The sequence below is a fragment of the Epargyreus clarus genome, unplaced genomic scaffold (assembly GCF_041222505.1).
Source record: "Epargyreus clarus isolate Ecla_fem2 unplaced genomic scaffold, WU_Ecla_fem_2.2 ptg000018l, whole genome shotgun sequence".
In the NCBI taxonomy this organism is placed as follows: Eukaryota; Metazoa; Arthropoda; class Insecta; order Lepidoptera; family Hesperiidae; genus Epargyreus; species Epargyreus clarus.
This window is the reverse complement of record NW_027332226.1, coordinates 15,446,002-15,590,180: the sequence shown is the minus strand read 5'-3', so window position 1 is coordinate 15,590,180 and position 144,179 is coordinate 15,446,002. Positions and strand designations below refer to the sequence as shown.

At 35.2% G+C, this 144,179-nt stretch overlaps 1 protein-coding gene across 2 annotated transcripts; it reads left to right on the top strand.

Annotated features, from left to right (window-relative positions):
- The first annotated feature begins 52,250 nt into the window (after positions 1-52,250).
- LOC140749749 (uncharacterized) lies at positions 52,251-139,644 on the top strand. 2 transcript variants are annotated; one of them, XM_073082902.1, is made up of 3 exons: positions 52,251-52,379; positions 79,180-79,246; positions 132,477-139,644. In XM_073082902.1, the coding sequence occupies exon 3, from the start codon at positions 132,522-132,524 to the stop codon at positions 134,826-134,828; it is 2,307 nt and encodes a 768-aa protein (XP_072939003.1). In that variant the 5' UTR covers positions 52,251-52,379; positions 79,180-79,246; positions 132,477-132,521; the 3' UTR covers positions 134,829-139,644. The 2 variants fall into 2 exon arrangements, with proteins under 2 accessions (XP_072939003.1, XP_072939004.1); XM_073082903.1 differs by lacking the exon at positions 79,180-79,246 and having other exon boundaries at positions 52,252-52,379.
- The last annotated feature ends 4,535 nt before the right edge of the window (positions 139,645-144,179 follow it).

Sequence of the window (144,179 nt, the reverse complement as noted above, 5' to 3'; positions counted from 1 at the left end):
GAACGTAGCTCAGCGTAAAACCATTAATGCTAATTACTTAACGAGCCTTGGACAGAGACCACTGAACCCTAACATTATTTTCAATTTCTGACATACAAGAGCAGTCCATTATAAAATTAGGTGTTTTAACATAGTTCTTAATACAAACGTCCTTGGTAAACTTACCAGTATTTCAAATGACGGTGCCTACATTGTACGTACATTTGGTACTTTTAAGTGAATTCTTGTCATGATTTTATGCGTTGGATATCTTAGATCGATAAACGAGATATATCGCATAAGACTGTACGGAGTTACATAAAACTGTTTGTAATCATTATTTCAATATAACACTTGATACAAATAATTCGGAGTACGTATTACGTGATACGTATGAAATTTTACACACGGGTGACAAGGGCTGTAGACTTAATATATTAGAACAACGGGAGATTATTAAGCACAATAACAACAGTAGGATTACACTGCTGAATGAACAAATCAATGTATCCAGCTCTCCTTTACTTCATATTTTTATCAACAATCAGTAAACAGATGATTATTCGCAGATTTAATGCGAATAATTAATCTATAACCTTATTATCACACAACTGTCATCAGTTGTTTACATTTCATTGTAGAGGGGAGCCTATCGATAGTATCGAAATTATCGATACTATCGATAGGCTATCGATACTATTTATATGACGTTAACTATCGATAGTATATCGATATTTTAGTAATAGCCGACTATCGATAGGCAACTCTACTTTGATTGTCTTTTTGTCGGTTATATTACTGAGCAGTCCCTGTTTCGCTGCAGCTAGGCCGTCTAATTTTTCGTTTGAGCGACGGATGACCCAGCTACTTTTGACAATCGCATTAACAAATAATTAATATAAGCTTTAGCTAGCTTATCAGTTGCTCAAACTATAGCTGTAGTCTATGGGCAGTTTCTTACTTCTGATTTCTTGTAAAGTTCCATGCGTATTAGTAATTAATAATCATATTTGTATCACTAAAATATTGCGGGGAAGTAATATTCTCAATAACATTAAAAATACCAATCTCTACCAATTCCCATATTGCGTTGCTGAATATAACCTAATCCCTCTAAGTCTGAGCGGAGACCCCACCCTCAGCAGTGGGTTAATGATGATCAACACAAATAGTAATACAATAAACAATAATGTTATCGTGTCAGATCTTGACGCGTGAACGTACAGGCTGTAGCTAATGCCTAGATTCATCGCAGATTACAACACACAATTACTTAGCCCGATCAATGGATTCTGATCGTATGTTTGTTTGTGATGATACTGAATTGGTATTGAGATCTAAGCGGTTTAGTTCAAATCCAAATGTGTATCGAAATTCTGTCAAAACTTGTTATGTTGAATTAAATTTAAGGGTAAAAAAATCTTTCGAGGATTGAATACTTTGGCAACACCCTCACACATAATTCTGCCATATAATATTATCGTATAAAAAATATTCTGATTACACGGATGCTGTCAGGGGCAGTGAAATAAAGGAATCATATATTTTTTGGTAACTTTTCAAGCTGTTTCGAGCTGGACTAGGGGAAAGACTTATACCTAGCTGCTTTGGGTTATAATACGGGTTCATCGGTGTTTCAATATTGGCCCATTGCTAGGCATAGGTATTCTCCCATAGTAAGAAGAGCTAAATTCCACCGAGCTGGCCAAGTGCGCATTGGTACGACCTTTGAAAACTTTACTTTTTAAGAATTCTCATGCATGTAAATTTTCTCACGAATCTCTCTTTAATAAGAAAGAGAGAGAGAAAGTAAAATCTGGGATTCGAACCTACCGACTGAGAGGCTGAGTTTCAAACCACCATTGCTTTTTACCCCACTGCGGAGGGGAATGTTTTTCAAAAGTATGTCTCATTTTTTGGCACGCTCTTGAGCCCAAACGACTACGTGGCAGCGCAAAGAGTCGTCCAAATTGTGGGAGTAACCTTACGTAATTTTTTAAACAGGGTTTTTGTTTCTACAATAATTACTATTTCATAGAACGGGTTGCAGCCGTATACATCAAAGGTCTACAGTATCTCATTCATCAGCTCACTAGTTAAGTAGTTACACAATATCTTTGAGAAATGTATAGCGTTGCCTTTGATGCGAAATGTAATTTTCCGTGTCGAAGCCTTAAGTATGTTCGAATCGAAACTTAAGCTATTACTATTCAAGATACTATTATTGTTGCTTGCATTCAGTAATATTAGGTATTCAAAATTCCCTTAATGGTATGATATGTACATTAATGTAACATTTAGTATGTTGTATAACCTAATTTACCTGAATACCTTTATTTTGAGTATAGGTATTGGACTTTAGGCACGAGAAGGAGAATTAGAACATTCTTTAGACCTCATAGTATTGACAACAAAATAGTACAATCTTGAAAAAGTTACATAAGTATAGCGAAAAATATATTTTTAACAAAACTTTATTTGTGTAACAATCAAAAATATACTCCTTTCAAAATTTTCAGAAGATATGTTCATAGAAGAGTGTTTCTAACAGATACAAAATTGATACGGAACCTGGGTCTTAGTTCTGGTTCTGGCCTGCCCCGCCTTTTAATGAAAACAGCGCTGTGGATATCTTGAAGACGCGCTTCATCTCCGCTCGCGATGTACCGAGAACCCTGTGTAACAAAGAGTCATTTTTTCAATGAAAATAATTAATATTGAAGGTCTGTATGATTATAAAGGGACATTTAATCTGAAATGGCCCATTTTTTAAGCTCTGTAAACATTGCGGACGAGTGGTTATTAGAATAACGGTTTGTCACAGTCGGTGCGTTGCAGGTTCGATTCCCGGTCAAATAATTAAAAAAACATTATGTATAAATGACTAGCTGACCTGGCAAACGGTGTGTTGCCATATAAAAAAAAATGGTAAGGGTGGACAACCCTTATCACTTAGAGGTATGAAAAATAGATATTAGCTCATTCTCAGACATACTGAATATGCATATAAAATTTGGTGAAAATCGGTAAAGCCGTTTCGGAGGAGTACGGTAACCAACACTGTAACACGAGAATTTTATATGTATAATTATATTTCTTTGTATAAACTATTTATATATTTCATTAAAATTATTTTCATCTGTATATAATTACGATATTATCACAAAAACATCAGCATTAAAAACTTAAGACAATGATATTACCAACGAAAAATTGCATTTTCGTGTAATTTTCAGAAAATATATCCTCCCTACTATTTAAACTCCTATCATTATCTCCAGTACGCCATACGCGTGAGTTAATTAAACAATTTACCTTAAAACTAGTGTTTTAATTCAGTTTAAAGTGAACGTACAAGGGCGATAACCGTGAATTGCTCTGTAATCAACGTATAATGCACTTGGCGTTCGTTAGCATAATGGAATTCCTCTTAATGAACCATTTGTCATCTATAATTACAACAAAAACAGGTTTTATAGATATTTAAAGTTTACTGTACGAAAATCATATTTTAGAGGTAACACAAAAGTTTTGAAGGTGGTAGAACCCTTTGTGGTTCGACTCCGGTGGCACCACCGCCACACCTATTTCTACCTAATAACAGCAGTGTTAGGCACTGCTGTGTTCCGGTTTGAAGGATGTGGTATGGGAGACAGACTTTTCCGAGGCGTTCCAGCTTAGTCCTCAGGGGTAACGGCGCATCTGTGGCCGACCTCAGGTAGGAATACCTAATCCTATCTGGGATTGATTACAGATGTCCATGGGCGGCAGTAGCCACTTACCATGGTGGACTGCATGATCGTCTTTTACTCCTATATTATAAAAAAAAAGTATTTATTAAGTCTTGTCTTTGGTATTTGTTATTTTTTATTAGAAGATTTGATTGATTTGCCGTATTAATTCAAGTATATGTGAGGGTCTAATCGTTAGTTCAACTATATGAGGACCAAAACAACTGAATTTTGTAACAGTACCTACAACCGATTGAGCTAAAATTTAGCATACCTACTACGTTAGAAGACAATACATTAGCTTAGTGACGTCATTCTAATTCCAATATGGCGAACGCCCTTTCTTTATTATTTCTTTTAAATGTTATTTTAAAAGAAATAATAAAGAATTGAATACAAACTGTATTTTTTTATTTAATTTATTTATTCGAAAAATACACTATTGAGTTAACTTTAGCATTGGTGATAATTCACAAGAATTTCCATAAAAATAGAAATAAAAACACCATTGCAACATCTTACTCCCATGCATCTTTCCGAGATGAATACAGCTCTATGGGGGTTCCGCGCTAATCACATCCGTCTAGTCATGGTTTTGTTGGTGGGGGCGGTGTTGTATGGGGAAGTTATAGCTTCCATTTGTAAGGTTTTCAGTAAAACTTTTAATTGGCCAGCCATTTATACTCTCACATTTGCGATGTCAAATAATTTTAACTTCGCTAAAAATACATTTATAGAAAAGAAAACACAATTTGACAAATACTCGATTAGTCGCTAGGGAATTAAATGTAATAAATTGCTTTTATTTATTTAACCTTTAAATATTTCTAATTTTATTTTTCATTATAAACAGTTCTCAAAGCAAATATTTACATTAATCATCAGATTTATAAATAATATTCATTATTAATTGTCTGGTTAAGCTCTAGAAAATATGTGTGCTCTTTGAAAATTGTATTGCAAAGTTCCATAATCGTCTATATATAAACATTTTTCACTAACATTCCCCAAACACCTCTTTGAAGAAGAAGTTTTCATTCTTATCTTACACTTCGCTCTTTATACATTAAAACAGACCTCACAGAGCCCTTAGGGCCCACACCAAAATATAAAGAAGCAAGGAATGTCAAGAGCTAGCTCAGGACATGCGGAGACAAGCCCTTGAGCTGTCAAAAGTAGGTACTGAGACAATTGTTAGCCTTGTTTGCTGACGTCTGGGCAATGTCTAGCTAGACACACTCAAGTTTGAAAATTCGTCCAAAAGTTTTTTTTGTGTAATGGAAACAAGGCTTACAGCACATACGCTTGCGTTTGTGAAGTCTCAATTGATGTAGTTTGCTATTTCACCACCAATCAAAATGTCATACAATGTGTATGATATTCGATCGATTTATGAATATTGTCATAACTATTTATAGGGAAAGTATCTTTTATAAATCTCATTCATTAGTTATAACCAAGTTGAAAACAATAAAAGAGAATTAAGTAAAAAGTACACAAAGATGCATTAAACCAGAATGAAGCGAGTCCGCTGATTTTAATAAACAGTTTCAATAACTTCGTATTAAACTGAGTGAGTCTCGTACAAATAAACAAAGGCGGCAATTTATCCGCTCGTCCGGTTAACCGGAAGACTCGCTGGCAACTTCATTAACACGGTAATTAAATACGATTGTGCTACGGGCGACTATTTTACTTATATAATATTTAATTTTGAATATATTTGTAGTTACTTTTTTAACTTAATACTCTGTTGTATGTTTTAATATTATTATTAATGAGTAGGGAGGCTTGTATATCATTAAATATATTTTCTTTTGTAGTTAGATATGGATTTCTAGCGATATCTGTTTATGCTTAAATTATTAATTATTAGGTAATAAACAATTTATTTAGTAACTTAGATCTCAAAAGTAACAACGCATTTGCAGTCGACTTCATGTAGCAATCATGAATTGATTACAGATTTTCATGGGCGGAAGTAGCCACTTTTCATCTTAGTATTATAAAAAAGCAAATTTAAATAAGGTGAAAACAATAGCGGAGAGTAAACTACAAAATACACAAATAATTCATTAAATAAAAGTAAAGCGAATCCGCTGATTTCAATCAACAGTCTCAATAACTTTGTATTAAACTGAGTGAGTCTCGTACAAATAAACAAAGGCGGCAATTTATCCGCTCGTCCGGTTAACCGGAAGACTCGCTGGCAACTTCATTAACACGGTAATTAAATACGATTGTGCTACGGGCGACTATTTTACTTATTTCATCTTTAATTTTGTACGTTCTTCAGTTATTTTATAGATCTTAATTCTCTGTTGGAAATTTTAATTTTGTTTAGTAATTAAAATGTTTTCATATCTAATGTTTTACGTACATATATGTCATGTGTAACCATTTAATTTTAATGAAATCTCCTAGATGCAATCTTATTATAAATCTTATATTTGGATATGGGGTTACGACAACTGGTAATGCTTGAAGTATACTTCACCACGCTGGTCCAATGTGAAATTTTAGTGTCTAACCCATCGAATTATTTCAAGCTGCCTATCCTCCGAAAACATTTAAGGAGTGTTACATAATGCAATATAAAAAACAATCATTTTGTTCACAAATTATACATTTACATGAAATTATTGGGTACACCTGATTATAAATATTGTATGCTTGTGTTCAGGACCAGCTCCCTTCACTTTATCCTTTGGACTACACTTATAATAACTATTATAAAATGTATGTGTGAGATTGAGTGTGTGTTTTTTTTTATAATTTAGAAGTAGCAGACGAGTATGCAGTCCGCCTGATGGTAAGTGGCTACTGCATCTGGTTACCCATGGACATCTGTAATCAACCCCAGATAGGATTAGATATTCCTACCTGAGGTCGGTCACAGATGCGCCGCTACCCCTAAGGACTAAGCTGGAACGCCTCGGAAAATCTGTCTCCCTTATCACACCCTTTCAAACGCAGCAGCGCCTAACACTGCTGTTATTAGGTAGAAATAGGTGTGGCGGTAGTGCCGCCGGAGTAGAACCACAAAGGGTTCTACCACCTTCATAAACTGTTTGTCTGACTGACTGAAAGCTGATGTATACATACGAGTATATATACTACCTACATACGTATTTAATTATTTACACCTATGTAACACCTAAATCGTACTACTTCAAAACAATTCAGAACATAGAAACTTATCACGCGAAATCACACGAAATCACGCATTCCGTATAGAGAATTATAATACCGTTCAAACATTCGTAAATACAAACTCATCCCCTCAATGTTGATAGTAATTAAGCAGAGACCAAGTTTGGCGATGTTAGGGTATTGTTATACATGAGTTTGTTTGATAAGATTTGGCGACTAAAGGCGTTTCCCTATGTGTTTGCAACTAATTATTTAACATGAAATATTTTAAAATTGAAATGTACGTTTAAAATGTAAATGCCTCTCCTATGTGTATGGTATTTTGTTTTTCTAAATAGTTAAGCAAACTAAAATTGATGTTTGATAGTAAATTAAATAGTCATAATTAAAATAAATAACATGATGAAAAAGTTTAAAAAAACAAGCTTTGTTTTATACTTTGAAGGTGGTAGAACCCTTTGTGGTTCGACTCTGGCTTCACCACCGCCACACCTATTTCTACCTAATAACAGCAGTTTTAGGCACTGCTGTGTTCCGGTTTGAAGGGGTTCGATGCGTTCCAGCTTAGTCCTCAGGGGTAGCGACGCTTCTGTGGCCGACCTTAGATAGAAATATCTAATCCTATCCGGGGTTGATTACAGATGTCCATGGGCGGCAGTAGCCACTTACCATCAGGTGGACTGCATGCTCGTCTGCTACTCTTATATTATAAAAAAAATAATATTTGCTGTTACAATAAATGTTTTTAAAGTTTGTAAATTTTACATACCTTCTACATTAAACGTTATTAATTTGGTTGAACTTAATACATCATTAGAGATTTATAAGCGCAGATTTTGAGAATTGCTTTGTCGTCTGCCGATCGAACTATCGTACGCAAAACATTAGATAAATTAATTATTAATAACACGCGATGGTGAACACGCCTTTATCAAACAAACAAACAGCACGTTCGGGACACGTGATACCAATTATATAGTAGTTTATTGTATGATGCGAAATTCGTTTGTTCTGTTTAAGTTATGATTATAAATAGCGCGGAGTTAAGTTCTACGGGCATGGCTCGGGCCGTGTTAACTAAAGTAACTTTAATTTTACTAATTTATGTCAGTTACTTCAGCGTTCGATTTAGTTGCGTTGTGTAGGAAGGTGGTGAAATTGTAGTGTTTTTTTTTTAATTGATCGCATTTTTATATTGATAGTAAGCTCTATTGAAAAAAATATATAACTGGAGTTTTTATAAAACATGTTTTAAGATGAGATAATGTCGAATATACAGAGGAGTCATGATAATGAAGAATGAAATAAAAAATCGCTTTAGTTTAATTCTAGCATTAAATTTATAGAAAATGACCAATAGAATTTCAGTCAATGCCACCCAATGTGTTCATTCATTTTTTTTAATAAGTTGAATAGCGATAATATATAATTTATTATTATTTAAGTAAAGCTATAATAAAAACAGCCTTTTTAGATTACTTTATCTTGTTCAAGAATTTTATTTATTAATATTATTTTTATTAAAGTATAATTAGTTAAAATTACCTCCTAAAATATTATACCAAGCATAATGCTTAATTTTTCAAGTTGAAAATTAAATTCCTTCCCGTCCATTTACTATAACACCTTTCTCAGAGATTCTTCATAAAGTACTTCGCTGATATTTTAAGATGTCACAGACTTATGCTACGTTCCTCGTAGACAGTTACGAAGAGTCGACGAGAGCGCTACGGGCGTAGCTACATAACTTTAGACCGGATATTTAGTTTGAAAGTCCTTCGTCTGTCAGTCCTTTAACATTTTAGCTTTTACCTTCTTAAATGACACGAATAATAAGTATAATAAATATACTAATAATATAGTGCACAATACATATTTATAATTATGTTATGAAGTTGAAGTACCACATGAGTATGTAGTTCACCTATAAGCGGTATAGATACGTTTTTTAACCTGAACGCTACGTTAGTCTTAGCGTCTTACCACACCCTTCATACAAGATCACATCAGAATTTAACATTTTCTATATTATTATTACTATATAGAACAATATAACTACAATTATGTAGTTGTGTGTGTTTTCTCCGCAGTCAAACCATAAAGAATTAACTCTTACTATAAAAAATCTCACTTCTGAAATATAAATACTAAATTGATTGTAAAACACTTTTAAGGATTCAATTTATATTATCCACTTCAACTGACCAGTATTAAAAGGGTTGTGTCATTTAACATTTTAATTCTCTTTTTTGTTCTTTAATGTGGGTTAAAGAACTCAAATTTCTAAAATTAAATATCCGTACAATTTTAAGTAAGTAATCAGGGCTAACCTTAAATAACAGAATTACAGAAAAATAAAACCACTCAAAAACATACGGTCTGCAGTTTTCAGTAAACATTGCGAGCGTACAAAGCTGCTGGTTTGCAAAGCAATGCAATATGTGATTTCCGGGCTCCGTGCAAGAATAGCAACTGTTATTGTTAGCAATTCCCTAAGCACTTGTGTCTAGTGGATGTAAAATGTTCTGCAGCTTGAGATGTCGGAGAAATATGGTTTGCAACGTTTGCTTATTTACTTTGTGTTTTATATGTCTTCGCTTTATTATGTGGGAGCACGTAATTTATATTCATGTAAAGGGATTTTGAGGGATTTGCAACTAAAATGTAAACACTTAAATTGAATCAAAGAAAGGACAATGCCCATGAAAGTATGGACCGCCGTCCAGAGTTGCATCAAATTGAAACTTGTTGTGGACGATGTATAATTAACCAAATACTACCACCAATAATTATTTTTTAGATCAGCACCCGGGTTCTGAAGTTATTTACCGAAATGTTACATAACCTCAAAATCGAAAACATCCGACGATAGATTGATGGTCGGTTTTAACTGATAGTAGGTACCTATAATGTAGTTCGATTACCATACTCCATTTACTTTTAAAGGTAGTAGGTAAAAAAACCTAAAATAATCCTAAAAACCTAAAACAATGAATTCCGAGTATAAAATACCGCCATTTTAATTTTTAAGAACAACAATCAACATTTCGTCTTATTTTATCTTAAATGGAATCCCCTGTTCAAAGAAACTATTCTGATCGACAAACTATGTAAAAAAATCAAAAAATAATTTTAATATTACTTTCATTTTGACACATGAGACAAATCTTTAGTCAAAACACTAATTGATCTTATTGAATTCCGAGTATAGAATACCGCCATTTTAATTTTTAAGAACAACAATCAAAATTTCGTCTTATTTTATCTTAAATGGAATCCCCTGTTCAAAGAAAACATTCTGATCGACAAATTATGTAAAAAAATCGAAAAACAATTTTAATATTACTTTTATTTTGACGCATGAGAAAAATCAGTACCAAGAATGGGCATTCTCCTTTAAAAACAAAATATATATTTGGCGGGGAGATCGTCAAAATAGAATCAATAAATTTATTTAAATTTACATGTACAAACTTGTATTACATTGAAAATTAAAAATATTTTGTACATTACGATTTCGACCAAATTTGAGCTTAAAACTGTATGTTGTTTGTATGTTGATCTAATTTGTAATCAACATATATTTTATAAGTATTATTACTAATAGAAAAGTTTTTTCTGTCTCTATTAATAAAGAGGTAAAATATTATTTTAAAATATAGTAGTACTCAGCAATATTTCATTTTTTATAATGAATCCTTAAAGTTAATAACAATATTTAAACTAAAATAGCATCTTCAAGGTAACTTAGATTGACAATCAAGAAATATGGTATAAGTAGAATTAAAGCAGTAGTTCTGACTATAACTTCAAAATTCAACTAGTTTCGAAATAATTAAATGTTTCGAAAGATATACTGATTCTCGTCCGGATGCGAGGCGTGGGAGTCGTGATGGAAAATTGAATTTTCCAGAACAGACACTTTCAAAACCAACTTGGGATGTATATTAAACTTTGGCGCTCCTGTGTTTATCAAATTTAAAAAATACAGTATTTTATTAGAAGTTGTAAGTTAAAGTCGGTGCCAGCACTTCATATTTCAGTAAATGTTCAAGAGGTAAAACCCTTCGTTTTTTGACTCTAGTGCCACATGTAGGTTTAATCTAGTATTAGGAAAATTAGTTAGGAAATAATTTAAAAACAACTATTAGGAAAACTTGTCAGGAATTTATTAATTAAAAACAAACGTTTATAAACCGAGAACATTTTACTTCACAATTTTACTTTACAAAGTTAACAAAATAACAATTAAGCATACAAATTATAGCTTCGACAAGAAAAGTGGCAGAGTAACGTTCTTTACAATAGTCGGAAAATAACTGCGCAGAAAGCGATCTACAATGCCCTTTTATACGCCCCTTTTTACTGAATACCCTCATTTTAAGATTACATTTTCTATCATCTGTTGACGTTCCTAACACGGCCTCTCCTGACGGTGTGGCGTCCTCGACACACTCTTCTCATGCACCTGTAGACGCCTCGTAGATCCAGGAACTGCCTCGTACGCGTGCAGTAGTGGCACAGGCGCGTTGACTGTCCTGGCTGAAGTAGCAGACGGAGCTGTTGCCACGGCTAGACAAGGTGGTGTAGCGTCGTCTTCAATGTCAAACTCTGTAGATGAAAGAACGATATAAAGAAAACTGACAGAATTCAACCTTCTTAATCTAATCTTACCGATACAAAGTACGCCAGAGGAACTTTGATTCGGTAATACAGCTGTTTTTGATGGCGAGGCATCCTCAACCGCTTCATCACCCAACAGCAGCATGCCTCGACCAGCTGCATTCAGAGGATTAGATTGTTCACCTTCTGTAATTGAACAGACACATTTAAGGTTTCATACTTATTTGTGTGTAATGTCCTCAGATCTTTGTTTTTGAGAAAGTAATTAGAAACAACAATTCAGAACCCTCATTACAGATGCAAGCGTGCACTCAAGCATCAGCAATAAGTAATTCAATATGAAATTTTGAAAAGAGATAACAAAGATCTAGGCATGAGAAGACAATAAAGATGAATGTCGTACATATGCCTCAAACTGCGCAATTCAAGGCACAAGCACGACACCTTTACAATGGCTAGCCCGTTCAGAAAACGCTCTAACAAAGTAGCACGCTGTATTCCCAATGCTCACCGATACAATGACCATTAGCAACACATCGCTTATGCGGTAAGAGAGGCAAAATCCGGCCGAATCCGCCTCAGCCTTACCGCAAAGAATGGGAAGTAAAGCATAAAGATGCCCACCTCTATTAAGTCGATACAATTGGACATATAGAAATGTCTAAACACAGCGGATATAAAACAAACAGATACGAGTACCAATCACCCGGGGCAGTTCCTGTCTACGGAGTGCACCCTCATGACTCGTTAGGGGTCTACGAATGAGACATAACTTTGCATGTGTGAATCGGTACCCATAAAAGGTTGTTCCAACCCAAACTAATAATAAAATCAAAATGTTTGCCACACGAACGTCACACACACCGTGACTCATCACAGGTGTCCGTGGGTTCACTCTGCGTGTACAGTTGCACACAGCTCCAGGACCACATGTCTGAGCGACTCCAAGACAGCGTCCGAGCACACATAGCAAAACACAGCATTCGCTAGGGTATGTTTCATATGCACCCGCAGAGTGAACTTTACTTACGAACAAAGTCCTACACATTGTGTAGTTGAGTACACTAACTAATACGTTTACCATTATTTTTCTTATTATTTCCAACTTGCTATAAATATTACACAGTTTGTTACACTTTGTTACATGTTCAATAGAACCGCGGTAAATGTGCTAAATACTAAAAATGTCTTATTACAAGCTCAGCCAATATCGTCACGCTGTCGTCACTATTATAGCCCTAACACTCGGTACCCAGGCATTACATGGACTTAGTCCACAGAGGCCGCAGCGGGTCTTACACTGTATCCTTCCAAGTACCACAACCCGTCCCGGACAGTACCCAGGCATTACATGGTCTTAGTCCACAGAGGCCGCAGCGGGTCTTACACTGTATCATTCCAAGCACCAAAACCCGTCCTGCAACACAGTACCCAGGCATTACATGATCTTGGTCAACAGAGGCCACAGCGGGTCTTACACCTGTATCTTCCAAGTATCAAAACCCGTCCTGCAACACAGTACCCAGGCATTACATGATCTCGGTCAACAGAGGCCACGGCGGGTCTTACACCTGTATCTTCCAAGTATCAAAACCCGTCCTGTAACAGTACCCAGGCATTACATGGTATTGGTCAACAGAGGCCACGGCGGGTCTTACACTGTTTCTTCCAAGTACCAAAACCCGTCCCGTGATTGAAGTGACAGTACCCAGGCATTACGTGGGATATAGTCACCTCGAAAGCATAACAATTTTTCGAAGAGTCTTCTATACCAATCCACAACCCGTTGTTGACCTCCAGGCATTACATGAATGATCTTGGTCCTCTCGAAGTCGCGTTAGGCCTTACACGCTCAGTCCTCCCAAGTCATTACAAAACCCGTATATATTGAGCTGATAGCAAACATTGTAACGAGTACGCAAAATACTGATACAACAAACTTATTTGCACATTGTAACAAAAGTGTAACAATAATAAAATTGTAATTTAATTGAACTCACCCAGGTTCAAATTGTCCATTTTCTTACCAAGGACCAATTTAAATTCCATTTCAAGTACCCTTAATGCCAGTATCGCACGGAAGACCATGCAGCACACGTTAGCACCAGCAGTGCTCGCATCGCACGGCATCGCCCGCACTGAATAACAGCGCTCGGCAACGCCTAGAAGCACCCGCAGAACACGGCGGCGCCCGCAGAAAACGGCAGGGCCCGCACAGCGCGGCTGCGCCCGCAGATCGCAGTGGCGCCTGCACAGCGCAGTGACGCTCGTAGAGTGCAGCAGCGCCCGCAGAGCGCAGCACCCGCAGAGAGCGGCAACGCCCGCAGACCGCAGCGGCGCCCGTAAGGCGCAGTGGTGCCCACACAGCATAGTGGCGCCCGTAGAGTGCAGCAGCGCCCATAGCGCACAGCTGCGCCAACAGCATACGACGACATGCACAAGTCAGCACTAGGCTCCAACGTGTCACTATTTCACCTGTACACTGAGAATAATTATTTACAAGACAGTTTACATAACATAACGTAGTGCAGTGAATTTAATAAAAGTTTCATCATCATCGCTCGGCTAAACCTGACCCCGATTTACGTACATGTTAAGTGAAGGTACAGTTTTCCATCATTGCCTTCAAAGTTTCCAATCTTGTAAACTTAAGTACGAGTACATAGGTCTACGAACAAGGGTATTAACAAAATACAAATCTAAAATAATATTCTTAACGATTAAATAATTTGAATACAAATGTTTTGAACGATTTCTAACATCCACTAGTTTCTCTAAACAATTTCTTTAACAACTACACAGATTTTTATTACAAAACAAAATGGTTAAAGGACTTAAAAATGTTTAAAAGATACTAACAATTTTAAAATCTTTGGTACCATTGATATACCAAATGCCAAAGGTACCTACAAGAAAGCTAATATTTTGTCTGTCTGTCACAAACATAAAATGTTTTAAAACTCCAACACTAAATATTAGCAATTAACTCTGAAATTAAAAGTAATAAGAAAATATTGGTTTGATCCTTACCGCTTTGCCAATCATATCAAACTTGCCAGCAATAACCTCCAGCTCAGGCTCCACTACATGCCCGAGCATTCCACCAGTAGTGAACAGACTTAAGCCGCGGTCACCACGGTGGTGATGCACGTGGTTGACGCAATATGTTCCATTGCGCCACAAGCCGCTGTTATAACGCTAAAACCTTACCAATATCGCCCCTGGAGTACAGCCACAATACTCACGACTTCCGTTGTTATTTTACCGATACACGTGGTCTGCCACTCTTCTTGCTTACTTATTTAATTATTAAGAACAAACATACAAGGGGGGTGGATCAGAACGTGGGGCGGATACAATCCCACTTCTGATATTAGGAAAATTAGTTAGGAAATAATTTAAAAACAACTATTAGGAAAACTTGTCAGGAATTTATTAATTAAAAACAAACGTTTATAAACCGAGAACATTTTACTTCACAATTTTACTTTACAAAGTTAACAAAATAACAATTAAGCATACAAATTATAGCTTCGACAAGAAAAGTGGCAGAGTAACGTTCTTTACAATAGTCGGAAAATAACTGCGCAGAAAGCGATCTACAATGCCCTTTTATACGCCCCTTTTTACTGAATACCCTCATTTTAAGATTACATTTTCTATCATCTGTTGACGTTCCTAACACTAGGTTATCAAGAGTGCTTAAGAGTATAATAAGCAACAGTACTCAAATTTAAGCATGGAGTATTATAGTAGAATCAATGTAACGTTATATTAGACGCGGTAAATGTGTTTCTATAATAATGGACGAAGTGGCTCCAGTATTATTCGACTGATGAGTTACCACCGCCTTACCTACTTTTAGAGGGAATCTTGGTTCTTGCGTGTTAAGGGAAAGATGAGGATACCCCCAGACTAACACATAAGGCATCATAGGTCTCGAGGGGTAGAACCCATGCTGTTTAAGGTGTTAGTTACAAAATGTCCATTCCAGTGACCACTTATCGGTAGACTGCATGTTCTTTTACTACTCAAATTTTATGAAAAAATACTATTTGTTCAACTGCGGTGCTTGTCTCGCGAGTAATGGGAGATGCTACGGTGCCGTGCAGTGACACTGGGAGCAATGACCTTTGAACATGTTGTGTAGTGACGGTGAAATGAAATTATTTATTATAATAATATGCAATTGTATATATTTGTAAGCGTATATTAATTTTTATTAGTAAAATGATGATTCGCGATGGCAGTTATCATTACCATACCATATTGTATCTTATAATATCGCGTCAACATATATATTTTGTGATAGCATAGTGGTTGAAACTCGATTCCTCAATCAGGAAGTCAAGGGTTCAAATCAGGCACAAACCTCTGATTTTCCCCAGCTATTTGCATTAATATGCAAATAGCTTTTTTTCTTTATATGGCAACACAATGCATTAGCATTGTGTTGCCATATAAAGAAAAAAATGTTAAGGGTGAACAACCCTTATCATTTAGGGGTATGAAAAATAGATAATAGCCGAATCTCAGACCTACTGAACATGCTTATAAAATTTGGTGAAAATCGGTAAAGCCGTTTCGAAGGAGTACGGTAACTAACATTGTGACACGTGAATTTTATATATAAGTTTTATATATAAGGTTTTTATATATAAGGTTTATCGCTATTATTTACGCTCGAAAAATAAAAAAAAAATTAAAAAAAAACGTTCTAAATCTATCTAAAATCGTAAAAAGTCTACTATACTAATTCGTCGTTGGTCATTGCGGCGAACTATAGCTTAGAACTCTCTCACTAAGAAGACATTTATGCTCAGCACTGGGACAGAAGTAAGTTGAGGACGACGTATATATAAACTTTTTTTTCTCCGCGCCTAAACTATAATTTTCAAAACACTAAACAATATTTTCCAATAAGATAACGATGTGTACTCTCCGCTACAATCTCCGCTTACTATGTTTCATAGTTTGAAGAGAGCGTCGAGGAAAACAAAGTTTATAGTGCAGGAAAAATGTGATGAGGAAATATCTTATATGGGAAGCTAAAAAGAACATAAAAAGCGGCCTCGTTACGACTAGTCGTGGACATGCAGTCGTAAACGAAATGTAAGATGATTTAACTAGATCACGAGGAAGTGACTCTAACTTAGAAGGATATTCTTTAACAGCAATCAACACTTCTTTAATGAGACGACAATCACGGCACAGCAACGACAAGAACAGTAGTCGCATAATTCTATGAAGTTATAATGCACGTTGTTTCATTGGTCCGGGTGCCGACTGTTGTCAACGTCTCGTGTACTTACATCTGCTGTTAAAGCACTCTTTCATTTTGATGCTGGTTTGCCCTCACAAGTCTTGACTAGTTCTTGTATCAACGTATAATAATTTTCGACTTAAATACAATCCCTCATCATTATGTGGTTGGTTACAGGCAGTTAATGAGCAGCATTGATCGCTTAGCGACAAATGGACTGCTCCCTATTTTTATCTAATACAAAAAGTAAAAGATGCGATTCAAAATTACAACGTTACATCATAAGTTAAAGCTTCTAGACTCTAAAATATATTATTAGTAGCACAAACAATACAAACACCACATAATTTCGCCACATCGCCCACTTATCATCTCATCTTTATTTGCCATTTCGCATCAAATAAAGTTATATAGCTGAAAGCAAAACAATTGCTTTATAACAAAGCTAAAGGACATAAAACGCTTTGGTTACGAGGTCGTGGTCTGCCCTAATCTGGCACTCGTAAACAAAATGTAAGCTCGACTTACCCACATCTGTATTTGGGCTTTTGGAGCCTTTTATAAAATGAAACGAATATATATTTTTGTGGGAAGTCCACTAAGGAAGACATAATAATTACCTAAATCTTACACTGTATGTAATTTTCAGACGGTATTAATCGAAGGCTAGATTTAGGGAAAAACGACATCTCTTGCTTGTTCTCATAATGTAGAGTAACAATTATGTGTGTAAGCACGGAAAATCTACATAAAATCTTTATTCTTATAAGTAACTAATATCCTCGGTACAGTAAATAAAATTATTCAGAAATGACATTTTTCTTTTTCGTTAATACACTGGCCAAATGCGGATTGGTAAACTCTACAATACCCTACAAAACTCTATGAAACTTTTTAATATTACATACATAACTTCGAACTGTACATAACTCACTGTACAATTTGCAAAAATGAAAGATCAGTATTTAAATCTATCGTGTGGGATTTCGGTCCGTAATGTCATGTTCGTAGCATTTTAATACATAACTCCAGACCATATTGTAGCAAGCTTAACCACTAAGCCATAACTCTAAAGGTGTGTCTGCCGTAAAATTTTATCTTAAAAGACTCCCTTAAGATCCCTTAGAAGGCGCAGGATGCAGGCTGTTGTCTCCATGAAAAGCCACTGAAAGCCCTTTTGAGCCGCGAATTGGGTATTCAACTGCTGAGATGAAGCAGAAGACGGCTTGATGACTTTTTGTAGGGTTGAAAAGGATTTTCCTGGTCTAGTACAAAAAAAAATAAACTATGTACTTAGGTAGAAACACTTACATAATATTAATTTAGTAAACATTATTTGAATACGTCTTATACAGGGTGTCCCGTAAGTACCACGACAAACTTTAAGAGAACATAGGTGAGGGTCTGACCTCTCTGGGGAAAAAAAATTACCTTTGTAAAAGTGTCACCGTTTTTGCACCGTTTTTTGTATATTACATTACGCTTTAATACGTAAATCCTTATTTATATATTATATTTCATTTAAAAATTTACTCTCTCCAACAAAAATAAATCTAAGTATGTGTAACTTCATATTTCCTTAAACTAAATAATATTTCCCAAAAAAAAATCTTTATCAAAGTATAAGCATATGTATCTTCCTTGCTCACACACTATAGAGAAGAAGTAAGAGGTAATTGGAAAGTCCGCCCTCTGGATTTTCCTTCGCTTCTTAACAATTAACTTCTTTAAGCGTGTTGAGAATGAAATTAAACTTGTTTTTCGTAACAAATGAAGTTGTTCCTAACAACACTGTTTAAGTTAGGTTCTTACGAGGAGGTAACGTTCTACACATTTTTGTAAAATCTGAGAAGATTAATAAAGCTATTTGTTTGACTCAAATGTACGTTTATTATATAGAAAATAACGCCATCTAGTTGTTGTATTTTAAAACTTTTATGATGTAAAAGGTAATCGTTATTTTTACTTTTTTTGTATACTTAACATGTTTTTGAAATAATATGTCACAATTGTTTTATTAATTTCAGTTGCAAAGAGCATAAAGGTTATTACGTAAATATAATTTAGTCACGCGCATATTTGCAAACAAAGTACATTAGAATCGTATTTGGTAGTAAACAATATGTTAAATTCAACAATACTACTTTAGAAGTCAGTGTACTGACATAAATTACCAATTATATTATACAAGCGCCCAATGTATTATAACTAGTCCAATATATTACAACTAAAGCCACAGAAGCGTATAAACTTTGAAAATCCAGCTAAACAGCGCGCGTGAGATCGATTCCCATTAATTCTCATCGTATTATTACAAATCAGGAGCAATACGAGTTAGCGCTGCAAGCGGATTTAATCGCTTTTATGTGTATTACAAATTCGAAGTGCAGCAAAATATAGCTTTGAAATTCGAATGTTCGAATGAATCGTCATATTATGTTTATTGGCTGTCCATTTTATTGCATTGCTGTTCATTTCACGAACACTCTCTGATCACAACAGATAAAGTAATAATATTCAAAATTGATAGAGTTACGCCTCGTTGTGAATTGCAACTATTACCTACTACATGTAAAGGCTAGATATATCTAGAATTTTATGATAGTTACACATAATTTTAATTGTGGGTAATGACCCCTTACTTTTCAATTCTTAACAATAAGAACCAATAAATAAAAAATAAATAAAAATAATAAATAGAGAAGAAGAAATAAAAATTTGAAGGTGGTAAAACCCTTTGTGGTTCGACTCTGGCGGCACCACCGCCATGTCTATTTCTGCCTAATAACAGCAGTGTTAGGCGCTGCTGTTTTCCGTTTTGAAGGGTGTGGTAAGGGAGATATACTTTTCCGAGGCGTTATAGCTTAGTCCTCAGGGGTAGCGGCGCATCTGGGGCCGACCTCAGGTAGGAATATCTAATCCTATCTGTGGTTGATTACAGATGTCCATGGGCGGCAGTAGCCACTTACCATCAGGTGGACTGCATGCTCGTCTGCTACTCCTATGTTATACAAAAATAAATATAGTTGTCACGGTCTGCTAAAATAAATTTAAATTCTAAAATCTATTCTCTATACGAACAATTTTATAATTAGTCAATCATGAATGTGATTATAGAACCTAGAAAGTCGAGTCTCATTTTAAATTAATTAATTATGATAGAATCCTAGGATAATTGATTTTCAAATTAATTAGCCCCTGCTAAACGTAAAAAAGTAAAACTAAATTAGTTTTTGACTTAGTATTAAGTACTAAGTCTCACTTTGGTAAATAAGTTCAAATCCTCAGAAATATAAGTGATGCGTGTTTTTGCTTGCATTTTTATTAATTATGTGCGAATTAATAAATAATTAAGACTTTCTTATACACATATTAATTTATAAATAACAAATGTTACAATTCGTTATTTGGTTTTTGGCATTGATATGTTTAGTCCTTAAATAGATATTTCGATTAATATATTTCAGATCGGTATCACATCTTTGTACTTTCATCTGTACATCTTTCTTACAGACAGACTTGTTACATCCTGATGTGCTATCTATTTAGAATTATTGCGTCTACGGTAGAATTGACAGAAGTATTGATATGATAAACTGTTCTGTTTCTAATACCTAAAAGGGCAAATTAGAACACAGTATTTAGGGCAATTGTTACAGTAATTAAACATACTATGTTCCACGCTCACGGCCACTAGAATTGGTTATATAAATTCAGACTTTGTACAGGATTCTACTAAATACCTGCAAATTTTCAAGAAAAGCTTAAAGAAGGAAAATTTATTACGGCCATCGAAGAACTTGACAAGTAAAGTCGTTACGGCTAGAAAATTGAATAATGCTAATATAATTCATTTACTATCGAGCAGGTGCACTCGTTTCATAGTTAGGTTTTTAATACCGCCATAGCTTTATAAGACTTTAAGGGTACTTTCAAAATCTGTTACAGAGGCTAATGTTCTTCAAACGTAATTATACATGTTCTTAACGGATGATGTACGAGGTATTGGTCGGTTCATCGATACATTCGTATATTGATTTCGTTCGTTACATTGTGAGGGAAACTTTTTGGCTATTTTAACATAGGTGTTTTCAAGTATATGTACATAATAGTCAAGTATTTTGTTTCCATAATAATTAACTAATATTAGTAATACTTCTTAAGGAGACAGGGAGGGGGTAATTTATATTTAATCATAAGATATGTAAAGTTATACCTACATTGTTTTAGTTATAAGTATATAAAAAAATAATTGAAGTAAGTTACTTTATTGTATTAAAATATAAATATAAAACATAAACATATATTTATTACGTTTTATTTTTCTTCCTATAAAATTTACATAAAAATATCTTCCTCCATACATTTTTCGTATTAGAATTTTGCGACCTTTCAATCTGAATACTTGGAAATCTTCAAAAAAGTATATTTCGGTCGGGTAAGGGTCTCAAAAACCGCGGCAAAACACCGCTCTACTAAGCCTCGCTTGTAAACAATGGAGAAATGACTATCACGTTGCAGCAATTAACTAAGTAGGTCACACTGTGGGCCAAGGTCCTGCTGCTTCTTATTATGCTTTTTACGACGCTGGATGCCTGAAAGTTATGTATGTAATTGCGTAAAGCTTTTGTATTAAAGTATCCCGTCCAATTATTATAATCCACATGATAATATAATGATAATGATTATAATCCACATGGGTTATCATCAACCCATTATTGACCCACTGCTGGGCACGGGTCTCCTCTCAGAATAAGGAGGATTAGACCATAGTCCACCGCGCTGGCCAAGTGCGTATTGGTAGACTTCACATAACTTTGAGATATTTTTTTATAAATCGCTCAGATATGCAGGTGTCCTCACGTCGTTTTCCTTCACCGTTGGTGGTTTTAGCAAGTGATAATTACTAACTAATACGCACATCGTTTTTGAAAAATCAAAGGTGCATGCCTGGAATTTGAACCTCGGAACCCTCGATCGAGAGGCCGAGTAACCACTAGGCTGTCACTGCCCTAATGCCTAATGGACATGAGTAACGATACCTAACTAGGTCGCAGACATTTGCAAAATGTAAAAAGAAACAAGTTATCTATCAATTTAATATGATTCTTTAACGGGACACGGAAATAAAGTAAAGGAGTTAATTTTACAGAATTTATGATCTGATGGTAAAAGTCATGGTCACTACTATCCAAAAACCTATGAACTCCAGATAGGATTTTAGGCTTCGTGAAGTCGGCATCTACGTTGGTTTTTCGAAACGCCAGTAATGCTGTCGACTCGCGTGGCGGAGCGATCACTATACAGGTCTGACGCCCGAGGGTCCCGGGTTCGATCCCCGGGCAGACAGACATCTGAATGATGAATGTAGATTTCTGTTTCTGGGTCTGGGTGTTTTTGTATTTGTTTATGTGTGTGTCATTGACACCCACGAAACAGGGAATCCTAGTGTGGGGCTGTGAGTGTAGAAAGCGTAAAAAAAGGGCAAAATTACTTATATAAGTGTATCTCTCCAACTACAACTATACACTTAATATTAGTACACAGCAGCTGACACTACTGCTATATGTCATAAATAGGTGTGGTAGCCGTGTCTATCGAAGCACAAAGGACTATACGTTTACGTTTTAGAATATGAATCTCTTCAAGTAAGCGAACTATAAGTTAAATAAAGGGTAAATAGAACATGGTTTATATGCCTATAAATTTAAGTAAACTAAATTATACGACATTACTCTTATATGGCAGAATCTGTCCCCCGGGAACATAAAAGGTTTTGTGAGCACTAAATATTAGGCAATTCCTAAATAGGTTCTATTAATCTCTATTAACGAAAAGGTTTCTATAGAATAATCCAGTGGAAAGGTTCAGTAAAATTTATGTGATGCGTAAGGGAATAGGGAATAAGTTATTAAAATTAAATTGATTGCTTATATTTTGATAGGCGGCATGACAATGGGCAAATCGTTAACTTAACTGACATAAAAAAGTTAAAAATAACTTTATTCTGATTGGAAATGTGAGTAAAGTCATCCTTGACTGTTTAATGATTTTTTTAATAAATTAAATATCTTATTGATCCCCTATTGATAACAAATGTTTACAGGCATCAGTAGCCACTTATACTCGTAAGTATGCAGTTTAGTTTTAAGTGGTTACTGCTGCGATTCCTGCTGGATATTTGTTAAAATAACAACTTCCTTTTATGTCTATACTTTAAATAAACTCTATGTCGCGTACTACAAGAGGATTCAAAGATTCTGCACTTATACTAAAAATTCAGTTAAACTAAACCGGACCTAAACTTAATTGAAAACAGCATTCCGACTCGCTTCATTAGTTTACCACATTATTTCCCGGCTTGTCTTATTTGCTTAAGGGCTGAGCAGACATGCTTAGAGCATAGCGATCGAAGACTTAGCTTCTTTTCGGAAGCTAAACGCAACGATCAAACACATACCGCACTCCGCACTCGTTTGAACGCCAGTCGCAGCTATTTTTGAACGTAGCTAAACTAACTCTGTAGTAACTGAACATGAAGATGCTTTGTAGCATTAATAGCAGTCCCCTAAAGGAGCGTTTCCTTTACTCCCAAAAAATTCAGAATACATTTTATCATACTATTGAAATATCAAACGACATGCACTCCACCTGATGGTAAGTAGCTACTGCCACCCATAGGCATCTGTAATAACTTTGATAATATTAGATTCCTACGTGAATGGCTGACCACTGCATTGCTATTTGTTGCCCCTGAGAAACAAATTTGTTCAAGCAAATTTGTTCACACAGCAACGTTTAATACTGTTCGTAGGCAGAAATGGGTTCTACCAAACTTAAAAGACGCAAGTCGCCGAAACGTGATGCAGCATCAATACAATCGCCGAAACGCGAATCGCCGATGCCTTAGTAGCATGTTTGCCACGGCCGAATAACCTCACTTGGCAGAGCTTGGAAGCAAGCATTGGATAAAGATGCCGCTTTGTTTGGTTAAGGATTAAAAGTGCGCTAAAGATTTTTCACACTGGTCTCCTGGGTTCTTGCCAAGTGCATTCGGCAGTATTATCTAAGCTTTTTAAATACACTCATTTTGAAAATGTTTTGTAATGAAATAAGTTTCTGGTACCTACTAATTTATATAATGAATACGTCTTGTAGCACATGAGTAGACTTAAATTTCATACACATAAGTAAATTTACACAAAAATCCAGGCTTGGAATGAATGTTGAAATATAAGTTTAACATTTAGATTTCAGCCTAGGGATTAAGATCTTAATTGCGGCAATTATTACTTACGGCAATAGTATTATTATGAACCTACTGAACCTATACTTTATTTGGCTTTAAATGGTCACTGCAGTCATCGGTTGTATTCAACTGGATTTACACAGAATAATGATTTTGTCAAATAAAGTGTTAAGTACAAATAAAATATTTAAGGAGTAGGTCGCAACGTCATACTTCGTATAATTTTATCTAGAACCTGCCTTCTTCCCGTTCAAACCAAAACACGACGAATAAACGCATTTAAATTTAAATAAACCATAACATTATCGCAGTCGCCCCTTAGAATGTAACATTCAGCTATTTTCTGATGACGCTGACTTGGTTATAAATTCGCTTTTAATATTGATCCGAAACATGCCCACGTGCCTCTCTGGTCCAAGCAAAAAGGTGTTTTGAGGTAATGAATGTCCACAATAATCGCGTTGCCCCTAATTAAGCACCCGTAGCAGGCTCGGAACGCTTTATGAGCCACGTCGGCGGTGCCCCGCTCGCAAATGCGTTCCAGGCTGATTTGTTATGGTTTTGTAAATAAAATAACACTGATGTAACTCCCTTAATGGAATTAAACAATGATTTTGAGTGCAAATGTCTCCACACTTTATGTATTTTTTGGAGATTACATCTTTTTCTACATTATAACAGCAATGAAGGTAGTAGAACCCTTAGTGGTTCGACTCCTGTGGCAACACCGCCACACCTATTTCTACCTAATAACAACAGTGTTAAGCGCTGCTGTGTTTTGGTTTGAATGGTGTGGTAAGAGGAAAGACTTATATGACACATTCCAACTTAGTCCTCAAGGCTACCAGTGTAGTTGAGATCTACCCTCAGGTTACATTCCTATCCAATCCTCCAATCAAGACTACTTGATATTATACGTGTCCACGGTCCATGGGCAGCGGTGATTTTACGGCAAGGTATCCTAACAAAACCTCAGATAGAACTTTCCAATAGAAAATAAATAAGTACATAATTTTCTTGATGCTATTAAAATAATAAAATATTAAGGTATTTATTTTCCAGACTAATTAACGAGCTCATACTACCGAGGCATTCCTGAGGGAGCGCTGATATATTATGCGCTGGCTGGACAGGATTGCATTTTCTCAAGCATATTCCGAGTGGGAATTTACATTCTTATTATCTTAAACTTATTTATGGATACTTTAGTCATAAAAAATAGTTATACATACGGATTTCAGATATATTTTTAGTACTGTCCTATAATGATAAGAAGGGTAAAATATCATAAGTTTCAAGTTTATATGTACCACATTTTTTCAGAAAAAAGCTAATGCAATTTAGAAAGATGCCATACGAACAGAATGACAGATGACAAGACAGACAGAGAGACAGGCGGAGACGAATGAGCAAAAAGCAAATTAAAAATATACAGATAGATAAAACCAATTATTATAGGAGACAACATACTTTTCGACGATGTAATTAATGATGTTAGAAAAACTGGATCATAGATATTTCATACAATATCCCTCCACGTTACAACTTGTCCGGTTTCAAAAGATATCTAAATTTAATAAAGGCACGTACTTCAATAATGGCTATCGGCGAGTCAAAGTCATACAATATTCATGGGCAGGTGGGAGACGCTTTAATGTGACAAATAGTAGGGAAGCGGGAAGTACGACAACACAGACACGGCATCATAATCTCTTAGAATAAACTCAAAATACATATAGTGTACCTATGAAGAGTTGCTGGAAGAAATTCCATGTTGGAATAAGCAATCCTTTGTACTTCATTTCTATCTCTTCTGTTTTGATATGTTTTTTTTTGTACAATAACTTACTAAATGAAAAAAAAAAAATGTCTGCTTCATTATTCATATGAAGCAGACATTATTTTTTTTTTGTTTTGTCACGCACAGTTTGCTCATATGAATAGTATTCCTATCAGAATCAGTGATAATGTTTTTTGTACAACATAGATGTAGCACTCTGCTGTCCTTCACGCGGTCAGTGGATTTGTGGGTGGATGGTTAGTGGCTACTAAAGCCCTTGGATATCGAAGATCAACCGCAGATAAGATTGGAGTTCTATGAGTCCATGAGGGGGGTCATAGATGTGTTGCTACCTGAGGACTAAGTTGGAATATCTAGGATAAGTATATCTTCTAAAGGCAACCTTTTTTATGAGGGGGAAAACTTCAAAAGGTACCCTATGCCGTGGGAGCGGCACGGGGTTATGTGGTATTCTTACCGCACTAAAACCCCCCCAGGTGGCCGTCCTCGGCGCTGCGTAGAGGACTCCGGGATCTCCATAGGAACGCAACCGGAGTCCTCTTAGCGCCTTGCCCCATCGCAACCTAAAGGCAACTTAGCCTTCCAATTTTATTTAAGTGCAGATTTTTTAACTTTGGCTTGCTGCATCACCGCCACACCTATTTCTGTTTGCATCTTAATTTTTTGGAGTAAAAAGTACTGTAAAAATATTAGATCAAGTAAAGATATCCGTAAGCGGTGATCATTTAAGATGAGACACGGTGCTCGTAGCAATTTTATTGCTTTCATAACTATTTTCAATCCTAACGACGTAAATGCAAGTGCTGTGAAGAAATTATTACAGATGTGAAAAATCTTCCGATGTAATTAAAAACGAGTAAGCAGCGTTTTAGCGTAATCACTGGCTTTAAGTTATCTTTAGACTAAATATAATTATTTTTAGTACGTTATCTCCGCAGTATAATTCTTCCAACACCTCATCTTACTGGGATTTGGAACACAACAGTCTTACTAGAGTTTGCTTTCAAGACCAGTATAACTGTGGTGTATAAGGGTTCATAGTGTTCATATTTTGAAAGGTGATGGAACCCTTTGTGGTTCGATTTCGAAGGTACCACCACCACACCTATTTCTAACTAATAACTAGAGTGTTAAGCAGTAGTGTTCCACTTTGAAGGATGTGGAGACATATCCGATACGTTACAACTTAGTCCTCAGGGATAAAAAATGCATTTATAGCCAACCGCAGGTAGAAGTCTAATCTTATGTACCTACAATTAGTTACAGATGTTCATGGGCAGCAGTAGCCACTTATCATCAGGCGGACTGCAGGCTGCTAATTCTGTATTATAACAAAAACTTAAGATTTTTACTTATTTTACTTAATCAATTACATGGCATTGAGTTTAAAAGCTACAAATTAATATAAACAGTAATACGAAATCAATAAATTACTTCCAATATTGCTAAAACCTTCATGAATAATCCGTAATTATAGGAACAATAATCTCCCACGGGCTTGGCAATTACCGAATATTTTTATTTGTCTCATTAAGAAACCCGCTTCCACTTCCTTTATCGACTTGTCTGACAAAGAGCGATAAACTAGACGCGCGGAACTATTTTCATTGCTGCGTCGAAGTACATTGTTAGGTACAAGTTTCTCCCATAATAATGAAAACCTAAACTTTTATGTATCAATAATTTTGGAAGCACTCTTCAACGGACTCTTAAGAAGATGAGACAATGATATTTTATTATTCGGTTGTTACACTTACAGATCAAAAACTTTGCTAAATAGCTAATAGTAATTTTAATTACTGTCATATTCTACACTACACATTTGTACACATACGTGGAATACATTATGTGTCAGAATATGTCAGTGTGTGGTTTAATCGATTTACACTAATAATAAAAAATAATAATAATAATATTAAAAGGTGGTAGAACCCTTTGTGGTTCGACTCCGGCGGCACCACCGCCACACCTATTTCTGCCTAATAACAGCAGTGTTAGGCGCTGCTGTGTTCCGGTTTGAAGGGTGTGGTAAGGGAGACAGACTTTTCCGAGGCGTTCCAGCTTAGTCCTGAGGGGTAGCGGCGCATCTGTGGCCGACCTCAGGTAGGAATATCTTATCCTATCTGGGGTTGATTACAGATGTCCATGGGCGGCAGTAGCCACTTACCATCAGGTGGACTGCATGCTCGTCTGCTACTCTTATATTATAAAAAAAAAAAAAAAAAAAAAAAAAATATAAATAAGAAAAGTACACTTCTCTCGAAAACATTTAGAAACTATTACACCGAATAAAAGAAATATTCGCTTCTCGCTTCTAAGGCGACAAGTGTCTTAAGAATCCAGCAATGACGTTACCTTCCTTATCATGCAAGTCATTAATTATTTATTTATTCCGTTGAATATGGAACAGTCGAGATTAATATTTAACGGGGCCGAGATAGAACCGTGCTTCTCTGGCAGGATTGATCCGAAAATTGCGTTTGAAATAGATTGCCTTCTAATGGGAACAACCCTATAGAATTGACAAATGCTAATAAACATACCTTATTAATAGAATGGGTTAAATGTACAGTATATTATTCATGGTGTTAGATAAGTTTGGTATTAATATTGGTCTGGTTTGAAGAATGTGGTAAGGTAAGATCAGACGCATATAAATAAGGCATGCTGACTTGGTCTTCGGCATAATAACTTAGTTTTATTTGTACTACTATGTATTTGGCGCCAAGATCTGCTTAAACTCTAGTTTCTTTGATATTGATGACGGATAAGTGACCTAATCATTGGTGATGGTATGTACTAAGTATGAGGTGATGGCATTAATTCAAAACGCATAAAGTTATAAATATTACGAAATCGTAAGAGGTCGCATTATCAGACAAATTAGTATTACATAGGCTTATACAAGATTATTTTATTTTATTTCACTCCATCTCGCCTCATATCGTTAATACTCAATTAATCTCATCTCATCTCGTTTCGTCTCATTTGAACTCCTCTCATCTCATCGCGCCCCATTCCATCTCATTTCATATTGTTTCAAAAAAGATAGTAAACGGCCCATCTCTAGCAAGTTATCTTACTTAGTGCTTGTTTACGAGCGGCTCGTTTGCATCGAACCTCAACTTTTTCAGGATCCACAATCAGCCGCTCAGTACTTCCCGCTACAGATTTATCGGCACATCCCAACAACTACACTTAGAGTGATTGCACTCGGACGATTATTTGTTGGACGCAATCATCTGGAGTACCTTTTAACGTGTAGTAAGTTATATTGCATTTAATGTAATGTATTTTACAGACCATTCTATAAATTTAAGTTTGCTCGCAATATTTCAATGTAACTCGCGGGTTAACTGAAGCAAGTATTAAGATGGTTTTACTTTAAATTTATAACAGTATTTTGGGTTATATTTCTAGCCCCTATACTTTAAAGCATATAAAATATTTGTTATACAATAAAAAAAAAACATATTACTACTAATGAGGAACGAAAAACTTGTGTAACGATCTTATGCGAGCATATGTACAAATAATTGACCGTATGGTAGTCTATATATTTGTTCTACTAATAGTAAAAACGGCTATTTACTCTTTTAGTTATTTAGGATATATTGTGTAATCTCTTAATCATTTTGCAGCTTTTGAAAACTTTGCGCTGCGACTAAAATCGCTTTCGCAAGTAAGTCCTAACACAAACAGTAGGCAGAAAATAAAATGCGTACAAAATGGAATAGGTTTCGTGTATTCGGATACACTTTTTTACGTTTTAAAGCAAACGAAAGCTCGCCGTCGAGCTTTTTGAATCACACTCAAAAGCTCACCTAACCTTTACTGCCTAATGAATGGATTGTTAACAAGGGCTCCAAGATTTACATATTAATAAGTTATGGGACGAACAAAATATATTTTGAGGTATATAGTAGTCCTTTCAATATTTTTTTAATGTGTATTTCAGGTTCCGACGTACAGTCAACTTCAAAATTAGATGAACACATTAAGGTTACAAAAATATCTTTACACCCAAGCGTTAGTTAGTAGATAAACACAACAAGTACCATAATTCGATGAATGTCTTAAAATTTCACGTAGATTAACACTACAGTGTCAAAAGTAGATAGCTACTTATGAACGTTTGTATGTATAGGTATTTTTGTAATTTTGATCTGCTCGTGTACTATTTTAGCTGACTGTACATAATTGTTCGTGTACACAACAAACACTAACAAGGACAATTACACAAAGACTTTGTTTATACACAACGCGCAATATTATCAACACACAACATTACTTGTTTCATTCAAGAATGTCATTGAAAATGACGCCTTTTGTGATTATTTCTCACTCACACATAATTTATATACTTAAATTAAATATTTTTTTCTGTATGTCCTTTATAGAATCGTAAACTATCCATTGGATCATGTGTTGAACATGGTTTTTCTGAGTTACAATGAAGGTAGAAATTTTCAGTTAAATGTGTCATGTTATTTTTTTTAAATACAGGTGAAGCCGCGGGCACTACTAGAAAAATATAATTAAGGTGGAAATAGATCTGCCGCCATTGTTTATACCTAATGGTTATCAATTTAGTATTGTTCATTTTATCTGGCTAAGAAACCAAACCAAATTAATTTGCTTAGTTTAGCATTAAACATTGAAATAATTTGCTTAACGTTATTACAAAAGTTTTTTGAAACATAACATTACTAAAATTAATATACAAGGAACGAAAAAATATGATCTTCGTGCTTGTTGCTGGCAATAAAAATTAATTTACCAGATAAATTTCGCCAGAAAAGAAAAACAAAACTGTCCAGCATGTATTATTGTATAACAGACGCTCTTAAAAATGGGACACGCGCCAACCCTATACTTACACAGATTCTATCTGTATAGTGCCCAAATCTAAAGAGATAAGATAAGTTACAACATGACTTTTAAACGGATTGAATATAAATAAGCTTCTTAGGTACTTGATAGTTTTTAATAGCAAAATTGTAACTTCTGTTATTTTTTTAGTCTACACTAATATTAAAAAGAGGAAAACTTTGTTTGTTTGGTTGTAATGAATAGGCTCTAAAACTACTGGACCGATTTTAAAAATTCTTTCACCATTCGAAAGCTACATTATCCACGAGTAACATAGGCTATATTTTATACGAAATATATTTTATAAATAGATTTTGAGGCGGTACAAAGTTTGCCGGATCAGCTAGTAAAATTAAATAATAAATTGCATGCAAATATAAATAATTGCATGTAAACGTTGTTTTTTGTAGCGACAAAATAAAAACATACAAGTTTGAACGATAAAAAAGATGACCTTATCGTTAAAAAAGCGCATTCTTCCAGGGAACCTTAGGGTGAAGAGTTGAAGAGAAAAGAATAGAGAGCGTGCATATCATAGATAAGTATAGATGTCTCACCGCCTTGTAATTGAAGGAAACCATTTAATAGCTTAAACGACTAACAATTCTGTCAGCTTTTTAATGGCTATCATGGTGTAATTTACGCGCAAAAATGCGGACATGTGCGGTTAAGTGGTACAAAAACACGAAATCGAAGAAGAAGTGCGGAGAAATATCGTTTCATTCGTAAATGATCTAAAAACTACATTTTTTTAATATTTTTCAAAGACGAAAATAGATGACAGTGACAATTTCAATTGTCAAAACTGGTTACATTCTCTTGTTACGTGTGAGTAATCTTTACTAATCTATGGTACATTTAAATAATAGTTTATAGACTAATATATAAAATCAAGTGTAAATTTTACATGTAATTTTAACAAATAATAAACAAAAGGGAACTATAAATTAAAAACAAAGTTACCACAGTTTAAAAATGGTTGAAGGCAAGAACACAAATTAAGAAAAGGAAAACAGTTGGAGTTACATGTTAGAGAACATGTAAAAGTATTTTTCAAAAGCAACCTACGTAATATTTAAAACACCATAATTGCCTTCGTCCTGAAAACGGGACAAGCGCCAGCCCTAGATCTGCACACAAAATAATATTTGGTTACCGTCAAATTCTGAAAGATACCTAATATGAATAATAATTAGAAGCGTGTTGAAAGCTTTCAGTTTGATGTCCCACAGAGCTTTGCTTGCGAGCTTTCAACTCAAAGCTTGTTTGTTAAGAAATACAAGTGTAAAGAAACGCCTAATGGAACGTGAGTGTAGATAATAAGTCAAAGCTGAATGTTCTTGAGTGCACGTGGAATTTTCAATTTCTTTTTTGCTTCATATAATTGGATAATCCCACCTCTAATAACCACACTTTGTTACTAATGATATATCACTGCGATGCTTAATATTCCACTTCTGGACTGGTCCTTTATTCAATAACTTACCTACTAGAGCGTGCTATGTAGGTATTTTATTTTATTTTATTTTAATAGGAAAACATACAGTGTACAGTTATATCTATATAGTTATCTCTTAATAATAAAAACACACCATTTAGCTGTTTTCATATAAAAAGCTACACATATTTGCTTGACTTGTCGATCAGAATATAATATTAATTCTGAATACTTTAACAGTTATTAAATGTATAAGTGTAAAATATCAAAAATAACTTTACCCTAAAATTATTGATACATGTAAATAAATAAATAAACTAAAACTTTATGTAAACTTATTTTAAAATACATAAGTATATACATTTTGGTAACTGTTACAGAGTCGCACCAAACCAGTTTTTAGACATTGTCGTTTGTATAATTTTGGGATTTGTATTAAATATGTCGAAGTCAGTGAAATCGTCCAGTTTATTAAATAGTCTCGAAGTTCTGATAAGGAAAGAGTTTTTTCGATATTTTGTCGAACTACGAGGTACGTGTAGACAGATATGTGGCTGTCTAACGGACCTCGTTGGTACCTTTAGGTTTATTTTCCCAAGGAGGTATGGGGAGTCTATTTTACACTGCGCTACTTTCACCAAAAAGTTGATATCTGCTATTAACCCTATATATATATATATAACCCTCAGTTCGACTCAGTCATGCAGGCCATCTGATAGTAAGTGTCTTCTGCTGCCTATAGACACCTGTAATCAGATTAGATTAGATCCTTATTTGGAGTTGGCTACATATACCCATAGTCGGCTACCCCTAAGTACTAACATGAAACGCTTCGGATATGTATGTCTCGCTCACTACACCCTTCACACCGGAACAAAGCAGCGCTTAACATTGCAGTTATTAGGATAAAATAGGTGTGGTAGTGGTGCTTTATGAGTCGAAAAAGAGTCAAAAAAATTCGTTATTTGAAGTAAGTAGAGCGAATACTATTCTCAGAGCGCATACTACTCTTATCACAGTGAGTTCCTAGTGTAAGATCGCTTAAAGCTTTTTAAACGCTCCAGTCAGAGGTTTAATTAAGCTTCGAATGAATGCGACGTAACTGCAATCAGCCTTAAGTGGAAAGGTCTCGAGTAACACCGCCATTTTGAGCTTTTTTCAAACCTGTTGCAAAGAAAATGAGTGGGCGGGTCACGTGACTAGTTAGTGCAGAAAATGCCATTGATTGGCTTTCGTTCGTTAGTTTAGCGGTTGTGTACTATGGTACACAGTGTACGGAAAATGCAATTCACGTAGTACACGGAATTACTAAAGTATACTAAAGTATTCCTATAATAAAGTATTATTTTTTAATTTAAAATTAAGGTAATACGACAGATTCTTTTTTATATGCATATTAGAAGTATATTATCTTTTTATCCAGTGTTGAAAGAATATAAGCGAGTTCATAATGTTTTAGAACTATTGCTTTTTCTTACATTTGAATCTTCATGCTTTTAATCAACGCCCGTTACTTATAATGAATTAATTGAATGATTTATCTACTAAAGAGCAAAACTTCACATTTAGGCAAAAATAACTTTTTTTTGTTAACAAGAGGGAAACCTTCAAAAGGTACTCGGTGCCGTGGGAGCGACACAGGGTTATGTGGGACTCTCACCGCACTAAACCCCCCCCCGGTGGCCGTCCTCGATGCTGCGTAGAGGACTCCGGGATCTCCATCGGAACGCAACCGGAGACCTCTTAGCGCGACGCCCCGTCGGGCTCCGCCCAGGTGAGCTTGACGCTCGCCTCATCGTCTGGTGTACACGACGGTATGCGACCACACATACCACCGTCCTTCACGGGGTCGCTGGCCGGGTAGTTTGAGCTCCGACACTTGCCGTCCGCGACCCCGGAAGCCCCCTTTTAGTCGTCCCTTACGACAGGCAGAGGACACCGTAGCTCTATTCTGGTATCGGAACTACAGGGACAAGGCAAAAATAACATAGTTATAAAATAACCATTGATGTTAATTTTCGGTTTTAAGAATAAACTGTTCTTTATAACGCAGATTCGTTCCTTTGTTAACGTTGATCGATACGTTAAATTATCAAAGGCGTTAATTATAAAGTCTGTACACAACTGGCTGGTACCGGCATGTATATTAATGAGTTTTTCAAACTAGTTTCAAATTAATTTTGGTGGGTTCCATGCCCTTGCTGGACGGGTTGAGCCATCAAACTATTCTTTAACTTTCCAACTTACGTATAAATAACGTCATGTTTTTGATGGTGGTAGAACCCTTTGTGGTTCGACTTCGGCGGCACCACCGCCACACCAATTTCAGCCTCTTAACAGCAGTGTTAAGTTAAAGTGTGTGGTGAGGGAGACATATTTTGCCGTGGCGTTCCAGCTTCCTCATGGGCAGAGGCGCATCTGTGGACGACCTCATATAGGACATGTAATCGTATCTGGGGTTGATTACAGATGTCCGTGGGCGGCAGAAGCCACTTACCGTCAGGTGGACTGCATGCTCGTCTGCTATTCCTATATAGAAAGGAGTAGATTGAGAGAAATCATCATTCGATTAATTAGTTATTTAATGCATTGCTTTTCGTTTGAACTATTTATTTTGTTCTTGAAATTAAAAGTTCGGAGTCCTGTCTATTGCCAAGTTGACACGTACCAATCTATTTTTGGCTGATAGGTGCATGAACGTTATTTCAAGTGAAGGTGATATTGATGGAAATACTACATCGTCGTTAACACATTACTGTCCCGCTGCTGAGCACAGTACCCTTACTATGAGTTTTTACGTTGTGACAAATGTGACTATTTTGATATTTGTTTACGTATTTGCCCATACAAATTCCAATCAGCGTCCCTAGCGGATTGTATCAGAACTATAGTGTCAGTAACGTAACATTAAATGTCTATATTTACAAAATGGCGCTTTATGTTTGTCTCTCTTTTTTGCGAACTTGTGAGGCAGACAAAAAGACTTGAGCACTTACTTATTGTTACGTTTACTCACTCCACTGAAGCAAACGGAGCAGAATAATGGATTGAGTAAACGTAACGTAAAATATTTGTCAAAACGTAAAAACTCATGGTAAGGGTACAGGACCCAATATGGTTTTATACACCCATTCCGGGTGTGGAGGTTGTACTGTATTCGAATCGTACGTTTTTATCACCTCTAGAGAATTTCTATTGCTGGAACCTCTTAAATGGTGGTCAGGCATAAGTTAAACAATACTAAGTTAGGTATACTAAGAATATTTTCCCGGTAGTCCCGGGATACGAACGGCTACGGTATCCCCTGCCTATAGTAAGAGGCGACTAAAACCTTTTATACCTTTTGAAGGTTTCCCCTCGTGAACAAAAAAGGTATACTTAGTATCACTGACTGCCTCAAATCATTTATACCTAATACTGTGTTGCCAATACTGTAAATAATGACTATTAGTTTCTCCATTCAATGAATATATTGAATTGATATTCAAATCAATTACAATTCTACCTTAGCTATAGGGTCACAGACCACAATGTAATAAATATCCCGAATATAATACAAAGGTCATTCACACCACAATATTAATATCTAGACATGAAGATTAGGTTGAAATACGAGTAAGCAAAAATCTCTTATTTCTCGACTAATCTTTGAACCGAGACAGCCAACAATGGGGGTGACTAATTTGCCAACATTTGTCAGTTTCTTTGTTAACGTGCTTCTTACTTTGGCTTAATTTGTAGTTGGCTTGTACAAAGTGCTTTTGTTATTATATATAACGGTATTTTATTGTTTTCACTCGAAAAATAAGAGATTTAATTAATGAATTTTGTAATAATAGTCATCATAATACCTCTTATGAATATTAGGAAATGACTATGAAAATGGAATATCAAATTTTATTCTACAAGTATTTTTTTTTGCAATTCATATTATTTTATTTGTTATATACAAACCTTACACCTCACCTCAGATAATCTTAGACCCGACAGCGACCTGTGAACGGTTAAGAACTTCAGAAAACAAATAAAAAGGGAAATAAGGCACGAACTGCTTATCCCTTGGTCACATACGTATAATATGCGTTGACATATAAAACGTGATTTTAGTGTGAATTGATTGAGTAGGTAAGTATTGATTGTTTTAATCAATTTTATTTAAATAAATGTGCCTACATCTTGTCACAAAATAACTTCTTAATTACTTATACAATATTGGAAGAGTTGAAAACCCAAAAGTGTGTCTTACGCTGCAAATAAGGATATTATGGCGTCGTTGGTTAGTTGTGGTCAACTCTCGACTATACCATTTAAAGAGAAATATTAATAAATATATTAAAGGATAACACTATATTAAGAACAAAATAGGTGACAGTACAGCCACGAAATTTCCTACCACATTCAATATTTAAGAAAACTTTATGTGCTATCTTAAATCACGTAAAATATACTTGATTTACACCACGAAACTCGTGAGCTACGATTTCAGTACTATAAACGTGAATGGAGTAAACTTACAAGTTCTGATGATTATTAATTAGACCTGCGTTTAACGTGTACACTCTTGTTAACATGAACTTCGTAGTGAACAGTATTTATTTATTTATTTATTTATTATAAATAAAAATAAATAAATAAATCATTTGAATATAATTTCACAAGTTATATGTATAAGTTCCCAGAGGTACCTATTGAACGGAGTTTGTTGTACATAGCATAATATAGAATTGCAACATAATTCATGCATAATTGTCATCGAAGGACCTTTGCCTTTGCCCGTTATTAATAATTAATGTATCCAATGTTTTAGATTCAATTATAACTTGCTTAAATAGTTAATAAATCTTGAAAAAATATATCAGGGCTGTATGAATTCCACCAATTCGCACTTGGCCACCGTGGCGGGCCATGACTGACAAAGTTTAGAGACCCGTGCCCAGCTGTAGAACAGTAATGGTTGATAAAGCGCTTAATCCTGATAGTAATAAAGTTCAGAAGCACTTCAATAACGTAGAAAATAAAAATGAAGTAGAAATATTTCGAGAGATTGCGTGCAAAAGATATTTTAGTTGAGAGAAGCCAATTAAGTGTGATAAGTTAATGTTCGGACCTCGTAGAAGTTAGTTATCGGTAAACTCTACTTAAGACTATTATATTGGCCATTGATTGACGCTTTGATCGTTTCTTGAGTAAGAAATAATAATGTTAGAAAAGATTTTCAATTAGGTACTTGTTTTTACTGCATGATAATAAACTGCATTATTACATTTTAAAAACTGTATGATGCAATTTTAGTTTAGTTGTCTAAACTAAAATTGCATCATACAGTATACATCATACATCATACAACTCATTTCGGCATTTTTCGCTTATCGTTTCGTTTTGAATTTCGCACACTTGAAAAATATAATTTTTTAAAAATGCTTGCAATTTTTTGTTATTATTTTATTCTGTGGTAATAAAATGAATGCGAATTTACTAGTGTTTGACGGATATTATTTCTGTAAATAAATGTATATCAAACTAGAAAATCGTTTACGTGCCATCATGTATTATATAATGTTATGATAATATTTAATCCATCGAAATGATACAATTTGGGGTGCAATTGTCAGAGGGCCCAATTTTATTTTTTAGATGTCAAGAGAGTTGGTGTAAACAGTAAATCTCAATTTGTGGGGTCGCAACTCTTTTCCCTCAGTCGCCATTTTTACCAATTTACCTTCTGATCGAAGCAATTTACACAATATTCGTATGTCAAATAAAAGTTCCTTTAGACTGCATATCTTTTTATATTTTCCTAATTTTTTCAAAAGCGTTTTTCGATACAGAATTTCACTTCCAACCACATTTTCCAAAGTCTAATAAAAGCAGAAAAACAAATTTAAACCCCCATTAATTTCAACACTTTTCTCGCCTTAATATATTAATATTGGAATCTTAATAAGTCACTAAAGAGTCTAAAGAATGGATAATTTTCTTTGCTTCCTTCCTTTTCTATTATTTTCTTTAAACGTGATTATAGAAGTATGAATGATAAATCACATTCCGATTCATATTGGTTTAAGTGCAGTTTTAGTTTAATCGTGATCAAGTTTGAATAATTAATGGTTTAAAAGTGAACCTGCAATGCGGGTTCCGTATTCGGTCCCCGTCTAGATGGACATCTAAACGATGAATTATTTGTTTTAAATGTAATTCAGTGTTTCTCACTCTATCTTGTGACACGACCTTCTTACTGAGTGAAAATAGTTGTGACCCCCCTTAGTAGTGTGGAGAGATATGCTTTTCCGAGGTGTTCCAGCTTAGTCCTTAGTGGTAGCGGCGCATCTGTGGTCGAACTCAGGCAGGAATCTATCTATTTGGGGTTGATTACAGATGTCTATGGCAGTAGCCACTTACCATCAGGTGGACTGCATGCTCGTCTGATACTCGTATATTATAAAAACGTATATATCTCACAAATAGATAGAAGTGTGTTACACATAAACGTACAGAAACATCAGTTTGATGATTCATTTAGCGCTTCGATCCGTCGCAGTCTAGACTTCAGCTGACGCGGAACCGATTCAATTATTCACGGTGCAAATATTGAGGTATTCCTTGCGTATTTCCCCCGTAAAGGACGGTATTAATATAATGGATGTAAGCACAATTATACACCACGTAAATATTTTACGGTGTTAATATTGTTTTACACAAAATTAATTGTAAAATCGATATGAAAAAAATAAGTAAATTTAACTTTGGAGTATTTAATACGGGATCGTATAACATACATAAGTTCCACACAATACATCGAAAGAATTTAAATAGTAATTATTACAAAAAAAAATCAACTGCTTAAAAATAATTAATTGTAAAGACAGTAATAAGTAAGTAAATGCAGCCAAAGTCACACAATTTAGACTAATCCATCGACACCTCATATGTCAAGCCGTTTGAGCTGAAGGACGCGCCAAAGAATAAGACATACATAAAAACATACACTCTAAAATGTTACTATCCGCAGTCGATTAAAAATTATTAAATAAAAGGGTTATATCTAAATTTAAACTACACAAAACTTTATGGAAACCCTTTCAACGCATTAATATTATTCAGAACTCGGTATTTAAAAAAAAATATTTGAAAATCCACTTAAAACACATGTGAATGGGGCGATATATATGAAATGTTATAACACATGATTCGTTTTGCACTTCACCCGCTGTCTAGACGAAGTCGACGAGCGATTCAATTTATTCATCCTGCAAACAGGTTGCACAGATTTGTAGAGTTGTTTTTTGTCTGTGTGTTTTTTCGTCTGTATACTATTTTAAGGTGCGGTCTCGTTTTAAATTTGGCTCATGTTAAAGTTTTGTAAACAAATTAAAGTTTAAATGAGTATCATATTCGCTTGTGTGTCAATTTCTTTAAAAAATACAGTAATGTAAAACATAGAATTTCGATACGATTACATTTGCTCCGATCGGGTAGTAGTATGTATAAAAAGAAATATTGTAACTGTCAATTTGTAAACACCTCAAAAGTGAAGTACATGTCATTTCATTTGTACTGATATTGTGAAAAAAAAAAACATTTATTTTTATAAAATTATGTGCAATTTGATAGAATTTCAATAAATAGAAAAATATTTTAGTGATTATAGTACATAATTCAATTCCGTGTTTAAGAAGACATGTTCTATTAAAGTTTTGTTTCCTAAAAATCTTCACTTTTCCTAAAGCTTTAATAAGATGATAATCCCATTTAATTACACGTGAAAAGTACAAAATATTATTATGGCAGATTCGTTTTGCACTTCGCCCCACCGTTGTCTAGACAGCCGGCGGGATTCAATTTATTCATCCTGCAAATAGGCTGCACAGATTTGTACGGAGTTTTTTTCGTCCCAACAGTTTTTTTAATTCAGCTCAAACAAAGCTTTGTGAAGCATTTTGTTCTTGTAATTTAAATGATCATTTAAATGGAAGCCCGGATAAATTTTACGAAAATTTTTGACGCACGTGATTTTTGGAGAGTTACTTTTACGGTCAATTTAATTTTATACCGTATGTTAAAATAATAATGCTACTAAAGTACGGATATTATGAGTAAATTTTTTGATGATTTTTTAAAGTTACTTTTGCAAGTTTTAAATTGTTAAATATTTAATTAAACGTAACAATAAGGCATGTGTTTTTTACTATTGATGTTTCATGTTACTTTAGACATTCTCAGTGCAAATATATAAAATATATTATATTTTTTCATAGACCTCAAAAGGACAATAATGATCTCACAGCAAAGTAGGGAATAATAACATATCGAAATACTGAATATGACTAAAATATTCCAATTTCACACAAAAAATGTAAATGCAAAACCGTTAAATGTGTAAAACGCCAAAAAAGCGAGAATCACTTCATATAGTATTGTTTACTAAAGTAATAAAATTCGCAGTTTATCCACGTACGCAAATTATACAAATTGGAATGTTTTTACAAAATGCACTGATATCAAATATTTATAAAGTAAGCGAACCACAAACACTTTTTCACCCCAATTATGCTTAATTATGAATGTGATAGGGTAATTAATGTTAATGAGCGCTAATGTGTAATACTAATATAATAATTGAATAACAAATTGGTATTAATAAAATTTCCCGGATTTTCCCTTTAAAGCAAAATACACTTTACTACGATCCTTTCACAATTTTTCTTTTGTATTTAAATTGTATTCAGAACTTTGCTCATTTGATAATTGTACCTCTATATTTTTCTATATTACAACCATCTATAAAATTTTACAATTCAAAACATACTGCATAGCATACCTAAAACGTTTCTTGCGTGTATTTCAACTGTACAAATTAGGGAGTTTGATTTCCAGTGGATGTAAATATACATATAATTAAGAGTTAAAGTAAATTTCACTTTATGGGTTATCCCCCAACATAAAATAAATAATTAAGCTACTTACAAAGATAATAAATACAAAAAGATACTGTTTTCTTTTATTTTGTCCAATACCCATGATCAATCATTAGTAAAGCATTTTTCCTTTAGTTATTCTACCTACTAATTTGCAACTTTCCACGTTAATGTAAAATTTATGCGTTATTTGAAACAAAGACCTAAAAACTTCAATAAAAATCTATTCTTTTAAAGAATAACATTTCCCCGTGTTGTGTTTTCCGACTAATATCGGAACTATAACATTGCCGTCCTCCCTAGAGACTTGTAAGTTTTCTCAGCGCGTTTTCCAAGTAAAAGCTGGCTTTTCAAAAATTCATAGATGCACTTATAGACTGGGCTATTCGGTGAATCGTTGCGTCCTAGACAGAATGCCTTATGTGATCCGGGCTTGCCAGGAAATATAAATGCAATACAACCCGCACAAAGCATTTTACATTAGTTATAGATGTATCAAACATAATCGAATGGCGATTCAATATATGTTTGTATAATTTAAGTATTTAAAATAAATAATAGTTTAAAAAAACTAAAAAAATACATTTTTTATAGAAAATCCAACTAAAAAATAGAAAATATTTTTTTTTTAAATTTGAATTAAGAATAGTGTAAATAAGATAAAAATATTTTTTATTGTAAAAAAAGCGTGGGGTGCATGGTGTCAATAGTTATAAATATTTTATTGATAGATATTGAGTAGTAGGATTATCATTTTGATAATATCTTAAAAAGCACCCCACGCTTTTTTTCCAATAAAAAATATTTTTATCTTATTTACACTATTCTTAATTCAAATTTTTAAAAAAATATTTTCTATTTTTTAGTTGGATTTTCTATAAAAAGTGTATTTTTTTAGTTTTTTTAAACTATTATTTATTTTTCATTTTTTGGTCGACTTTTTTATAAAAGCGTATTTTTAGTTTTTTTTAACTATTATTTATTTTTCATTTTTTAGTGATTATTTTAACGATTATTACGTAGCGTATTATCAAGTTTTCGAATCAGCATCAGCACCTTTGCTTAGCAGTGCAAAAATGAATATTGGGTCATTGTTTAACACAGCTGTATGAAGTGGTGTTTTACATTGGTGTTCATTTTTATTATTGTTAACGTGAAAATCCCAGAGGAGTTGTTGAATGACATCCGAATTGCCAATGCTAACTGCTTTCTTTCATAATTTATACCATATCCCAGGTCCTCTATCTTGGATAAAAGTAATCACGGAGAAAGGATGATAGAGCATCTTTTAAAAACAGGCGCTGATGGCAATACTCAAGAGAAAAACGGTCAACTGCTTTACATCTAGCCATTTCAAAAGGACGTTGTCCAATCATCGATTTAATATTACAGCATGATGATGTTAATATCAAAAATAATTCTAGAATTTCTTCTCTTTGTGTTGCTGCTGCCTGCAGAGATTTTAAAACTGTTAGTAGTTTAATTAATTTTACAGCTCGAGTTAATAATATAAGTTGTGACTATGACGAAGAGCTGAAATCATATATGCCTTTACATTTGGCAGCAAGAACTGGGAACAATGAAATAGTGGAAATCTTGTAAAGGAAGGTGCAGATGTTGAAGTGCTGAATGAATAAGGATGATGAGACACCGCTTCATGATGCTATTAACAACGGACGCGTCGAAGTTGAGGTCAGGTCAGGTCAGGTCAGGTCAGGTCAGGTCAGGTCAGGTCAGGTCAGGTCAGGTCAGGTCAGGTCAGGTCAGGTCAGGTCAAGTCAGGTCAGGTCAGGTCAGGTCAGGTCAGGTCAGGTCAGGTCAGGTCAGGTCAGGTCAGGTTAGGTTAGGTTAGGTGATCGGCGCGCCTGGTAGATTCCTTTATTGGTCTTAACGCAGCCCTTCCGGGTCTCAGGAAAACAAAAATCGCTGATCCTGATTATCCTAGTAAGGATAACGGGTCAGAATGTTTAAAATATTGAATTGTCATCGGTCCTTAATAAGTATGCCAAATTTCAAGTTAATCCGACGTTTTGAAGGGGGTTAAAATCATGTTCAAAGATTCCGTTACATACCAACATACCAACATACATACGTCTGAAGCTAATAAAAGCGTATTAATAATGTACTTTTACTTGCCTATATTCTCAAACATCAATGTTATACATTGTGAGTATTTACCTATAAGTAAGTAAAAGTATACACATCCATAAAGTGATAATACTAGAATATATATAAAAGTCTTAAAATTATTTATATCCAATTTTCGTTTAGGACTTTTCTAAAGCCTTCGTTTGAATCTCACAATTTTATAAGCAGTGTACTCAAGGTAAGTAGGCGTTACGAAAATTTTATTGATAGTCAATATTGAGAATCGATCAATTAAAATAACTCTTTCAAAAACTGTTACGACAACCGCCATTTAAATTATCAGGGTTAGCATCAGTTTACACAAACCACACATAAATTTATTATTTCTTATATTTACATTATTACAAAACTTACATGACCCGAAAATAGAATTCGTAACAGAACTTGAAACAGATCTTTTCAGACTGGAACACTTTTATACAGTTATTAATATTACCGTTATTCCTTAAAAATTCCAAGTTGCGCCCAACATATTCCCGTATGGGGTAAATGCGAGCTGATCTAAAATTCATACATGCATTTATGGACGCGGCCTCCCTCGGATCGCCCCCGTATTCTTAAAGTTGAGGTACTGGGATCTCAAACCAAAAAATAGAGCCAAGTTCTCAAACAAAATATTGATGCATAGCAAATTCAGCCGATTTGTGCACCGAGATTCATGCTCGGACGTTCAGTGGAAAACAAATTTCTGATAGTTTGTAGTACACATAATACACACACTACCAATTTTTGGGTTTCGTACCCAAAGGGTAAAAACCCTATTACTTACCTAGGGTATAGACAAATCAACCTTACTTACCCGTCAACCTTAGATAATGAGTTTTACTCAACTTTTAATGACCTGGTAATTTCCAAGATTTCTTTTTTAAGCAAACTAGCATATAAACCATCTCACGCTGAGTAGCTACTGCCACGCATAGATATTTTTAATAAATCCCAGACTATATTAAAATTTCTGACAATTCATTACTAGACTTAATCCTCAGGTTAAGTTAAAATTACTGTTAAAACAGCTAAAATTAATATACATCACGGTACTCATAACTGTAAACATGGTCTTAACGTAACGAGCGTGTGACGGGCGAGCGGAATTCTGGGCTGCGTTCAATGCCATTAACCTTAGTTAATGACTTTTACTCAGCTTTGACTGGCCTGTACCCTTACCATGTGTTTTTACGTTTTGACAAATATGACTGTTTTGGTATTTGATTACGTTTTTTCCCATACAATTTCCAATCAGCGCCCCTAGCGCATTGTGTCAGAACTTGGAAATTGTATAGGCCAATACGTAAACAAATACCAAAACAGTCATATTTGTCAAAACGTAAAAACTCATGGTAAGGGTACTGGTCATTTCGATGATTTCTGTAATTTGTTGATGGGTTTACAACAATGATAAACCTCCAGATATAGATATAGTCATCAACGCTACACCTATTTATTGAAAATTATATAAATTTATTCGTGATAATAAAACAAAACAAAAACCAAAAATAGAAAACACACACATACGAGTACAACACAGGTTCAAATGTTTACAGGAGTAACAAACTAGCATACAATCTACCTGATACCAAGAGTGTGCCAAGGGAGACATACTTATCCGAGGCATTCCAACTTGTACTTAGCATCCTTTCGCATCAATGACCGACCCCAAGTAGGTATCTTATACGGGATGGCCGACAAATATCCATGGGCAACTAACTAAGTAACATGTACAATTACTAACTGACATAAGCCACTTACCATCAGGTGGACTTGCGACTTTTATAGCATTAAAAAATTAATCTCGATGTTATTACATTTAGATAAAAATGACTTTATTATTACTTTGGATGTTTTTCATATCGACATTTTAGTGTCCGTAGCTATGATCTCAAAGAATAACTATGCAGTAAATAAATAACAAGTACATAGTGACTTAAAATAACGAGCGCGTGACGCGCGAGAGGAATTTTGGACTGCGTTCATTGCCCTTACCCTTAGTTAATGAGATCTCGCTCAATCCTAAATGCTTTGGTGATTTTGATAATTTTATCACTATTTCGAAACATGTCGAAACATGCCAACGTAGATATAATAGTTTTAAAATTGTTTATTACGATGTCAATTTTAGGGTTTTGTACCCAAGGGATAAAACGGAACATTAATAAGTCACTGTTTGTTTGTCTATCATCCTCTCGGTTTCTCCGTTTGTCCATCTGTTCGTATGTCCGACTGTTACAGAACTCTATCTCTGGAATTGTAGGTAATATATAGACACTTAAATTTTTCAGATTATGTATGGACCACATATACGACGGACAACAAATAATAAAGAAAACTATTGAAAATAAATGGAGGTCACTATACAAGAAACCACTGTTTTTCGCTTTAACTATCGAACTGTAAAAGACTGACTAAGTCCAAATTTTCACAATGCATTTACACCTATTGCTGCTATGATAAACAAATACTTATAATAAAAAATAAACGATTATTTGGTTGTACGGAACTCTCCGTTTACGAGTTAGACACACGGGACCATTACTTTTATATGCTGTTAACAAGCGGATAGACATATAAATGATGCAGTCAGGTCATAGACCTTAGTAAGTGACTTCTGAGTAACTTTTTCATTTCCGGCCAGTCCTTTACCTAAAGCGACGAGACCTTGTCCATTCAATTAGGGGTTGGTTAACGCATTATTACCGGCGAATTGATGAGGAACCCCACTGGAGGGTCCCGTATTTATATTTATCTTAGACGACAGCCCCTCGGCCATTGTAGCCAGCCTAATCGAAGCTTCTCTTCGTACGTTTTAATCATAGTCGCGTGGGGTGGCCACAAATTTTATTTTTGATGAAAAAATAATAAAATTTTGTATCAATGTATTCATATTTGATTTTTTTCTGATTTAAATGATCAAATATACATTTTACATAAAAGACACATTATAATCCCAAATGCATATACAGTTACGTTTTGTGTCGTTTAAAATAACTTCAACGTCCCAAAAAAATCAAATTCCGTGTCACTGTAAATCAATTAACTATCTATTTTTGCATAAATTGGACGTTGCATAATAATATAAGGTAGGATTGTAATATAATTGCACTGGTTATAATATTACAAAGAATTTAATACAATTTGTTAATAAATTAGACTTTGTCCTATTATATTTATAGTATTCATGGTCACCCTACACCGCCTCCGTCCCGAATATAATGATCTTTGCAGTGCTAACAGCATTTCGAACGTCTGTGTCAATAAACTCGCATTTTGTACACTTAGGGAGCCGGACACTACACATGTGTGCATATACAGAACTATTATACGGTAGTGAAAAACACAAACACGAGTAGAGCCCGAACCTGTGTGGTAGCTTGCTGGGCAAATGTCCAGCGCGGCAAAAATTAGGGGCGGCAAAATTGAAGGCGATTGTATGAGGTAAATTTTGTAATTATTTATGCGGTATTACCGTTGATATATTAGAGCAATTGTCATATTTATTGTCATGGAATATGTTTCTATTTAGTCGACTTATTCCCACAGCGGCACAAAACCATGCTATAGCACCGCTCACGACATGCTAAGGGCGGCACTATAGCTAGATCACACTCTGAACACGAGCACACAGTCCATCTAATGGTAAGTGTTGATTGACGCCTGTGGACATCTACTACCCCGATTACAATTGGAGTTCTACCTTTGACCGGCTGCAGAATTGTTACCCCTGATAACTTTGAAATACATAGTGAGTAGAGACTCACTAAAGTCTTATCACACCCTTCAAAACAAAGGTCTGAATACAGCTGTTATACGGCTATACAGGAGAGAAGCGAGGAGCTATGGTCTTTCAAGAGTCAAATCCCGAAAGATTACCAACTTCTATTTTATCAGCCTGGAATACCACCAATTATCCCTAATTTGCATAGAAGAAGTAAGAATCAGACAGAATACGTAACAAATATGTGTCTGTAAAGTTACTTAGTTTTATCCGTAGCTTGATAAAGCAATATTTCCATCACAATTTAATCACCTCAAACAAAGCTTTTTGTTCTAAAATTTAATATATTTGTGGTATATTTTTGACCGATATTTCAGTATCAACTAAAATATTTTAACAAAGAATTTATTTTAAAAGTTTGATGTATTCGAATAATATTTTTAAAATTTGCGGTATATTTCGTTTATGTTATTGAAATTTACATTTGGATTTGAATTTGAAATAACATTTCGCAAGAGTTTCCAATATCATCGTGTCGTGCAAATGTTTGTTGTGTCAACAACAGTTTGTTGTTTGTTAATATATAGCAACAGAGTTTCGTATGAATATTATTTCAAAGGAATCCATGCAGAAAACACGATTTCACTCCGGTGACACTACCATCAATTATTTTGGTCTTTTAATAGCAGTGTTGAGCTGATGTGTTCTCTTTTGAAAGGTGTGACATATCTGCCTTACTAAGTATTTGCATAAGTCTCTTCTTATTAGAGGTTTCTACTCCACTATACTGGAATAGAAATTCCACTTTAAATAAAACTTCAATCCCCCATGGAATTGGTTATGATAATCATGGGCAGTAGGTCCCCATATCATTTAGTAGTGCTAAATTGTAACTTAATGTCCCTGTAGCCTCGGGAATAGAATAGGGCTACGGTATCCCCTGCCTGTCGTAAGAGACGGTATGTGTGGTCGCATACCGTCGTAAACACCAGATGGTGTGGGAGGAGCCAAAAGTGCTCCCCCAGAGCAGAGCCCGATCGGGGCATCGCGCTAGGAGGACTCCGGTTGTGTTCCCTCGGAGATCCCGGAGTTCTCCAACAAGCGTTGAGGACGGCCACCGGGGGGGTTTTAGTGCGGTAAAAATCCCACATAACCCGGCGTCGCTCCCACGTCGTCGGGTACCTTTTGAAGGTTTCCCCCTCGTACAGAAAAAAAAATGTTGTAACTTAATAAAAAAATGTTTTGTTTTCATTAATAATCATTTCAACAAATAAACTATATTGAAATTCACTGTAACGTAAAAAATAAGACAGGAGGCGTCAAAGGTAAGATAAATGGAAATCAAATTAGATTACACCGAAATTCGTTTATAATATTTTTATTCAACTTCATCCGTATCTTTGATGTAATGACGCAAACCACTCCAGCGCCACCTACGTAAGATAAACGTAATTACATTTTAAAGAGAAATGAAAGAGTGAGAAAGTGCTGTTGAACGTCACTTGCTCCCAATTTTAACCGAGGTATTTAAATAACCTTTAAAATGTTCGCGCTTACATTTTTAGCAGAGTTAAAAGGGAATTATATTTGTATATTGTAAGTAAAAATAAAAATAGCGGCACTCCGGCAGTGCCGACAGAAGTAAAAACTTACGAACAATTACGTGTATATTTTTTGATTCGTCAGGAAATAAGTATGTACACTTATACATACTTACATAATAAATACATTTTTTTATAACATAGCAGTAGTAGCAGAGCATGCAGTCCACCTGATGGTAATTGTCTACTGCCGCCCATGGACATCTGTAATCAACCCCAGATAGGATTAGATATTCCTACCTGAGATCGGCCACACATGCGCCGCTACCCCTGAGGACTAAGCTGGAACGCCTCGGAAAAGTCTGTCTCCCTTGAGGCGCTGCTGTGTTCCGCTTTGAAGGGTGTGGCCCTTCAAAGCGGAACACAGCAGCGCCTCACTGCTGTTATTAGGTAGAAATAGGTGTGGCGGTGGTGCCGCTGGAGTCGAACCACAAAGGGTTCTACAACCTTCAAAACAAATATGTATATACAAAGGTGTCGTACCAGTAAAGCGAGTTAAATGTTTTTTTTTCTATCTCAAAAATGCCCAACGCCTAGAGACCTTTTCACTTCAAAAAATGACAATAAACCAAAAAAAATTATGAGGTAGAAATATATCTCTGGTAGGTCGTGATATCTTGTCCCTGTAGTACCGGGACCAGAATAGGGCTACGGTATCCCCTGCCTGTCGTAAGAGGCGACTAACAGGGGCTTCCGGGGTTGCGAGCGGCAAGAGTGGGAGCTCAAGCCGTCCAGCAAGCGACCCCGGGAAGAACAGCGGTTTGTGTGGTCGCATATCGCTGTAATCACCAGGGGATGTGAGAGGAGCGTAAAATGCTCTCCCCAGGGCAGAGCCTGATAGAAGTGCATCGCATTAGATGGACTCCGGTTGTGTTCCGTTGGAGATCCCGGAGTTCTCCACCAAACGCTGAGGACAGGCCACCGGGGGGGTTTTAGTGCGGTAAAAATCCCACATATCCCGGCGTCACTCCCATGGCGTCGGGTACCTTTTGAAGGTTTCCCCCTCGTCAACAAAAAAAAAAGGTCTTGATATCTGCTGCTAATTTAATATTATCTGGGGTTATCTAATAAATGTCCATAAGCGGAAGTTGTTTTGTTTTGCGACTTAAAAATAATGTCGAAAAACAATTACTATTTCATAGAAAAAGGTATTATAAACTAGTACTGGAAATTGTATTTTATTTGAGCTCCAACTTATGTGAAAATATGTGAAAATGATTTGAATCTGAATTTCAGTTAGTTTCAATATCTACGTTAATGTTAACTTATGATAGAATAATTTATGTTTGAAAGCGCTGCAATAAATCCAGTTCGACACTACCATTGATAAATGTAAATTTATCGTGACGCGTCCCACCGTTAGCGAGCTACGAGGAAATAAATATTTACATCGATGCTTTATTCTTCCAATGGCACGTCATTTAGAATGAGATAAATTAAGGCCATCATAATTGCGGACCTTTAGAGTTTACAAACTTTTGAAATATTTTTTTAAATCTTTCTTTTTATTTTTTTTGCCTTTATAAGTCGTAAATGTCTGTACGTGCCTGAAATTGGAACATTGGAACTTTTGTGTCAAATAGTCCAATTTTATGATTCAAGACAACAATTTTGTGTCTCAACGTGTGTCTAAATATTAAGCATGGTAAATATATTTGTCAAACAATATAAAAAAAAACTTAATTCTATGAAAATACAATACAAATACAAAACGTAACGTACAAAATAAATATACGAAAATTCAAGTTCATAAGTCATTAGATACCTTCTAAATAATCAATCCATCACACGAAGAAATTCTTTACCCTTCGCGGTGTAGACGACCACTACTTCAAGAGAATCATATTACATCGTTCATGGTAAGACAACTTTGGTGAGTGGCGTCTGAGTGAGGTGAGTTTGAGCTTACATTTCAGTCGAAAAACTGGTTTCAACTCGGTCTGCGTTTTGTCTGAAGTGATAATTACATGCGGCTTTCATAGTTGGAGTACTCTACCAGTTTTGAGTGGTACGATTTTATAACTTTTACAACTTTTTAATTAATTTTGTTGAAATGAGTAAATCTGGCGGATCCTTATCGAGATTACATTTATAATCTATTTTAAGTTCCTTATGATTAAAACGTAAATAGAAACAAATGTATATAATAGAAATAAAGTGACGAATGAGTTTCTGAACGTAGTAGAACCACAAAGGGGTCGACTCCGGAGGCCCAATGTTACACCTATTTCTGTCTAATAACAACAGTATTAAGCGCTGCTTTTTTCGTTTTGGAGGGTGTGGTAATAGAGACATACCCGAGGCGTTCCAACTAGGATAAGAGTCTAACTTAGGTCGTTATGAATATTTTATTATTCCGGAAGACATTTTTTTTTTATAGTTTAACCTAACGATTAGGCAGACGTGCTACCTGATGGAAAGTAGTCAACGCCGCCTATGGACATTTGCAACACCAGAGGAGTCGCCAATGCATCGCCGGCTTTGTATGAGAGTTCTTTTTGCACCTTTTTTGAAGAGCCCCATGTCATAGCGCTCCGGGAATACCTCAGGAGGAAGTTCATTCCACATATTACACGTCCGTGGCAAGAACGTCCATGCAAAGTTAAAATCCGTAAGGGTATCTCTGCTTGCCTACACTCTTAAAAGTGGTCTGGTGGTGATAGCTTACTAGTCACTTCAAAAGGTCGACCATTTACGATAAAATCGGTATTAACACAAGGTAATTTAGTTTTTAGAAAATACTTAGCACAAAATAAAGAGCCGTAGAAACCAGAGGATTCTTATTTAATTTATCGAAAAAACATTCAAGCAATTCTAATTCGATTTAACTCGAGTAATACCTTTATCTCCGAAGTAATTCAGATAAACCCATTGTACTTAACTTTGCTTGAAGCACTAGATTCGAAGCACTATTGTTTCGACGGGAATCTTCGGGAATCTAATCGGGAAACTTCTTAATTCCTGTAAGTTTGTAGCATCGAAGGAACAGGGCTTTGAAAGCTTCAGAAGTTTCTGTAATCTGCCCTTGGGTCGCGCGTGTCGGCGTCAGGCTTACGAATTAAGATCCCGAGTACCTGAAGGATTCAGGTATCCTTTTGAATTAGTGGTTTATATTTTAAATATTAGATACTTTTATTGTGAAAATATATTAATATATTATTTTTTGTCATTTCATTTTTATTATTTATAATTGCTTTTTCACGATTTTTGCAAATAAAACTATTTAGTTATAGCACTTAAAACACTTCTAAGAACCTTATGGAGAACCAATTGGCATGTAAGTCTCTTCATAATGTCTTCCTTTACAACTGTAAGTTTACTAAGTAAGTTACAAAAAAGTAATATGTGATTTTTAGAAATAATAGTAGGAGAATGAAGTTAATTCTACTAACTTTATTTTATTCAAAGTTATTTAAGATTATAATGTCACCATAAAAATTGTATTATCTAAAAATGTGATGAACTGTCAATTACAAGTCCGTGTGTAGGTATGAATTATCATAGGATACTACCGGTAGATGAATACAAAAGTAAATTGAAACGTATCACAATTGCCAATTACAGACTTTTTACGCCTACAGCGCGCTAAAATGTCATACCGGGCGCTCAACGCAACAACGCAGACGGCATCCTAATTGCGCTTTGCTTTGCCTGCATCAGCAAAGATAAGTGGGCTATCCGGGAGAAAAATAAAGTTCCCGATGGATGCTAGGTTCGGTTCGTCCCGCCTGCGCGGCGCCAACCCCCGCCCCGCTCGCTCAGTCAGGAACCACCCCCGAGGAGAGCGAACGTCGGTCGCGTGAAAGATGTGTCAGTGAAGTGAAATTAAAGTGAGTGTACTGTGTTCATCTATGGAGATAAGTGGAAAGTGGGCTTACGGAAACACCCTGCATTAAGGTATCTATATAAAAAAATTACGACTTTTTTTTTATTATTTTCGTCCGTGTTTTGATAAGTGAAGGATTAATGAGCGCTGAATTTCAAATAGCGTTCCGGTCGACTAATTACCGTTGTACAGTTTGAAATGTTACTTTTTCTTATTTTAATGACTTACGCATTTTAATCTCGACTTTAAAGTTCCGCCTTAAAACGGAGCAATAAATACTTTATCGTATCCTTTCCAAACGATTATGTTTCTGAATATCACGTTTTCGCTACAGTCGAAATACGTGCCTTGAAACAGAATAAAGAATTCATGAGCTCGAATCGGCATACCACGATTTTGTTATTTGTACCGCTCCCTGGATTCCGCAGATTTTCATAGATTACCGCTACTCTCGCTGGATTTCCGTTTCCTTGCAATATTGCCGGCATTGTACTCGTGTTGTTGTACTTTCGTTTTCAACCCATAACTTGCATATTGCCTAGTTTCAAGGCTATGAAGAACAACGTTGCAGTTTTGCGTTAGTTTCGTCTTTTTCTCTTGTGGCTAATAATAAATTTTATTATAAGGTTTGCGTCGATATGTAAATCGATTTCAAACAAGTTTAAATATAAGCATTATTTTTGAAATGTTTGATAATATTTTTTGTCTTCAAACGTTATAGACGTGTTTGTTTTAAATTAATTGGCTGTATTTCATGGTAATATTTTATACTAGCGATATAATTATGTCTGTATAAAATATGTTACAAAGTTTATTTATTGCCGCGTGAACTTACGAAATTGCCAAAAGCTTACATTGTGTGTAATAATTTTAAGGTCTTCATTAGGTATAGTCTTCATTAATCAACATTCGATATTAAAAGTAAGGTTGTTCTTTAAAATTATTTTATTTCTACTAAATGGGCTACAACCTATTACAAGTACCTACCATTGCTGGGTATGTAAGCCTAGCTTAGTGGTCTAAATTCTTGCCTGTCAATTTGGGATCTGAGATACTAATAAATTTTTCAATATTATGTTAGTGCTACGGACTGGGTGACTAAAACCTACTCGCCTGAGATTTTAAAAAATCTCAAAGGAGTGTGATGGTTACCGATCCACACTTGGCCAGCAAAGAGAACTACGACTTAAAACCCTTTTATTTAAAAAAAAGACTCATGCCCAGCAGTGGGGCAGTAATCTCTTTACGACTTGAGCTTATATTTCCTTTTCAATACAAAACTGGGTAAATATCCTTAGATTACCATTAAACATTAGGTGGGCGTCATGTTGTTTATAAAGAAGCATAAAATTCTGTGTATCGAAGCTATCGAGTGTTAATAGGAGATATGCTCCAGTATCTCTTGGCATATGTCCCACGATATGATAATGAGAATACAACTCATAAGTACCAAACTTTATTAATGAAGCTCTGTGAGAAAACAAGTTAATATTGCGTATGAAACGTCAGAAAACACAGTGGTAGCATTTTTTTTATTTATAATATAAGAGTAGCAGACGAGTATGCAGTCCACCTGATGGTAAGTGGCTACTGCCGCCCATGGACATCTGTAATCAACCTCAGATAGGATTATATATTCCTACCTGAGGTCGGCCACAGATGCGCCGCTACCCCTGAGGACTAAGCTGGAACGCCTCGGAAAAGTCTGTCTCCCTTACCACACCCTTCAAACCGGAACACAGCAGCGCCTAACACTGCTGTTATTAGGTAGAAATAAGTGTGGCGGTGGTGCCGCCGGAGTCGAACCACAAAGAGTTCTACCACCTTCAAAGTAGTATGAATGAATAGAAAAAATATAATTGGCCATGAGTTTATGATAAGGAAATTTGGAATTTTACAAACATTTTAAGTCAAATTATACACGAAAGGTTAATAAATTGTTCACGTAGAGAGCTTTGAGTCCTATTTAAGCAAATTATGAATATAGGATTTCGCGTTTAGTCCTATTTGATGACTGTTAAAGATGCATTGTTAAGATTATGCCGGCGATGCATTGACGATTTTTCTGGTGTTGCAAATTTTTCGAGTTTCGATTTTCGAATAGGCGACGGTGACTACATACTTCTGCTTGATCGTTTAGGTTCAATTGCACGTGGTTCGAGCATTTTCTACTATTGTCATTACACAAACATGCTGAACGCTCACCGCGCCGCTCGCCGCCCCGCTCGCCGCGCCGCTGTTGGCTGTGGCTAGGCGGTTAAGCGCTGCTCTGTTCTGGTTTGAAGGGTATGGTAAGGAAGACATACTTTTTCGAGGCGTTCCAGCTTAGTCCTCAGTGGTAGCGGCGCATCTGTGTCCTACCTCAGGTAGGAATATCTAATCCTATTTGGGGTTTATCACAAATATCCATGGGTGGCATGGTATGTTATAAAAAAAATGTTACGATAAATAGTATTTCTTCTGCCACGGCACATTGTGAAACGCTCTGTCTGTCGATGTAAATGAAGCTACAAGCTATCGATCAATGATTCTATCGCCTGTTAGATTGTAAAGATGAAATATTAACGGTAATTATACGAGTAACTCACGTTCTACTCATTAGCACCTGTTTTCCTCCATACTAAATTTCTGTAACAACATGTAATATTAGACTCTGTAGCTCTTGCCTAAGAAACGTTTTTGGAGAGTTCCTGATAATGAAGACATCATGTGATCATGAAGATATAAGTGTAATGAATACTTATAGTTTGAAACATGTACAATATACTGGCTTTTACATGCGACTTTGTTCACGTAATCGAACTAAGTTTGTGGTCGTAATGAGGCTAGTTTGAAGAAATTGAATTACATTAAAAATGTAATCACGAAAAAACATTTAATGTACGTTACATGGTAAGCAGTCAAACTAAGTTGAGGTTTTACTATGACATATAACTACCAATATCCAATATATAGGTTCACTTATAGATATAAGGATGTCTTAGATCCCTTTCAAATAAGCACATATCATAGACATTACTGCTACATAGCAGAAATACGTTTGCGATGAGGTCGGAGCCAAAGTGCTTACAAGATATTTAGGTTTTCCACGCATTACCATGTCCACCATGTCACGTCATCAACCCGTTACTGTCCCACTGCTAGGCACGGGTCTCCTCTCAGAATAAAAAGGATTAGGTCATAGTCCACCGCACTGGCCAAGTGCGTCTTATGCATCAAATGTCCACAATTAATGGTAAACCTAATTATCGACTTACTCAACGTCAAGTTAACAATGACTGACTATTCAGACAAGGCACAGCTTAAGCTTAAATTTTTACGGCTTAAAATTTTGCACAGCTCCTAGTATACTAATACTATCCGAATACTAGCTCCGAGCTCCTAATATACAAATGAGCGCTATAAAATATATGTTTTTTTTTTAAATCATACCTAAACGATGAGGCAGACGGGCTACCTGATGGAAAGCAGTAGCATCGCCTATGGACATTTGCATCACCAGAGAAGTCTCCAATTCATCGCCGGCTTTGGAGGAGAGCTCTTTTTACACCTTTTATGACCTCATTACTTAAGGTTTGTAAAAAGGGTGTTTACTTTTTAATTAATTATTAAATTAGTTGTACCTGGGTTAAATTTAGCAGGCTGAAATGCAACTATATGTATGAAAGTTCAAAAGCGACATTTTGATACATAGTATTAAAACTTTGTCCCTGTAATCTGAAAGCCGGAGTTATTCCGAAGTTGAGTGCTAACCGCTTCGAATGGGACAATACAACGTTAAATTGTATCAAGTGAGAGTGGCGGGTATTGTGGAGTTTAGCTGCAGCTGTTGTTTGAAGGCTTGGCCATTTTGAATGTTATAACTCCTGTAACTATTAAGCACTAGCATTTTTTATAAAAATAAATAACCCAACTACTTTAAAACATTTTTTTTATAATATAGGAATAGCAGATGAGCATGCAGTCCACCTGATGGTAAGTGGCTACTGCCGCCCATGGACATCTGTAATCAACCCCAGATAGAATTCGATATTCCTACCTGAGGTCGGCCACAGACGCGCCGCTACCCCTGAAGACTAAGCTGGAGCGCCTCGGAAAAGTCTGCCTCCCTTACCACACCCCTCAAACACACAGCAGCGCTTAACACTATTGTTATTAGGTAGAAATAGGTGTGGCGGTGGTGCCGCCCGAGTCGAACCACAAAGGATTCTATCACCTTCGGAACATATCTCTTCAGAATATAATATCTTGTCACTCCCACAATTTAGACGGATCGAACGACACCTCATATGTAATAATCCGCCAAGCCGTTTGTGCTGTAGGGCGTGCCAATGTATGAGACATACATACATAAAAACATTACTCTCCACAATTGGGTAAAAAGAAAGAAAGGTGAATTTCCGTGCGTGCCTGACTTTTCGTGTAATAAAATCAGACAGTTATGAATGGTAATGACGCTCCTCACACTTCTACCCCATACGTTTTTTCCTGTGACTTGGGTGCCGGACACAAACAAAAACTAATAAACAAACATCCACAACAGTAATTTAGATACATCATTAAGGTAGCTGTCTCACTGGGGATTGAACCCTGAACCCATTGCGTGTCAGACGGATTCGCTAAAAACTTCCTTACGCGGAACTTCAATTAATCACCGAATGGAATGTAATCGTAACATTTGTGGTTCAACTCCAGAGCCACTGTAAAACGTAATTTCTCTTAACTGTGTTACTATAACGGACATTTAGAATAAACACCAAACCTTCTGATCAGTACCCTTAGTATGAGTTTCTACGTTTTTACAAAAATGACTATTTTTTTTTTACGTATTTGCCCATACATTTCCAATCAGCGCCCCTAGCCGACTGTATCAGAACTGATTGGAAATGTATGGGATACACGTAAACAAATATAAAAACAAATATAAAAACTTTTTGTCAAAACTTAAAAAGTCATACTAAGGTTATAGAACACAGTAGTCCTATACCTCTATTATAAGACAGAACTAGAAGTGTCCCCCCTACCTTTAATGTATGTACGACCATGTGTATGTCAAACACGATAAGTTTAGCGAACCTACCACAGTATATGGTAATGAGACAATTGCTAATAAGACGGCTAAGCTCAGATCAAGTGTACATATGTAAATTACGAAGGAGGGAACGAGACAGACGATGAGGGTGCTTTCAGACGGAATATAATTATAATTACGTCACGCCACGCATTGTTACACTAGGGCAGTGACCTTAGTCTAGAGGAGAGTCTAAGGGAATTGAGTTACGTGCATTATTATAAAGGGTGAAAGGTAAAATAGAGTTGTGGTTACCAATTATATAGGCTACAATTGATTTTTAATCTAAATAACTTCATTTTTGGAAATTTTGTTTATACACTATTGCAAAAATAACAGTTTTTGTCACCAACCCGATAATGTAATGATACAGGATACTTTATTTTTTCATTTTTTTTTTCATTATTAAAACAACTTTAAAAAAAGCCTTCAATTTTGAAATTTTGTAATGCATGAGTCACAGACCTCCACCGAACATACGAGTACTTCACAACTTACCGAATTTGAATATGAATAAGGCAGAACTTGACAGGATTACTTATTGACAGGACACCTTACAATAGCGCTTGTTAAAAAAAAACTATTACTTATTTCCATGGGATTTTGGGCATTAAATTTCTACTAACTGAGAGTTGATCTTATACAGAACTGAAGACAAGAGTGCTAGATGGTAATGTGTAACTAACTAATTAGTTACAATTTTTGAAGGTGGTAGAACCCTTTGTGGTTCGACTCTGGCGGCACCCTCGCCACACCTATTTCTGCCTCATTACAGCAGAGTTAGGCGCTGCTGTGTTCCGTTTTGAAGGGTGTGGTAAGGGAGACATACTTTTCCGAGATGTTCCAGCGTATTCCTCAGGGGTAGCGGCGCATCTGTGGCCGACCTCAGTTAGGAATATCTAATCCTATCTGATTACAGATGTCTATGGACGGCAGTAGCCACTTACCATCAGGTGGACTGCATGATCGTCTGCTACTCCTATATTATAAAAAAAAATTCAATCAGATAGTAATAAAGTAACGGCAATAAATACCTGTACTCTAGAGCTTAACTAGTTATCGAAACTAATTTATAGTTAACGGCCAGTCCTTAATCGATTCTTTTTTCTGAACTTTTTCAAAGTCCACTGAATGGGGATAAAAATGGCTGCCGTGATTGGAGTTGTGAAGTGAAGTGAAGTGAAGTTTCGAGCTGGTAAAATAAACTGAGATTACACTGAGCGCTGTCGTTAGCTTAACGATGCCTACGATCGTTTGATAAACGCACTTCTTTGTTTCGTTTAATCTTTCATTTATTATTTTATTTTACCCGTATTTCATTCATTGGTATGACCTTTGTGCGCCAAATAGATGAAATTCCTAATTAAAACAAAATCCAATAATTATAATAGTTGAAATACATAATTGAAACGAATACAATTGAGAGCTTGATTCGAAGTTATTGTGCAAATTTTATGATAATTAATTTAGTAAATTATAAGTATGTTGTTAACAACTGTATGTTATGACCACAACTGCTACTTCTTAACTATCAGAGTAGAGGGCGCCACAATACTAACGGAAATTTTGATTGTAGTGAACTACCCTTATCATTAAAATTAACACTTTACGGGCTTCAGATTACGATCAGTTGTTGCCATAACTAATCAAATAAAGAAACAAAGGCAATGAATGAGCATGTAGCCAAATTTATTTATAACGTACACCTCACACACCATTAGGATATTTAACTTAAAAATTAGACACCTAATTACGAATTTTGGGTTTGTTATACAAACTGAATGTACCGAATTATCACGTAGCTAATTGGATCATCAAATCCGTGTGAAAAGCCTCTATTACATTACAGCGGATTAGTTCCTGAAATCCGCGGATAATCTCTAATGTAACATAACTTTATTTTGCAAGGTTTATCCGCACTTTAACTTTATAAACTAGGTTACTAAAAGTATATTATAAAATATCATACTTTGTTGAATTGCAAATATTTATTTACCTCTACATGAAAATTATAAAATAATTATAACATTAATACGAACATCATTAACGTTTTATTTACGCAAATCCGCACGTAATCTCTGCCCTGACATGATACTATTTATATAAAAGGTCAAGTGGAGCTAGTGCTTCTGACCCGAGGGTTACATTATATTTTTTTAAATAAGAGTAAGAGAATAAGAGAATAAGAGTAAGAGAGTGTACGTTGATTTACATACTTAGCGTTTTAGTGGCTAGGGAGGATACGATATCCGCGCGCGGTTTCATCCGCAAGTTAGGAGAATTTCATTATAAGCATTTTCGTGCATTTCAGATATTTAGAGTAATTAGACATTTAGAGCTTTACCAATGTGAGCTATTCGTGTTAAAAGTTTGTATTTTTGAAATGTTATTTTCTGGTTTAATGTATGTAGCAAGGCAAGCGTAGGTAAGGTATTTTAATTTAGCTTTCAATGACTCCTACTTACAGAATATGGATGACTGTGTTTTGAATATCAGTCGATCTCTTCCTTAAAGAAATGAAATTAATAAACTATACCCTATATACTTATACTCACATAGAGTCTCGAGAAAAAGTGGATTTTTGGCATATTTTAGTATTTTAGGTTAAAATACTAAAATAATAATACTAAAGTAATAAAACAAATGTGATTTTATGTTTAAGGCAAATAACTTCAAATGTAGGCACTTATTTTACACAGGCTGTCTACGGCACTTACAAATTGTCGACTCAGTATTTTTCGTAATCTACTACCGGACCGGAACACGACCTCCACTGAAAAGATCCGGCAAGAACTCAGTGGGTTTGTCTTTTGTTATTTATTTTTATTGTCATTATAGAAATCTAAATTTTAAGATGATAGGATTGATATAAGCTCATTATAACAGTTTAGGTGGTAGAACCCTTTGTGGTTCGACTCTGGCGGCACCACCGCCACGTCTATTTCTGCCTAATAACAGCAGTGCTAAGCGCTGCTATGTTCTGCTTTGAAGGGTGTGGTAAGGGAGACATACTTTTCCGAGGCGATCCAGCTTAGTCCTCAGGGGTAGCGCCGCATGTGTGCCCGACCTTAGGTAGGAATATCTAATCCATAGTACATAGGCGACACAAGCCACTTACCATCAGGTGGATTGCACGCTCGTCTGCCATTCCTATATTATATAAAAAAAGTTAATCTTTAATTGCTTTATAATAGAAGTAGATGTTGCCTCACAATTCACCAAAAACAAAGCGCATTTGACAAATTACACTGCACTTTAACATTAATGTCTATTATTATAGCAAATTATTAGTAATCATATAGTTCAATAAGCCGCACTTATTAGAGCCAGTGTTAGAGCATGAAAATCTATAATTATTTTAGTGGGCGGATTAATTTTGCAAATCCGCGTGTAATCTCCATTTCCGCGTATATTTTACATGCATCGCTCTTCAACATAAATCATATCAAACAAGATTAATAGTACTCTAATGATACAGTTTTGTACGTGCCAATCTACATTACAATCCTGTAACTGTGATGAGAAACTAAAATTTACCTTTTGCGTGTAATTAAATAGTCATAAAAATAATTAAAGCTTTTAGCATTTAAACAATATATAGTATAAAATTATGGATACATGGACATCTAGATTTAGAAAAAAATTCTTAAAGATAAATCTTCGCCAATGTAGGCAAGATATATTTTCCTTGTCAGGGATGGAACCTGGAGCTATTGGGTGATATATACGTCAGGCGCATCGTTTGAATTTTAGCATCCATATTTCTTTAGAAATTGAGTGTGTGTTTTTAGAAATTGCGGTATCGAACAGAACAAAGGATGCTTTCCACTGGCAGTACTCCTGAAGTGAGGCACATAGACACAGTGAGGTTTTTTGTTAAATGTGATTAGATAGCTAAATCTGAATGTATAAGGAATAGTAAAAAATAAAATTGTATGATTTTGAAAAACTTCAACAGTTTTTTTCAACCAATATTCGGATATTAAGCTAAATATATTGCTAATAAGAAGTTCCAAATACAAATTTACCTTACTTTTATATAAGTTAGATACTCAAAATCCATATTATATTCTCTATCCATATCCCCTTTCAAAATTATGAATAAGGAATTAAGTTGTATTCAATAATTTAAGTACAAAGCGGAGCATTAAGCCTTGCGTGTTAAATGGGGTGTGTTTTAGTTCGGATACCTTTGATAGGCGAGTTGAAAGCCTTCGGTTGGATTAATCTATCTTTTGCTTGGTTTTATTGAAACTTTTATCAAAGAACATTAGGTATTCTATTTTACTTTGAAACTAATACGTACGGGTCTTTTGAAACAATAATGTTTAGTATTTTTGAATCTAAAATATTGTGAAGTCCAGCATAGTTCGGGAAAAATGTTTTTTTGTTAAATCATGTTAAATAATAACGCAAGATTTCAACTAAGCTGTTACATAATTAGTCTGAAAGTATTGGAAGCTATTCGGTGTTCGGAATTCGGAATTCGGAAGTTTATATATTACTAAAGGACGTTGTGTTGCCAGATAAATAAAAAAAATGTTAAGGATAAACAACCCTTATCACTTAGGGGTATGAAAAATAGATAGTAGCCGATTCTCAGACCTACTGATATGCATATAAAAATTGGTGAAAATCGGTAAAGCCGTCTCGAAGGAATACGGTAACTAACATTGTGGCACGAGAATTTTATATATAAAATATTCTCGTGACAATTTATAAGGTATACATATACTATGATACATAATGATACAGTAATGATATACAAATCCAATTTGAAACTATAATTGTAATAAAAACAGAAACTTTTTAAAAATACAATCGACTTTTAAACCACTATAAACCTATAATAAAAAATGGCTTACTAAAATACAAAACACAATAACAAACTTTATTTTTGTATTGACGTAAAAACATTACATTCTCCTATTGTACCTACATATTTACACCTACATTTTTATACGTAGTCCAAAATTCGAAATCAAATCAACTAATGGCCTGTATCGGGCCGCGGTCCCGGGTAAAACAATTCTTTTTCCTCTGGATTCGACATTGTGTATCCATTTCCATTACTGAGTTATGATTTTGTAACAAGAAATGTTTCGGAGAATTGACAAATGTTTACCTTCCGTATGAAAAATAACCTTCAAAAAGGGGGCACGAACATTTCTTTTTGAGGATATAAGGCCTTTAAGTGCATTGGAGAAGATGAATTAAATTTGAACGTGCGCACGTATCGTCACACAGAAACGATAGAATTAAAAATCTTGTGCATTATAGTATTATAGGGCAATGTTCTTTGAGCGCAAGTATACTCGTAAATATGTATGATGACGTGTTCATTACACGTCATATCCCTTTACACCCGAGATGATATGAGCATGAGTTTCACTTTAAAAAAATTCCCACGTGATAGCTTCTTATTTTTCGAAACGCAACCGATGCCGATCGATCGTGAGGAGAGTATCGCACGTGCTACCGGCTAAGTGAGCGGGGTGCAGGCGGTCAGTTGTGCTAGGGACTCGTCCAAAGATGGCAGATTTTTTCGACCCGCGCACTGTCACAGGTATATAATTATTTTTGATATTAAATGTTTAGTATCTATTATTAATTATAGCTAATTTGAAAAAGAACACTAAATACGTGGAATTTAGTAGTTTATTCGATTAACTTGCAATTTAGATACAATTAGGTTGCAAATTTCAACTGTTACGATCGTGTGCCTACGGTTGTTGGTGCAGAATAACGTTTGATGAAAATGCTTTTATTGCTATTACCAGTTATGTGTAAGTTTCGTCAATAACAATTTTGTTTGTTTCAATTTTAGGGGTACATTTAAATGATAATCAGATTTTGCCAGTGCGGGGTGAGGAGAAATATATCGGACATTGAAGATCTTCATGAAAGTGAAGAGCTTCAACCAAATAGATTAGAAGAGTTTCAATTAGAAGAATTGTGCCCTGAAACAGATCCAGAAGCACATGCAGACCCTCAAATAGAAACTGACCTAGAATTGGATCTGGAACTTGAGCCTGAACCTCAACTATCTACTTCAAAATCATCCCTAGAAATTTCTCGTCGCCGAGCATCTTCACGTCCGACACATCGAAAAATAGCTTGGAAAAGAATACGTCTGGATTTTTTTTTGTATTTTTTGTGGATCCCTTAAGCTATATAAAAAGCCGTAATAAACGTTTTGAATCGGAAATTGCGAAAAAAAAAAACTTCGGGTGTAAAGGGATATTTTGAAATCCACCAAGCCGTTTGGACTGCAGAAAAGGGCATGTCAAAGAATGAGACACACGTACTCGTATATAGAGCACATACGAGTAGAGTCACACACATTTACCCATCCACAAAAATTTACCCTCCACAGTTGACAACCGCTAACCCATAAGTGATACATTTTAACAACAATACAATGAACTGTTAAATCAACCTTTAAGCCGAAACTCTTATCAAGGCGATGTTGATCGAATTTAAAAATGTTTCATAAAAGCTCCGAATAATCTAAAGTACTTTGTTGAAATAATTCCGCTTTCACCCAAAACCCGCTTCGTTTTTATATTTTGACCGCTGATGGCAGCTTCGGGGCGTTAGAATATAAAATGGTGCTTCCAATAAACAAAATAAATTACAAATATGAAATCCTCTTGAAACAAAAGAGGACTTAACATGCTGTTGAGATATTAACCGTGGAAAAGGATACTTCTGCGTATCGCAGCGTATAGCTGTGATAGCTTAGTGGTGAAATCGCGGCCCCTCAATCGAGAGATCCGAGATTAAAATCCCATTCATATGTTTCAAAGTTATGTGCATATTATAAATAAGTTATTACTTGCTTGCCGTAAAGGAAAACATTGTCAGAAAACCTGAGTACCTGAGAAATCGTAAAAAAGGTTGGCGAAGGTATATTAAGTCTACCAATACGCACTTGGCCATGGCGGTGGACTATGGCTTAATCCTTCTGGTTCTGAGAGAAGACCCGTACCCAGTAGTGGGATATTAATGGGTTGCTGATGTTATTATCGGGGTGTAGTCATCTACCGTACAATTAGAAATATATTATGATGCTTTTTAGTATCATGATACACCACATTAGCAAAAATTAGTTTGTAAATTTCACACACATTTATAAATGGAAGGTATATGGATGTTTTCTAGTTAAACACGTAATAATTACAAGTATTACTTATAGTGCGCACGTAACGAAATCTCAATTAACTTTATAATCTGAGCTGTAGGACTTGAACTCCGGACCTATTAGCGATTATTCGAAATTACAATCACATTTAGCCAAAAGGCAATAAAAGCCTCAGGAATAAAACTCTACTTTCTCATTACTTTCGAAATAAAAAGCGCAATCCCACTCGGGGTGTAAATGCAATCTGATTTTCTCAATCTTTTCGATCTCTGTAATAAGCTTTTTCTGTAAATAGGCAATTTCAGATGATGCGGTTTTCATGGGGAAAATGTGTTTCATTTTATTTATATCAATCTCACTTTATATTTTTTTCAGACATAGGCCTTATGGAATGGCATAGTGGATTTGGATTTTTATCATATAATGCTCTAATTATTTTTGGAAGCTACTTCTTAGAAATATTTTTTTTTTTGGTAAAAATACGTCGAATACAAGACCTCTTGTTTTGTTGGAGCTCAAAGACAAGGTTTCTTTTTAAAGTGTTCACAGACAACCAAAATTTCTTAATGTTTTCGTACAAAACATAATCTTATTATTATTACTGTTATCATTTCGCCCCATCTAATCCCAAACATTCGCTACCCCTTGGCTAAATTATGAACAATAGCTCCATTGAAACCGAAGGGTAAAAGTGAATGTGCCCTTCAACATGTAATTGTATTAAATCATCCATACCCTTTGAACATTTCAATAAAAATCTAGGGTGTTGACTAAAACACAATTTTATGTGCATTCGCACTTGGTGTAAAACAATCATATTCTGAACCGAATTTTTTTAGTCAACCCATTTGCAATATACTTTTTGACATATTTAATTTGATATAAAAAACGTTTCATCCATTAAACAGCTCGGTGAAGGTCGTCTTATATCGGGATCTTCTACTACTAAATAACTTCTTGGGTTAAGATTTACACACCCTAGAAATTGACTTGTAACAGAAAATCGACTCTCTTAAATATCTTACATGAATCGAACGAGAATAAAGAAAGACAAACATACAAGATACGCGCGAAAAACATAACCATTCCTTGGCAGTCGGGTAAAAGGAGCAAAGAGGAATGATACGGATAAGATTTTTATGAAATCGAAATACAGTTTATCTGATGGTAAGTTGACCCTGCCGCAAATATAAAAAACGTAAAAGTAGAACTATGGTGTGACTTAAGCTCGACACTGTTATACTTAAGAATTAACTTAGAATATCTCGAAGCAGTCACACGTGAAAGCATCGCGGTGCCGCACCGCCAAATTCGGTGACGCCAACCGTCGCACCGTAGAAATTTACGTCGTACAACGTGTCGCGTATTTCAACGTTTGTTTAAAATAAAAGCGTGTTAAAAAGTTTCGGTCTGCGGGACGCTTTTTGACTGAAGGTGGTAGAACCCTTTATGATTCGACTCCGGCGGCACGACCGCCACACCTATTTCTACCTAATAACAGCAGTGTTAGGCGCTGCCGTGTTCCGGTTTGAGGGGTGTGGTAAGGGAGACAGACTTTTCCGAGGCGTTCCAGCTTAGTCCTCAGGGGTAGCGGCGCATCAGGGGTAGCGGCCGACCTTAGGTAGGAATATCTAATCCTATCTGGGGATGATTACAGATGTCCATGGGCGGCAGTAGCCACTTACCATCAGGTGGACTGCGTGCTCGTCTGCTACTCCTATATTATAAAAAAGGTAGTTTTATTACGCGCATCACAACACTTGTGTGACATACATGTGTCGGCCCTTATTTAAGTTACTCTCCTTTGTCATACCTTTGTATTTACGAGGGGGAAACCTTCAAAAGGTACCCGGAGACGTGGGCGCGACGCAGGGTTACGCCTTTCTTACCGGTCACAAAAACCCCCCGGTAGCTGTCCTTGCTGCGTAGGGTTACCATATCTTCCTACCACATACATAGCTTGACAGTGCTCTTATAAGACGAGCATGGTGGTAATGCCACATGAGTTTATTTCCGAAAAGCCCTTTAACATCTACGATGTAAGTTGTACCGTCATCGTAATATCGCATAGAACCGTCAGTAAAATGTAATTTCGTTCAAATGGCGAACTTACATAATTATGCTAGCACTTATACGGTAAAAAATAAAACTGATGTTTTTTCGTATTAAAATTGTTATTGTAATGAGATAATCTTCAGATTTCAAAGAGGCTTCAATGAATAATAAAATGGAATATTTAGTGGCCGATCTTTTAAAATAAGACGCTTTCAATATATTTTTCTCAGAAATGAAATAACGTAGATTGGATAAACAAATTCTTAAGCGTAAGTATTTCAATCTTTTAGTTTTATATCTTTAGTAAGTAAGTAGGTAGTGAAAGGAAAGTAAGTAGTTATGTATAAACAAACTCAACTAGGATTGGAGGAGAATTGATGTGTTGCTGTCTTTGACGACTAAATTGAAACATCTCATAAATTGTTACCGATCCCGATGCTTCCGTTATAAGAAATAAAAATCTTCAATCAGATTTCAAAAAATCTTAAGCGATTCCAGAGGCACCACCGCCACACTTGCTTATACCTAATAACAACAGTATTGAGTGATGCTGTGTTGAGAAATGTGGTAAGGAAGACATTCTTATCCGAGGCGTCCTAGTTTAGTCCTCGTCTGTGGCCGATCTCATGTGGGACTCTAATCTTATCTGAGATCAATTACAGATGTCCATGGGCAGCAGTTGTCACTTACCATCAAATCGACTGCATTTTCGTTTGCTACTCCAATATTTAAAAATAGAATACTAACTATTTCATAGGTATTCTAGACGAATGCATACAAGGAGTAAGAAAGGAACTGCGCTGAACATGCAGACCTCAATTAAGAAACTCATTAATACCCGTCAAACTTCCACAGCCAGTGAGTGGTCTGAACACTCCACGAATAGTCTTATCCATTAGAGTACTGTTTTACCGTGCAATTTAATTTATTGCTTCAATGTTCAATAAATCTGATCTGAGTTATTTAACACGAACCACTCTAAAGTGATCGGTTTCTAGTAGTTAATATTGAGTGTTACGTTGAAAATCGTTTCTATTAACTGTGGCCGACCTCAGGTAGGAATATCTAATCCTATCTGGAGTTGCTTACAGATGTCCATGGGCGGCAGTAGTCACTTACCATCAGGTGGACTGCATGCTCGTCTGCTACTCTTATATTAAAAAAAAATACTTAATATGGAAAAAGTTTGCAAATTCGTGTGCAATTGGACGGAGCGGTCATCATACCGGTCTGACGAGTAGGGTGTCGCAGGTTCGATCCCCAGCCAGTTAGATTTCTTAATTATGAATTGAGGTTTCTATTTCTGAATCTGGGTGTTTGTGTATTTGTCTTTGCGCGTGTCCATGGCACCCACGACACAGAGAATTTTAGTGTGCGCTGTGAGGGTAGAAAGCGTTTATTTATACTTTGTAAAATGGAGTAACCATAATTGTTTCCTATTAATGATCAAATACTCAACTTAGTAAAATAAAACTCTTTTCTAGTTTTAAACAACATACAACTAACAACAACAATAATGAATATTTGAATTCAAAATATATGTAAAACTAAGGGCATGTTACTTTAGGTAAAGAAAACTTTAAAATAAAATGTGAGACTAGTATGTGTAAGTTTTATGGGCTTACAGTTTAATCATGGATTAGTGGTTATCTGTAATCGATCCCAATACGGCTGAAGTTATAGTTGAGGTTAGCCACAATTACATTACTACCCCTAAGGATCAACGTCAAACACCTTGTTCAAGTGTTCAGCCATATCCATCAATATCCAAACTAGGACATATATAAACTAGCTTCTACCTTTTTTTAACGAGGGGGAAACCTTCAAAAGGTACCCGATGCCGTGAAAGCGACGTTGGGTTATGTGGGATTTTTATTGCACTAAAACCCCCCTGGTGGCCGTCCTCAGCACTTAGTGGAGAACTCCGGGATCTCTGATGGAATACAACCGAAGTCCTCCGAGTGTGATGCAACTATTGGGCTCTGCCCTGGGGGAGCAGTTTACGGTCTTTCCACACACCTGATTTTTACGACGGTATGCGACCACACTCACCGCCGTCCTTCCCGGGGTTGCTTGCTGGACGGTTCGAGCTCTACTCTTGCCGCCCACAACCCTGGAAGCCCCCTTTTAGTCGCCTCTTACGACAGGCAGAGGATACCGTATTACTCTACTCCCGGGACTACAGGGACAACCTAGCTTCGATCTACACTACATTTTATAGCATAAAAGGCAAGATGCCACTAAAGGAGGGTTCTACTACATTTGAAGTTATTTATATAAAAGGGGTAGGAGGTAAAGTATAAATAGAAGGGAACGAAGGGAAGTGCCACCAAACACGCTTGCTACAGGCAGATTAGCAAGTGAAATCTGCGCTCCTGCATACTCGGGCTTGACATGAAACAAAACAAAACGAGAGTCAATGCGAAACGAAGCGAACTATCGCCTGTCCTCTATTGACACGTTACTTTGTTAGCTTGTTCAGTTTCGAATGTAGTAGTTTTTCACTTTAAGCCCCCATTTATCTACGATCTATGTAGTTTATCAGATAAATACATATTTTCATGTAATATTATGCCAAGCACGGCCTGTTTCTGCGCCTGTTACGGAAGATATAAACAAGTCACACGTTACATAATTAAATACATATTTTTAGATATAATATAAATGCATTTAAAATTAAGTTACTAAGTGTTACGTCACATTAAGCCTACTTAATGTGACTTAACACTTAGTAACTTAAGTTGCTCCTTAAGAAGGTACTAACTTCAAATAGCACCCTTATATGAACTTGATCACAAATGACTTGCCTAACTTTGAATGTATTCAATAACAGTCAATGAAATCTGTTTAAGTTAGATGACGATCATAAAACTTTCACGTTTATAAATTGGATTGGTTAGGAGTAAAAGTAACTAAAACTCAATTTTGACTATAAATGCAGTCTTAAATAATTTCATTTACATTCGGAATTTGAACAACGTAAAGTAATATACTTTACTCAACAGTGTAACATTAAAGTATCAATTAGAAAAAGTGAATGAACGTTTGCAATGCTTTATAATGGGCATCAGTCACCATTTATCATTACAATATTTCATAATAAAATTTCACTCCATCATGTTTCGTATATCGCGTGTTAATTTGTAATTTACAATCGACAATTAAAATGCAATGATAGTCTCGTGGTTGAAACTCGGCCTGTCAATCGTGGGCCGTGATTTAAATATAACGCCCGGACTTCTCAAATTTCAAAGTTGTGTGCTTATTAGAAATTAACTATCATTTGCATTAACAGTAACAAAATCTTATACGCCTTCTTCGGTGATCTTTGAAAAAAGTTTTCAAGGGCTGAAAACTTGAAAACGTTTTTATGTTTATAAATTCGCAATTAGCGAGCGCAGTTGTCTATGGCCTAAATCTCTCACTCTATGAAGAAATAATGCTCAGAAGTGGGACAGTAATAAGTCGACAACAATGTAATCGATACGAACAATCGTTTCGCCTCCGAAGCCGACATGCAAGCCCAATGTTCGCAAATAAACGGAACAGGGAGACGGGAAGCGACAAAAAATCCGTGAAAGCCTTCTTTTTATTCTTACGGAGTTCCCAAAGGCTCTGATATCGCTACGTATTTGCCGAAACGTTTCAACGCCGGCGAATTTATGTGGAGTGGCTGCGACAATTCAGACTAATAGATTTTATTGTTTCTTGCAGCTTTTCGGTGTAATTTGTAGGGAGTTTGGCGATGCTCAATACGTTCTGAGTGGGAAAATAAAAAGGGTGTCGGGTCGTATATTGGAAACATAAAAAGTATTCGCTTTGTATCTTTTTTAATGGGTTGGGTTTAAATCACGTTCTGTAGAAGTATTTTCTTTGGACGTCAACGTATTTTAATTAAGATTTGTTCACAGTAGTTGAATAAGCTAATTATCTTATTTTCTTAGTGAGGTAATTAGAAAATTAGCTTTGGATTTAAATAAAGAAATGTTTCTGCATTAAATCCGTAGACGTCAGCGACCTTTTTATTCTTTGGTACATTTACTAACGTCTATTTTTAACAGAATTCGATTAAAAATGGAATTTAACTGATATTTCACTGGATCGTAAAGTTAAATTTGCTTTAAATTTTTTGGTTCTAAAACAGATTTTCAAAATAGAAATTACTATTGATAGTAAAAAGCCATCATATATGTGTTGTCAGCATTTCACTCTTCTATCGCTGGATCTGTCTCTTCTCAGAGTGAGCGGGACTTCGTATTTACCTTCGTATGTTCAAATTGATGGACTTTACCCATTATGAAATCTTTTTAAAGGCATTTAGGCTTGTGATGTTTCTCAGGATGTTTTTATAGGATCAGTTCTTAAGATAATTCTTTTCGAACAAAATAACTTTTAAAAAAACAGAGATGCAACCTTGGGATTCGAACCTCGGACCTTCGATTAACAAACCAAATATTTATCACTGCATTTTTTTACACGCTTATCACTAATCAATTTCAACTATTCTTATATATAAAATCTCATGTCACAATGTTAGTTACCGTACTCCTCCGAAACGGCTTTACCGATTTCCACCAAATTTTATATGCATAATCAGTAGGTCTGAGAATCGGGGCTACTATCTATTTTTCATACCGCTAAGTGATAAGGGTTGTTCACCCTTAATTTTGTTTTACTTATAAGGCAACACAACGTTTGCCGGGTCATCTAGTTTTCTAATAATATAATAATTAAGTTATATATATAGCATCTAAGGCATACTACCTCCTATAGATATACCTACTCGTTGACTTTCAAATGTCATGTTCAGACGTTCCAATGTAACGTATGCAGTCATAGAATTATGCACATAATTTACCATTCACCACGCCGTAACCGGTCTTGTAACTCGGTTACGGAAATCTAATTCAAATCAACGTGTTATTACTTCTGCCACCGAATTGTATGTTAAAATAAAACTGGGTGTATTTCTCAACTGTCTTAGACGATGGTGGTAGAATGCTATATGCTAATTGTGGTTTAAACGCAACATCACACCTATTTCTGTCTAATACTCGTAACAACAGTGTTAGGCGCTTCTGTGTTCTCGTTTTAAGGTTGTGGTATAGGAGACGTACTTAGTCGAGGTGTTCCAACTTAGTTCTCAGGAGTCGCAACGTATCTGTGGACAACTTCAGATCTGACTCAGTAGCAGTAGCAGTGGCTACTGCCGCCGAGATAAGTACCCTTACCATGAGTTTTCAAAACATCCCACAATTTTACGTTACGTTTACTAAATCCATTATTCTGTTCCGTTTGCTTCAGTAGACTGAGTACACGTAACAATAAGTAAGTGCTCAAGTCTTTTTGTCTACCTCACATGTTCGAAAAAAGAGAGACAAAACATAAAGCGCCATTTTATCAATTTAGACATTTAATGTAACGTTACTGACACTATAGTTCTGATACAATCCGCTAGGGGCGCTGATTGGAAATTGTATGGGCAAATACGTAAACAAATACCAAAACAGTCATATTTGTCAAAACGTAAAAACTCCTGGTAAGGGTTACGTCCTGGTAAGGGGGTATACGAGTCCTTTTTGAGCTCGGTCATAGACACTACGTCTATGTCACTACGTTCTTAAGGGACTAAGTTGTAACGCCTCGGATAAGTATGTCCCTTTACGCCTTACAAGCGGAATAAAGCCGCGCTGAAAATGGTTTTTTTTAGGCAGAAAAAGGTGTGACGTCTCTGGTGTCTAACCACGAGGGTTACTATCACTTTCAAAATGTGATTGATTTATTTGGAAGTAGATACAGACAGAACATGTAGATACAACAAAAAACAGATCTGATTGGTTTTAAACAAACCAAACAAATCAAATATACGTATATACGTTCGTTTACTTTATAAACTCGCACCACGACGTGGTTTCTCGACGTTTTCCCTGTAGACTGTTTAAAATGTTGCCTCAGGCTCTAGTCAGAAAATAAAACAAGATTTTAAAAGTCGTAGAACTATTTCACACATATTCTTGCCTTATGTGTAGTGCTACTATGATCTGGTATTGAGACGATAAGGCACATAATATGTTATATATAAAATTTTTGCGTCACAATGTTAGTTACCTTACTCCACCGAAATGGCTTTACCGATTTTCATCCAATTTTATATGCATATTCAGTAGATCTGAGAGTCGGCTACTATCTATTTATCATACCCCTAAGTGACAGGGGTTGTTCACCCTTAACATTTTTTTATTTATATGGCAACACAACGTTTGCTGGCTCAGCTAGTATCTATATAAATTCCTAATTGGATGTCAGGCGGAGGAATTTCTAAATCTGCTTAAGTAAGTTTTAAAACATACTTAAATTGTAAGTAGTTATTCCAGTTATAGACTTGAATGTGTAAGTTACTCCATATCACAAAGCAAAACGTAGGAACGTTACATTTATGTTATACAACAGAAACAACTTCCCTGAATCGAACCACAACAGACTCTATCTTTTTAAAAATGCGATAAACATTAATAATTTGCAAGTAACATCCCATCACCTGCACTAAAGCCACACACACATACATAAGTGTGTCCATGACATTATATTAATGGCACGTGACAAATAAATTAATTTTTATCAACCCTTTGTATCAACGTGAACACATAAATTAATTATTACAATAGCCGGTACTTTAACAAAGAAATCCATTATGTTATACAATAATTTACCACCGTAGTCGTGTTTCTGAATTTTCAATTATCGTGTCCATAAAGCCATTTCTGCGGCACCTACAAATATATTTCGGAAAATATTAACTTGGTCGGTTAATTACCTGAATGAAACGGAGTTATTTACAATTTTCACGAATATACAATTTGTGTAACGATATTAAATGCTGTATTAAACTCTGTAGTCATTTGCAATTACTCGTTGAAAACGTGCTCGTGTACAATGGGTAAGTAATATTCCAAAATACAATTTTATACAGTGGAGCTTCGTACAATTCTTTTTGAACATGATTAAGTTACAGCTCATGCTACTGTGGGATTATAAGTGTAGAAAACGCTATTTTCTTCGATGATATTTCGATTACAATAATAAAACTAGAGACTTTAACTACAAATACTTAGTTTCCCAGTTTCCAATCGATTTTTTGGAAAGACATTACAGATTTAACTTCAACGCAATATTTGACTTTTTATCTGATACACAATTTTCAGATTAACGAGTGTTTAAAGAGTAAGATACTAGTAGACAAGTGATTTCCTATTTCGTCACCCAAACTTATTGTTCCACTGATTTTACTAAAAAAGCTTGAGGCCATAATCCATCGCGCTGGTCTAGTGTAAATTGGTAAATTTCATAAACCTTGAAAACTTTTAAAGAACTCTTAAGCGTGTAGGGTCGCCCTCAAAGCAACCGACATAATAATTAATTTCTACTAGGCACATAACATTTTATCAGAGGTGCAGGCCTTGATTCGAACATCGGACCCCTGATTGAAAGGCGGAGTTACAACCACGAAAGTATGCACTCCCTTTGTACTTCTGATTATCTATCATTATTTAAAAAATAAAGTTGCGTGCAAAAGGTCCGTGTTAAACCTCAATTCGATTTTTCTGTTGTGGGAGGAGCAACGTGATTTATCTAGAATCCGTGGGATAAGGTGAATTATCTGTGACCTAAATATGTTCCAGGCGATGTTGTAAATTTTTAGGTCGTAGTATTACATTAAAGCAACACACTTTAATCCTATTAATCTTGATACAAAAAATTCCGTCGGTCAAAAATGCTATCTAAAAATATTGACAAAGTGGTTTTTAATATACACGTAATTTTTATTATACGTAATAAAAATGTAAGCTTCGTGTTTGCACATCGACTATTATCATACGTCATCGACTATACGTTAGCAGAACGGAGGTTAAGTAATAATAGCATTATCTACTATTTTTATTTTATTTTTGTCTGTTTGTTTGTGCCTTTGAAATCACCAAGCCACAACTGAATTCAATTGATTATCAATATAAACATATTCCGTATGTTGACTTAAATCTCATGAAATAATTACATACATTTCATTTACATTGATCTACTGTATCAAAAGTCATTAAATTTGAAGTCAACTTTTATTCAATTTACAATTAGAGGCATTCAGTTTACTGGTGTGCTCTGTGAGCTTAATAAATAACGTTATACAATTGACGTTATATTCTGAATTCTTAAATAAATTATGCGAAACATTTTAAATTAACTGTTTCTCAATTTATTTCAGGCATTAAGTAATTTTCTTGCTGCCTTACAATTGAATTGGGGTTTACGCGATTTGAATATTCATATCCATATTGCATTGTAAACGCGCATCTTAGCCGCTTGTATATTTGTATATTGATCTTAACAGATTTACAAAGGTGAGTGTCGTTGAGCGCGGTTGGGACTTCGATGGGTGACGGATAGAGGCTTTTCACGCAGAAGCATGGTATTTCTGAATACGTAAAGTCATCGGCTTTTTATTATTGATAAATTAAATATAAAATACAACGGCAGCTCAACCGAAACCAGCCTTAAGAATGCCAATATGGACTCAAAAATCGGTCAGAACATCCATATTGCTAGGCATTCTAAACCTTGTCCCTGTAGTACCGGGACCAGAATAGGGCTACGGTATCCCCTGCCTGTCGTAAGAGAAGGGGCTTCCGGGGTTGCGGGCGGCAAGAGTGGGAGCACAAACCGTCCAGCAAGCGACCCCCAGAAAGACAGCGGTTTATGTGGTCGCATATCGCTGTAATCACCAGGTATGTGAGAGGAGCGTAAATTGCTCCCCCCAGGATAGACCCCGATAGAAGGTCATCGCGTTAGGAGGACTCAGGTTGTGTTCCGTTGGTGATCCCGGAGTTCTCCACCAGACGCCGAGGACGGCCACCAGGGGGGTTTTAGTGCGGTAAAAGTCCCATATAGGCGTCGGGTACCTTTTGAAGGTTTCCCCCTCGTCAACAAAAAAATAGGCATTCTAAACTTATTATAAACAGTAAGTTAGTCTTCAGAAAATAAAAAAACGAAAAAAAATGATTAATCATATCAAAAAATAATACCGACACAGATATACAATTTATTTTCATTAAAAAGCGGAAAGCGGCTTTATGTATTAATATTTTATCGAAAAAGGCATCGATACTCAATAAAAGAGTAGCTTTACCTCGAAACCTTTCCAAAATTGATTTGTAAAAATGTGTAATTTGTTTTCAGCTCTGAAATATGACAGTCTGATTAATTTTTTTCATTACTTTATGTACCGATACACACACACGTACACGTCTTGTATCCGTACACATATTTATGTACGTGTATGATGTTTTAAAAGTATTTTCAATAAGGACAAAAATGTAAGTAACATGTAAATCTCGTGACAAGTGGAACACAGTAGCACTGAATACTGCTGTTATTGGGCAGAATAGCGTAGCGGTGTTGCCTTCGAAGTCGAACCACAAAGGGTTCTAGCACCTTCATAAATATAATTCTGGTTGCTGACATCTGACATGCAACTAAGATGGCTTTCTCTGGATCGAATACTTTATGTTTAAGTGTGGCCGACTAAGTCACACCTATGTCACATAAATGTAACAAGTGTAGGTATATTTTCAACCGCAACACAACACACAAACGTGTCTATAACGTAAACCACAGAACAATGAGTTAACATTTCTATACAGCTGGGATTACTACTTTGTATCTTCGTATAGTTGATACGTGACACGGGTACCGTGTGATATATGTAACCTACCATATAAAACCTTAAAATATTGATTCCGTTTGATTTCTACATGAAGAGACACACGGATGAACAAATTAAATTACACTTAAAGGAAATACGTTTTTGGAATGCGACGGCAATTTCGAAAAAACATAATAATGTATTTTAAGTTCGCGCTAATATTCAATCTTTGGTAGTGATTTTAAAATTGTATCAACAAAATAATTTTGTTTATTCGTACAAGATTTGACATCAAGTCACACGTTAAAATTTCCAAAATTTTAAATATCATTGTTAACGTATTTGGTGCGCGATTTAAAACGATACGCATTCGGTGTACGGCCGCGTATCATAACGAGTGTCGCATGATACGCTGGCGATTTTCCAATAACGACAACGCACCACAGAATCGTGCTTCGTGAACACCCATTAACCTCTTTAACCGCATATTCAAATGAGGTTATGCGAGCACGGGTGCGTTGTAAACCTTTTGACGTACGTTGTGCGTTGACCTAATAATTGTCACTGGCAATTGGCTGCGTTAGGCGCGCTCGTAACGTTCTTTGACGTTGGGATGTTATTTGGTATTTACTGCTTTGAAGACCGAAAATTGGGAATAGTGCGCCGTACAACGCCTAACGATAGGTTTGTTGATAGTCGAAATATATCAAAATAAGACTATAAGTTTATTCACGTAACAAAAATGCGAGTATTCCTCAAAATACATTTTAGAAATATCATGTATGTTATGACAGTACTATCAGAATAAAATGGCTGTGGATTTGATCGGAATCGGATTTTACCAATCCTTTACGGATTTCGTTAGGAATGTTATTAAAATAAGCATGGCATAATTATGAGCTTAGTAAGGACATCATTTACTTCGTACAAGAACTTTTATCTATTATATGTATTGTGTTTACACATATTTATTTTATACTAAATATACGAAACTGTCAGGTAAATATAACAGCAATTTTCTCAGTAGAAATAAACAAAATGTCATTCAAGTTGTGCGTGATATTTTTTTCACTGACGAGCCTCGTTTCCTTCCATCTTGACAGGTGACGTCACAAGGAGCTCTCGCTGAGTGATACATTTGTATCACAAAAATATTTTGTACGAGTGACAGAGTTATCGTTTGTGAATCTTTATGAATTTTTGATGATGGCATTTTCTTTACAAAGACATTGCAAGGAAGCGGAGGATAAAATTGTGTGAAATCAGCAAATCCGAATAGGGTACGACACGTTACAAAATTGTATAAGAATCTATAATTATGTATATGATTAATTTCCTAAAAGTAAACGAAAAATGTCCTTTTTTATTCATAAAAAAATGAATAAATATGTCAAATCATTCAATTTTAAAATTCATTGCTTCTATTCTTCAAATATCTAAAACACTAGAACGCTAGCTTAATGTGACGTAATTTCGGTAGCAAGCAACATATTTTCTTTATTATAATGTTTATTAACACAATGATATCTTGAGTGAAACAGAATGGCGGCTAGTGTTTCCATCCGAAAATTAAAGATTATAAGTCCTTTTCAAATTTATAAAATAAAAGTATAGTACTCTATTAACACTTGCCTTTCCTGTTCTAACATTCAAAGGCCAATAACACCTATCAGATAAAAGAGGAAGTTATAATGTACGCGCGAGTGAAAGTTCCCAACAACTATCTTTTCCAACAAAAGGTCGGACAAACATTGTTTTTACTACATAAACAGTTGCCATACAAAGGCGGCGAATAGCTTTGACTACGCCAACATTAAAGTCAAAAGTGGGTGACGGTATTCGTATAGCTATAAGGTCGAATACGTTGAACTAAATCTGTATACAATTCGGTTCAGTGAACTTTGAAAAGTTTCTGAATACGCAAGTACTGTAGGGATAGGGCGTCCAAAATTATTGATTCTAAGCGGATTCAGCCGTAGTTTGTTGCGGATTTACCCGACGCGGATTTTATGAACGGGTATCTGATTTATAGGGCCGTTGGGGTGAAATGGCAAACAATTGACGCTATTTCGGTGTTAGAACTTCACTTTGAAAGCGAGAATTCGTTGGTTTCTATTGTTTATGGGTGTTTATTGTTGACGAGTTTAACCAATGACACAATTAAGATGCTCATAAAAGAAAATTCGACTAAAGAAAAGTGATACGCGATTTTGGACTGAAAATTTAGGATTCTATACTAATATTCACTTATCGTCAACACACAGATTTCACAGGAATATCTCGTAGTGTAGTTGTGGTATCTTAGTTAATAAATTACGGGCTCTACCACCCATGCAATATATTTTTATAAAATTTATTACTAGCTTTTTTATTTATAGTGATATATCTATACGTTCGATTACCTTATTTTATAAATTAAAGTATGAATGATATGAATATTAAATGGGCTCTACCCAATAGGAGTCTGGAGTAAGATACCATAAAACATATAACCCTACATGACAGTGGTTGAACACGGTCGATCGGTCATGTTCCCGAGGGACCGCCTAAGCAAAGGGACTGTGCCAAACCTACTACGACAAACATGATCAACTATTGATGCAATCTCGACTTCTGAACAATTGGCCTAGTTGGTTCGGATTTGTGTAAATAGGATAATAGAATTTTGTAGAGCAATTTTATTTGACCGATATTTATATATTATATAATATTTATGTATATGAAATGTGAAGTCACTCACTCACTGACTGACATATCAACGCTAAACCTAAACCAAGGAAAGAAAGCTGAAGTTATTCACAGTGGTTGTATTTAAAAGACGTAGACGAGATGTAGGCGTAATAAAAAGATATTTTAAAATGAAATTATTATACTATGATAGGTTAAAATATAATTTATTGTTACTAGGTTTAACGACGAAGGGAATCTGTGACGAAACCTACATGCTTGAGAGTTCTTCACAACGTTCTCTAAGGTGAGTTAATTTTATAAAATATCCTTTGTTATTTATTGTTATACTTCGATATACTGTATAGACTTTACATTGTAAAACTTATGACTAGTAGTAGGTTGATGATATTATTTTGAATTCATATCTTGAATATCAATATTAATCGGTGTAAAGAATGATGTAACTTCATGAATAAACTTTTAAATACAAAACCATTATTTAAAGAAAAAGTATCATGGGTGCCATGAACACAAACGAAAACGAATACACAAATACCCAGAAGAGGTATCTAAATTCATCATTCAGATATCTGTCTGGCCGAGGATCGAATCCGGGACCTTTTGCGCGTCAGACAGCTATGGTGACCCCTCTGCCCGGCAATTGAATACTAAGAGAGCAATACGATTAGTTCGCGAAAGATTTATTTTGCATACGCAATGTTTTCATCATAAAACACATTAATATTTTTAATCCGAAAAAATGTATATTCCCTGCCTATTCAAATTCAATTTAATAATTATAATAACGTGTAATTATATTAAGGGGTACTACGCAGCTACGTTGCTACGAACGCTACGTGATATGGGATACGACTGATCGCTACGAATTGGAACACGGCGTCTATCGGAACGGTCCGTCATTGCAATTGCACACGATTTACGAAGCAAAGAGCCGCTCTACAGCATCCGATTACAGCAAAATACTTTGATAACTGTATTCGGTTTGCATTTCAGTTTGTTGGCCTGGACTTTTAAAATATAGTAGGATTGGTTATCAATAAATTAACTAATCATTTATTCGTTATTTTTCATAATCATTATTCCATTCTAAATGTCCCTGTGGAAATTTGTCTTTAATCATTACAACAGATTACTTTACTTAAGTACTTCTTTACTAAAGTAAGGTTCGTTCAAAAAGAGTCAAGAAGATGTATTTTTTAAACTATAATAATCAATAGGTCAATCTATACAATAATAATTCTTATTAACATTTCATTAAAACACTACGAGTTACATAAGATTTAACTCTAAAATATAGTATAACCACAGAATTATCGCTATGAATCAAACTCTGGCGGCTTATCGGAGCGTTCAGTCAATTTAATCGCATACGATTCTCGTGGCGGCGAGCTGATTCACAACCATTTGATAAGAGTAACGAAATGTTAACTTTAAACGGAGTCGCTTGGACCATTCGGTATTTCCAATCAATTCGTTGGCATGAATATCGTAGCGCTTCGTGAATTTTTTATCAAGTTAAAATATTTTCAGCCACATATTTTTAATAGTCACAAAATGCATTTTATAACGAACGTTAAAAAAATATGTAGGCAGTAAAGTATCCAAAAGAGGTCAAAGATTTTGTTTATAAAAAAAATTGCACTACTATGTCGTACCAGTTACTATTGTCTAGGAATCGGATCATGATGGCCCGTCCCATCATTTGATGGAATTTTATTAATCCTACTTTTAATTGGGGTTCATTGTAAGTCATTCAGTATTTTTTGTCAATATAAATACCATAGCGAAACCTACATAATTATATTTTGTTGAGCAGTGACATAATGTTTTATTTAGTTTAAGAGTATTATAGACACATGACATATTACGCAAATGCGGAATATAAATCGCGGCGTGGTTAATATTTCAGCATATTCACGTTACTTACGTAGATTTTAGAGACGTAGCACTCGTTATCTGCTACGAGTCGAGCGCTACGAAACGGCCGCTGCGGTCTATCGGCGGTCAGTCAATTCAATTGCAGACGATTTTCGTAGCAGAGGGCCGATTTACAGGCATTCGATAAGAGCAATGTATTTTCGATAACTTTGAGAGGTTCCGAGCGGACCGATATTTTCATTTTTTTTCCTATTTTACTTCACTTTACTTAAAGCAAGATAAATCGCGTCGCTTCGAGTGAAATAACCATTATACAACAGTTTAGTTCAAGGATTGTGACTTTAAAATAATATAAAAATATGGTGAATTAAATATTGCTATTTGCGGTAAATTAGTTTAAAGTTTCTCGAAAGGTACTTGCCTACAGTTTTATCAACTGATGTTGCAACCAGAAAAACGAAATCAAAAGAAAACCGACTTGTAGCTTAATTCTAATTAGAATGATGAAAACATTTCATTGAAGCAGCTGAATTAATTCCTAAGAGATTTTAAATGTAAACAAGTTTAATGAGATTTGAGCTTATTTAGTAGAACTTCAGGCAATACTCACAAAATAATTTTCAAACTAAATTTCACAAGCGAGATAAAGAAAATACCTTTCCAATTTAACATTAAGTACTGCTTAGTTAATTACAGACATCAAATTTCGATGTAATGTTGCTTTTGAAGAAGGTTTCAAAATACAATTTCTAGAAAATTTCTAAGTAAAGTCCCCCTTGCTGTCCTACTGCTGAGCACGAGAGTCTTAGAGAGTGATTGGGAGTGAGAGGGATCAAAGCCATGATCTACCGCGCTCGCTAAGTGCGGATTTCTAGATTTCAATCGCCCTTGAAAACCTTTTTTCCAAAACTTAAAAAAATCAGAGGCCTGGAATTGAAACCTTGCATCGCCCGAAAGTTTGGGTGACCTTCTAACCACTAGGCTATCAGCTTGAAGGTACTATACAAATATTATCTCATCTAAGATTCAGCATAATATCGCACATAAACGAAACAAAAGCCAAGGTGTTATAAGCCTGAGGGTAGGTTTGCAGTAATCCTCAGCTTAACAATACATGTGTACCTTATTACCCATGCATGCTCCACATGATTGTGATTAATTAATATTCCTTAACCCCTCATCCCTTACACAACACTTCGGGGAAGGTTTAAGCCGAGTCGATATAAATTGTCTTACGTTAAACATAATATATGACGGTGGATGTAATCCGGATTATATTACAATAGTAACATTCCCTTCCGATTCGAAATAGAAGAACCTTTTTCAGGCTTGAAGTCATTTGTCGAAAAATCCAATGCCTGGAGGCGTGAGATATCGTGGCTGCATAGATTTAAGGCACATTGAGCTATGCAGATATTATTATATTAGTCATTGTTAGTCAGGCTTAATCTTAATATCAATAACATAACATTACACTTGCAGGCCTAAAACACACTGAGATTGACAAAAAATACTATCAATAATCGGTTATCTTCGGAGTTGTAATATCTTTTGCATCGCACAAAGAAAATTCATCTTCAGTATTTATTAAGAGTTGTTACAACGTTTTTTATAGACTAAAATATTTTTTTTAAAGATGGCGTTTGTATTTAAACTATGAATTAATAAAATTGCAAAAGAATTGTGGTTGACTTATTACAGTCGAATAAGACTCTTACTGCTTTTACGTCTATAGCATTTATTAGCAACACAAAACATTTATGAATATAAAAAAAGTTTCTTCTGAAAGTAACGTTAACGCAGATTCATAATTCAAATATAATATTAAAGCTCAAATCCGCTATAAATTCCTCCACCTAGGTCTCCTAAAGCCTTGATAAAAAATAAAGTAAAAGTATAAAGTTAAGCTTACTGAACAAACTTTGGCTTTCAGTAATCGTCCTGAATGACGTTATAAGAATCGTTTGGGAGCTCTGTGAAGCCTTTGTTCCTGTATTTTAGTTCCTAGCCTCCCAGGAGACGTCCTTAGCTCTTTGTTAATTTTGTATAACCTGTCCCTGGTTAATAAGGTCTGTTGAAACGCATACTTTATGGATTTTTTTAACATCCTGGGAAAGTCTTGTGCCACTTAATTCTGCTAGGAATTATTGTTTATGCGCGTAGCAGTTCATGCATTGCCTTAAATGTTTTAATTAATAAACAGCCAACATGTATGTTACAAACATTTAAAAAAATATTATTTTATTTATTAAGCAAACAATATTTTTTTTGTGATTGTCAGCAAGCAACGAGGCAGAAATGTTCTAGAGTCGCGATCACACCTAGACAAAGGAAGTACTGGGTTCCGGTTAGGAGGAATTTTAAGACAAAAAAAACATCACATAAGCACTGGATGCCTACGGTTTTATTAAATCAGCACCAACTAAGAGAGATTTACATATCTCCAACAATGGATCTCAAAATCGTAGTGAAGAATGGATACACTATAATATATCCTATCTGTGGTTGATTACAGATGTCCATGGGCGGAAGTAGCCATTTAGATGGATGGATGGCAGCCAGGTGGACTGCATGCCCCTCTGCTATTATAAAAAAATATAATAATAACGCTATCAGGGTAATAAAAAGTGTCCACCGGAAGCATCAAAATAATATCTCAATAATAATCACAATATTCAGTAACATTGTATTGGATTGTATTAGATAAAATGATAATACAATTTCAGAACGTTGATACACGGATGAAAATTGCAGCTCATTGTGGCTTTGTGTTTGCGAAATCCGCTCCATTGGGCCGATTAGGATTGTTTATGTATTAGAGATAGATATTATTTAATCAAAATATCTCTGAGTTGTGTTAAAATTAACGCTATAATAGTGTGAGAGTAAAGCATCATGTTGGAATTATTAAATTGTGTAATTATGTGGTTATATTTACGCATTTTGGTATTTGGCTTTCTCATACAATAATTGTAATTATTGTAATTGTGTACTTTCCTACGGCTCACTTTATAGTAGAGATGTTGGAGTTTTTGAATGCCTCGTGTAAATATTTTACCCTTAAATCAGTATTATTATTTTTTATCTGTATTAAGTACAGCACTAAATACAGATATTATTAAATAGGAAGAGGTATGACGATCTCTAGCTTCGCAATTTCCTTTTCTGATTATATAAAACAAAATTAATCTCGTTCGAAATGAAATATAAATGAGGAATATTTTTTGCTAGCGAGTATAACGTTACATGGAAGCGCTTAATTGAAAACAAGAATGACGATTTTTTGTCAGAAGATTATATTGTAACATAGACGGTATTATGAAGAACAGAACTCAATAAGTATTTCGGAAACGCGCATCATTTAAAATGTTCTTTTCCGCTACGAATAAATCCAGACAAATGTCTAAGCGACACCGTTTCGCACAAACGGGTGTAAATACATAATAAACGTCTCCGGAATGATTGATTGTGCCAGCTAGAGTAGAGATGAAAGAAAAAAGTGAAATGTGGGGTGCGGGAGCATTTTCCCCGACTCCCCGTTTTACGGCGGTCACCTGATAGCGAGCGTGTTTTATGGGTCGGCCACGAAATTAGCGATATTTTATTATTATGTTTAAAACATGTAAGGTTCATGGCTAAAAGATCGCGAAATTTTGGCGCTGCGTACAGCACTAAGAAATTAGGATGGAAACTAGGGAATAAAAAGAAGTAGAATAATAAAAATAATGCATATCCATTTTAACCAGTAACCATCAAGCTATAATCATGGCATAATTAACATACTAACCATTTATGCACAGTGGTGAAAAGCTATTGTATTTTATTTAGAAGGGTGTTTTAAGAAAGATACACCAATGTTAAGTTGTATCTGTCATATCTGTGAGCGAGCCTGTTTATTAATAGCAGTAAACAATTGTTTTCAGTTAAAATATCATTTAACTTAACTTTTATCGTGCAATTATTTAATAAATATCTTTATCTTCTTTAAAATATTATTTAAGCGGGTAGTCTGTTTCTGTTATTTAAAGATAATTATTTATTCCTTTGATTTACAGCGACGACATGAAGCGGATTATTTGTAGAGAATTTCATGGCCCATACCTTATGGCGTAGCGGCGTGCTACGTAACGCGTAGAGCCGAGATAGAGTAGACACGGCATTTTCTGTGAATCTGTGTGATATTCTTTATGGGGTTTTTACAAGCGAGTCATTTAAAACGTGAGATTTCTAGTTTCATAAAAGGATATGTCGCTTTTATTCAGTTCTTGAAACTCTTTTAAAATTCTCTGGTAATTCGACTACATTTATAGTGACAAAACTAAACCAATATTTTAGTTGCTCTCAAAAACTTTCCTTTGATTTCCTTTTTGATTCAATTTCAGGCTAGGACAATAAATTTAATGTCTGTGTACTAAAAAGCTCGTAGGAAAAGGTAAACTTATTGAATCAACTAACATAACTCACCGAATGCGAGAAACTTTCGTCGACTCTCAAAACGAAATACATCCTATAATGGAATTTCGTCCGAGAAATATGCTGTATAATTTTATTTGGTCTCTATCTTTTAAGCCGAATATAATACATTTGGTTTATAAAAGAAAATAAAATAAAAGTGTCTTTGGGGACGATGAAACATTTTTTATTGGCTCTCAACTTTGGTGATAACAAAATCTCGTTTTATTATCCCTTTCTAAATAGTCAGTTGGTTATAACGTTATTTTCGGGGCGCGTTCCGTCGTTTTAATTAAAATCGAAAAGTTTTAAGGCTTGGAATAAAATTGATTGGGAGTTTCAGGTTGCTTCCCTGTTGGGTGTCAAAAATAAAACACCCAAAGCCATTCCGGATAAAAATCCTCCATTTATAACGAAATGAAAATTTCTCGAGATATCAGATTTCCATTCCTTTTTACAGTTATGAGATTTTATTCAATAAAAGTTTTATTATCATTCATATTGTACAAATATAAATTGTTTTTAAGTAGCGACCAATATGGTAGCCATGTTGGCCATACTGTAGGACGCCACGCGACGGGATCGACTGATCGACTATCGGAAGTTATTCCACTCCTTTCCTGATCGATGCCAACTGAGTAGAAATGGTACTAGTTTAGATGTCTGCTCTGGGGTATGGTATTTATTTAAAAAAAAATACCATATCCCAGAGCAGACGGTCTGTCTGTCTGTCTAATCGAGAATTTACTATTTTATACAATGGAGTGAATAAAGTGTTATAGTCCGCGTAAAACTGCTAGTCCGCTCTGAATATAGAAATGAATCGCCATAGCAAAATGTTGACTACACCTGCTCGCAACAACTTCAGAGCGGACTAGCTGATTGGCTCAGACTATACTACAGGTGAGAATAGACAATTTGAACGGCAGAGAGCCAACGACTTCGGTTGTTTCACCGTTTCGGACGGTAACTACCATTGTGACATGAGAATTTTATATATAAGATTTAATTACCATAGCACTACATTTTTAATTATAACATTCTATATACTAAACCTATATCTATTCTTTAAACTATATTGCATCTATTATATACTATAGGTACTACAAATATGAAATTTAAAGCCTGTATAGCGAACATTTAATATCAGAGCACGTGAAAGATTTTCGTCGTCACATTAAACTCGCTGACGTCGTCAAAGAGGTTTAATCATTTCTTTCCACGACCGCTTTGTATCAAAGCGAGAAATGTGTGTTAGTTGGTAACGACATAGAAATGAGGGAATCACATAAGTTGTTTCATATATGTGGTGAATTATCGTTTGGAAAAAGGTGAAATTATAGTGTAGTAATGTAAAAATGTAGTGTTCAGCATAGATGTATTACCTAATGTCATTCATGTCATTGGTGTTTAGCGTTCAACAACGATGTTTTTATTGAAATAAACATCTAAATGCCGAATATTTATTTATACGACTCAATAACATCTGTTATTGATTTTTACATACCATTTCGCATGTTTGATTATTATTAATAGCGGGCGTAAACCTTTAACAATATTTCACAAACAGACTCTAATGACACTTTTCCTGTCTAACCACATGTGTGAAATAACGCGCTAAAATCTCTTCGTCAAACACGCGTGCAACATACATGACAGAAGAAGTATCGACGAAATGAAAAATAACACTTCATACCGTAATATATATGACTATGTTAGATTTTCTGGAAATTCGTTCCCTAAAGGGACTAGATAATGAACGCTTGTCGGGTAATAAATTCCATACAATAAATACGAAACACAATCTTGTTTCATACGAACTCTGGAACTTTTAAACTAATTGTAATATGTTTGTAAATGAAATGGGACGTCTGGGGGAGATAAAGGGAATACAATATTTTCGACCCGTCGAGTTCTTTGTTTTTATTATCACGTTCTAAATACTCATATACTCATTGTTATTTTATAAACGCTCCATCGTTTTAATTAAAGTCGGGAATATTTTGGGGAATTTAATCTACTGGGATTTCGTGTGGAGTGACGAGTTATCAAAATTCAACGATTTTCGCAATGATACCGGGGATGGTAGAAGCCATTGTGGTTCGACTCCAGTGGCACCACCGTCACACATATTTCTGAATAACATTGGTGTTAAGCGCTGCTGTATTTTGTTTTGAAAAGTTTGGTAAAGGAGACATATGTATAGTTATCCCAGGCATGCCACCTTTCTTTTAGGTAATAATTAGTCTATGACCAACCTTGGGTACGACTGTAAACTTTTTGTGGTGGATCAAAGATATCTATGAGCCCTGTACCTTTTACCCCCACGTAGATAACAACCACGTTTGCTATCTCTTAATTATAAAAAAAAAACCTTGCTCACACAAGGCTGAACTGCATCACCTCCACGCCTACTTTTACCCTATAATAGCGTGTTAAGAGATTGTGTATTCTTAATAATAAATTGTATTAAAAAAGCAAAAATACAAATTTGATTAAAACGGGATATTCATAATAAAATGAGTTGTACACTTCAAGTTAATTATCCTCAAATAAATTGAATGCTTGCACGCAAAATACTCCAATCAGGATCCCAAATATGATTTTTGATTGCCCGCGTGTTATCAATAATGGATTCAATGAGTGGAATTAACTTCCGATTCGTGAAATCAACGTTTATTTGTTCATTCGCCGTATTTTTTTATGAAAACGGATAATGAACGGTTCGAATCAAAAGTGACGGCGAAGGGGTTAAATTTTTTTAAACAAGTTTTCATTTCATTTTAGTACTAATACGAATATTATAGAGATAAGCCTAACAAGCCTAAATATTACCAATATGTTAGTTTAAGTCCCTTACCAGATTAGCTCAAAATATCATATTATAATATATTCATAGAAGTAATTTAAATGGTACAAATTTATGTAAAGGAAGGATACATATTAAATATACAATCAAGTAAAGTGTTAACATAATAATATTTTTTGTTATTTATTCTATACCAATTAGGTATTTTAGCTAGTCATTACTACCACTTGTGTACTTACTCTTAGAGTAATTAAATCAAAATTAACAAATAATCCTATCTAAGGATGTATTGCTACTTATGAGGAATGAGTGACTTATGTAATGCAGCTTGCTTTACTTTGTCAAATCAGAGTTTTACTTTGCAAACACAAAATCCGCAGATACGTTCATAGTTTCGGGCACATCCTATTCCGGTGCCCTAACGGATGTCCGTTTCGGACGGGCTTAATGAAGAATGAACGATTTGACAGCCAAATTCTATTCTGTGGACCGTGACGCTGCCCGAAAAATTGAATTAGACCGTGTTTTTATAGGATTGTAATTTCAAGTTCTACGAAATAAATTTCGGTTTTTTTTGGAAAACATTCGAAACTTCGTTAACGAATGTATGCAGTGGATTTCCGGAATCTATTTTATAACTCATATTTAAATTTAGATTAGCAAACGAGCATTAATAATTACAGTTGCCCCAGTACATCTTTTTTTTTAATACAACAGAATAACCTATATAATGACGAATAATTATGCGTTAGTATTAATGGTGACTAAGATAGAATGCCTCTCAGAATAGCAGTAGTAAGGACTAAGTCAAAGCGATCGCTTCTGTGACGATAAAGCTTCTTTCTTAATAATGAACTGTGATTTATTTCTTTCCTACGTATTTTCTACACAAAATTCGTGAGCAAAAACCTTTATTTGTACACGCACAATTAATCATACCAATATTTAGTTACTAGCACGAAGACGGCGCAAACGTTTAACAACATTAAATACGGGTCTGAACCACGAAAACCGAATTGGAAATAGGCCTTATCGATCGCAAACCATCCATCAAGTGGTCCATTAATTAACAGAAAACCCAACGCGATTTTATACTAAAACTCAAAGTCACAGAGCCGAAAATCCCCCGCGATATAAATGAGTTGCCCACCGTACACCCGACAGCTTATAAATTGCCCGGGATTTTTACAACCGAGTAATTTTTGTTGATAAAGGTTGGTTTAATATATTTGTGTAGGGGGAGAGTAATTGTTGTGTGTATAAAGTCATTTTTCCGACGTTAAATCTGATGGCACGTTTCTATGCTGTTTTTACCTTTTGTTGGAATTTTTACACAACCACACATGTATACTTATATTCTAACGCTAAAAGCGAAGTAGGGATGTCATTTACATTTTTATCTGACTAGTATCTATCTAATATTCAATAATATCAAAAATATCAATGTTGTTTTAATAATGAAAAAATTAAATAATTTGATATACTCTATAATGCATCATTGTCAAATGTCGATCTTTGGAAGACCAAACATTGCATGGATTGATAACAAGTAACGGGCTTACAAAGACTCGTTATCAACGTCAGTCTTTGTAAAATTCCTCTATGCAAGTTTCAATAGTCCATAATAATTATATCAATCAACGCAATATGTGCCACACTTCGTTGACAGGGAATGGGACAAAAAACGAGTTTTATGCTTTAGTATTATACAAACGGGCATTGGTTTGATAGTAGCAATTATTTGACACATCATTCGTATTTTTTTAAGCAGTAAAGCTTGAAGTCCTTCTGATGGTACGTGGCCACTGCCAGACGGCCACCTATAAACGTCTATTACAAGACTACAATATCTTTGTATCTGACTGTGGAGGGTAATGATTGCGGAGCATAATTATGTACATGTATGTCTTATCCTCTGGCACGACGTACACTCAAACATCTCGACGTATTTTGAGATAATTATGAGATCCATTTTTTTTTGTTTACGAGGGAAAACCTTCAAAAGATACCCGACGACGTGGGAGCGACGCCGTGTTATGTGGGATTTTTTTTCACATAGGTATACATAATATTTAATAGTATTGAAAATATCAATGGAACATAGTAATGTTCATTTACTTTTGGAGCTGGCTGTACCTATGTTTCATTCTGTGGCCCTACAGTAAGTATTTTGACATATGGACTCGTCTAAATTATAGTCACTCCTATAATTTAGAGGCAATATTTTTAAGCAATCAGTTTTTGTTTATATAATAATTCTCCAGTTAAATAAATTTCTTGAAACCTTGATCACGCAAACATCGGTAGCCACTTCGTTGCACAGGCATCGAGGGATTGAACGAGAGAAAGCTGCCACAATCCCGTCCCGTGACCTACTTGCACACCGCGGTTCATTCTGAGTCTGCCGGAGCGTTTCTACTTGATTGAAATGCACTCTCGCTAGCTACGACCATGTTTTGTCTTCCTTTTTTATAAGATAGTTTAAAATGTGGTATGTTACTGTGGTTCGACTCTGGACGTAACACTAATATGATTTTTTCTGTTTAATAACAGTGTTACGCTTTAAGGAATGTGGTAAGGGAGACATCACTTATCACAAGCGTTCCGACTTAGTCCTTAGGGGTAGCAACGCATCTTTTACCAAACTCAAGTAGAGATCTAATCTTATCAGCAGTAGCCACTTACCATCAGGTGAACATACTTATTAGCCATTTAAATATGATAAAAAGTGTATTTCCCCAAACCGCGTAGTGGATAATTGAATAACTAAGTACAAAAATACATACATTATAATGTCTGTGATATGTTCGTAATATGTTGTATACTTGAATAAATTTATTTTATATAAACGTCATTAAGAGCCTACCTTTCATAGGCTTATTAAACTGACGTAATCCGTATTATGACAGTCTTCGAGTTTTGTTTACGAACATTTGATTACATTTGCGAAACCCTTCTAACCCTTAAATGAACCATATTGTTTTATGAGTTGAACACACAAGTATGCAGTTCATTTAATACATAAGTCATTGTTCACACTGGCGGATGTCGAAGTAAGAAACGTCAACGACTGTCGCAAAAACGCACGCTGCTACGTGAGTTGTAGTTTATAAAAGACACCATCACATCAAATATCGTTCCAAACTCAAACGGTCGAATGAAAAAATAAGATGCTTACTCAAGTCAATTACACTTTTCAATACGTTCTTTCTACAGCCTGTAGTACACAGTCAAGATTTACAACTAAAAGACTCCAGGTTCCACATTCAATGTATAGTTTCTTTTGTTGCCAAGAGATGACATTGTATCAATACACCAAAACACACAGTATTGATTTAGTAAATACGAATACACAGGATGATTTTGTTTAATAAGCGTAGATGGAACTACTGATGAAATGTATGTACAAAAGGATTTTGTATACTGGAATAACATATTCTTTTCCTGTTTATTTAGTATTTATTTATCGATTAGTCTTATGGTAAAACTAGGTGATTTATACATGGGAAACTGAACGGTACTTCGCATGACCCTAAACCCCATACATCTTCCATCTACGTGGTTCGGATAAGACGTGACATAAAGAATCAAAGCATCACGATTTCCAATTGATACGTCGTTCCACGTACGTGTTTCATAAGTTACTTCCTTATCGCATCTGAGCTTGGTACTCGTATAAAACTTGACATAACACATAAGACCGTTATATTACGATCGTTACCTTATGTCTTATACACGTTTATATAATATTGTTATCGTTGAATTGACTAGGCTTTTTTTTCTATTTCAGTATTATATAGTAAGAAAGTACATACGGAATACGGACCTATAAAAATAATAACTTGAAATTGCAAGATCTAATTCAAGTAGTTCTTTTTTTAATTTCTCTAACTCCTTTGTGCTTTGAAAAATGAATATCTTTGAATATGATGTTTACCTAGTCAGCAATCAACCTATATATTTAATCTCATATCTGAGATCAATCAAATATTGCTTACAACATGTTTGAGTGCCAAATACTCTTATAGGCCAGAACATAATAAATCTTGCAGACATTATCTGACATAATGATTTGATACTTAGACCCTGAAATTGTGCTTCATTTGCGCAAAATATAAGTCGCAACAACGTCAGCGTATTCACGCTTCGTGTGTAAGCCGCCTTAATCCTCAAAATTGGATGGATAATAAAGAAGGGGTGGATATTAAAAGTTGAATTGTGTTTGGATAAACATGTAAGCGTCGCTTGTTGCCGACGTTGAAGGTGGAATTCTGTCGAGATTAAGTACATTATAACTTTTAAAGTAATGGTACATTATGCTCGTATTATATTCAACGAAATAAAATTAATTCTTAAGTTATCATTTTCAGTTTATGACTTTGTGTCGTAACTGGAATGGTATATGTAATTTTGATTGTATTTGGAGTCAGAGAAGTTATTTATGAAAATATTTTGGTTCAGAAAATATTTTCTGGTTGAACCCGTGATGATTGGGAATTTACCTTTGGTGACATCACCACAACACTTACTTCTCCCTTATAATTACAGTATCAAGCGTTGCTATGTTTTGAGTAACAGTCGTCATGCCACAGGATGACAGATATGAGGCATGAGTCTCTTCAATTCAGTCTTAAAGTATCCATGACAAACCTCAGGTAGGAATGTCATCTTATCTGAGCTTGATTGATGTCCATGGGCGGTAGCTACTCGCCATCAGGTGGATTGTATGATGATTTTGCTACTTTAATATTGCGAAAAAATGGCTGTTTGCAACTTCATCTCCACAAAAATGAATTTGCCTCCAACTGTTTCTGGTCTAGCAACTAGTAGGCCCAATTTACCCAATCAAACATTTCAGTCTAGTGGCGTAATTCACAGTAATTGGAGTAATGCCCACTGCAGCGTGCCCCAAGAGACCCTTGAGGTGAATGTTCATATGCAATCCGGCCACGAGTGTAGCTATATATGTTCGTCATGTTATAAGTAGTTAGTAGTAGCTATATTATATCCTGGTAATAATTATCTCAGTATGCCAGGAACACCAACGCAAGTTAGTGGTGAAATGTTTGTTAAATGTATTTAAGTGAATCGATTTTGACGACTGTTATTTAATGGTAACAACCAAAGTATGTTGAAGCGATGTCTAACGCTATGATCATATGCGTCACATATCATTGTCACTCCTACTTATGGTAGTTAAAACTAATATATAATTTTAAAACCTATGACATTTATCATATTTCTCATGTGTTTAATTTTATTTACAGATGTTATTTATTGATAGTTTGTATATAACCAAGGAATCAAATCTAAAACTATTTTTTAGTATATTATGTCATTATTTTATGCAGTTTATTGTTTTCTTTTAGAAGCCTACCACATGTTATCGCCATCGCCCAGGGTTGACTGGTAGAGAATGAAATTAAGGCATTATGAACTTAATGCCCTTTGTTACACTAGTTTAAGGTGTTACAAGAAAATATAATAAATAAACAGCATTGCAACCGGCATACATGCTACCTATAGCTACGTTATCTTGCATGATTGGCTTAATTCACAAGGTAATTGGAGCAATATGCCGCCGCGCACCACGCACGTGCCTTACGAGTAGAAGCGCCTGACATATTAAGCAGGATTGTAAGCTTGTCCCAAGGTGCTTGTAGCTTAGCACTCCTAACAAATCGAAAACACTTACGAAGAAGAAATAAAATTTACTATTAAAGTGCATACTTTTTCTTCTTTCAAATGGAAAACTATTAATTTAATTTCCGTCACAAGCAGTCTGTTGACTGAAAAACCGTGGAGCAAAATACGAAGGAAATACCCAGTTTAGATATCCATGAGATTGAATTATTATTGGCCATATAATTGGAGTACAAGCAAAGAATAGAAGCAGAACACATTTTTAACAATTTATCTAAAGTATATCAATAGTAGAATATCCATATTCTGTGTACATAAAGCATGTTGGGGTCATATAGCAAGCATGATCCCTATAGCTGCCTTATATAGCGTGATTGGCTTAATTCACAAGGTAATTGGAGCAATAAACCGCCGCGCTCCACGCACGTGCTTTAGGAGCAGGAGCGCTTGACATATTAAGCAGGATTGCTAACTCACCTTAAGGGACTTGTAGCTCAGCACTGTTAGTTGATCTGAAACAATATCACATTTTATATTTTGATATACAATTACTATTGAGAATAACCTAAAGATATCGAAATAAAACAGTATTGCTGATATTAGCTAAATTGAGTATATTGGTGAAAGAAATATTTTTTATCAAGAAGTGAAATCGGTGGTAATTTTAAACCTTACAGAACCTTTTTGGTAAAATATCATAACTTGATAGAATATTACCACTCCTTATTTGAAGATAAACTTACAAAAAACATGCGAAATTAATCATCAAGAGTGACCACGTATAGAACTTCAAACCTTTTTAGGGTTGATTAGGTATGTTTATGGGCAGGAGTAACTATATATTATTAGATAGGTTTCGTGCTCGTTTGTGAATTAAATATAAGAATAAAAAGCAAAATAACATTTCGCCTATGAAAATTTCAGAAGTACGTTCGTAGTTTTATTACTTCTTTCAATTACGTTACAAAAAGCAAAAAAAGAAAAGTTGAACGCAATATTTTTACCCGTCGACACAGCATTCACCTGTTTAACATTCTAAGATCCGTCATGCGTATGTATGAGGCTCGAAGCCTCTTAGACACAAAGACGCGAATTTTCATATAAAAGTAAGCGAGTACTTTATATAAAATGTCAATATTCTGTTCACAAACGAAAGGGAACTAAAAGCTCTCGGTATAATACGGGCTTAGATTACTGATGGCCTTTAGGCGGGCCTTTTGAGGGTTCCGTACTCAAAAGGTAAAAACGGAACTTTATTACTAAGCCCCCCATGTATGACCGTCTGCGCGTCTCTAGAACCGTAATGGAACATTAACACTTGAATTTTTAAAGGGTATGTACCCATAACGGTGACCATCATAACAACAAATATTAAAAATAAAAATGCTGGAAAATAATTAGGAAATTAAGAATTAGCACCAAACTTTTCGGCGTTTTTCGCTTTATCTTTTTTTTTGTTTGTATTAAGTACCAAGTGAGTAATAAGGTACTTTATATTAATTACGATCTAGCCTAATTTAAGACTAATGAGTAATTCTACGCTAACTTAAACTGCTAAAAATATCATAGGTATAATGAAGGTGGCGTCCTCTGACACTGCACGTTTTTGTTTTATCACATAAGGGAGTAGACACATTGTTCGTGTGTTCTAAAATGTTCACTTATTACTTTTTCACTAACACTATACTGCCATGTCACTAGCTCAAAGGCTTTATCTATTGAATCGTAGATTTTCACAATGCATTTACTTGTATGATATGATAACAAATGCTAAAAATAAATAAATAAAATATAACCTTAATTTGATGGTACGGAACTCTCAGTGTGCGAGTTCGACTCACACTGGACGGTTTATTTGATATACTACCTATAAATTTCTACTTAGCTATTTTATATAAATAGAGATGAAATAGCTAGTCCTCAAAACTACTCTTAAAGATAATTCTAAACGATAGCTTTAACTTTTAATTGGAGCAGGCTTATACTAAGTAGATTCTAACGAAATGCTCTCTTACTAATCTATTTGTAAATATTTTACGTAATTCGTTACACCCTAAGTTAGTGGTTAGAGGGGTGGTAGTGGTATAGAGTTAGTACAAGTTTCAGCCTGAACTTTTACGGCTACTACTACTGCCTGAACCTCGGCTCAGCCAAAAGAAAAGGTGAGGAATTTTCGAGTTGCAATCGACTGTACTTGAGCATCTTACTAGTAGCCGTTTTTTGTCTACTTGACCGTCAGTACGCCAGACATTTATATTCAATCCCTTTTAATGCCCTACTGAGTTAAAACTTATAAATCAAAGGAGGTAATTTGTCGAAATGCTTCTATGAGTAATTTCAAAATTCCAAGGAATTGTGTAAAATTTCATAGATCGAAAAAAAACGGTTTCGTTTTCGGTTTGACCACCAAAGACCAAACCGAAAGCTGGATCTCGTTTTTGGCTAAAAACCGTTTTCAGTCACTAATAACAATACCAACCTAAACGTAGTAGAAAGCGAAGGCACTGTAATCCGATTCCAAAGTGTGTCCGTTTGTTGCCTTTCAGAATTAATCGTGTTTGATCTGGGGCGGGCATTATCAGGGCGGATTAGAGTGGCTCGTACTGTCAGCATAAACGGTACGACGGACGAGATAGCGTCAGCAACTAATTTACATTTTGTTTTGTTTATGTTGCATACCTACTATGCATAATTTCGTCTTTGTGGTCTGTGCTTTAACCGCTATAGATTCCTACTACACTGCTGGAAGTGGGACTGGGAATATCCAAAGGTAAAGGTCCGAAGTTCAAATCCCAGACACCTGAGGAAACCTGCACACCTGAGAGTTTTTTTTTTTAAATAAAGAAAGAAAAAAAATCTCAAAGGTATGTGAAGTCTACCAATACGCACTTGGCCAGCGCGGTGGACTATGACCTAATCCTTCTCACTCTGAGAGGAGACCCGTGCCCAACAGGGGGACAATAATGGGTTGTTGATGATTTGGTAATAGCGATAAATTTGCCTAATTCCCATATTTGTGAAATCTGGTGTGTAGCAATCTATACATCTTAACATATTTTACTACGTAACACACACCACACTTAAAACACACACAAATTGTAGAAAAGCATGTATGATCTGTATCTCAAAGATGTCAAAAAGTCTCAAAGATGCCAGTAAAATATTATAAGCTTAATTTTTAGTTTTATTCACTAAGACCCTACCTCATTATAAAGTAGTTATAATATTTGTACACAGAAATATTGAAAGTTGTGTAGATCCACAATCCCCACTTGACCCGCCCTGGTAACTGAAAGGGCCTAGTAACGGACTGGCAATGATACAAAGTAAAGGAAATGAATAGAAATAAAATGTATTTACTTTCTATAGACCTTACAAACTGTCAGTTACAGTGTTTTTGGAAGTCGAACAAGGTATCAACTGAAAGTATCCAGTAACTCGCAGGCCTTGTCTTTTACTTTTCCATTATTATCTCATCTACTGCTGCATCGAAACACGACCTCTCTTATCACTTACAGCTATAACTCTTGTTTTATTAACTACTTCTTCGACTTAATTACGATTAATTATTATTTAATTACGACCTAAACTGAGAAGATTCGACTGGAAATCAGCGGGCACCTTATATTTTTTCAATATCAGTACATCATATGACATTATTTATGACGTACAAGGCAGTGGAAACCTTCATGGTTCGGACAAACAATTAGTACTTATGTCTGCCTAATACAACAGTGCCTAGTACAACAGTGTTAAGTCCTGCTGTATTTTGGTTTACCGGTTTTGTTAAGGGAATCACACAAATACGAAACGTTTCAACTTAGTCCTTGGTTCAACGCATCTATGACCGACCGTAGATAGGACTCTAATCCTATCTTGGGTTCATTATTGATGCCCATTGGTCACAGTAGTTACTCACTAAGTACACTAACAACAACTACTTACTCACTAACTACAACCACATACTCGTTTGCAAGTTGTATATTAAAAAAAGTTATGAAAATAAAAAATAAATTTGACAAAATCTAGTACTATGAATAGTACCGGTTTTAATGTCATGTTCTATTCGTGTGATGGGTTGGATAAACGCAATAACTATTCATACAAATTGGCCATTCATACTGAACCATCAATATCAGTGAACTACATAGGATTTACATATTACATTGAAAAGTTTCACCCCGTGCGTCCAATAAATGCGCAAACCCAATCGTTTTCATATTGCTATTACAAAAGTGTTGTAAGTCAAAAATTTATATTTTCAGTGCCAAGGGATCCCTTGTTTATTTAATGCATAAACATATAATTTTTCACTATTGGCGAGGAACATTTATTTTCTTTTTTCAGTACTAACTAAAGAAACTATTAACTTAAGAAAAAATATTTAAAAATCAAAATTAAATTATTTATTAAATAAATGTATTTAGCTATTCATAACCTTCACTTAGTTATGGTGACATAAGATTTCCTCCATTCGTATATTATATTATCTAAATAGGTACATATTGGAAACTGCATTCATGACACGTTTAATAACTGTATTCGTACACATTAAACATGCAAAAAGGTATATTTCAATTTTAATTTATTTTTGAGTTATAACAGTTTTGTTTCAGCTATACGGTATATCCTCTCGCAATTTGTGAGGAGCTTTTTCATTTAATTACAACGGTACGCACATACGTTCTGCCCTACTAGTTATTGCCTCACGGCTTTTTATGCGTTGGGCTTGTTCATTTTTATGAAATAAAAAATTGTATCGCCGATATTCTCGTTTTAGTGTTGCCGTATTCTGATTTAAGAGATGTGGCTAGACAACATCGCATTTTGGGGGAATGCCCAATAAGCTCAAGAATCTTAGTCCTTAGATATAACAACGATATAGCTGTGGAATTCAATACTGTTTTATTTAGTGTGGATAACGAATTACATTGTCGATGAATTGTAGTGACTACTTAATATTCAATGAGCAGCAATTATACGCACTTCACGAACTAGACGAAAAAGAATGGAAGAAGCGGCCATACAAAATTTTGAATGTTAGAAAATTATTTCAAAATAACACCTATTATAATAGAATGTCATGAGTGTCATAGAGTAACAAAAAACTAATATAAATACCCAGATCCAAAACAAAAACCATTTAGATATATACCCAACCGGGGATCGAATACGGAACTTTACATAATAAATCAAATCGGTGCTTTACCAAGCGTATCGTTATCATTTCGGAAATATGCAGAAAAAATCTCGAATAAATAAAATTCTGACAATAAATTCCCCGTAACAAATTATATACCTACTTCTAACAAAGAAAAAGTTAACAACAAAATTATTTCGAAATTCCAAGAAAAAGGAATTTCTTAATGAGGATTTCGATTTCCCTTCGCAATAATTTGGGCCGGAAAATTAGCTTCTTCCTGTGCTCTCGTGCAAAAAAGGGTGTTTGGGTCTCTATTTTACGTGACCATTGATGTACTAGGATTTTGGAGAACCCTCATTGTAGTGCAGTGACCCGATCTTCACGGGCCCTCGACTATTGGTAGGAAATTTCTTGAATAATAACATAAAAATGTAACAAGCGGAAACTATATAAGTAACGCAATATTTGGAAAATGTTACAGCGACATTTTATTGAGTTAACTATATAAAAACTATATCTTTCTTACACCCCGCACTATAATTTGAACTGCATTCGTGAAAAAGAAATGTTGCAATTGGATTAGCTAATTCTTATTTTATGAAAACATAAGTAACAAGTAGAACATTTTAATAGAATATTCTTCGGAAATTTGCATTTATTTTGAATCACAGGCAGCCATTTTAAATTTATTTATACGTAAAGATGGCCGGCAGAAGCTAAAAATAATAATAGGTCACTTTGCTAGCGATACTGGGGCGACATACATACTAAATTTGTAGCAAAAAAGGTTAGACTTTGTAATTTTTTATATTAGACGTCGTCCTTTAGTCATTAGGCATTTTAATCATATCGCCTTTTTATAAAAAAATATTAATAGGTGGATTTAGTTACATAGAATTGCCATCAAAATATGTAAGAAAGTAAAAAAAAAATTTAGTTGATAAAAAAATACTTTTTAATACATAACCATTTTCCTTTATATACTTAACATTTTCTTTCCGAAAACGTTTAAAATCAAGTCATTTCTTTACACGTAAGATCCGTGATCTACACGATCAGTTTATCCGACAATATTATCCGGGTATGATGGATGGCGCAATGCACACACACGCCAACAAGAAATGAAATGGATGATTGATGCGATACGCTGGTTGGATAAACAGTTTTTTGTGGCCAAGTTTTATGAGCTCAGCTTACATGTACACTAACAAAGGTAGTGAATACGTTCTAGAATGTTTTTGTTACGGATATAACGACGTGGCTTATGGTACTTTTAGATTACGGGTATGTAGGTTTAAAGAGCAAAGAGGTTGTCCTCTTTTAATGGCATTTAAGTATATAATGTTATAAGAAGATATAAAGTTTATGTTTTGTTTAAACAGATTTTTGTTTTTTAAAAACATTAGGCATGGTGTTCTGCTTTGAAGTATATGACGAATCGATTATTTTTCCAATATGCCTTATATTGGAAAAATGGTCGTTTAAGATTTGTTTATTAGTCCTTAATTACATGGAATAATAAATCACTTCTCTAATTAATATGTCAATTTCAATTATTACGATACTGAAATCGGCTGATTAATAATGAAACATATTAATTATTAATGGATTTAATATTAAATTAAATTAAATTAATTAATATTAATGGATTTAACTAAAGTTATTATAGCTATTACTATACGCTCAAATAAAATTAACATAAAATAAAACTAGAAAACTTCCATTCAAAATAAATCCTCAGTCTCTTACTACCAGTAAGTTTGAATCCAGATTAAATCAAATAACTACTAAAGATAAGATTTAAAAATAATATTATGAAGATAAATGGCACAATTCCATTACTATATAATAAAGTGTTTCGGTATGTAAATTCATTCATCATATTTTGTATATAATGTACAATCTGTAAATAAATTATATAAGGTACATTGATAGTAAAAATTACATAAAGGAGTATTAATGTAAGTTCTTACATTATTCATGCCAAAAAATATTTCATATGATTGATGAGACGCTATGTCATATGAATAAACAAGTTTCAGTAAAGTTTTATGAATAGAAATCGCGAGAAAGTTTTCTAGCAAAATGAATCATAATAAGTAGTACTGATGTAATACCAAGGCAATTAGTTTTTATTTAAAAAATATTAGCAAACAAGTCTACAGTCTATCTACTTAGATAGACTGTAGACTTGTTTGCTAATATTTTTGTCCACCCATGGACATTGGGGTTCTATTTGAAGTCGATGACAGACGCGTTTCCTTTTTTTTTAAATATAGGAGTAGCAGACGAGCAGGCAGTCCACCTGATGGTAAGTGGCTACTGCCACCCATGGACGTCTGTAATCAACCCCAGATAGGATTCGATAATCCTACCTGAGGTCGGCCACAGATGCGCCGCTGCCCCTGAGAACTAAGCTGGAACGCCTCGGGAAAGTATGTCTCCTTTACCACACCCTTCAAAACGGAACACAGCAGCGCCTAACACTGCTGTTATTAGGCAGTAATAGGCGTGGCGGTGGTGCCGCCGGAGTCGAACCACGAAGGGTTCTACCAACTTCAACGTTGCACTCCTGAAATCTACAATGGTCTATAGTACGTAATTCAGCTGACATTTTCACCCTTTCATCAAAAGGCAGAACTGCTAGACACTATAATTAGGTATAGAAGTGGTATATCCGCGGTCGTATCATAAGTCCTACAACCTTTAGCGTAGGTATCGCGTAGGTCGTATAGTTGTGTAGGTTTAGTTAATGAGGTGTCATATCCACCACATATGTTTCTGCCTTATAACAGCAGTGATAAATTCTTGTATGAAATGTTAAAACAGAGACACTCAATATCGTCGTAAGGTTCACAATATTGTTTCAGTCTTTAAAGCGGGCACGTTAGAAAGGTAAATAAAATATATCTCATTCTGCATAGATTTGTACGCCTTTTCAAAATCTTATTACATTGGCAATGTTCCCTGTATGTATGTAATGTGTATGTTCCCAATAACTTAAATGTTTAACTTTAATATTATCCTGTTTTAAGTATAACTAGAATTGATGAAAAAGGGTTTTCCTCTACAATTTCGCAAGTAAAATTCGCTACAAATTGGACCAAAATTCGACGCAGCGAGGAAATACGGAATCATAACTCGTTCGTACATTTTCTACACAATGTTTTGGTATTTTTCGACGAAATAACCACTATGAAATATCATTTCATTTTTCATGCTTGCTTCGATGTTAGTGGCAATTTTTAACAATATTTTGAGTTCCAAAACAGTAGTTTTCCCACACGACACCTAATGTTAAATGATTATTACCAACTACATATGCATCAGTAACTTTAACAGTGATAAAATTCATATTACATCTAATATATAATATTATCGTGTTACTATGTTAGTTACCGTACTCCTCCGAAACGGCTTTACCGATTTTCACCAAATTTTATATGCTTATTCAGTAGGTCTGAGAATCGGCTACTATCTATTTTTCATACTCCTAAGTGATAAGGGTTCACCCCTAACTTTTTTTTATTTATATGGCAACACAACGTTTGCCGGGTCAGCTAGTATGTTATAAAATTATGTTTACACGATTGCGAAGAGTAGTGGGTTTGCAAAAAATGTGACATAAGTACATATATATGTACGTATGTCACATTTTTTGCAAACCCATTTTTAGCCCAAACGCCTTGACAGATTTTCATATATGAATTGTTGTTGGATTTATCAAAATTGCGGAAAAAACATAGGCTATATATTTTAGTAGCCAGGAGGTACAGGTATAGTCAGTAGAGTAGATACATTTTTTATAATAATTTGCAGATATTTAGTAGTCTTTTTTAAATTCCTACCGATATTTCACAAAAAATGCTCGTATGCGAATATCCAACAAACAATGTCGTACTCTTGGAATCGAACCGGCTTCCCTTAATAATATACAACCACTACGCCAGCAACAAGTTCATCGCATTAGCAAAAACCCTTTCACATTATATTTTCACCCTCGAATGAAATTGTAAAGGCGCGTCCATCTGTCATCTTCCGGGGAAATTATAAAAAGTCCGCGTCGGAAATTGTTAAGTGTAAAGGTTGTATTTGAAAGGCTCTCAAGGAGAGTGCTCGCTAGATGAAGCTGTCAGCGGCTTAATTTAACCGGCTTTTCTTTGACATCTTAAGTAGTTGTGCATCGCTCGTAATTTCCTTTTGGAGACGCTCTTGAAATTATGTTGTGAATTGATGTGAGTTTTAAAATTTAAGGTCCACTCCTTTGAGGGAGGGTAATGTTCTTAAAGCATATGTATGTATTAAGGTATGTCTCGTTCTTTGGCACGCTTACAGCCCAAAAAGCTTAGCGGATTTTGAGAAGGCGTCGTTGTATTCGTCTAAATTGTGGATGTGTAATATAAGCTACATACTTTTCTTTTTTCAGTAAATTATATTAAGCAGTCGGGTTTTTGTTTTTCTAGTTGAAGTAGCAGACGAGTATTCAGTAATATTTGACGGTAAGTGTTAACTGTCATCCACACTCGTGCAGTCAGCTCCAAAAATAGATGAACAGATTAAGATTTCAAATACACTCAAGCGTCCATAAGAAGGTTTCCACAACTAGCACCATAATTGGACGTGCGCTGTAAAATTGCAAAAGTAGATGTAATCTACAGTGTCAAAGTAGCTGAACGGAGACATATCATATTAGTGACGTGCGCAATTACACATGCGGTGTTCAGCTAGACAAACTAGTGTTCATCTAATTTTGACGTTTCACGGTGTTCATCTAATAATGAAGCTGACTATACATTATCAGCCTACTGATGTGGTCATCTTATGAGAGAAAACCGCACCGTGCTTCTGCTTCTCCAGACTAAGATATAACGCCCTGTCATCAGCTAAAAAATCTACTAATCAAATTTTTATTGCTCTGAAATTTTCAGCAACATTTCAACAAAAAGTATTAATCCGAAAAATATTATACGCGCACTCATCTGCAGATGACTGCAAAAATGAAAATGACAGGCTTTGTTAAAAGTATTGTTTGCTACGAACCAATTTCGAATCAATTTTCTTATAAAAACTGAAAGTGTTGGCCTGTATATATTTTTCACGAGAATTTTTAACTCAATTCAAGCGTAAAAATTCGAAATTTATTGCAATGTATTTTTTTCTGCCTAAATTGGATTTTTAATAACTTCTAGTCTTTGGTAGTTATTTTTAAACTGGTTGATCTAGATTCCTATGTTATCAAAGATATATAAGGTAGCTAAGCGGTGTGCAAGATCGCAGCTATACTATAAAGTTATACCGCTCGTAAATCTTAGTTCGCATAGCAAATAAAAAGCCTTATTGTGTATTTGTCCGATAAATTTATCATCCGGTAAAACTAACAGGCAGATCTAATATGAACGGAAGCCTTATCCCCGTCATTAATATTCAATCCGTCCAATTTTTACACACCAAATTATCAAAATTTGACAATTTCTTGTACCTACGCAACAATCGTCAAATACCGATGTATGGTCACCGAAACATACGATAGACTGAATATTAATTCCCGACGTATAAACTACCAGTTAGTACGTGCCAGAAAATATGTCAATCATCTCACATATCCGTGCCACAAAACCACAAATCAGTAATACCTCCGCATTGTGTTGTCATTGGAACATAACGAACTCAAACAAAACATTACCGTGGTTAGATAATAGGATGCAATCGATGTAAACAAACAAACATTATTATGTGTAACTGATATTTTGCGCGTTGTGATGCTTCTAACCATTAATGATATTATTATCCATATAAATGTATTAATTTTATTATATGACCCCGTATGTTAGTATTAATTCGGCTTAGAAATATGTCTAGTTAGTGAAACTATGTTAATGTATAGTATGTAGTATGTTAGTTACTAATTAACAGTTTTAACGGCTAACGCAATAATTAAAGGTGGTGAACTCTTTGTGGCTCGACTCGGGTGACAACACGGGTGACACACCGCCATACTTATTTATGTTTCATAAAAGTAATATTAAGTGGTACCTACAGTCTTCTTAAACAATATTAAAAGGAGAGAAATTACATGAGGTATTCACAAAATTTATTTGCCTTGCCTTTGTCATAGTATAGATAAGTTTTAACAGCTTAACCTTAGTGCGACAACTTATTGCTTATGCTCGAAGTAATTAAGATTAACTCAATTAAGATTTAATACCACGGGCATTATATAAACCAAAAGGCAGTGGAAACCTTCATGGTTCGGACAAACAATTAGTACTTATGTCTGCCTAATGACAACAGTGTTAAGTCCTGCTGTATTTTGGTTTACCGGTTTTGTTAAGGGAATCACACAAATACGAAACGTTTCAACTTAGTCCTTGGTTCAACGCATCTATGACCGACCGTAGATAGGACTCATATCCTATCTTGAGTTCATTATTGATGCCCATGGGTCACAGTAGTTACTCACTAAGTACACTAACAACAACTACTTACTCACTAACTACAACCACATACTCGTTTGCAAGTTGTATATTATAAAAAGTTATGAAAATAAAAAATAAATTTGACAAAATCTAGTACTATGAATAGTACCGGTTTTAATGTCATGTTCTATTCGTGTGATGGGTTGGATAAACGCAATAACTATTCATACAAATTGGCCATTCATACTGAACCATCGATATCAGTGAACTACATAGGATTTACATATTACATTGAAAAGTTTCACCCCGTGCGTCCAATAAATGCGCAAACCCAATCGTTTTCATATTGCTATTACAAAAGTGTTGTAAGTCAAAAATTTATATTTTCAGTGCCAAGGGATCCCTTGTTTATTTAATGCATAAACATATAATTTTTCACTATTGGCGAGGAACATTTATTTTCTTTTTTCAGTACTAACTAAAGAAACTATTAACTTAAGAAAAAATATTTAAAAATCAAAATTAAAATGTATTTAGCTATTCATTACCTTCACTTAGTTATGGTGACATAAGATTTCCTCCATTCGTATATTATATTATCTAAATAGGTACATATTGGAAACTGCATTCATGACACGTTTAATAACTGTATTCGTACACATTAAACATGCAAAAAGGTATATTTCAATTTTAATTTATTTTTGAGTTATAACAGTTTTGTTTCAGCTATACGGTATATCCTCTCGCAATTTGTGAGGAGCTTTTTCATTTAATTACAACGGTACGCACATACTCGTACGTTCTGCCCTACTAGTTATTGCCTCACGGCTTTTTATGCGTTAGGCTTGTTCATTTTTATGAAATAAAAAGTTGTATCGCCGATATTCTCGTTTTAGTGTTGCCGTATTCTGATTTAAGAGATGTGGCTAGACAAAATGGCATTTTGGGGGAATGCCCAATAAGCTCAAGAATCTTAGTCCTTAGATATAACAACGATATAGCTGTGGAATTCAATACTGTTTTATTTAGTGTGGATAACGAATTACAGATGTCGATGAATTGTAGTGACTACTTAATATTCAATGAGCAGCAATTATACGCACTTCACGAACTAGACGAAATAGAATGGAAGAAGCGGCCATACAAAATTTTGAATGTTAGAAAATTATTTAAAAATAACACCTATTATAATAGAATGTCATGAGTGTCATAGAGTAACAAAAAACTAATATAAATGCCCAGATCCAAAACAAAAACCATTTAGATATATACCCAACCGGGGATCGAATACTGAACTTTACATAATAAATCAAATCGGTGCTTTACCAAGCGTATCGTTATCATTTCGGAAATATTCAGAAATAATCTCGAATAAATAAAATTCTGACATTAAATTCCCCGTAACAAATTATATACCTACTTCTAACAAAGAAAAAGTTAACAACAAAATTATTTCGAAATTCCAAGAAAAAGGAATTTCTTAATGAGGATTTCGATTTCCCTTCGCAACAATTTGGGCCGGAAAATTAGCTTCTTCCTGTGCTCTCGTGCAAAAAAGGGTGTTTGGGTCTCTATTTTACGTGACCATTGATGTACTAGGATTTTGGAGAACCCTCATTGTAGTGCAGTGACCCGATCTTCACGGGCCCTCGACTATTGGTAGGAAATTTCTTGAATAATAACATAAAAATGTAACAAGCGGAAACTATATAAGTAACGCAATATTTGGAAAATGTTACAGCGACATTTTATTGAGTTAACTATATAAAAACTATATCTTTCTTACACCCCGCACTATAATTTGAACTGCATTCGTGAAAAAGAAATGTTGCAATTGGATTAGCTAATTCTTATTTTATGAAATCACAAGGAACAAGTAGACCATTTTAATAGAATATTGTTCGGAAATTCGCATTTATTTTGAATCACAGGCAGCCATTTTAAATTTATTTATACGTAAAGATGGCCGGTAGAAGCTAAAAATAATTATAGGTCACTTTGCTAGCGATACTGGGGTGACATACATACTAAATTTGTAGCAAAAAAGGTTAGACTTTGTATTTTTTTATATTAGACGTCGTCCTTTAGTCATTAGGCATTTTAATCATATCGCCTTTTTTATAAAAAAATATTAATAGGTGGATTTAGTTACATAGAATTGCCATCAAAATATGTAAGAAAGTAAAAAAAAAAAATTGTTGATAAAAAAATACTTTTTAATACATAACCATTTTCCTTTATATACTTATCATTTTCTTTCCGAAAACGTTTAAAATCAAGTCATTTCTTTACACGTAAGATCCGTGATCTACACGATCAGTTTATCCGACAATATTATCCGGGTATGATGGATGGCGCAATGCACACACACGCCAACAAGAAATGAAATGGATGATTGATGCGATACGCTGGTTGGATAAACAGTTTTTTGTGGCCAAGTTTTATGAGCTCAGCTTACATGTACACTAACAAAGGTAGTGAATACGTTCTAGAATGTTTTTGTTACGGATATAACGACGTGGCTTATGGTACTTTTAGATTACGGGTATGTAGGTTTAAAGAGCAAAGAGGTTGTGCTTTTTTAATGGCATTGACGTATATAACGTTATAAGAAGATATAAAGTTTAGGTTTTGTTTAAACGGATTTTTGTTTTATAAAAACATTAGACATGGTGTTTTCTTTGAAGTATATGACGAATCGATTATTTTTCCAATATGCCTTATATTGGAAAAATGGTCGTTTAAGATTATTATTTGTTAATTAGTCCTTAATTACATGGAATAATAAATCACTTCTCTGATTAATATGTCAATTTCAATAACATATTACGATACTGACATCGGCTGATTAATAATGAAACAAATCAATTATTAATGGATTTAATATTAAATTAAATTAAATCAAATCTATCTATCTATCTTCAGCCCACGTTAGTCCACTGCTGGACATAGGCCTCTCCCAAGGCACGCCACTGAGCCCGATCTTCGGCTCTCCTCATCCAGCTAGTTCCCGCCGCCCGGCGCAGATCGTCGCGCCACCTTGCAGGAGGGCGTCCCACACTACGTTTGCCTAGACGCGGTCTCCACTCCAAGAGCCGTCTACTCCAGCGATTATCGGCTCTTCGATAGATGTGGCCAGCCCATTGGCACTTCAACTTGCTAGCCTTTAGAGCTATGTCGGTGACTTTGGTCCTCATCCGAATTTCTTCGTTGCGGATCTTATCTCTCCGAGATACACCGAGCATAGCTCTCTCCATAGCACGTTGAGCGACTTTCAACTTATGGACTAGCCCTTAAAAATTAAATTAAATGAATTAATATTAATGGATTTAACTAAAGTTATTATAGCTATTACTATACGCTCAAATAAAATTAACATAAAATAAAACTAGGAAATTTCCATTGAAAATAAATCCTCAGTCTCTTACTACCAGTAAGTTTGAATCCAGATTAAATCAAATAACTACTAAAGATAAGATTTAAAAATAATATTATGAAGATAAATGGCACAATTCCATTACTATATAATAAAGTGTTTCGGTATGTAAATTCATTCATCATATTTTGTATATAATGTACAATCTGTAAATAAATTATATAAGGTACATTGATAGTAAAAATAACATAAAGGAATAATAATGTAAGTTCTTACATTATTCATGCCAAAAAATATTTTGTATGATTGATGAGACGCTATGTCATATGAATAAACAAGTTTCAGTAAAGTTTTATGAATAGAAATCGCGAGAAAGTTTTCTAGCAAAATGAATCATAATAAGTAGTACTGATGTACTCGTAATACCAAGGCAATTAGTTTTTATATAAAAAATATTAGCAAACAAGTCTACAGTCTATCTTAGTGGCCACTGCCACCCATGGACATTGGGGTTCTATTTGAAGTCGATGACAGACGCGTTTTCTTTTTTTTTAAATATAGGAGTAGCAGACGAGCAGGCAGTCCACCTGATGGTAAGTGGCTACCGCCGCCCATGGACATCTGTAATCAACCCCAGATAGGATTCGATAATCCTACCTGAGGTCGGCCACAGATGCGCCGCTGCCCCTGAGGACTAAGCTGGAACGCCTCGGGAAAGTATGTCTCCTTTACCACACCCTTCAAAACGGAACACAGCAGCGCCTAACACTGCTGTTAGGCGCTGCTGTGTATTAGGCAGTAATAGGCGTGGCGGTGGTGCCGCCGGAGTCGAACCACGAAGGGTTCTACCACCTTCAACGTTGCACTCCTGAGATCTACAATGGTCTATAGTACGTAATTCAGCTGACATTTTCACCCTTTCATCAAAAGGCAGAACTGCTAGACACTATAATTAGGTATAGAAGTGGTATATCCTCGGTCGTATCATAAGTCCTACAACCTTTAGCGTAGGTATCGCGTAGGTCGTATAGTTGTGTTGTCCCTGTAGTCCCGGGACTAGAATAGGGCTACGGTATCCCCTGCCTGTCGTAAGAGGCGACTAAAAGGGGGCTTCCGGGGTTGCGGGCGGCAAGATTGGGAGGTCGAGCCGTCCAGCCAATAAACACCAGACGGTGTGGCGAGTCCTGGAGCTTACCTGGGTGGAGCCCGAAGGGGCGACACGTTCAGAGGACTCCGTTTGCGTTCCGTAGGAGATCCCGGAGTCCTCTTGGCAACGTAGAGGAAGGCCACCGGGGGGTTTTAGTGCGGTAAAAATCCCACATAACGCTGTGTCGCTCCCACGGCACCGGGTACCTTCTGAAGGTTTCCCCCTCGTAAACAAAAAAAAAAAAAAAAGGTCGTATAGTTGTGTAGGTTTAGTTTATAAATGAGGTGTCATATCCACCACATTTGTTTCTGCCTTATAACAGCAGTGATAAATTCTTGTTTGAAATGTTAAAACAGAGACTCAATATCGTCGTAAGGTTTACAATATTTTTTTAGTCTTTAAAGGGGGCACGTTAGAAAGGTAAATAAAATATATCTCATTCTGCATAGATTTGTACGCCTTTTCAAAATCTTATTACGTTGCCATGTTCCCAATAACTTAAATGTTTAACTTTAATATTATCCTGTTTTAAGTATAACTAGAATTGATGAAAAAGGGTTTTCCTCTACAATTTCGCAAGTAAAATTCGCTACAAATTGGACCAAAATTCGACGCAGCGAGGAAATACGGAATCATAACTCGTTCGTACATTTTCTACACAATGTTTTGGTATTTTTCGACGAAATAACCACTATGAAATATCATTTCATTTTTCATGCTTGCTTCGATGTTAGTGGCAATTTTTAACAATATTTTGAGTTCCAAAACTGTAGTTTTCCCACACGACACCTAATGTTAAATGATTATTACCAGCTACATATGCATCAGTAACTTCAACAGTGATAAAATGCATATTACATCTAATATATATTATCGTGTTACTATGTTAGTTACCGTACTCCTCCGAAACAGCTTTACCGATTTTCACCAAATTTTATATGCATATTCAGTAGGTCTGAGAATCGGCTACTATCTATTTTTCATACTCCTAAGTGATAAGGGTTCACCCTTAACATTTTTTTATTTATATGGCAACACAACGTTTGCCGGGTCAGCTAGTATGTTATAAATTATGTTTACACGATTGCGAAGAGTAGTGGGTTTGCAAAAAATGTGACATAAGTACATATATATGTACGTACGTCACATTTTTTGCAAACCCAATTTTAGCCCAAACGCCTTGACAGATTTTCATATATGAATTGTTGTTGGATTTATAAAAATTGCGGGAAAAACATAGGCTTTATATTTAAGTATACAGGAGGTACAGGTATAGTCAGTAGAGTAGATACATTTTTTATTATAATTTGCAGATAATTAGTAGTTTTTTAAATTCCTTCCGATATTTCACAAAAATGCTCGTATGCGAATATCTAACAAACAATGTCGTACTCTTGGAATCGAACCGGCTTCCCTTAATAATATACAACCACTACGCCAGCAACAAGTTCATCGCATTAGCAAAAACCCTTTCACATTATATTTTCACCCTCGAACGAAATTGTAAAGGCGCGTCCATCTGTCATCTTCCGGGGAAATTATAAAAAGTCCGCGTCGGAAATTGTTAAGTGTAAAGGTTGTATTTGAAAGGCTCTCAAGGAGAGTGCTCGCTAGATGAAGCTGTCAGCGGCTTAATTTAACCGGCTTTTCTTTGACATCTTAAGTAGTTGTGCATCGCTCGTAATTTCCTTTTGGAGACGCTCTTGAAATTATGTTGTGAATTGATGTGAGTTTTAAAATTTAAGGTCCACTCCTTTGAGGGAGGGTAATGTTCTTAAAGCATATGTATGTATTAAGGTATGTCTCGTTCTTTGGCACGCTTACAGCCCAAAAAGCTTAGCGGATTTTGAGAAGGCGTCGTTGTATTCGTCTAAATTGTGGATGTGTAAGATAAGCTACATACTTTTCTTTTTTCAGTGAATTATATTAAGCAGTCGGGTTTTTGTTTTTCTAGTTGAAGTAGCAGACGAGTATTCAGTAATATTTGACGGTAAGTGTTAACTGTCATCCACACTCGTACAGTCAGCTCCAAAAATAGATGAACAGATTAAGATTTCAAATACACTCCAGCGTCCATAAGAAGGTTTCCACAACTAGCACCATAATTGGACGTGCGCTGTAAAATTGCAAAAGTAGATGTAATCTACAGTGTCAAAGTAGCTGAACGGAGACATATCATATTAGTGACGTGCGCAATTACACATGCGGTGTTCAGCTAGACAAACTAGTGTTCATCTAATTTTGACGTTTCACGGTGTTCATCTAATAATGAAGCTGACTATACATTATCAGCCTACTGATGTGGTCATCTTATGAGAGAAAACCGCACGTGTGCTTCTGCTTCTCCAGACTAAGATATAACGCCCTGTCATCAGCTAAAAAATCTACTAATCAAATTTTTATTGCTCTGAAATTTTCAGCAACATTTCAACAAAAAGTATTAATCTGAAAAATATTATACGCGCACTCATCTGCAGATGACTGCAAAAATGAAAATGACAGGCTTTGTTAAAAGTATTGTTTGCTACGAACCAATTTCGAATCAATTTTCTTATAAAAACTGAAAGTGTTGGCCTGTATATATTTTTCACGAGAATTTTTAACTCAATTCAAGCGTAAAAATTCAAAATTTATTGCAATGTATTTTTTTCTGCCTAAATTGGATTTTTAATAACTTCTAGTCTTTGGTAGTTATTTTTAAACTGGTTGATCTAGATTCCTATGTTATCAAAGATATATAAGGTAGCTAAGCGATGTGCAAGATCGCAGCTATACTATAAAGTTATACCGCTCGTAAATCTTAGTTCGCATAGCAAATAAAAACCCTTATTGTGTATTTGTCCGATAAATTTATCATCCGGTAAAACTAACAGGCCGATCTAATATGAACGGAAGCCTTATCCCCGTCATTAATATTCAATCCGTCCAATTTTTACACATCAAATTATCAAAATTTGATAATTTCTTGTACCTACGCAACAATCATCAAATACCGATGTATGGTCACCGAAACATACGATAGACTGAATATTAATTCCCGACGCATAAACTACCAGTTAGTACGTGACAGAAAATATGTCAATCATCTCACATATCCGTGCCACAAAACCACAATTCAGTAATACCTCTGCATTGTGTTGTCATTGGAACATAACGAACTCAAACAAAACATTACCGTGGTTAGATAATAGGTTGCAATCGATGTGAACAAAAAAACATTATTATGTGTAATTACTGATATTTTGCGCATTGTGATGCTTCTAACCATTAATGATATTATTATCCATATAAATGTATTAATTTTATTATATGACCCCGCATGTTAGTATAAATTCGGCTTAGAAATATGTTAGTGTTAGTTAGTGAATCTAAGTTAATGTATAGTATGTAGTATGTTAGTTACTAATTAACAGTTTTAACGGCTAACGCAATAATTAAAGGTGGTGAACTCTTTGTGGCTCGACTCGGGTGACAACATAGCTACACACCGCCATACTTATTTCTGTTTCACAAAAGTAACATTAAGCGCTACCTACAGTCTTCCTAAACAATATTAAAGGTAGAGAAATTACATGAGGTATAGGTAAGTTTTAACAGCTTGATCTTAGGGCGACAACTTATTGCTTATGCTCGAAGTAATTAAGATTAACTCAATTGAGATTTAATGCCACGGCCATTATGTAAACCAAAAGAAAAATTGACACACAAATAAAAACTTAGAACAGAAATCTAAATTCAAATGTCGCCTTCCTAGGACTCAAACCTGGAACCGCCTGTACGTCAATGGTACGTCACGATGATCACGTGTTACGTCACGTTAACGCACAAAATAAATATATGCTATGCCACCACATGCAATAAATACACTATAATTTATTATAATGCCTATTTCCTGTAGCTCTATATGTTATTATCTAGGCGTCTACCGTTCGTTACTCAGCGGAACCACATTCTTCGGGTGGAAATAATGAGATGAGTTCCCGAGCCCGGCTCATTTCACATCATACGGGGTCATTGTGCTAGTTACGTATGAGAGGGATGTAAATATAGTTTATTATTCTATTCAGGACTTCCGAATAAAATGGAACAAAAGAACCATCCTTCAAAACTGGTAACGTATTGACCATTACTTTATTTGTCCACTACAGTGACTTGTCATCATGTAGGTCAGCTGCCTTATATAGGTTTTGTGTGTACGATTGACAGAATTGAAAGGTGGTCGGACAGCACCGCTGCCGCGTCGTGTCGTGTCGTCCTAGTGAAAATGCTCAATCCCTACACAAGAACAACACACACAAACAACTTCTTTGTCTGTTCGTACAATAGCTAACTAAATCGATAATGTTAGTATTTTCCATTGTAGCTTTATTAAAACCGAAACCATTATGTTTATTACTTTAGTTCCCAAAGTTCGTTTATTCACAAGGTTATCTGGATCATCAATCTCAATACAATTAGGAGCTGAACCCGTAGCAATAATTTAAAGATTGCAAAGAAGCCACAATGGGTAATCCCTTCGTCCCATCTGCGAGCCTTAATCTATTTAGAAGGATTATTCAATGTGATTCATTACATTACTCCCTGAGGGTAAGGGTGTACACGTATTTTCGGGGTATTATGTGAAACTAAACATAGTTATATTGTGAAGATGTATGGCATTTAGACTAGCGATATTTCCTCTCTTGTCATATATCGGATGGGTGATTAAGTTTGAGGCTGCTAGAACCAAAGTGACCTAACTGCATTTTAATTACTTTGACCTATCTGTATTTTCCTAATTTCAAAATATTGCACACTTTTACTTCTCTCCATATTGTAAATCATGTTTTTTTGTAGTTAGGCTACTCTGGTTCTAACAGCCCCATATTACGTCCAGAATATGCAACAGTGTTTATCACCTCACGCTGTCAAATCTGATGACCCTTCTTTTACTCCTCTTTCTAGGCCAAGTCCATAACCAGCACAGGACTTAGGGTTCAGACTAGCTTCTTTTAGCAATTGACGACGACGATCACGGTCGTTATTAATCAATCCATCCAAAGTTTTGCCTTACAAGATCGACATTTGAAAATTCCTGCCTAGAAGAAATTGTCAAACTTAAATCTTTGGTAGGAAAAAAGATTGATTATCAATCAGGCGTTCGTTAGCCGCATGCAGCATCATAAAAACGTCAGTCGCGATGATCGGCGATAATATACTTATCTGTTCTCCGAAAGCGATCAGACGCAGTTAGTCACAAAATCGGCCAAGTACAAGTAGAACTCGCACACGGAGGGTTCCGTACCACCAACTTGTTTATATATATTTTATTTTTAGTATTTGTTATTATAGCAGTAGAAAATTTAAACTGTCTACCTATTACGGTTCAATAGATAAAGCGAAATACGTCGCGAAATAGCGGTCTCCCACGGAAAGGAGTTTTTAATAAATATCTAAATATTTTATTATAAGAAGTAAGAACATAAATAATCCAAGAAAATTCGAATAGCTAGATATTATAAAAATGTCAAAACCATTTTCAGATGGGAGTAGAAATAGAAATAGCGAAAATATTGTTGTACTTACCTCATTTTGAGCTAAGTGTACTCGTCGTAGTATCGCCGGCTTACTGTTTCTAAGAATAACGACATATTGCTTTGATAGTGTAGCAGCAAAGGAGCTTATATAGCTGCACTCATGACTTTCATAAGGCACACTAATAATTTAGTTTTAATTTTTTTTTCAGAATCTCTGGCTGGAGTAGATACAATTACATTGTGGACGAAAGCAAGGCTGTGAGATTATGATCAGTCTTACCTTTGCTTACCTATATTTGTGTAATGAAAATATATTTACTCATTTTTTATTAGTATTATACCTAATTTTACTGAAATTGGGATTCAATGTTTTAACATCTTTAAAAAATGTGATGTCAAAAACTGTCAATAAATTTACCACTACAGTTATTTCTAGCGTAACACAGTTCTTCGGCTCTTGCGTTACGATGAAGGCTACGGATTGGCTTACATAAATATGAGGCGACCATTTCAATCCGTAGGGATGGCAATGCATCTCTTATCAACTTCAGTAGGTACCCTTACCAGGAGTTTTTACGTTTCGACAAATATGACTGGTTTGGTATTTGTTTACGTATTAGCCCATACGATTTCCTAGTTCTGACACAATCCGCTAGGGGCGCTGATTGGAATTTGTATGGGAAAATACGTAAACAAATACCAAAACAGTCATATTTGTCGAAACGTAAAACCTCCTGGTAAGGGTACAGATTGAACTTCTATGCTGTATGAAGGCGGTTGTTGCCCATGGCCGACACTCTAACGAGAGTGCAGTCCATCAGATGTTAAAAAAAATATATTTACATTTAGTAATAACAGTAAGTCTTCTACCGCTAAGAAAAATAACCAGTTCTCTAATATTAAAAGTTTCCTTAATCCTTATTCCTTGTTCGAGTTAGTTAAGTCCTACGGACGTTTCTAAGTTGTAAATTAGATCGCCTTAATTCTACTTAGACAAGTAAAACTTTCCGATCAACATAAAGTTTCATCTAGGCACAATAAGTCCTTAGGGGTAGCTACTATACATAAATAATTATGAAATACAAGACATTTGTTAGAAACAGTCATTGACATAAGATACGTCAGGGGGCATCTCTTCGGAAGGCGAAGGTGGTAGAACCCTTTGTGGTCCGACTCCGGCAGCACCACCGCCACACCTATTTCTGCCTCATAACAGCAGTGTTGAGCACGCCGTGTTCTGGTTTGAAGGGTGTGGTAAGGGAGACATACTTTTCCGAGGCGTTCCAGCTTAGCACACACGAGCAACACTTAAACAGACATAAAGTGAACATCACTAATTAACAGTTGACATGAGAGTCCTACTACGGGTGATCCACATATGCTGCTACCACATATAGGTTGAAATACTGCAGACATATGTGTCTCCCTTACCACACTCTTTAAGCCAAAACACTAGCGTTTAACACTGCTGTTATCAAGTAGAAATAGACGGTGATGTCTCCGGAGTCGAACCACAAAGGATTCTACCAACTTTAAGATTAATGTTCCACTACAGTGGATTAGTATCCTCTCTGAACGATAAGGATTAAGATAGCTCCACACAATTTTGAAAGTTTTTTGTAGAATTCTCAAACATGTAGTTTTAGCAATGTTTTCTTTCATTTATGGACTTGACTGAAGTATAAAAATGTATGTCGTCTTTCCGTTTTTACAATGAAATGCAAGAAAATAAAACAAAACGAATTAAAGTAATGTCATTGTGTCTGTTCGTAAGTCCCCAAGTCCCATCTTAACTCCCTTTTCCACCCAAAATACAATTTTAATATAAAATGTTTCTTATAAACTAACATTTAAAGTAACAGAACTTAATTTATTATAAATTTATTATTATAAACAAAGTTACTATTATTATTTAGTCTAAACATAACCAAAACTTCACTAACAAAGTCTGGTATTTACTAGAAAATATATTGATAACATTGTTATCATTGTTATATACTATTAAGTTTGCTGATCAGTAACTCAGATAATCCGGGAACAGTAATTATCCCCAGGGGCTAAGCCATTAAGGGCAATAAAGTTAGTATCCTGGGAGTATCGCCAGGACTTGGTCCAGGAAATTTATGGGATCAAGTTTCGTGGCTTAATAATTAAATATCCGATCGATTAATCTTCGGGAGACTTTCGGCTTAAGAAAGTTTATTCTCATAAAGAATTTTGTGTATTCAGATAATTGTAATAACAATTCTACATTTCAAGCATAAGAAACTTTATCGTAGGATGGAAGTAGTGGAGCAAGCAGTCCATTTGATTTGTACTCTGACAAGATTTCTATCGAGAAATAGTTGTTGCGTTTTGATAAAAAGGTGTAAATGAAGACTGATTTATATATAAGGCGACTTCATTCATTAAATTCATTCTTTAAGAGTGACAGTAAGACAGACAGTAACTGCTTCGGCTTTAGGTAGAACCCATGTTTTATAAGAAATTGGCTTCAAGCGGTAGTAACCACTGATGGATTACATTACATGCTTATTCCCTAATTCAATCTTACCAAAAAAGTGTCTTAACATGTATACAACACATGTTCTTCAATCTTGTCTAGTCTTAAGCTATTGATTTTTATATAACAACAATTTATCCAAACTCCACTGAATTATTCAAAAGTACGTAAGTCCCTGTTAGTTAATTACATTTAAAATTGGCTGTTCGCTGCAGTAATTATTCCCGAGGGCGTGGCCATTAAGTCTGCATCCCATATCCGCTGTAGCGCTAAATTTATGATTTTAACTTTCCAGCCAGTAGCTTAAATCAAAGCCAATCCAAAACATTCATGTAAAAAAGAACCAAATTCCTTTTCAAAGGATTGGGCCCTTTAAAATATTAAGATGTAAAAATAGAGCAAATTTAGACCTCAGACCTTGTCGCTAGGATTTTTTTTTTATAATATAGGAGTAGCAGACGAGCATGCAGTCCACCATACTGCCGCCCATGGACATCTGTAATCAACCCTAAATAGGATTAGATATTTCTACCTGAGGTCGGCCACAGATGCGCCGCTACCCCTGAGGACTAAGCTGGAACGCGTCGGAAAAGTCTGTCTCCCTTTCCAAACGGAGACATAACGGATCTACTTATAGCGTGTGTTAAATTAAAAGTAATTTTTGCTGCAGTAATTATTCCCGGGAGCGTCATCTCTGTTACACGAAATAAATAATTTAATTAATTAAATTAAATTTTAATGATGTCTGTATCCCATATCCGCTGCAGCGCTAAATTTACGATTTCAACTTTCCAGCCAGTGGTTTAAATCAAATTCAGTATCCGTTGAAGTTTTCTTATAAAGATATCGCGGCTAAATTATGGTCCATTTGAGGCTAAACTTTGTAGAAACAACCAAGTATAACTTAAGATTTAAGGGTTTGGCAGTTTTATGCAGAGGAGTTATATCCAGTTGCATGAAAATCAGTTTCTTATTCTGAATGGGAATCCTAGGACAATTCTGCTAATGTGACGGTTTGACGATTAAAGCTTCTTGTTAATAATCTCTTATTATTTGTTACGATTATGCCTAATATAAGTTGTCTAACTCCGATGTGTAGTGGAAAAACATAAGATAGCTTGGTTATTAATAACGGATGTATGCGTAACGCCCGTAAGCAATCTTATAAAAAAATATTTCAAAAGTTTTACAGTCTTTTCGTATTTATAGTGTCAAATTTCGAAATACGGTAGTCAAATGTAAGTAATATTGATTTATTATTTTTATTACGTACGTCATATACCGTAGTAAGTTTTTTATTGAATAACAAACGAGCATGCAATCCGCCTTATAATTAGTCATTGCTATACATGGACACATTGAATTAAAATCTAATTACCATTTTTTCAACCCAAACAAATACCCAACTGGTAACACAAATAAATAATTCAAGATCTTATCCAAAACTTTCTTAATATCCCCTAATGAAGTCTTAGAACATCGGGGATATAGATTGAAAAATCCGCCGCTGAAATTGGAGGATTACACGGAATCCACAACTGAATCCGCCATTAATCACAATAAGACGAACGAAAACAACGGACTTTCTGGATTATTACTGAAGTTCTTTACAGACTCCGTTTCTGAACTTTCAGGTGAATAGATTTGAATGGACCTTACTGAATGCCGAGCAACCGTAACACAGATATAGATCCATAACATTGTTTCTCTAGTACCTACTATATTGTTTTGAGTTGTAGGTGTTTAGATTTAGGTCTTTGTAACATACCAAATTCATAGTTACTGTAATGTATGTATTTTTCACTTTTTGTTAAAAGGAAAAGATCATGTGTGGCCTGTTTTTTTGTGTTTACGTGATTTTGTTTTTGCATTTTTCTCATTTGGTTGCAAATCTTTTATATCATACGACTAAGGTGGCCTCTGCAACTAAGGGAAGCCCATACATAGTTGATACGTCCACACCTCTACTTCTTCAGTATGTGTTGGTGTATGAAGGTGCAGGTTGGTTAACCTGTTTTGGATATTTCCTAAATTCTATCTGCCAAAAATACTTTTATGAAATGGTGAGAGTCAGGTCTCTAGTTAGGTTAATAACTCAATGATAAATAAAAATTATTCGTGTAGGTCAATGTGTTTGGTAGTATATGCAATTACATATGACACATAATACACAACTGCAGTAGTTAAGCATAAGGAGCATTTCACATTCCATATATTATATAGTAAAAGAACAAAATTTTAACCCAGATGATAAAGTTTGACGCAAACTTTTGAAAGCAAGAATGACTACAAATGAGTCAGAGCATTACTCAACTCGGAATTAACAGTTTAAAATGTAAGTTCCACACGAGAACTTTTGATATAAGCGCTTAGACAAGGCTAAATGCAGTATCTCATTTGCGAACTCGCTACTGCATTGTCGAGGTTGACGACAGGCAACTTGGGAACTTTTACTCTTAGCTACCTTAAGCTTAAATCACTGTGACATTGTGTAAGGCGTTGTCTTAGGATGTACTAAAAGTGGAAATTTAGATCTTTATCTGAATGAATATGTGACGACAATCTAATCAAATGGTCTACGTTACTCAAAGTAATTACAGGGTTAATTACAGAGTTATTTTTATACGTCAACCCCTGTTTGCAAGATATTTTGTTTATATACGAGTAGTTATAAAACAGAGGTTCGATCTGATTTTGCATTTTGAACTTTGGACAAAGTCCATACTTTGGTTGTCACTCCCGTGGTTTAGTATGACTACCTCATATGTAGTAGCCGGCATAATCCACCAAACATAACTGTGTCCCACTAGAAAACGTGTGGCGGTCGAACCGCACTGATTTTTTGATTTTCAAATTCAAACAAGATAATGACCAATCTTATTTAATTTTACAATAAAAGTCAAGTACCCCAGTGTCTATTAACGATACTAGTAACGTTCCAACATTACATTCCACAGCCGCCATTACACTGCTAAAAATGAGGCTTTTAGTTTCAAACTTCATTTCAACTCCAATTTAATTCTCTATGTAATAAAAGCACAAGGAATTCAACAAATGGCTTGGAAACTTCGGAGTTGGATTAGCTGTTTTAAATGCACGAAGCACGCAAGTTGCGAGAGTACCTAAACTCATTTTGTCAAAGACCTTACCCAAGTTAGAAGGTAACTTGATGATGCTAAAAGTACCGTATAAATTAGTGTTCGTGTGGTGAGATGTTGTTGCTCTTCTTTGTTTGTGCTTTGATGTGAAAGTAGGGTTAGGCATGTGCTATAGGAGAGCACATGAGGCGTTTCAAATTAGTCCAACATTGCTAGACTTATTTTTTAGTCTTGAAAAAATGTTTAATGTTACTGTGTTCTACTTTTCTAAGGGACACCATTCTTTACTGTAATAAGGGAGACAACTAGGCACAGCCTTCAACTTAGTCCTTAAGAGGAATAACTCATCTGAAGTGTACTTAAGGTAGAATCCTATTTAACGTTAATTACAGTCCATTTGCCACATGATATGACCATTTACCGTCAGATGACCTGCATCCAGTGGCGGACGGAAAAGTGTAAAACTTTATTTGTTTTTTCATAATGCCAAATGTGTCATAGGATTATTCGCCTGTGATTCGCTGACCTTTTTTGTCGCTTAGTGATAAACATTTCATAGTTTGGTTCTGAGGAGTTTTTTTTTTTGCAACTGTGTTTGGAGGTCATCCAGGCTTGGACGCCCGGGGCGGACTGCATTTTACCCCCCCCCCCCCCCCACTCCTTAAGCCGGTAGAGCCTGAATCATTTCATGTTTCAATTTTATATAACATAGAATCTAGAGTCATCAACAACAAGACCACAACAAAAATAAGAGTTATATTTTTTATCAAGAAACAGAGTAATATTACACTACTCTTTAAAACTCAGTAAAAAGCTAGCAGCTATTTACCATCCGGGAATTGAATTACTGCTACAAATTCATAAAAAGTGTAATCTAGAGATAACACAATATCCTTGTAATATTACATAGCTCTAAGATGTAGATGAAGCTGTAATTAACCGTTTAAAATGTAAGCAGACGCGCAGAGCTCTGTAGCGAGCTCACTGCACTGAATCTCATTAGCTGCAAACAGGATTACTGAATCGTTGAATTCTAAGTTTCACAGGTAACTTGGCGAAACTTAAATTGATGGATATAAGTTACACAAGTGCGCTGGAGTGGAAAGTCTGTCTGGAAAGCGTTGGTCATAGTAACTTAGTGGAATGTATAAGTAATATTGAGTTTGAACGTGAAATTTTAAGGATTGTGTTTGCGTTTTGAAGTTCTATATTGTATGTCTCAAACCGTAATTATAATTATTAAAAATAAGGAACTGTTGAAATAACTCTGTTTTGACGTAGGACTTTTGGGTTAAATCCCTGATAAAGCAAGCATGAGCTCAATTCCGGTCGAGACCCATCTAGGTGCGGTAGTGTTGATTTTAGAATTATGTTCTGAGTAAGAGTGTTTCCATAGTTGTTTCGTGTGTATTCGTGATACTCCCGACAGGGAATCCTGAAGTGGACATATTTTGGTTGCTTTGGTTTGTTTTTTATGTCAAAGTGTTTTGGAAATTCATTTGACATGTAGACATGTAAAACATTGTCTACCTTCTAACATTGACAGCTATAGTCAATATATTTTTTATAGTTTTGGGGCTTTTGGAATTGAATTTTGTGAAGTTGAATTTTCAGTAAGAAGGTAATTTAACTTAATTCTTTTTTAACCGAATTTCCAAAGAATAGAGATTATCTATTCGTCGCGTATTTTTTTTTTGTGATACCGAATTAAAGAATATTTTTAACATTGTAATTACCATAATTTTATTATCTCCAACGAAAAAGCTATTTTATAGAATCGAAATACTACATCTTGAGCTAAATAAACTTTATTTGGGTTAAGGAATATAGCTCACTTGCATAATATTATCTTTATATGCCGTAGTGTCATGGAAAATAAAATTTTAGCATCTAGAATTGCTGATCCGATGTGATCGTGGTTTTAGGGTCCCGTCGCCATAAAACACCGGCTTCATAAATGGTTTTAGCTTTTTGGGTCATTTTATCGGGTCGGTTTTATACATTATTGACCCTATTACTGTAATGTAATTCGCTCCATTTGAACGAGCTAAAAGGTTGGCACTGACTTTTTTGTACCTACTATAAAAAGTATTTTCGCTTTTCGAAAATAGAAGTTCAACTTGTTAGAAGAAATACGTCTTTTACTTGTGTGAAGCAGTTTTTAAATTTCGATGGATGCCCACTCAGGAGTGGTGATGTAGCTAAGAAAAACTGAGCTATTATAGGATATCTGGCAGATGGAAAGCATCGAAAATTATATGCTTATTAGCTTCCATATCAATTGTCATAACAATCTTTCGTGATAGATAGCGACACATTCTATTTCTATCAAATCTGTTTCTTTTCACATCAAAATATATTCAATCAAATTATTTACTTCGGATCTTCCCGAATCTATGGGAGAGACTTATCCCATGCACAAAAATGATAGGAATCCTACCTAAAGTTTATCAGTGCTCCATTGCGGCTCCTAAAGACTAAATTCAGTCATATTTTAATATAAAGTGGACTACATCGCTTCTATGCTAGGCACTACTAAAGCCACGTTACATTTTCAACGTTTTTAATTTCTAATAAACAGTTCGCGCCTGCCCGCCGTCTGCTTTCAAATTATTTTTACCTCAGCCGTGGGAATATTTCGCACTTTCCCCGTCATATTTTCCTCCCCTTTACATATTTCGCATCATTCATATTTTCCGTTCTCGCTACACACATACAATATGGTCGCGATTCTTAGCGTATTTATACATACATACATATTCAATTAGGAAACTGCGGGTTGCGTATCTTGATGGTTAAAACACGTTTTCCGTCGTATTTCTTATAAATTGTAATTTAGTGTTTTTTTTTTATTGAAATTATTGTATTGTATGAATTTAATATGAGTAGTATGTAGTGTAGTCATAAACCATTAACAAATGAACGTAATTATATCATAATCGCAATTCGGTTACGTTACGTTACCTTCTATTTCATTCCATTCCATTCCTCGACGACCCGCGTGGCGGAGCGGTCACCATGCCGGTCTGACGCGCAGAGGGTCCCGGGTTCGATCCCCGGCCAGACAGATTTCTAAATGATGAATTTAGATTTCTGTTTCTGGGTCTGGGTGTTTGTGTATTTGTCTCTGTGTGTGTCCATAGCACCCACGATACAGGGAATCCTAGTGTGGGGCTGTGAGTGTAGAAAGCGTTTTTTCCATTCCGTTCCGTTCTATTTTTACTACAATGGTTTTAGTTTCCAATCACCGCACTAGCCAAGTGTGTATTGATGGACTTCACGTATTTTTGAGTTTTTTTTATAAATCTCTTCGGTATGTAGGTTTCCTCACGATGTTTTTCTTCACCGTTTAGCAAGTGATAATTAATTTCTAATAGTTTAGTAGTAAGTTTACAATTATTTATAAGAAATATTTTTGATGAATAATCAATCAAATTCCCGCAAATTTATGACTAACATTATCTGTAGAAATTATTCAGATAGGAAAAACGTGAATCATAAATCAGTTCGAAGGTTTTATGTATGAATAAGAACGAAGCTTATGTAATTTGTAGAAGCGTGACTTACAAATTTCTTGGGAGTTATACACCCATAGATTAGTAAAGATTACTCGCTCCTAACAAGAAAATGTAACCTTTTGACACTTGTCACTGTCAATTATTTTCGTGTTTGAAAAATATAAAAAAAAAATTACTTTTTAGATCATTTACGGATGAAACGATATTTCTTCGCAATTTTTCTTCGATTTCATGTCTTAACTGCGCATGTCTCTGTCTAAAGACTGACTTCACCCGTATGTCACGTGACTTGCGAATTCCAAACTAATTACATCTGAGTGAACCATAACAACCACATTATTACAGTACAAATCAACAGCTAATCGATTATGACCAGCGATTGCATTAACATTAATAGCAATCACTGTATTGGTCTTCTCCATTGAGGATATAAGTCCCATTTAAGTCTACGGACATTCAACGTGTCATGTCCGACAAAATGCGTTACGGAAGATATAAATAAGTTTTTGCACAATGTATAGAACTTACACGAGGCGTTTCAAATTAGTCTTATCGGTAGCAACTCATTGGTTGCCAACCTTAGATGGGATGCCTAACAGAGGTTGGTTATAGATGTCGTCGAGCAGCGGTGGATGACAGCCATCAAAAATTGCATGCTCATTTTTTACACGGACAAATTAAGCTATCATGTAATTTTTTTACACTAATTGATATACCTATTGTGTAAATTTAGGATTCTAACTCCGATTATTACAGATAATGCATAGTACATCATGTTCAGATTGCTCCCAATTCCAAAATCAGTAATCCGGTAGTCACCTGTAACGGATCAATCAATTTGGCTCTAATCGCGTCAAGATACTTGGGCGGTCGAGAGTAAAAGGTATCTTCTGTAATCTTCCAGGTAATCGGTCTAATTACATTGGTTTGTGTTGATTGCAGTAATAGATCAGTTGTAAGTAGTTTGACTTAACGTCCAATGGACATACGGGCTTCCAATCCTAGGATTATGGTTATTTAAAGTTTCGTTTGTGATAGGTATTGCAAAGTAGTGGTTCGAATAAAGAGGTTGAAATGGAAATACATTATCGCGGCGTGTGTTATTACTGTCAGACAGAATGACACAGTGCATTTATAATTTCTGACTTAACTTAATACTTATCTGTTTTTAATAACAAATTTAAATAGGAACAATATATTTTCATTCCTATGAATACTAATAAAGTATAGTAAACGTAATTACATTTTAGCGAGACACCGGAATAGGCACTTGTAATACTTCTTCTTTCCTGATTAAAATGTGAAGAAGCAACTTATATATCTGAAATTATGTTCTAAAAGGTGAATGAAGTTCAATTCATCACTCTCAGTGAGAAAAATAATTATGAAAGAGCTCTTATTTCAACAGAAGAGCGGTGATACAATGGGCTTATTAAGATTAAGGTTACAGATAAAAAAGACATACGGACAATATAGTTCATTCAGCGCACCAAAATCGAAGTAAAAAGCGCTAAAGATTAGCAAGTGATTAAGGTATTACTACCAGCATTCTGAGAACTATATAAGAGCAGTGATTCAACGAAGAAATAAAGGATGTAACAGACCAGAAGATTAATTAGCAAGCTTTTTAGCACACGTGGAAACAGCCTTAAGGTGGATACAGACTGCTGTAACGTAACAAGCAATGTAACATGAACGGCGCATTTCATAAGTGCGGACGCAGCGCGCGCACGTTTTGAGCATGTACCCATTCGTATCTGTTTCCGGCATGCGCGCGGCGAACATAGGTGCGTCTGTCGAGAACTCCGAAGACAGTACAGTACTGCAGTACAGACACATACGACCCGTCCACACTGGCGCTCCGCGCACACTGCACACCCCTTTGTGTTCGGCGAAAAAACCGAAAATGGCGGATCGCAGCGCGCACGAGTTGAAATGATATGACAAAATGATATGTAGTGTACACGGTTCGTACGCAAAAGGCGTCCACACTATGAGAATTATGTAACATTGCATGTTACGTTACAGCAGTCTGTACCCACCTTTACAAGACCGGTCACGTTTCGCTCTAGAAATCAGGTTAATGCGTCTTTGATTAATAAGGCGCTTGTCCAATTTTTATCCGGGATTCCTTTGATATTTCTTTTTATATCTTTACTTGGAATTGGTGACATGTAACTTCAAATGATATTTGCCATATTTGCTGTAACATGAATAATATATTTTTTTATATACAATGTAAGACAATGTCACACGTGTAGGGGATTTCTTTGATATTTGTTTTTTCGTCTACACATATTGTCTACATAATATTCACCGTAATAATTATAAAAAAATATGTTTTATATCTTTAAGACTTCGTGAGACGTATAAAATATTTCGATTTCCAGCGTGTTATGTTAGTAAAAAAGTGAATACATTATAAAATAATTATGTTAACAGACATAAACAAAAGATACTTATCATGTCCACTGTACCAAGGCAGCACGTCTATCATAAGTATAATAAATATAAAAACAGCATAACGTGCACTTGTGTTAATAATGTAACAGGCAGAAGTATTTACAGGAGACATTTCAACTCGGTCCTCGTCGGTAACAACAAAAGTGTATCCGCGTCACTTGACAGTTACCACCAGGTTACTATCACGTTCATTTGCTACATAAGTTTTACTAAAAAATAGAACAGCGAGCTAAGTTGAAATTAGACTTATCTTCGTTCAAATATTTCCTTTCACAAAAAGTCTAAAGAATTTCCTGAAAATATTACACATTTCCATAAATCACCACTATAAAAATGTTATCATCCACTGTTCGCAAGATGTTTAGGTTTTCATCGCAATACAATTTCTATAGAAGGTTTCCATTACGGACCCAACAAAAAGAAATATTAGCGTACGAACAACGAAACATTTTTACAAGAAAGGTACCTAATAATAAATTGTACTTTACTTTAGGAATTATCAAAGAAATCCCAGGGCAAATTATACGAAGGTTTTGTTAATCAAGGAAACATTAACCTTATTTCGTAATGTAAAAATGCTGTGTTGTTCAGAAATTGAGGATTTTATTTATGGTGTTACGGAGTGATTAATTTGTTGAATTAATTATTTTCTTATTTAATATTGGGCAATTTATTTCTTTTGTGTTATTAAGTTTCTGCGATTCTTTTCATTCCTTTTTGGCAAGATGACAGGGAGGGAATACCGTAGCTCTATTCTTGTTACAAAACTAATCTGGGTGATATCTAGGGCACATATAAATTGTTTTAGAGGAAATTAAATTAATTTATTTCGTTGATAAGCGCTTTCGTGGTTCCGTGAGCAAATTTAACCATCGGTTGTTATTAGTCTATAAAACTTTGTCGGGTTAAAATTATTGACATGGGTTGCTTCCTTAGTTGTCGTCATCCACAAATCCTCATTAGAACAGTAACAGCAATGTAAAGATTTTTTGATCATTATTGATACAGCGAAAATAAGTTAAAGAATATTTGTCGTATTTTTGGGGGTATAAAACTGTTATATCAATGCCCTGCCTTATCATTTCGCTGCGAGGGAAGTTGGGCGCGTGATCGGAATCGAGCCTCCTCGAGACTTGAGGGTTTAATCTTAAGTTTTCTCGCGCCTCCCTCTCAAAGAAATCGATTAGCGTTGTATATGAGTTTGGAAGTTGATGAAAGAAATATAAAGTTTTAGGTAGTTGAGTATTCTTACGTAATAGAATATTGTGATAGAATTTTTGGAGATACACTTTTCTGTTTATTTCTCTAGTTTGAACAGTGGTGATGCATAGAAACTACAATGTTCTTTTAAAATATTGACGTAGGAATCGAACTATACAACATTTCGCGTAATGGTAGGTGGATACTACCTCCCATTAACATTTTTAATAATCAAACCCAGATGAGATTAACTTTCTAGTTGCGGATCACAGATACATTGTCACCCCTAAGGACTAAATTGCAACTCGTTATATAAGCATGTCTCCCTTGCTACACTCTTTAAAGCAAAAGACGGTAGTGCTAAACACTGGTATTATTAGACATTACAGATGAAGCGCAAAAGTATTTAGAAGAATATTTGGCGCATTTTGGGGGTATGGAACTGTTATATCATGTTATATCATTGCCCTGCCTTATCATTTCGCTGCGAGGGAAGTTGGGCGCGTGATCGGAATCGAGCCTCCTCGAGACTTGAGGGTTTAATCTCAAGTTTTCTCGCGCCTCCCTCTCAAAGAAATCGATTAGCGTTGTATATGAGTTTGGAAGTTGGTGGCGATTTAAGGAATATAGAGTTTTAAAGAATATGAATATTGTGGTACAATAAATTTTGTGCAGATAGTGTATCAGCTGTAAACTGTTAATGTTTACTTGCTAATTGTTTCATTTAATATTATATCTGTACTTATTATATTTTTTATTTGTATATAGGTGTTTTAGTTTGTTTTTTATTTCGAATACAATAATAAGTACGTAGCTTACTTTTGAACCCGAACCTCTGATATATAAAACGCCCTAATTATTACTATTTACTATTTTCCATATCTCACCAGACCATACTTGACCAGCATGTTAAACTCCATCCTAGCTAATAGCGAATGACTTCTTCTTTCTTAAAAGGTACCTGCTAAACAGTCAGTTAATAAACTAACAGATATTTCTGCCTAATAACAGCAGTGTTAGGGGCTGCTGTGTTCCGTTTTGAAGGGTGTGGTAAGGGAGACATACTTTTCCGAGGCGTTCCAGCTTAGTCCTCAGGGGAAGCGGCGCATCTGTGGCCGACCTCATGTAGGAATATCTAATCCTATCTGGGGTTTATTACAGATGTCTATGGGCGGCAGTAGCCACTTACCATCCACCTCTACTGCTACTCTTATATTATAAAAAAAGTCAATGATAACCTCCATTTCTATTTCACGAACAAACACATCATATTATTTCAATCATATAAAGATACTAACCACCTGACTATTATTAAGCTACAACGTTCAGGCAAGAAGGCCATTTCTCTCAGACAATGTGTTTACGGGCAATATGTCTGCGTCGTACGAGGAAAAACACTTACAAGACGCCACTTAGCGAATCCAGGTAACTCTACATAACGCTCGTAAAGCGAACATATGCTTTATAAACTTACTTCGAGGTTTACCCGAAAACAATATAAAAGAAAGAGCAGAAGAAAACACATTTATTCCGCCATGAGGCAAACAAAAAACAAAACTAGAGAATTATAATAAAAACAAAAACCCGAGTGTTTCAAAAAAAAACAAAAAATAGCCCATGTAGTTGATTAGTCTTATTTGTGTAAGAGATTAAATAAATGAGACGAATGCAACGAGATCTCGTGTTAAAATCCGTCAAGTCGTTAGGGCTTCTGGGCGTGTGAATATAAAAATAATTACCCTATGTAGTCGGGTCATAATAGTCGACGACAATCGATAACCCCCGCAGACGATAATCGGCGATGGTCGATGACAGTCTGCGATGGTTGCTTTCAGGAGGTGGGCAATGTAAGACCGGAGACAACAGTCGTTGACGGTAGGTGGCGACTGTTATCTACGTGAACTGTCGCTCGTGTACTACCTCCGTAAGATGTACGACTACAGAAGTCGTTGCAAGTCGAATACCACTTTTATGCTAGAAATGGGCATCGAAGTCGTTCTTATCCGGTCAAAATTTACACATTCTACCTTTGAATATTTTATTAATAAAGTTTTTACGAGTATATTAAGAATATTTATTAATTTTTCTACCCTACAAACACTTCTTTACGGAAATCCAACAACTTGATTACTGATCCACCAAAATCTAATTAAGGCATCCTATTGTCAACGATACAATTAGAGCTAAATTGATTCATCAATTACAGGTGGTGATTAGGAGATTGGTCTCAGATGTTACTAATATATCTTAATCTGTAACCGATTGCTCCTATAATTGATTCGATGACGTTCATAACCTGACAAGACCTTATTATTGATGGTCAAACGAGTGAAATGTGTTAATTAGTTGTCTGTTATATGCAGAACTGGTACACTGGTCTTTGAACTCTGCTGAACGATAGAATATTGGTTCTTTAAATATATGAGAGTTTTTTTATAAACTGATGGGATGTCTTGTCGCCTTAGGTATCTGTAATAAACCCCAAATAGTTTGAAGTACATAAAGTATGTTAGTCACGAATGCATTCCTATACCTAAAGAGCTGAATAAATGAATAAATAAATAAAGAGTAAATGGAAGTTAATAAAAGTATCAAACCAAAAATAAACAAGCACCCAATGAAATGAGTAGCAATTTTATTCAGCAATAAAAGAGGCGAACCTTAAAATAAAGTAATATAATACCAGACCTTAAGACAGGCCCACACTACGCTAGAAAACGCGACTTTCGCCGCCCCATCAGGTCCAGAGCGCCTATTGTGCAAATGTACCGTAATAAATTCCCGATATCCCACAGCGAGTGTAACGCAATTTTTCGCCGACGCTACATCGTGGTGTAAACATGTTGGAACAACAAATAAGAAAAAGCAAACTCAGAACGGCCGATACAAATAAATAATGTATTTGAACATACATACATTTGGGCGGGGTTGCTCGAACATATTTTTTCTCGTTACGATTTCACTCGATCACGATTACGGCATGTGTGTTTTGTTGTTCAGTGAGTTACGTATGCCGATAACTTTATGGTGCTTCCATAAAAAATATTTAATTTGCCGTCTTTCAAAGCCATCTGAAAATTTCATGTCTTGTTTGTTCAGTATTTCGAAAAGGTGACATTCTTCCTACATCTTTTTCTTTCTTAGGTTCGTAATGCTAAGTCTTTTGTATCTTAAGCCCTGGATAAACATGTAGATAAGTATACAAATGCCCAAAACCTTAACAAAAAATCGTTCTTTCCGGTTGTTTTCCCGGAATTAAAATCCGGAACTTTGTGGTTATTAGATAGGCATAGTGATCACACTTGATAGCACGTTACCAAATCAAGAACAAGTCTCTTATTTGAATCGGATTTGAACCAAGGCGCCCACAAAGTGCTTCCATCACAAGTAACACCTATCATAAAATGTTACTAAATATATGCAATACAACGTAACAAGACGTTCGACGTTGACGAGAACATGAGCAAATTAAAACGAACCGTCACCCTCGTCACTGTCTGCCGCTTAATTTGAGAGTTGTTAGTGCTCGAAGATTTCAGCGAAACGCAAATATTTGTACAAGGGAACAGGGTTCGCATATTAAAGCTAAGAGTACCGCGCTAAACACGCTTGAGATAAAGTTGCCTATTTATGTCCCATTTTGGATGAGATATTGCCGTTGAATGAGAGGGTAGGTCCACTACGATGACCAATTTCGGGTCGGTAGGTTTGATATTATCTTGAGAATTATGTATCATGCGAGCCGACGCTCACACGAGGCCAACAGTAAAATTTATCTTTAAGTAAAATTAATAATTAAGCCAAACTAATTGACTTTTGAAAAACGCATAAAAACTATGGCAAAATTACTAAAAATGGCACTAATTACATAAAATAGATAGTGGCCGATTCTCAGACCTAATGCATATGCATATAAAATTTGGTGAAAATCGGTAAGGCCGTTTCGGAGAAGTACGGTAACTAACATTGTGACACGAGAATTTTATAAATATGATAAACTACATTTAGTATTATACAATCCAACATAACCAGTTTATATGCCAGTGCTCCAGAGCTATGAACGTTTGAAGGTTAATGCAATAATATATAAATCGTTCCCTTCGGCTTAATGTCTTGATTCTATCAGTTGAATACTTTGAAACGATTACCGTCGCTCAATTTACTTACAAATACTTATATATCGAAAGGAATGTTCAGTGTACCATATTTCTCTAACAGGCTCCGAACAAGTCATAATTCAATTCGCTCAGTTTATTGATCCGCAAGAGCAAAGAGATTCGGAGGAAAAATAATATTGAACTAACACATGAACGAGCCCGACCGTATTACAATACCTTTTCCTTTGTTTCAGATAATGCTCGCCATCTCCGCTGATTCGCGAATGCCTTAAGGCAATATGAGAGTCAAGAGGAGTTTAGACGTGAGGCTCATCGCCTTGTGTACTACCTGCATCCTCCTCCCAGCCATCGCCTGCCCCTCCCAATGTATATGCAAATGGAAGAACGGTAAACGACACGTGGAATGTACCGACAAAGATCTCAAAGCAATACCAAACTCGCTCGACTCCGAAACACAAGTATTAGACTTCGCTGGAAATGACATGCAAGTTCTACAAAAGGAAACATTCCACAAACTCGGCCTGTTAGACTTACAGAAAATCTACCTACAAAGATGTCGGCTGCAGAAAATCGATAACCATGCCTTTAGGGGCCTCGCCAATCTAGTCGAATTGGATCTGTCCAATAATTACATTACCGTCGTTCCGTCTAGCAATTTCGTCTTCTTTCCATCATTGATGAGGCTCTCGTTGAACAACAATCCCATAACGAGCATTAAAACTCACTGTTTTCAACATCTGTCTTATTTGACTACTTTAGAATTGAGCGAGTGTAAGATTGAAACTATAGAGACAGAAGCGTTTGCCGGTCTAAAGCATCTTGAATGGCTGAGATTGAACGGTAATAGACTATCAAATATTCAGGGCGATAATTTATTCCCCGATACGTTACGAGGGATCGATCTTCAAAACAATAATTGGAATTGCGATTGTCATCTGCGAGATCTACATAGCTGGCTTCTGAATTTCAATATGCCCCACGCTGTTGAACCGATTTGCTCGCTACCTGAACGAATGAAAAAACGGACAATCGTCAGTATAAGCGAAATAGATCTGGCTTGCGTTCCAAAATTGACCCCTACGTCGGTGTACTTAGAGACGAATACGGGCAATAATGTCACGCTCGAATGTGTTGTCAAGGCCATACCAGAAGCAAAAGTGAAATGGCTGTTCCAGGGACAAATAATACGCAATTATTCGACATCGTCCTCGGAGCCCCATCACGTGTTTTATGTCGAAAATGGTGTCATCGACAAAAAAAGTGAATTATTCATATTCAATATCGGCAACGATGACAACGGTACGTACTCGTGTATAGCAGAAAATTCGGCGGGCAAAGCGCGCGCCAATTACACGATCAAAATTTTAGTAAAAGAGGAGCCAGTTGTGATCGTTGTGACTTTTCCTCATAGACATTTAGTAGTGATCATTACTATAGTTTTTGTTATCTTCATACTATTAATAGCGATAATAGCCGTCGTATTACTAAAATTCAAAACCGACACGCGAAGTCGAAAGAAAAAGGAAAGCGGGAAGGATGTAGCCCTTTGTAATCAAATTTTACCAAATAGTAGGAGCAACGGTTCTTTGCCAAAGAATAATGGAAGCGTTATTGTGAACGCTCATTCGCATCACGCTTTGCATTACACAGTGCAGACGACCCGAGATTACGAGTCGAGCGACGCATACCAAAGCAATAACATGAAAGGCTTTGTAGACAGGAATCCTGACCTAATTAGCGACGCTGAAACCGTTGCGAACAACACTCAAAATGAGAACACGGTGCTCTCTGTATACAAAGCGCAGACTGCAAACGATGGTTTCGAGGAGGAAACCGCATTCACCGCTCCGAGTGTGCCGAGACAAGTCACGTGGCAAGACCAACAAAATTTGACAAGCATGAGCATACCGCCAAATGCTATGTACCAACATTCTGCGGATGTTCATTTAAATCCCGGATGCTTTTTAGACAGCGAAGGGTACCCATACGATTACGGACTACCAAAACACCCTTGCCGGCCACCAATAATGTCGAATTACTCTGTAGTGGGACCGTTCTATCAGACTTTACCACACAATAGGCCAAAGGGCCAGAAACTTGTATGCAAATTCGCCAAGGACACAGAATTCAATACGACCCCGCCGACTTGTCCCAATTTCGAGGTTTTCAACGCTACGAACGTAAGGCGCACCTTGGAGGGTTACCCGGTGCCTCGAAATAGGCAAATAGCTTTCGTCGGGAACGGAACCGTGTACTATAATGAGGAGTTCGTTCCTTCGCCACCCGAGGGATATAAAACGGAGCCGGTGCAATGTTGCGCACCTCCGGAAGGGTGTTCTTCGTGGGTCAATCCTAAAGGGACGTGTGCTGTAATGGTGCCGATGGGGATAGCCGAGGGCGCGGGAAGGTGTTATCAGGTGGAAACACGTTGTGTCGATACACAGACTACTGATGCTAGGATGCCGGGTGAAGGTACGGAGAGTGTGTTGAAGCCGCTCCCACAAGTGTCGAATGCTAAGTGTGCGTCGGATATTTGTTCGGAAAGCCCAGACGAAGGGTACGTGGGGGACGCGAACGATATCTGACGACGACGTCAAATGGATAACGCGTAAACAGGGCAATCTAGACGCTAGTAAAGTGATAAAGCGACTGAGTATGAAAATAGTATTGTATATAGGCTAAATCGGGATCGAGCGGTGCCCGGTGTACAGTGCACAAGATAAGGTTTAAGGTAAAGTTTTGATAAGTAGAATCATAATCATCACCATCAGTATTTTGTAATGCATAGTTATTTTGATACTGTCTTAATCTTATTACTGATTAGCTTAGTTAAGTGTACTTATTAATATTTACTTTAAAAAGCTCAATGTACATGTATGGATGTTATGTTGAAAATATATATTCAAGTCATATTATTCAAGAATGTAATTTTTAAGAAATTTGTAGAATTTTGGAATTTCGTAACTAATAGTTTTGTTTATAAAGTTTTAAACACTGAAGAAGTTGAAGAATACGTTTTTTTAACAATATTGTTTTTTTATAACCAAAGAAACATAGCCATGCGTGAAAGACTCTCAAAGATTTGTAAACCAATGAAATTTTTCCTATCCTATCATAAGATTTTTATAATATATTTTTATATGTTAATATTCATTGTTTTGTATTGATAGTATTTTTTTGTAACATTATTTGTAATGTAGTTAATTATATAATTTCTATACAATTTTTATTCCGTAATGACCAGATTGCTGTGCAATTCACTTTGTTATACTTTATGTTGTTTATAAATATGTAATTTATCGTGATATAAACCTCAAATTTGTATTTAATTTGAGTTAATCGGCTAATAATGTTTAAATACGTTAATTTTATATATCAACTCGTATTGATTACACATTTTGTGGCATGTAATTAGTGTTCATTGGAATGTTTTCAGTTAATTATAGTTCATATTTAAATTTAATGTTCAAAACAGATGCTGGCAAACGTAAATTGTATCTATAAAATTAAACATTATAGATAATTATTATTTAAAAGTTATAATTATGAATTTCATGCAAACGTTTTTATTTTCTATTTAAATTCGCACTCGTATTCGTACCAACCAAACCAAAAAAAAAAATGTATTTTTAGTCTGTAATTCTACGAACTGATATTTCCGTCATTTCTCAAATTCCAAAACTCCCGCTACCCTTACAGAAACGTGTCGAAGTAATTAACATTTTCCTCGAAATTATCCAATCATTTATAAGGTACACGGAATTTTATTTCGAGGTTTTCCTTTTCCTTGAATATTCTTTTAATTTCTATTTGGATACAATTTTTCTTTTTAAGCGCGAATTTTTCTCATTATGATTCCGGCTTGGACACTTCTCAAATTACAGTTACTTTGACGTACCTTTCGTATTTTGTTGAATGATAAAATAATTTGACACATTTTAAATTAAAGTTGAAATGAGTGTAGAAAGTGTCTTTTAATTCCTAAGAAATAAATATTTTTTCGGCTTGGATCTTTCATGGAAAGGTAAAGTGGTAATTAATATGATTGATCACAATAATGATGTTCCACTACTGAGAAAGGATCTCGTATTGGAATGGGAAGGATTTTGTCATAGTCCATCACATTCATAAAATTTCGATTTCCAATTTCTAATGTTATTGACATTTCCCAGATAAGATTTTCCCTGTTTCCCTTCACTTCTAAAGCAAGTAACAAATTAATATCTAATACACATATATTTTTGCTTATTTTTATTGAATCTAAGGTCGTAGCTGACGTCTTGTTTGTTGCTCAGGCAAAAGACGACTGTCGGGAAATTGTAGCACTTTATTGTATTGTAGTACTTTTGTAACGGACATTAGTGATTACTAACCTGTTATTTACTTCATATAAATACGTACCGATTAGAGCAGTATTAGGTGCTTAATACTTAAGTATCTAATTTGTTTTATAAAACCAGGTCAAAATATTACACGGCAGCTGTCTGAGTACTGGTAATATTTCTTTTACGGCCATTCCTAGCGATAAAGCATAATATATTCATACGCAAAACTTGGCAATGATTCTCGTATTGTATTTGGCAACATGGCCTTTGGCAATGCACAGATAAAGTAGGTAGTCGAAATAACGATATGGAAATTTCGCAAATTTGAAAGAAATTACAGTTAGCAGGAATTTTTAAGAATTTTAGATTTTTACCTTTTTGCCTTGGAATTCATAAATAATTCAATCAAAATGATTAATCTGTCGAAACTGTAATTGAACTGACGGAAATACAAAAATAACTTTACATTTTAATGCCTTATACACCTTTTAGGACAGAACTCGGCAATTACTCAAGCCATTCTTTAAAAGGTGTGCTAATTAAAAGATGAAATTTTCTTAAAATATTCGTTAAATATAGAAAAGAACTCAATTTTTATTTATCATTTCATAGATTTACGTATGCCAGGCGTTAAGAATGTGATGAACAAGCCAGTCTTGTAATAAAATTGGTTATTATTTGTATGCTTTTATGTATAACGTATTTCATTAAATAATGTAATTTACAAAAAAAAAACATATTTATTTCTCACTCACACATAATGAACGAGTGGTTAAAGAAATACAATTTTTGATTACATTCTTTATTGAAACAAATAATATGATTATGATGTAAAAATAAAGCAATAATTCGATGAATTTAAACAATTTCGAATTACCGTAATCATAGATGATTGAAACAAAATTGGTTTTTATAATGATTGAGTGTTTTGTAAACAAATTTATATCTTGTTGTATTTGCTTAGAGACTTGTTTCAGTGCGAAATAACGAATAGTAAAATTGATAGAATTTTCAAAACCCTGGTGATTTGAATTTATTTGTACCACTGGTCAAAGGCTATGCACTATTTGAATTTATGAAATGAACTATTTCTGTTTGTTCAAAATCACAGTGCTACTGAATTCTAGTTGATATGACACATTTTATACAATTTATTTCTAAAAATGTTATATAATTTCTGTCTTTTGCTATAAAAATAATAGAGGGTACCTAAGAGTATTTATCGCTATTCCTTAAATCGCTTGTGGTAAGTAAGAAAAGAATTATTTGTAGTTCTTTTATATTACGTGTCTGTATGTACAATTGTTCTGTATGCAAGTCCATATTTATTTATGTAAGTTGATGTTTTATCAAATGACTATGTTATTAGAAGTCATAAATTATTTATGAGTTTTCACGCTTCTAGTTATGACAAGATATTTAAGTTTTTATGTTTGACTTAATTGATATCAGTTAAATGATTTATTAATAACATTTTTTAATATTTATTCTCTCTAATATATTTATGGTCTATAATATTTATGGTCTCTGACATCAAAATCTAAATGCGACGGTTTTTGTTAATAATCAGATAAATTACTAAGTTGCAGGTTTATCATCTGAACATCTGTCACTCTCATTGATATTATGAACTTAAATGTAAATTTTTATGGACCTTCTAATTCATACTGTAGCATTAAACTGTAAATAATATGTATATACTAGTTTTTATTATGAAATTTCCTTACGGAATCGTAGAGTAATTTAATCGATATCAGGGTACTTCCCTAAGGTAATATGGCACTAGACTTTATCGAGAAATCGTTAAAATATTGTGGCTGATAGTTTTATATCGCACTAGAAAGTGACGATCTTGCTCCACAATTGTGAGAAACTAGGTCTGATTCAAATGATATTCATTGTCATTTGACATATATTTCAGAACAACTTATTACTAATTAGTAATAAGTCGTGGATAACAAGTTTCTTTCCCATGTCCGGTCTTTTACTAGTAAATATTTGATTGCAGCCAATTCAAAACTAATACATGACTTACGGTAGCAATGTGTTCAACATTTCTCTGGTAAAGTTATAGTACCATATTACTTTTAAGAGAGACGTGGTCGTTTCTAACATTTTACTGCTTTTATCGGTAATTCAATATCCAAATATATTTCTACTATCTTAAGATCATAACTTGTCTTCATACGAAATGTTAAATATCTACGTATTGTCGGGCAGAGCAGAAAATTTAAGATAAAAATGATGCAACGATTTACGCAACCATACATTCGCAGAGCAAAGAAAATGTTGAAACGACTATATAGGGAACATATTGTAACACTATCTTTTGTAAGAAATCAACTGTTTTAGGGATCCTATGTTCTTCTTTTGTATGTAATGATAATTTCATAGCAATTATAACTAAATTGTATCATCTAAGAAACTGTATGGTTTGTTGTGAAAAAGTGGAAAAAAGTTTTTTAACTAAAAAGTTTTGTTTATATAAATTTCAAAATCAGAACAATCATTTGTAAACACGTTTTAGTATAAAAAGGTTTTTTAATAAATAGAGATAGAATTTTATTTATTTTTGCATACTTCATTTTATGAGGTAAATTTTTTTATCCATTAATATTGAATGTATTGGCTTTACTCCCAATCAGTGCTGCCGAAGAAAATTCATGTGTGAACTTAAATACTAAACACAGCTCAATGTTAAATGTTACATTATATAATTAATTTTGAACACGCAGTTAAACCCGCGTATCGTGCGTACCCGTTACATGCTAAAATGGATATCACGAAATATTTCAACCTATCTAAAACCGACTCTACTAAAAAAATTTAAGTAACATTTGAATATTTCATAATTACTTACTGATTTGGTACTAAAACAATAAAAAAGTCTACTTTCCCATAACCAAAAAATGTTAAAACTCCACACAACAATTTTAAGTGATTAATTAATACGTAAAGTTATTTCAGAGATTAAAAGCAGACTGGTTAGATTCTTTATAGCACAATGATATCACAGTGTTACTCTTAGTGAAACAAGTTGTAGTTGTGCATGACTTTGAATAAAAGTGTATTTTTATTACTGTCTTTTATTTTTAACCTGTACCGTTAAGTTAAAAGACGCTTGCTACAGACGCTTTCTACACTCACAGCCCCACACTAGGGTTCCCTGTGTCGTGGGTGCCATGGACACACACAGACAAATACACAAACACCCAGACCTTTTTTTTTTCTCGAGGGGGAAACCTTCAAAAGATTCCCGACGACGTGGGAGCGACGCCGGGTTATGTGGGATTTTTACCGCACTAAAACCCCCCCGGTGGCCGTCCTCAAAGCTTGTTGGAGAACTCCGGAATCTCCGACGGAACACAACCGGAGCCCTCCAAGCGCTATGCCCCGATCGGGTTCTTCCCTGGGGGGACAGTTTTCGCTCCACCCACACCATGTAGTGTTTACGACGGTATGCAACCACACATACCGCAGTCCTTCCCGGGGTCGCTTGCTGGACGGTTCGAGCTCCCCCTCTTGCCGCCCGCAACCCTGGAAGCCCCCTTTTAGTCGCCTCGTACGACAGGCAAGGGATACCGTAGCCCTATTCTAGTCCCGGAACTACAGAAACACCCAGACCTAGAAACAGAAATCTAAATTCATCATTTAGATATCTGTCTAGCCGGGAATGGAACCCGGGACCCTCTGCGCGTCAGACCGGTATGGTGAACGATCCACCACGCGGGCCGTCGAAGATACGATAAGATTTCATATTAATAATATTTTGTTGGGAATTTTTATAATATTGAATTCCCAAGTGTATGCACTCTATCGGCTAATATTTAATTGGCTACTAGCGGCCATGGACATCTGTAACCAAATAGTTAAGTTTTAGCTGATGGCCACAAATGTTTACGTTAACTAGTATTCGCTGTAGTTCGCGGTTATATGTGGTATCGAAACTATACTATGTGCACAAATGTAACAGTAATACTTGATCTGTCGTATTATAATTAATGTAGGTCTAAAATGAGTATTGAGTACGCAGTCCACCTGATGGTAAGTGATCAGGTATTATTTTAGTCTTATTTAGAATTTAGAATTAAAGTCCTTCATTCACGTTGCGAGCTTTACCCTTACCATGAGTTTTCAAAACTTCCCACAATTTTACGTTACGTTTACTCAATCCATTATTTTGTTCCGTTTGCTTAGTAGACTGAGTAAACGTAACAATAAGTAAGTGCTCAAGTCTTTTTGTCTACCTCACATGTTCGCAAAAAAGAGAAAGAAAACATAAAGCGTAATTTTGTCAATTTAGACATTTAATGTTACGACACTATAGATCTGATACAATCCGCGAGGGGCGCTGATTGGAAATTGTATGGGCAAATACGTAAACAAATACCAAAATAGTTATATTTGTCAAAACGTAAAAACTCATGGTAAGGGTACTGTGAAGACTAAACCAAAATGCCTCGTGCAGAAAACAGAAAATCTCAACACTGTTGTTACACTGTTTTTACTGCTTTTACAAGTGAATTGGTCATAGAAGTGTTCTACTCCTGAGAACTAAAACTAAGTACTGTCCAACTGAAACTGAAACTGGTTTTACCGTACCATATCCTTTTATCTAAAACACAGAAGCACTTAACATATCAGAAATAGAAGTAGCAGTTATAGTAACAGTCAACCACAAAGATTTGCACCCACACCGCTTGCAATATTCACCGCAATATCAAAACTTATCGCCACTAGAATTTGTATAACAAATCGCGGATAACAGCTTTACATTTATCGAGTGTAGCGATACCAATAAACAACGTTCGAGCTCATAGCGATATCTATCGAACTGAAATAGAATATATCGTTATTCCCTTATTTTTATTTCATCCGCACTCTGTTTTGTTATAGGTGTTATAAGTTCCAGATGGGATTTGTTTTGTATCACAGATAAAATATAAGATAACATTTGTTTAACGATCTAGACGAATAAATATATCACTTGCTTTAACGATAATGGAAAATGTTGTAAATAAACTCTTGTTTCCTAGTTTGTTATTACTTATATAATACGACAGAAATTCTCGAAATGATCACATAGTATTAGAAATTTAAAATTTTGATAACAACATTGCCCCAACAGTTTTTTTATAATATTGAGTAGCAGACGAGCATGCAGTCCACCTGATGGTAAGTGGCTACTGCCGCCTATGGACATCTATAATCAACCCCAGATAGGATTAGATATTCCTACCCGAGGTCGGCCACAGATGCGCCGCTACCCCTGAGGATTAAGCTGGAATGCCTCGGAAAAGTATATCTCTCTTACCACTCCCTTCAAAACGGAACACAGCAGCGCTCAACACTGCTGATATTAGGCAGAATAGGTGTGGCGGTGGTGCTGCCGGAGTCGAACCACAGAGGTTTTAATGTTATATATGTAAATGATGTTTTTTGATGTCTTATGATGCAAATGCAAGGGTATATACAATATACATAGATGTGGTCCATGGTCCCTTTGTGGTTCTACTCCGGTCACACTTAATTCTGATCACAGCAGCACTAAGAGCTGCTTTGTTCCACTTTGAAGACCTTAGTAAGGGAAAACCATGAATCTGAGGCTTTCCCACTTAGTCTTTAGAGGTAGCAATGCATCTGGGACCCGCCTGATGTAGGGCTCTAATCTTAAATGGGGTTTATTACAGATATCTACTTACCATCAGGTGGAATGCATGTTAGTTAGCTAAAAAAACAAATAATCCCAAATTCTCTAGCTTGATCGTTATATAATGATATGGTAATTAACGATGCTGAGAAAGTTTTATATAAAACACTGCATATAATAAAGCTATATTAAAATAACCGTCCTACATTTACTTACATACTTATAAAGCCTAATAAACTTCTGTTAATAAAACAAAGAATATATTTCCCACCGTGCATAAAAAGTATGAAATAATAAAGTAACTTGTTTATAACTTACATGAACGATACATTTTCCGCATAAAATAAAGTATGAAAACGGAAAAAATGTTTTCATTTACACGGAACTGCAGCACAAAAGTTCTAAGTTGTGAGTTTATGAAGAGCGTATAATATTTTCGCGTGGAATACAAAAATGTTTATATTCACATCAGGTAATTTCCAAGTCAATTTTAACGCAGCGGCAACTCTATCTCGCACCTGGAGTATGAAAAGTATAGAGCGCCTTAGTCTAAAGTATTGAAGTTTGAATTTACTGCCACATACTATTAAAAAAAAGTGCTTATTTGTCTTCTCTCAGAATGGGAATGTTAAACTGTAAGTGCCTGTGGACATCTCTGACTGACGAGTAATAATATAGCAACATCACATACTTGACACTTTCACACATGATTGCAAATACAGAAGATTTCACAACATAAATATGTATACGTTTCCTCGCCACATTTTCCTGTATCATTAAAATCGAGTCACGTCTATTACTGCTACAACCTTGTCGTTATTACATTAGTAAAAATCTCTCATTTTGCAAACATAGTTCAAAATACTTGATGATTGCATATAGTTGTCATAATTATCTTCTTCGAAAATCCTTAACATGATTTTTTGCTTGACAAAATCAAAAATTATAAACTTCAATTTAGCGCCCCATAACATATTCATACTCTACGTACCACGCTCAGGCAGGTCCAAGCTTGGTAGAGCAACGTAATGAAAATATCACGGAAACATAGAGTGCTTAACGACAAAACTTTTATCTCCAGGAAAAAGTTTGTGACAAATTAAGAAAGAAGTATCGGGAGGGTGGTGCGCTAAGTTAATGGAAATTTAAGATAAAAAAGGTCGGGCGGGAACACACGGGCGGGTTTCACGTCCGGGGAGGCGAAGTTATTCCTGTATATTTTATCAGTGTTTATGAAGTTTGTTTTGTTCTCAAATGAGGTTGGGAATTTGTTTTTCCAGTCGTAGCTTAATAAGATGGCATTAATATTGTCGTACGTTTTCATTTTAGATCGAGCTGTAGTAGAAAAGTTAGGGGAGTAGCAGTGTTTTTCATACATTTTGTTTTTGTGTTGAAATAGTACAGTGTTGTATTAAGCCTCGATAATATATTCCACTATAAGAATAATTGTAGATTTACTCATGTATATTAACTTTAGAAATATTAATAATTGTGTTTTTTTATCAAATCAGTCCACCTAAATTTAAATAATCAGCGCTGTGGATATCTCTAACTGATCTGATCGACTCCAAATTGAAAAGGAATCCCAGTGATGGGTTGAGAACAAACTTGCTTTAATAATGCACGCGCTTGAAACCAGAACACACGCTACTATCATGTCAGAAAAATTGACTTCACTTTAAGAATAGCAATAAACTATATTTTAGGGATGGCGATTCCTTTCGAAAAAGATCGATTATTGAATCGATTCCAATTGAAGTGCAAAAAATCGATTCACAAAAACATCGAAGCCCAAAGAATCGATTCTCCAAAAATCGATTTTCGATCTTTTCAGCCAAAAAGGGCGAAAATAGCAAATGTCTATAACATTGAATCAACTTCGAAAAGATCGACTTTCGATTTTCTAGGGTGAAAGATCGATTCCCTGATTCGATCAATTACTGGAGATCGATTAAAATAAT

Coding starts and splice junctions, on each gene's coding strand:
- LOC140749749 (XM_073082902.1), top strand. CDS start 132,522: ATGAGAGTCAAGAGGAGTTTAGACGTGAGGCTCATCGCCTTGTGTACT.